The following is a 130350-nucleotide window of genomic DNA, read 5'->3' on the forward strand; positions in this document are numbered from 1 at the left end:
GTTACTGTCAAAGGCTGGAAGGACTTCCACCCTCCTTGAAAGCTAACAAGTTAGCCTGCTGTATTTCATGGAGAAAGAACACAGATTAACAACAGCAGGAATGAAAAGGAGGAAGTAATTAGAAATACTAAAATTATTAAAATGATTATAAGAGAATATTTTTAGCAACTTTATGCCAATGAATTTGATAACTTAGATGAAATGGACAATTTCATCTTACACAAAAAGAAATAGAAAATGTGAGAGACCCATACCTATTAAGGAAATTAATATCAAATTTTTCCCACAAAGAACTGCAGACTCAGTTTCATTGTTGAATTCTACCAAGCATTTAGGAAAGAAAAAATACCTATCATACACAAACTTTCAGAAATTAGTAAAAGAGAGAACATTTTCCAATCCATTTTATAAAACCAGAATAAGCCTATGGTTAAAGTATTACAAGAAAAAAATACAGGCCAGGTGCCTGGGTGGCTCAGTTGTTAAGCGACTGCCTTCGGCTCAGGTCATGATCCCAGAGTCCTGGGATCGGGCCCCACAAGGGGCTCCCTGCTCTGCGGGAGGCCTGCTCTCCCTCTCCCACTCCGGCTGCTTGTGTTCCTGCTCTTGCTGTGTCTCTCTCTGTCAAATAAATAAATAAAATCTTAAAAAAAAAGAAAAGAAAAAAATACAGGCCAATATCTCTAATAAATGCAGATGACAAAATCCATAACAAAATATTAATGAATCCAATCTATCCCTACATTAAAAGGATAGTATGTTATGGTCAAATACAATTTATTCCAGAAATTTAGGTTAGTATATCATTCAAAAATCACTGTAACTCAATCCATTATCAGAATAAAAGAGGAAAGAGCAGGTCACATGACTTTCTCAAGAAAGGTAAAAAGAATTTGGCAAAATTCTACACCCATTCATGATTTAAAAAAAAACTACTCAAACTAAGAATAGAAGAAAACTTCCTTAATCCAAGAAGGGGTATTTAGGAAAAGCCTAATATTAACATCATATTTAATAATGAAATACTAAGCCCTTTTCCTCAAAGATAGGGAAAAGGCTGAGATATTGTCTCACCACTTCTATTCAGCACTGTATTGGATGTCTTAGCCAGTGCAATAAAGTAAAAATGTTTAAGAATAAATAAAAGACATAAAAACTAGAAATAAGAACTGTCATTATTTGAAAATTTCATGATTATGTACATATGAAACTCTATAATAGAGTCTACAAAAAAATGACTAGAACTGATAAAGGAATTGATCAAGCTCACAGGATTCAAAATAAATATATAAAAATGATTTGCATTCCTATCTACTAGCAATAAACAACCCCACTAAAGTAACATAAAAAGTATTATAACTAAATCAAGTGAAAGATAGATGTGACCTGTATACTGAAAAATAGAAAACACATTGTTTAAAGAAATTAATGACGACCTAAAAGGATAGATTTGCCATTTTATGAATGGGAAGGTTCAGTAGTTTAGAGATGTTCATTCTCTCTAAATTGCCCTATGGATTCAATAAAATCCCAACAAGTTTTCTGGTTGAAATTGGTAAGAACATTCTAAAATTCATATGGAAATGTAAAGAATCTAGAAAATCCTCCTGAAAAAAGTGAAAGAGTTGAAGGAATTATACAAACTGATTTCAAACTTTACACTAACTGGTATCAGTGTAAGATCCATGCACAAAACAAGAGTCCAAAAACAGACTCATTTGCTGAATAAATTGGCCAATTGCCAAATCAATTGGGAAATAAAAGGGGGTTTTTTTTGACAAATGTTGATTAAAATACCTATATGAAATATGATCATTTGTGATCAGGGAACTACAAATTAAAATGAAAACCACAGATATCTGTTCACATCTACAAGAATGGCAAATAAACAAGATATACTAAATACAGCACAGAATGTGGAACAGCTGAAACTCTCATACAGTGCTGTTGAGAGTGGAAAATGGAAAACGCTTTGGAGAAATATTTGCCAGTTTCTTATGAAAACTAAGCATACATCTACTCTACAGCTCAGCAATCCCATTCTTTGATATTAATATAAAACAAAAATACATATCTGCAAGAAGCTTTGTATAAGAATATCATAGTTTCTGGGCGCCTGGGTGGCTCAGTTGGTTAAGCGACTGCCTTCGGCTCAGGTCATGATCCTGGAGTCCCTGGATCGAGTCCTGCATCGGGCTCCCTGCTCGGCAAGGAGTCTGCTTCTCCCTCTGGCCCTCCCCCCCTCATGTGCTCTCTCTCATTCTCTCTCTCTCAAATAAATAAATAAAATCTTTAAAAAAAAATAAAATAAAATAAAAAGAATATCACAGTTTCACTCACACTAGCCAAAACTGGGAAACAACCCATGAGCCTGACAACAGGAGAATGGACAAATTGGGATAGTTTCATACAATGGAATACGACTCAGCAATGTAAAAGAATGAGCTACTTTCTCAAAAGTATTTTGTTATAATGAAAAGCCCAGACACAGAAGAATGCATTCAGCATGATACCATTTATACACAGTATGAGGATTCACAAAACCAATCGATGATAATAGAATTCATAAAATCATGGCCTAGAGGAGAGTTGAAATCAACTGGAAAGGGACATGAGGGAATTTTCTGACGAAACAAAAATGTTCCAGATATTATTTTGTGCTGTGATTGCACCAGTGCTTGAAATAGTCAAAACACGTCAAATTGAACATCTAATATTTGTGCATTTTATTGCATGCCAGTTATGAATCAGTATTAAAAACACTGAATTCACTTTATCCCTGAACCTGATTTTACTCTCTCATTTTGTTTTGTGTTAAATGAGAGCACAAACAGTTGCTTCAGCCAAAAACCTAGGAATTTTCTTTGAACCTACCCTCTACAGACTATTTCCTGTCATCAAATCTTCTTGAATCTATCTTATAAATACTTCTCAAATCATCTACAGCTTTCCATCAGACTGCCAGCACCTTTTCCCACAATGTATCATCACAATGTATTTGGACTAACTGGTCCCTATGCCTCCACTTTTGCATTCTGATATACTTGATACAATTTATATAAGGCAATATTTCATAAGTATGAATGTATTGAAACATTTAAGATTTCCACATTGATCTTATAAAAAAATAACAAATATTTCATACTGTGCATATTTCCTACAAAGTCCTACATAGCTAGAGACTAAATTTGTCTCTAATACTTCTATGAAGAACAAGCAATAACCTATCCTCACAGATACATAACAAAAAATAATACTAACAATTTATTGACTCTCAAAATTTTGTCAGGAGTTGTACTAGGTGGTTATACACATAATCTCTAATTTCATCAACCTCCAATGAAGAAATAGAAAATGTAGACATGTTAGTAACTTCCAGAAGATTAAGTTTATGTGTAGTGAACCTGGAATTTAAATTCAGGTTTTTCAGGCTCCAAAGTCTGTCTGCTGAATTTCAATGATATTACTGGGAATTGTATTTGTGGATCTTTGGCTGCATATAGCTGTGATTTAAATGGCTGAGTATGATAATTACAGGAGCTGTAATAGCTGGATCAATACCAACTATTTTTCTTATAATTCTTAGTGATTGGCTCCCAATAAATAACATTTGCATGGGAACTCCACAATAATGGGGTCTCCATGTGTATCAATTTATGTGTTCCCCTTTGTAAATCATCATAACAATAGAAATAATATGGGAAAGTTGCCAAAAAGCAGCCAAGTCCACATAATTTATTAGAAGACCACAAAGGAGTATTTTCTAAAGTCAAGGAAGTATGAAAATCATTCTAATGGTCAATTTCTGGGAAAACAATGGGACGGGAAGTCCTTGAAATATTTTCAAAACCCTAAATGAGAACGTAGCCTTTTGAGATCATTGGCAGACATGTTTATGTGATTCTTCAATCCCATATACTCTGCAACAGCATTTAACCCCCACTTCAACAAAAAGAAATAGAAAACAGACCACAGAAACAACAGTAATGTATTGATACCCATACTAGGAACTTGAGAGACATTTAGAAGGACATGCCTAAGGAAAAAACAATCACCACTGAGCACTAAAAGTATAAAGAACATTTCTATTTTTTCTTAAGTTTTTTATTTTAATTCCAGTATAATTAACATACAGTGTCATATTAGTTTCAGGTGTACAATATAGTTATTCAACAATTCCATACATTACTCAGTGCTCATCATGATAAGTGTACTCTTAATTCCCTTCACCTCTTTCACCTATCCCCCCCAACCACCTCCCCTCTGATAACCATCAGCTTGTTCTCTATATTTAAGTCTGTTTCTTGGTTTGTCTCTCTCTCTCTTTCTCTCTTTTTTTTCTTTTGTTCATTTGTTTTGTTTCTTAAATTCCACAAATAAGTGAAATCATATGGTATCTGTCTTTCTCTGGGTGACATATTTCACTTAGCATTATACTCTCTAGCCCATCCATGTCATTGCAAATGGCAAGACTTCATTCTTTTTTATGGCTGAGTAATACTCAATTTCATATATATATACATATGTATCGCATCTTCTTTATCCATTTATCTATCAATTGATACTTGCACTGCTTCTGTAATTTGGCTATTGAAATAATGCTGCAACATACGTAAGGATGCATACATCTTCCAAATTAGTGTTTTTGTATTCTTTGGGTAAATACCCAGTAGTGCAATTACTGGATCATAGGGTAGTTCTATTTTAAATTTTTTGAGGAACCTCCACACTGTTTTTCACAGTGGCTGCACCAGTTTGCATTCCCACCAACAGTGCGCAAGAGTTCCTTTTTCTCCACATCCTTGCCAACGTTTGTTTTTTGTGTTTTTGATTTTAGCCATTCTCACAGGTGTGAGGTGATAGCTCATTGTGGTTTTGATTTGTATTTCTCTGATGATGAGTGATGTAGGGCATCTTTTCATGTGTCTGTTACCCATCTTTATGTCTTCTTTGGAGAAATGTCTGTTCATGTCTTGTGTCCATTTTTAATTGAATTATTTGTATTTTGGAAGTTTAGTTGTATAAGTTCTTTATATATTTTGGATACTAACCCCTATCATATAGGCCATTTGCAAATATCCTTTTAATAGGTTGTCTTTTAGTTTTGTTGATTGTTTCCTTCATTGTGCAGAAGCTTTTTATTTTGATGTAGTCCCAAAAGATTAGTTTTGCTTTTATTTCCTTTGCCTCAGGAGACATATCAAGAAAAAAAATGGTAGAGTAAGTGTCAGAGAAATTACTGCCTGTACTCTCCTCTAGGGTGGATTTTTATGGTTTCAGGCCTAACATTTAGGTCTTCAATTCATTTTGAGTTTGTTTTGTATATGGTATAAGACAATGGTACAGTTTTCCCAACGTCGTTTGTTGAAGAGACTGTCTTTTTTTTCCCATTGCATATTCTTGCCTCTTCTGTTGAAGATTAATTGACCCTATAATCATGGGTTTGTTTCTGGGCTTTCTGTCCTGTTGCATTGATCTATGTGTCTATATTTGTGCCAGTACCATACTGTTTAGATTACTGCAGCTTTGTAGTATAACCTGAAATCTGTAACTGTGATACCTCCCACTTTGTTTTTCTTTTTCAAGATTGTTTTGGCTATTCGGGGTTTTTTGTGGTTCCCTAAAATTTTAGGAGTATTTGTTCTAATTCTGTGAAAAATGCTATTGGTATTTTGTTAGGGATTGCATTAAATCTGTAGATTACTTAAAATGTATGGAAATTTTAGAAATATCTGTTTTTCCAGCTCATGAGGATGGAATCTTTCCATTTGTGCCATCTCAAATTTCTTTCATCAGTGTTTTATAGTTTTCGGAGTAATGTCTTTCGCCTCCTTGGTTAAGGTTATTCCTCAGTGTTTTATTATTTTTGGTACAATTGTAAATGGGATTGCCTTCATAGTTTCTCTTTCTGTTGTTTCATTATTAGTGTATAGAAATGCAATGGATTTCTGTACATTGATTTTTTTATCACATGAACTTACTGAATTCATTTATCAGTTCTGATAGTTTCTTGGTGGAGTCTTTCTAGTTTTCTATGTATAATATCATGTCATCTACAAGTAGTGAAAGTTTTGCTTTTAAAGAACATTTCTATTTTTTTAGAATGTGCCAAGAGTAAGCAATTTTATAGTACTATTCAAATACATCTCAGTCATTCAGGGCTGGGGGGGCTCACTTCTTTTTCTCATTTATGCTTTACTATAAACCTTGTGGAAAGTGACAGTGTAAGAAGGAAGAAGGTTGATATGACTTGGCTTAATAAGAAGACACTGAGGTGTATAGGATACTGTTAACAAAGAGATGACTCAATGGGTTCATGTATAAACCTTGGAAAGAAGTTTAAAATGTAATGTACGTAAAAATATATCAGTTGATACAGTCTCACTTTGGCAGACATATAGCCTATAATAACCATGCATTTCTACAGGTCTTGCATAGTAGATATTTTGGAGAATACAATCACAATGAATCAATGGGTATCAACTGGCACTTAGTTCCTAACTAAATTCTTACTTTTATAGTACAATAAGCTGTATTATTAGAGTCTCATTTTGATTACCAGTAAAAGTACTCTTCAAAGGGTTTTGTCACAGAAATGGAGAAATATAAACTTTTTTTTTTTCAGAAAAGCTGTAATGTAAGTGAATATTATACTTTCGCTCCAATATAAGGGTCTATTTCAGACTAAAGAAACAATAGATCAGAATTCACCAGCGCATTGCACTACGGAAACATATTTCATTAACAGAATGTAAATATGTCTTATATTTGCACTAAAGATGGTTTCATGAAGCTAGAGTCAGTTTCTCTATAAGGTATAAGTGTGCCAATTTGTAACAAAATGCTCATACCCAGAGTCAAAGTTTTCATCAGAGTTGAACTATATGGTCTGTTATGGACTGAATGTTTGTATCCCCCTAAAATTCATATGTTGAAGGCCTAACCCCCAATGTGGCTATATTTAGAGACAGGGCTTCTAAGGAAATAATTTAGGTTAAATGAGGGCATAAAGGTGAGTCCCTGATTCCATAGAATTTTTGTCCTTATACTAAGAGACACCAGAGTTCGCTCACACTCTCTTTCTCTCTCTCTCTGTCTGTCTCTCTCTCTCTGTCTCTGTCTCTCCCCCCACCTTCCCTGCACACCAAGGAAAGGCGATAGGAGAACATAGCGAGAGGGAGGTATCCACAAGCCAGGACACCTTCACCAGACACCAAATTTGCAGGCACTTTGATCTTGGACTTTCCAGCCTCCAGAATGCTGAGAAAATGAATTTCTGTTCTTTAAACCAATCAGTCTGTATTTTGTTATAGCAGCCCTAACTGACTAATACATTGTCTCTTCCATTTCAAGGTGCCATAGCATTACATATGCAAAAGAAATACACATATCTTTTCTCTAAGAAAAGTCATAAGAAATTGCTTAGTGATGTTAAGTCTTTGAAAAGCATCTGTTTATTGTTTATATTTAGTCAAGGTAATTATGAATATAAGAACTTCTTCAAAAGAATTTCAAATAATTGCAATTGAGCATGAAAACGTCACCTCAAAAGAGATGCCTGCATATGTAGTCTTCCTGAATTTAATAGCCAGAATGCATCATTTCATTATATCAACATGTTTTCCATTGGTAAATATTTTCTCCTCATCACGCATAACTACTCAGTACTAATGAAGGCTAAGGGACTGGCATGAAAGCCTAAACGTATCTACATCTGAGTAAGGCTATTGGTAAAAACCAATTTATTTTTTCAAAGAAGGCACTACCTTCTGGAAATAACCAGAAGAAATGTTGATAATTGATTATTGTTCTTATACAAATCTGAGAAGTACCCTGCAATTACGAAATTGCTTTCCATAAGAACCTCAGCAAACTACACAAAATACATTTAACTTGAATAACAAGAATTTTTTTTAATTAAAGCACCTCTAGGACACTTACAGTGAGGTATATTTGAAATGAACTGAGTTGATATGAATTAAATTCAATATCTTATTTCTTCCCATAAAAATGTAAGATACAGAGATGGCAAGTTATTTACCAAGTATGGTAATTAGGTAGTACTTGTCATCTAATAAATACCCTCCTAAACCAAATATTTTTTAAGTATTGTTTTTTTATTTTAACATAATACATTTTCAAAACCAGGAAGTTGAAGTTGGTACAATACTATTAACTCAGGTACAGATCACATTTGATCAGTTTTTATAACAAGCACAAATTTTTTTATAACTTTATTAAAGTATAACTGATACACAAAAACCTGCACATATTTAATGTATACAACATGATGAGTTTGGACATACTATCACAAAAATATGGAACGTTTCACGAATTTGCATGTCATCCTTGTGCAGGGGCCATGCTAATCTCTGTATCGTTGTAATTTTAGTATATGTGCTGCTGAAGCAAGCACTATAAACCAAGTATTTAGTTTTTAATCCCCAAAACTAAGGCATACTTACCTTAAGTAGTACCAGAGGGATTATAAGGACAGTGATCAATTACAAGTAATCTTTTTTTTTAAAAAGATTTTATTTATTTATTCACGAGAGAGAGAGAGAGGGAGAGGGAGAAGCAGGCTCCCAAGGAGCAGGGAGCCCGATGCAGAACTCAATCCCAGAACCCTGGGATCATGACCTGAGCCGAAGGTAGACACTTAACCATCTGAGCCACCCAGGTGCCCTACAAGTAATCTAATTTGCCATCATTTCCTTCAATTTCTACCTGCTTTTGTAATATGACTCACCCAATATGAGATTGGTCTTTAAAAACCTGCATGTCTGGGGCACCTGGGAGGCTCAGGCAGTGGAGTGTCAGACTCTTGGTTTCGGCTCAGGTCATGATCTCAGGGTCCTGGAACGGAGCCCATGCATCAGGCTCTGCATTCAGCAGGGAGTCTGCTTGAGAGTCTCTCTCTCCCTTTCCCTCTGCCCATCCCCCCATTCACATGCTCTCTCACTCTCTTTCTCTCTCAAAAATAAAAAACCTGCATGTCTATCAAAAAAGAAATCAAAGAACTACAAATTTATGTGGAATAAAAGAATGTTGAAATAAACTTGCAAATGACTTAAAACTGTCTTTTTTCACAGTAGTATTTGAGGGGTGGGGAGTGAGAAAAATCAACTAAGTCTCCACTTGACACAATTTATTGGCATGTATATTGACAAGAATTTTTTCTCATTGCTAACAGTTATCTACAATTTGCAAAGTTTTTTTTAAGTTTTTTAAGTTTTGTTTTTTTTTTTTTTTTAAAGTGGTAAGAACACATTTCATTCAGGAACTGTCACAACAGGGAAAAAGAGACCTCAGTATAGAACTGAGTTCAATTCCAAATACAGCATGGACAGGAGAAATTTATAGCCAAGTGGTAGGGTGGAAGTCAGTGGATAGAAATGTACTAAGAGGAAACATCAAGGATAAGGGAAGAGTCTGGTAAACCAACTTGATAGGATTCTTGCTGAAGTCAGGCCAGGGTGATCAGACAGTAAGGAGTGGGGAGAAGGAATCTTTTTTAAGATTTTATTTATTTGTCAGAGAAAGAGAGAGAGCACACAAGCAGGGGGAGGAGCAGAGGCAGAGGAAGAAGCAGGCTCCCCGCCAAGCAAAGAGCACGATACAGGACTTGATCCCAGGACCCTGGGATCATGACCTGAGCCAAAGGTAGATCTTAACCGACTGAGCCACCCAGGTGCCCCTCCCCTTTTTTGGACAGGGGAGAAGGAATTTGACCAGATATCAGGGGCGATCAGTTATCAAGATGAGGAATTCTTGCTACAGTGGGGCAATGTAGACCACACAAGGACAGACACTGAAGGTAGAGGCCTCGGGAGGAATTAGAGACGCTGGCTGGAACTAGGTGGGGAAGACAGTTTGTGTCCACAAAGAAGCCTCCAATACTCCTCTTTCAATGGGATCCAGTGAAATATAATTAGGTGAAGACAAAGGGGTTTGTGTTGGTAGGATTTTCTCCAAATGGCACCCTTATATTCTTATTAAATGAATAAATTTCAAGTAAACAGTTCACAGAGTTGACAAATAGAGAAAAGAGGGATCTAAATGCATACCAGATAGCCAAGAAATTCTTTCCATAAAACTCCAGCAAACAAGTCACTCACTCTAACATATATAAGCCTGCATCTGCCACATAATCTCTCTAGAGAATAGTTTTTAAGTTACAGAACACGGTACTGGCAAATTCTACTTCTACTGACAAACCTAATGGAACTAGCTATTAGTCTAGTTCAAAGTGCAGTTATGACATGAAAAACCAGATCTCATTCCCCAATTCCACCAAAGCAAAAAAGGAAAAAGTTCAAAGAAGAATGCCCAAACCTAGAACAAGCAAATGTTTCTGAGGTTACATGTCATTTTATTGCTCTCTCTCTTTTAATGGTTTAGCAGGTATTACTGAATATATCAAACTACCTCACTGTCATTTAGTCTCTGATAAAACACTTTACCATCCGGCCAACTTCTTTCCAACACTTTCATCAGTTTTCCCAAACTGATAGCAGAAGAGAGTCATTTGTTTCATCTCTTGATCTCCTTTTTTACATCACATTGAGTGATTCCCATTTAATCCATCTCGTGAGCTGATACTACAGAATGTGAAGGAATGCCAATGATCTGGCTGGTACAATTGGAAAAAAATTTTATAATTGCCATGAAATGAACAAGGGGCCTCTAATCATAACATTAATAGGACAAAGATGCACAGTGTTCTGCTTATGATGGTTTAATGACATCAGTTTTATGGCTGGGATTTCTAGCATTCCTCCCATTATGCTGTATGTCATATTAGGCAATTAGTAAATTGGTTCAAACTGCACAGGGTGGTTTTAAAATACAACCCATACTTGTGCTGATATGTGTTTTCTGTCCTTTACATTCTCGTAGGACAGGCATTACCTGTAACGCCCTTGAATACCACTCGGTAAATAAGACAGGTATCACTTTTCCATCAGAGCACTACTAATAGCTTCATACTGAAGTATTTCCCTTCAGATGGACCTGGATTTAACATGTGGATTTAATCTTTTTGTTGCCATCTATCCTTTAAAATAAATAGAGATGCACATTTAACGAAGTCTAGAAAAGCTTATGGAAATGCATCCAATCAGATGTGACACTTACAGGGCACATAAGGGCAATAATATTCAAAAAATAGCAGGAAAGAAAAGTAAAGCAGGAAAATTCCTTTTCATACTTCAAGTGAGAGAAATGCTATTCCATTGCTATACTAAAAAGCAATATCCACAGTATGACTGAAAAGCAGCATCTACAAATAATTTCACAGTTGTATATGCAAAGTTCATCTGGACAAAAACTCTTCTTTAATGTATCTGATAAATATTTATCCCAAATGGAACAGAAAATTTAAAAAAAAATGTAGTCATTTTTTTTCTGTCTCTTTTTAGATACTTTGATTCATGGCATAAGTTCTCTTTATGATTTTTTTTTTCAAATAAAATTGTTTCATCTGCATAACTTAGCAATTTTATGACTCCTGGAAGCATTTTCTCCAGGTGCAGGTTCTAATATGATTTTAGTATTTCAGATTTTTCTTCTTCTATAATTTAAGGCATTTGGAGAACCGGAGGGAAATCTTGACAGTCAAGAAGGTCATTAGGAGTTGGCAGTACCAATTTTATAGTTCAGTGATGTAAACCATTACTCTTTTCAAGCATTCAAAAGATCATGCCAACCTCCACTGGACTGCCATCGGAGAGGATCTTCTGTTACATTTCTGTAAATTGGACACCAAGAGCAGAGTTTACATGAGTATACCTTGTAAATGCAGAATTTAAAGCACTGAATCATTGTGATTACTTTATCATGGTTGAAGCCGAGATTCCACCAATACCTTGTAAGGTACTAGGCCAAGCACTGTGATGGACACAATGAATAAAGAGAGTAAATTTAATTTGGAAGATTGCGTATGAAAAGATAGCTAACAATGCAGTGTGGAGGGAAGAGAAAGACTTGAAATGGGTTGGTGCTCTACCACTAGCAGTGTGACATTGGCCAAACATTCAACATTGATGAACCTGAATTTGCCAGGTTAAGTCACTTAACCAGGGAAATACGCAAGGCTATTGTTAAGATAAACTGGTGCCATATAAGGTGGTGTGTAATCTGAAGATGCATCTTTGATTTTGTTTGTTCTTAATACCAATTTTTAAAAAGGGTGGTTGGAAAGGAATTGGGGATTAGTCTCAGTCTGTCTAAGAGACTGAAGGAAAGAAAATGAAGCTAGAGGCAGACATAAGACATATTTGTAAGAAGATGGGGAGTTAATAAAGAAAGGTCATGTTGGTGGCTCAGACCCTTCTCTCTTTGAAATAGAAGTCAAGATTACCTCTAAGTTTGCAGAAGAACAAGATAAGGTGCATGGCGTGCGGATGGAAAGATCAGGATAGTTGTCGAAATAAATCAGAGAGCAGCTGTTAAAGTGTGATTGCCTCTGATTTTAAAATCTAACAGGAGTAGGAAAGGAGAAGGCAATTTTTCATGGTTTTTTATTTGCAAGGGGATTTTCGGGGATGATCTAGAAAGTCAGGGAGGCAAAGGACCTGAGGCTGTTAGCTAAAGGACACTTGAAGTGAATGGAGTGTTGAGAAAAGTAGGGAACACCTAAAGTCCAGAACTAGAAGACAAAGTTGGATGTCAAGAGAACTGAATGCCCAAGAAGATCAAAGAACAAGAGTGTGGGGAATGCTGGGAAGGTGTCTGAAAAGAAATGATGCTGTAATTGGCAAGAAAGATAACGGAGTTTAAGCCTTCTAATCCATTTCGGGTGAGGGCAATGTTCAGGATAGGGCTGTGGAGATAAGTCCCTAGAGAGAAATATATAGAAGAGACATGGGCATAGAGGAAATAAGAAGCCATGAGAATTGAGATATTTGGGGTGATTGATATGGTGAAATCACATAGGATAATAGAAAGTGAAGGGATGGGGATGACTCAAACATAGGAGTCGTTTTACCTCAATAAATGCCTGAATGTGAATGAAAATTTGCATTTTTATACTTATGTAAATTTATGTAACTTTACATAAATGTAAATGAAAAGTAAATGATAGAAAGGATACAGACTGCGTAACAAATGGTTCAACTCTCATATTGAAAAGTTTTTGTGTGAGTTTGAAAGTCTTGGAGAATGACAATACTACTCCCAGTCTTGGAAAAAGTGAGAAGCCCCAGGGAATGAGCCTTTCCACTGAACAGACCTACAAAGGAAATAACGTTCTTAGGAAATAACCAGATTATTCTGATTATTCCCAGAAATAATCATGCTTCTATGATAAAATACAGATAATATAGATAAACTTCTATAATGTAACATGATCAAACGTACTATTTATAATTCTGAAAATGTTGTTTCTAGTCAATGACAATAAAAAATTATAGAACCTGGTATACTACTTGTTAGCTTAGGAGTTCAAGTAAGTATTGAATCATGCTGAATCATACTGACTAAACTTAATTACATTAACTTAATGACACTAACGTTTGCCTCTTTTTATTCCCCCCTTTGTCTAATTAAGACGTTTGTCACATGAACTAAATTAATTCTTGACATAATATGTTTCTTTGCATTATGGCCTTTGTCAAACAGTTTTGCCTCTATTGTCCATCATGTTTTTACATCTGGATTTGAAATGTGCATTAGTATGATAAAATGGATTCCCTGTCATTTTCCCATGAGCTGTTTCTCATTTAGTTATATACCTCTTCAGGGGGCTGAGACTCCACTGATTTCAAAAGTGAGACCAGCATGCTGATGAGATTTTTAGACCATATTGAATAAAGAAAAATTGGACTCTTCATTGGTCTTCCCCAAGAGGAATTCAGCAGAGCCAAGGAAAGAAAACACCAATGAAAAAATATAGAAACCAAGGGATAGCAGGTAGAAGAATTAGTCATGGTTGCTCTGGAGTATAAAATTTTACTTCCAATACACTGCCAAAAATACTGAAATCATTTAATACAACATGTTAGGCTAGCTTTTACCAAAAAAAAAAAAAAATGGGTTTCTGAGATTTTCTTTCTTTCATACCCCTGTGTTTTCTTGACTTTTTTTTTTTTTTTTTTTTTTTTTTACCTGGTTCCAGTTTCCTTAGATCCTTGCTAGGGATAGCATTTTTAGAGCACTTTGCCAAGACTTACTCACATGAGTCCTATTGACCTTGATCAAGGCCACAAGGCAAAATCTCCAGTCCTTAACTTTGAAAATAACTTGATATTTCCAGTCATATTTTCATCTGGTTTTGTTATTCCACATATGAGAATTATTTCTCTGAGAGGTTTGATTTACTTCTATTAATTATTATTCAAAAATATACCCTATGAAACAATTGCAACCAAATACCAAATGAATGAAAACAGATGGTAGTATAATCTTGAAAAAGAATTTTGCCCCCCAGAGACGGTGGTGGGAGGATATACTATAGACAGAATTTTCTTAAATTGCCCTCAGAAAGTTAGCATTAAAAGTGACTGAAATAAGGTTTGCTGGGATCTCTCTCAGTTTTAAACATATTTTTATTTCTAAGGTAAAGCATTTATAAAATAATCCAGAACTTTCACAGCAAAAGTAAATTACTTTGTTTTGTAGTTTCGCAATTACAACATTTGGGTCCATGCCAGACCAAAGAAAAAAATGCACCCAATGGATTTAGAAAATATGACATCAGAATGATAAAAGCGAGTTTGAGAACTGAACAAAATTTGAAGAACTCATTAAAAATTTCCCTCAGTTACTAGGACGTTTATGACTTTTGTTGTTCTAGCTTTGTCTTTGTAGATTTTATCCACTCAAGATCAAAACAGTTGGTCAATTTCATCAGCAACTTTAAAAAGTGCATCTAGAGATCAGATTCTTGGGTTAAGGATCTGACTTTTGATCTCAGCTCAGGTCTTGATCTCAGGGTCGTGAGTTCAAGTCCCATGCTGGGTTCCACGCTGGAGGTGAAGCTACTTATAAATCAATCAATCACACTTGGCTAAATTAAAAAAAAAATGCATCTAGAAAGTGAAAATGAGTCTAAATATCTGAGGACAACCTCTCACCATGTTAGGAGGGGGTCCTTTGGTCTCATTATCATCCACTAAAAAGGTGCTGAAGTGAGAGCCTATTCTGGAAAAGCAGGTCTCCAGGGCACAAGATGAAGACATCAAGTCAGGTTCACCAGATACTAATCAGTCAAAAGTACCTCTGCCTGAAAAGCTTAGTCCAAGATCCCCATGAGGCAATGTACTTAACACCTCCTAAACTCCCTTTTCAGCACAGATTACCCACTACACTTATGGTGCCAGATGGAATCTTGAAAAAGTGTTGCAATGCAATCAGGCATCAAAGTTAAAATGAATTTTATAAACAGCATTAAGGCTAACTACATTTCCAAACCACTTTTGGCATATTTCTTGGGTCTCCTCCATTCATTTTGCCAGCAGTCATTGATTTAAAAGGTTATGTGAATGTGTGTATTTTTTCCTAATGTAACATTTACAGAGAAAGCACTTATGTAAATAAACCTTTGGAAAATGAGGCTGTTATGATTAAAGCACAAATGTGGGCATATGCCATGGAAAATACTGTTCTTTTTCTTTAATACTATGCTAAGGAAAGTTATTTAAATAAATTTCAAGTAAACATTTTATACATACAATCACTATTGAAGACACTCAATTTTCCACAATATCATAAAAAAAAAGTATGAGTGCTTTCAGACTGGAAATATCACTCACCCTTTTCTGGTACAAAGATCATAGAGAGCACATATGTTCTCATATCTTTATAATACTTTTTTTTATGTTAAAACACCAGAGCCAGTTCTGACTGCCTATTTTTATAATTCCACAGGTATTGACATATGTCACCTGTGATGCAGCCACTTTTGGCCAGCTTTCTGCACTCACCAGGGAAGAATTGATCTTCAGCTTTCATTAGATGATACAAGTAGACCACTGGCATAAAAAATTATTTTTAAAAATAAATAAGAGTATTTGCTGCCTGGGGATGACACCACTACTGTTCTCCAGTGATTTGAATTATTGAATGGGCTAAATAAAAGCTGTTCCTATTCTCTTTTTGCCCAGACTAACCACCTGAAATGCAAGTTGACTTTTTAAAAATTCTTTTATCCCCTCAGCTTGCTAGGATTTATCCTTGAATGTTCTGCTGTGCACACTCTGTGTGGAGTGCTGCCATGTATTTATCTAGCAATCTCTAAAAAAATAGAGAGCTTTAAAGAAAATAAAGACTACAAAGCCCATAATATTTGCCAAACTATTAACCATGATGCGCAGTTGTGAGATTGCTCAAAAGAGAACTTCAAAACACCTGAAACTTTTCATTTCTGATCAATGGCTTCAAAGTTGTTCTCGCTGGGTCTGCATGGAAGCAGACCATATGAATGACAAACAGGGCAATGAATGTAATGACTGTAATGTGAGTAAATTCTGCCAATGTTTGCTAAGCACCTACTATGTGCAGGAGCAGAGTTTGGTGGCCCTGAGGACTATACCATCCATTTCTTCGCCAATCATTTCAACACCGGTCTTTCAGCTCTATAACAACAATCCTAAAAGTTTTCCTTTTCTTCCACCTCCCCAGTCACCAGCTAGCTTCAGTTCCAACTTCTGGTTTTGCTATGTTTGCTCTTTATTGTCATCGCACTGGCCCCACGGCTATTGTAATTATTTGTTGAAATTACTCTAAAAGGTTTTCCTTGAGGTCAAGGACTCTTTCTTATTCCATGTTCTGCAGAGACTAGCACAGGGACAGAGTTGAATGAATACATAAATTCATTCATTCAGTTCAATAAATGAGCGAATTAAGATACAGTCAAGAAGCTTATAATCTCACAATGCAGATAAGTGCAAAAATAAATAGCTGAAAAGAGTTAAACAAAGTGCTATAGAGGAGTTTAGAACGGTAGGAAAGGTACATTTTGTACGGTCAATCAGAAAAGGTGACCTTTGAGAACAACCTTAAAAGATGAGTAGGAATTCAATAAAAAGAAAAAGTTTTAACGGTGGAAGGAGGCATCGTAAGGAGGAACAACAAGAACAGAAGGTCTGAAGCAGAAGAGCAGGCAAGAAGGAGGCATAACATCATGATTACACCTGCACGCTCTGGGTCCAGCCAGCTGGGGTTCACCTGCTGAGAGTGCCAACCTCTAGTTCTGTGACCTTGGGCAAGTTGCCTAACATCTTCATGCCTTGCTTTTCTTTTTTCCTTTTTTTTTTTTGTTTTTTGTTTTGTTTTGTTTTTTCCAGGTTATAAAGTGAGGGTTACAGTAGTAACTACCTTGTAGAGCTGTTGTCAGGATGAGATGATTCCATACTTGGAAAATACTTGACACATGATGGGCAATCAAAACATTGGCTAATAGTAGTTTGAACTAATTACAAAGGGCCCCGTCAAACTATGGTGGAATCTATATGCAGGAAAACAATGGACCAAAAACTTTGGAAGACGGTGTGGTTATACTATGGAGAGTATAAAATTCCAGATGAAGAATTTGCACTTTGCAACACAATAGAGAGACACATGGTTGTACAGTGTCTCACTTTAATGCAGTTAAATGTACATCTGATTTTCTGGTCACAAACCTGTGTCTTTTTTAAATAAATAGGAGAGCTCTGAAGACACAGACTATGCTGTGAACTACTTAGCATAGCACACAGAATTTATCAAATGTCAAATAAGTCCTTGGAAATTTATTCATGGACCAAAAAGTTATCTTTAGACCTCCAGCTTGGAGAGCTAAAGAGCTGATGAAAAGTTTCTTTCCACCCCTTATTCAGAGGTATGAACAAAAAATACTCAGACTCTCGGACATTTTTGCACTGGGAATTGACCAATGAGACTGCTAGAATCAAAATGTGTTTTCTGCTCAATAATATTCTTTACAGACAAGTTTATTCCCAGCCAAAGTGATGTATATTAGAGAGATAATAAGCTTCTATATTAATATATAAGGAATATCATTCAACTGCAAATGGTTTTGCACAATCCATGGTACCTATAAACCCTATCCTAACAGGTGACTTGCCCTAAGTATTTTAGTATATCACATATTAATCCACTGAGAGCAGAGAAAAATCATTATAAAATATGGAAGAAACCCAAAATAACACAAAAATATAAAAAAGTAATTAAACAAACAAAAATATATACATATTTGAAATAAGAAATGACAGATCCAATTCAAGATAATTTTCGAAAAACACGAGTAAGTTTAGAAACTGAAACATTTGCTGTTTATTGGCAAGAGTGCTCTTTAATTAGTATTAACATTAATACCAGAGGGCTTAAGAATATTCTGCTACTCAAAATACGGAAGCTTCATCATCAACTAACATGACTAATTATTGAAACTGGACTGATATTCAACTTCCTGAGCAGTCTTCTATTTCTAATTAAAGGCACATTAGTAAAAGATAATATTAAAGATTTGTATTCATAAATAATATTCGGCAACTTGGCACGTTATCTTAAATACTCTTTTGGAATTTAACATAAGTATACATTAAAGTGGGGAACAATATTGATTATTATTTCATACTGTGTTTGTCTGACCTTTCGTTTTGCTTTGATTTTCATAAATGAGAGTTAAACTCAAGGTGGGGAGTCATATTGGGAGGCAGATGGCTTTTACCAAATCATAGTAAAAAATCTGCTTAATCACTAAAACTTAGTAAGAGCTTCCTTCCTCTCTGCTCAAATTACATTATTACCTGCAGTAATTAACTATATGAGATAATTTGCATACTCAGCCCATGGCCATTTAAAAAACCACTTCAGTCATTACGTGACTTCTCTGTTTTAACACAAATTCCCAAAATGGTTTTCAAGTTATTTGGAGTTTTTCTTCTCAACATAATTTCAAGTTTATTTATGGAAATGGGAATTATTCCTTTATTCTGCTTGGAAAATAAAATTCTCAGAAACAAAATTTATCAATAGAAAGAGCACTTATCATACTTCCTCTTTGGAATAATCCAAGGATTTCTCATCAGATTATAGAACGGGCAGGTAAGGGCATCAGCTCTTGTCTGGTAACTATGGGGACTAGTTGCAAAAATCAATTATTTCATTCACTTTTTAACCAAACTATTCTCTGGCCTTGGACCAGAGAGATTGGTCCCTGAGTCAATTTTCCAAGTAATTGTGTTTCAGAGTTTTGTCTTCTTCCTTCACTTGCATCCATGTCTAATACATCTGGGAATGTCCAAGCGTCTTGAGCTAGTTGCTCAAAGTGAACTTACCCCCACACCACTGAAAGGAGTCTTCACCCCCAGTCATTGTCAGGAGAGGATCTAGCAACTCCTTTTTCTCTCACCTGTTCTTATCATCCCACATACTTCCATTTCACATGTAAAAGATATACCATATCTTACAAACTGAATCCATATACCAAGAATTGTCTAAAATGCTACTTAAATGTGTAGAAAGGATGTACATAAACTCCCCTAATTGACTTGCGTTGCTTTCTTATTTTTGACTAACTAGAACAGATGTTAACCACTTGGAGCGATTATATAATAGGCTTAGTCAGATGAGCTGGGTGCTACTTTAAACTTTTACACTGTGTTTATGAAAACTAGTTTTGTTTCTAATTCCCCTAGGGAGAGGGTTGCCAGGTTTAGCAAACAAAATTGCAAGCCACCCAGGTAAATTTGAATAAGCAGCAAATATTTGTTAGTATATGTCCCAAATAGTACCCATCTTGCATTTTTATCCGGTAATCCTACACAGGGAGTTCATCGAGTTGTCAAATAAATACATCTCTGAAGTTTTCAAACCAGGCCATTGCATAAAGCAAATTCTTAACTCCATAATACTGCAAAGAAAAAAAAAGTGATCCATTTAATCAACTTCTTGGTATTATAAAGTTATTAGTTTAAATTTTCTTCTAAGTTGTTTTTAAGTATTCGGGTCTAATCATTCTATTTATTTAACAACTTCTGTGGTCTGGTGAAATCTAGAAGTGATAACTTTTTTTTTTTATGTTATGTTAATCACCATACATTACATTATTAGTTTTGTTTTTTTTTTAAAGATTTTATTTATTTATTTATTTATTGGAGAGCGAGCGAGAGAGAAACAGCATGAGAGAGGAGAGGGTCAGAGGGAGAAGCAGGCTCCCCACTCAGCCGGGAGCCCGATGTGGGACTCGATCCCAGGACCCTGGGATCATGACCCGAGCTGAAGGCAGTCGCTTAACCAACTGAGCCACCCAGGCGCCCTACATTATTAGTTTTTGAGGTAGTGTTCCATGATTCATTGTTTGCGTATAACACCCAGTGCTCCATGCAGTACATGCCCTCTTTAATACCCATCACCAGGCTAACCCATCCCCCCACCCCCCTCCCCTCTAGAACCCTCAGTAGAAGTGATAACAACTTAAAGAGCCTTACAGATTGATAGTCAAATCACTATTAATAAGACTCAGTTAACTTGAAAATGTTAGATGACCTAAAAGCAGGCAGACATGATAACAGGAGCCCAGATGGCTAGGGCGGACATCTGGAATAGTTTCCAGTACATACACAAAAATCTTGAAAAAAAAAAAAATATATATATATACAATAAAATAGTATACACTTTACACAGTGATTCTGATTTAACATTCACATGTTCAAAACATCACATTCTTGTAGGAATTAGTTTGCAACACCCTAGCTCCGTAGAATAATAATTCTTGTGTTGTTTATCTATAAACATAAGTTAATCATCCCTTATGAATTACAAAAGCACAACAGACATAATACATACTGAGTGTTGATTTCATTAGCTTAGGCAAATATCTGCTACCTTAAAATATCCAAGTGCCTAACACAAATCTTTGAATTGTGTCAATATGTAGGAAATCCACATATTGTAAGTACTAGTAAGTAAGGTATTAAAGGTATGCTGTGATTAAGTAAAGATATTACCAAGTACGGTATTAGTAAGTAAGGACTAAGGTACTAAAGTATTCTTCACCACTTCAGTGTGTACAAATTCTGTAGAGTGGATTTGAAATCTGAGAAATAAAAATACTGGTATCACTTATAAACTAGACAAAAACAGTTTTAGCAAGGAAAATCATAGCTTTATCTCATTTATGACTATAGATGTAAAAACTTAAACAAATTTACAATGGAATCCAGAATAACATAAAAAATACACATGACCAAGTTTGACTTATCTTAGGAATACAAATATACTTTCACATTGCAAATCTATTGAACTACATAAACATATTTAAAAGGGAAAGCACAAGATCATCTAAGAGATGTGGAAATTTTATAAAATTCAGCATCTCTTCATGTGGAGAGCCAATAAAAACTAAGAATAGAAGAGAGCTTCTTAAACTGATAAAAGATAAGTGCCAAAAGTCTACCACAAATATCCTCTCAGTGGTAAAATATGAAATGTATTCCCTTCAAAATCAAGAATAAGCCAAGAATGCCCATATCGCTAACTTTTATTCCAATTTTTTTGAGGACTTTTTTCAGTACAGTAAGAAAGGCAAACTAAATTAAAAGCATAAATATTTAAAAAATACGTAAAGAAAACATTATTATACATGATATAATTGACCACATAAAATACCTAGAATTATCCATAGACAAATTGCTAGAATTAATAAGAATTTAGCAGGGTTTACCCATGTTACGAAGGCACTACACAAAAATAAATGATATCTCACACAAGTAAACTGAAAACAGGTTTAAAGATTTTTATTTATTTATTTATTTATTTATTTGACACAGAGAGAGAGAGCACGCACAAGCAGGGGGAGTGGCAGGCAGAGGGAGAGGGAGAGAAGCAGGCTCCCCACTGAGCAGGGAGCCCTATGCAGGGCTCCATCCCAGGTCCCTGGGATCATGACCTGAGCAGAAGGTAGACACTTAACCGGCTGAGCCACCCAGGCGCCTTGAAAAAAATGTTTAAAGCAGAGAAAGCAAGAGCGAGAAGTGGCAAGAGGGATGCTCTTTACAATAACAGCAAAAGCAAAGATGTACAGATATGAGTGTACGAAATTGAACATTATTGAGAGTCATTATAAAAGACCTAAATATCTCTGAAACAAATAATACATTATATGTTAAAAAAAAAAAAGAAGAAGATAGCAGGAAGGGAAAAATGAAGGGGGGGAAATCGGAGGGGGAGTCGAACCACGAGAGACTATGGATTCTGAGAAACAAACTGGGGGTTCTAGAGGGGAGGGGGATGGGGGGATGGGTTAGCCTGGTAATGGGTATTAAAGAGGGCACGTACTGAATGGAGCACTGGGTGTTATACGCAATGAATCATGGAACACTACATCAAAAACGAATGATGTAATGTATGGTGATTAACATAACATAATAAAAAAATAAATAAATAAAAAATAAAGAGAAAAAAAAAAGACCTAAATAAATAGAAAGATATCCCATGTTCAAGGACAAAGAGCCAATATTTTTTTTATTTTATTTTATTATGTTATGGTAATCACCATCATTACATCATTCGTTTTTGATGTAGTGTTCCATGATTCATTGTTTGCGTATAACACCCAGTGCTCCATGCAGTACATGCCCTCTTAATACCCATCACCAATATTTTAAAAGTATATCTCTCCTCAATTTTCACCAACTCCATTTTTGTCACCATAGTCCAATTCACCATCATCTTTCACATTTCTCTGATCCTCTCCTAACTGGCCTCCTTTGTTTGAACCTCCGGCTACCTCTGGCCTCAGGACATGTAAATCCTGTGCTCAGAATCCTTCAATAGACTCACACTTCACCATGTAAATGTTAAAATCTTTAGAGTAGCCTATAAGATGCTAGATGGCCTGGCCCCAAAATTACCTTTCAAACTCATCTCACACCGCTCTCTCATCACTCAATTTGTTCCTGATGTAATGGCCTTGTAACTATTCTTCAAACATACCAGGATCCTTCCTGCCTGCCCTGGCTGCTCCCTGGGCATCCCTAAGGCCTCACTACTGCAAGTCCTTGCTCAAATTCTCTCTCATAAAAATCAACCCTACTTAAAATTTCAACTAGTGCTCTACTCCCAGATTCTCCACCTCCCTTTATTTTTCTCAGTGGCACTTGTGACCCCCTTATACACTACATAATTCACTTATTTATTATGTTCATTTTCATTCTCTGCCCAATTAGAACTTAATCTTCATGGAGGGCAGGGATTTTTTTTTTTTCTGTTTTGCTTATTGCTGGATCCACAGCACATTCAACAGTACCTGCCACATAGTAGGCACTCAGTAAAAATGTGTTAAATGCTGTGATGAATGAAATGTAATTTAGACTACAATGAGATAGGGATTATTAATCAGTTAATAAAGTCATTTGTAATTCTTACGCTTACCCACTAGAGTACCAAAAAATTAAGAAATATGACAATCTGGGAGGCTGTGGATCAGCAGGAACTGTTATATACTGCTGGTGGGAATGCAAAATTGGACTTATTCTCAGAAAACCTGTTGACATTATCTTGTAAAGTTAACAAGCATTCTCATGCCCTGCAAACCAGTATTTCTACCCTTATATACAAATCTTAGAAAAATTCTTGCATATGTGTATAAGAAGAAACATGCAAAAATATGAATAACAGCAGCATTAATAATAACAAAATGCTGGAAGCCACACAAATGTCCTTTGACAAAGGAATAGACAAATAAACGGTGTTGTATTTACCGAATCAAATATCAGAAAATAGTTAAGGTAAATGAAGCACAACATTTACAAAAATATGGATGTGTCTTAAAAATATGTTGAATAGAATTGTGCTATAAGACTGTATAAAAGGGGCGCCTGGGTGGCTCAGTTGGTTAAGCGACTGCCTCTGGCTCAGGTCATGATCCTGGAGTCCCAGGATCGAGTCCCGCATCGGGCTCCCTGCTCGGCAGGGAGTCTGCTTCTCCCTCTGACCCTCCCCACTCTCATGTGCTCTCTCTCATTCTCTCTCTCTCAAATAAATAAATAAAATCTTTAAAAAAAAAAAAAAAAAAAAGACTGTATAAAATATAAAGCCATTTTAATAAATCTCAACACAAGAAAAATTTGACCAGATATTGCCTTTGGTTTATGTATATATGCCAAAATAACTATCTTTATAGTTATTTTCCTATACTAGTGTAGAAACTACTAGTATAAATCCAATTTTCTCTGGAAAGTAGGATGAGATAGTAAACTATACATAGGTAGATGCAAGTCATGGTGACCTTTTAGTTCTTAGGGTTGGATAATGGGTTCAGCAATATTTATTATATTATTCTGCTAACATATATACATGTGTTTGAATAAATCAAACATAACTTATGTATATAAATTATACACATATAAATCTATAATTGGTGTAATAATGTAAATATATGTGATATAAATTAAGTACATTATTTATATATTTTTATATTTGAATAAAAAACATAAACAGAAAAGAAACTATAAAATTCCCACAACACTCTTTTGCATGCTTTAAAAATGAATTTGGGGGACGCCTGGGTGGCTCAGTCGGTTAAGCGTCTGCCTTCGGCTCAGGTCATGATCCCAGGGTCCTGGGATCGAGTCCCGCATTGGGCTCCCTGCTCCGCGGGGAGCCTGCTTCTCCCTCTGCCTCTGTCTCTCATGAATAAATAAATAAAATCTTTAAAAAAAAATTTAAAAATGAATTTGGCTGTTAGTGATGTAAAACAATTGTATGTTCGGCTTATGCTTCAAAATTCTCAGAGACTGTTCGGCACCCAACTTTATGGTCATTGATTAACCTCAAATTGGTTTGGAATACATTCTACCCAAAGTTTCGATCTTTCAAACTTCTGAAACCAGTCCCCCCCATTCATCTTTGAAATCCCAATTTTCTGTGCCTGTGTTTCACATCGCTATTGTTATTAGCCGAAATAAGCTTCCTGAATTCGGGTGACAGAGAGAAAAAGGGGATCAAAGGAAATGTAGCCGCCCAAAGCAGTGTTTTTCCACACTAGCTCAGCCATACCACATTCTTGCAAGTCATTCAACTGTGTTCATTTTCAACCACAACCCTTGTCTTATTCCAGCAAGGGATAGGCGGTCATATTTTTTGGTCCTTGCCAATTGCCTTGATGGATCTAAGAATGACGCCACAGTGATAAGTGGCCATGGAGGTTTTGTGCGAGACATTGTCTTCAGCAGGGCAGACAAAATGCTTGTAGTGAAGGTTAAAAAAAAAAAAAAGGTAAAACATTTCCATTGCATTATGTATCTTGATGTATTCCTAATGTATTCCTTTTTAAAATATCCCTTTGCCGAAGTAGAGGCAAAGACAGAATGAGCAACAGTTGCTGTTCTATGTACAAGGACCCATTTTTAAAACTTTTAAAAATTCAGCAGAGCAATTTAAAAGAGCAAGTGGCATGGTTACTTTTTTAAAAATATGTATTCTCTATAGCTACACTTACCAGGCTCAAAACATGCAAATCGCACACTATGTGAATTTGGATATGGCTAGTTTCCTTCAAGACTGGCTAATACCAAGATATTAAATCCATCTATCTAGGTATTAAATGCAGATTTCTTAATATAGAGCCAACATTTCCTCTGAAACTATTCAACAACATTGCATTTAACATCAAGACATATTTAAGATGTTGAAAAGATTCTATTCAACAATATTCGTTGAATCAACAATAGTTTATTAATTATTAATCAGACACATTTTTCTTTGCTTTAAGTCCTCTCTTTGGCTTTCTGTAAGTACCTGAGAAATTTCCAAGTAAGTGTGAATTTGCCTTGCCTATTGAAGTCAAGTTATTTTGTGTGTTTGAATTACAAGTTGAAGGAGGCTACAGTTTTGTTAACTCGATTTTTGTACTCAAATGCAACATTATTGAAATTATTCTATGCTTGTGGTCTGTGATTGCCTCTTTTGAGTCCTACTCACCTCTTCCTTTGAAGTTATTATTTTCTTGAGAGGAAACAAATATGTATGCCCTATTAGTCAAATCAATATTTCTATTCAAGTAAAAGGTCTAAAATTTAAAAAAATATATATCACATAAAAATAAACCATCTCCAGCAATTTAGTTTCTAAAACAGTTTGGCTTTTTATACTTATGCAAGACTGACTTCTTGTTAAGCCTTCACTCCAAGGCATTTTATAATGAAGGTTCCCTGTGTTTGACCTTGTTATTTTGCAGAATTAATTTGATCCACTGTCATCCAAGTGAACTGCCCTGTGTCTCTTGCTACTGTGCGGTCCCTAACTAAGCCTGAGTATTTGTTCTTTAGACTTTATAAAATGGCTCTTCCATTCACTCTCAAGATATGTCACTCATCATACATTCAATGGCAGGGGAAATGTCTTTTTATGACATTTTTAATGCTCTGAAAAAAATCACTTGTTAAAGGAGGGGTTATTGAAGGAAGTATCGTCCTTCTGGCTTAAAGTTTATGGTTTTTCAACACTTAGCATAAAAGGAGTACCTTCACAACCAGATTTTTTAAAGGTAAATAGAATGTTTAGTCTGAAAGCTTGAAAGGAAATGAATACCATGTTTAGTCTGAAAGCTTAGAGGGAAGATGAGGGACAGCATGAAGACAAAAGCAAAACGGGAAAGCCAAAGCAGTAAGAAAAAAAGAAAACCTCAAAGATGAATAGTAATAAGGAAAAGTGTTTATCATTACTCTCAGAATATATAAGTTTCCTTTTTTTAACCAAAATATTAAGTCCTTTGAAATGTTCCAAAAAGATTAGGATCTAAAATTGATTCTCACTCTTGTATTCAAAGATTAGCATTTCATGAGCTTCTGCCCCCTCTTGGGGAATCTTTCCTTACTAACATTAGTTATCAAGACACTTGGCATTTTTTTCACAGCATGCATGAGTCACAACACAGATACCTCTATCCTCAAAATAAGTGGATGTTGAACTTTGAATAAAATATGCCTCTTTCATCTCAATCTCAAATTTGTGAGTGTGCACCTCTTCCCTCTTAGTCTGTTCTCTTAGGCAATCCAGGTTGAAAAAATATGTACCAAGGATTTACCTTGGGAAGCATCTGTCCATGAATAGAAAAGGACTGGGGGAAAGATACCATTTGATGTACTTGAGATTTTTCCAGGGCTCCAAGTCACTGCCATTAGGCTACATTTCTAAGAGACGCTAGGTTCCAAGATTTCACAAAGTATACTTGCCTGATGGTGATATAATTAAATTTCTAAAATAAAATGATTTTCATTTCCCTAAGATATGTGCCAATCGGAAATCTTATTTCTAAAAGAGAATATGGAAATATCTTAGTCAAATAAGAATCTTCTCCATTTTGACTATTTATCAGCTATTGAAACACTCACAAGTTTTACATATCTGCTGTTTTGTTCCTACCCAAGGAAATGTTTAGACTGTTAGTTGGAAGAATGGGTATTTCTATCTCATCTTATAGATTAGGAAAGTGAAATAGGGAGTCATTGGTTATGTCACACTGCCAGTCATTGGCAGAATCATAGTAAGAACTGGAGTCTCCTGATTTTTCATCCAGATTTATTTTATTTATTCATTCATCCAGTATTATTGATTGAGTATGTGATATGTACCAGATACTACATTGGAGTCTAGGAATACCACTATGCTTTCTTTCATCCTATTGCTAGCTACATATAAATATATCAATGTGTAATATAAAAATATTACATACATAAATTAAAATATATTACTTGAAGTCAAAATATTTTTTAAAGATTGATTTATTTGAGAGAGCTTGAAAGCAGGCGGGATGGGGAGGGGCAGAGGAAGAGAGAGTCTTAAGCAGACTCCATGCTGAGCACGGAGCCAGACACAAGACTTGATCTCACCACCGGGAGACCAGGGCCCTGAGACCATGACCTGAACCAAAACCAACGTCAGATGCTTAACCAACTACACCACCCCGGTGCCCTTGAAGTCAAAATATTTTAAATGAAACTGAAACTGCCAATATTATCAACACATTTTCATTATTTTAAATCTTAATTACACTATACTAAAAGCTCTTATTTCTTGCAACATATCTAGCAAATAGTAGACACTTAAAATGCACTTCAGGAGAATAAAATAGTAGCTTTTCTTTATCCACTGACATTTGTTCACTGTACTCCAAATCGACAGTCCCACTGAGAGCTGACACTTAGCACAATTAGAAAATAGAGAACAGCTGTCAGTGGCATCATCCTTCCATCTCCCACATCCTACTCAGCCCCTCCATGTTCTCTCTTTCCTCAGGCCTTCATACTGAGTCCCATGCTTACAAGAGCCTTTTCCTAGGCTAAATCTTAAATGATACTAGCATTTATAGTACAGGAATACTTATATTGCATTTTATTGTGTGGCTCTTAAAAAGTTCCAAGCTCAATGCAGTAAATTCCTGAATCCAGTAGTTCAAATAGAAGTTGAGAATAAATGTCTGAGAAAAGAACACCTCCCCCATTCAATTCAGATCACAATTTACAAGACACAAGATACAATGCCAAGTGTCTCTTGATTAAACTGACTTGGGTCCTTTGCTGAACATTTGTATGAGTAAATCATTTGGAAATCAATGCTGTACTAACTCTAAAACTAAATACTCCAAAAGAAAAAAAAAAAGAAAAGACTCCTTTTAAAGAAAAAAAATCCCTTTAAATAATACACTCTCACCCAAAAGTTCTCATCAGATTGTTCCATATTTTTAAAAAATTCTTAAGAGTAAGGACCTAACAAAATTGTTCTGAATGAAAAACTATCACTTCGGCATATGTTAAGGATGTTTGAGACAGTTAAGTCTGAAGGACAAAGACTGAGGTTTCCCCTCCATTGTGTAGAGATGTTCCCAGAAAATGGTCAGTCAATAATGGACCACACAGTTTTCAGCCCCATTTAGCATATCACTGGTGCCGTGGAGCTGGTTCTGGCTTATGTTGTCAGTGGATGTAATGTGTAACAGTTGCCAGTCAAACTGAGAAAGTAGTGAGTGAGCCAAACAAATGGAAGGAGCTTGAGTCCCTAAATGTGGAAAGCTGCCTGCCAATCAGGAACACCCAGTTTGAATTTTATGTGAGAAAGAAAATAAACTTCTATTTTATTAACCCATTGAGATTTCAAGCTAATCCACAACAGTAGGTAGCATTATCCTAAGTAATGAAATGCTCATATGTAAAACAAAGTTGAAAAAGATATTTATTCGTTAACTATGTGTCTTAGTCTGTTTGGGTTACTATAACAGAATACCACAGGCTGGGTGGCTTATAAACAGCAGAAATGCATTTCTCTTAGTTTTGGAGGCTGGGTAAGGGCCCACTTCCTGGCTCATAGCCATCTTTTTGCCGTATCCTCACATAACAGAAGAGGAGGGGGACTCTCTGGAGTCTCTTTTTTTTAAGGGCACTAATCCCATTCATGAGGGCTCTGCCCTCATAACCTAATCAGCTACCTCCTAATGCCATCACAATGGGGTTAGGATTTCCACATATGAATTTTGGGGAGACACAAACATTCCACCTATGGCACTAGGGAATCAAATAGGTTATAAGATAGTGTCTTATAAACATATAAGACAGATATGAAATATTTTTGTCTGTGTTGTCCTCTGTAACATCAGTAACTCTCATTCCGATTTTTGAACATTTATGTAACAGGAAATGTTACTGAGAAAACACATGAATGGAATTATCCTAGGAATCAAAGATGCAGCAGTCTGAAAAGTAGCTCCAGGATACCAAATCTAGTGCCATAAGTTTTGAGGGAATTCACAGGTAGTCCATATTCTCCTAGTTTCCATGGGCTCCATGGAATCAAATCCCAAGATAAATGGTGCTTTCAGGGGATCCTGAGAAAGTTTCAAACACATCAACCGTCCTTAAGAATGAAGATAAGCCATGTATAGATTTTAAACATAGCTGCTATTGGAGGCACAAAGGGAGAAGTCCAATGAAAACATTGCACAAGGTAGCATCAGCTTTAGTTACTAAGAATGTACTGGCCACAATGCACAATTAAAACTAGACTAGTATACACAACATACACCAAAAGATATTTGGACATAAACTTTTTTCAAATGAATTCAAGGTCAAAGAAATTTATATTACCTTCTCATTCATTTGAGTTTACACAATTGAGGAAATAATTTTAAATAGATTTCTGAATCTCTGACAGTTTCTTAATTATGGGAAAATTAATAAGTTTCTTAATTAATGGGAAAATGCTTTGCACCAAACAATGATGCAAATCTCTTGAGAAATTCTGTAATTTTATAAACTATGATAACAAAGCAATGGTTGTTTACCACTCACTCCCCACGCTATGTACATTCTTGTTTGATTACACCATTTCATAAAGAAAAGAATTAAAGAACAGAGAGATAGGCCAGCCTTCTCAGCCCTTGTAAAAAACTCTTGGATAAATGAAGGGCAAATTCAGAGGTAAGAAAATAACTGTCTGATGTAACCATGGAATTTCTTTTACATTTTTCAAATGCCCCCTTTCCTGTTCTTAAAGCTACCTTATCAAAGGACCCTGAAAAAGGGAGATGCCTCCCAGACAATTTGCTTGGAGCATTTATAATTTAGTGTACCCATAGAAGAAAAAACCTTGTTAAGACATTATCCTGAACAAGGAGCAAGTTGACTGCTTTTTGCCTACTGTGAACATCAGAAATAGGATTTAGAATTCAATCTATTACAGTGGCTCAAAAGAATTTTTTTACTTTGTACTAAAAAAAAAACAAAAAGATTCGTTAAAAATTACTGAATTCAAAATAAGAATTAAAAAATGCATACAGCTCTCTCAAGATTTAACTTAAATATTTTTGTGTATTCAATAAGTACCAAACAACATTCTGTGGGAATTAATTTTCAATCATGGGATATGGTGAAAATTCAGGTCTAAATCTTTAATTTGGGGAAGATGAACACTGAGGGTTGTTTTAATTATGCATTTGATCTTTGGCGTTCAATCCATCTACTTTGGAAAGTTTGCTTCCTTCTACAATTGCTTTAATTCGAAACTATAGAGAATTCTTTTCTCTGTCCATGATAGCTCAAGTTTAGACTTTCGGTAAAATAGTTTTCTGATACACTCTGTGATCTGAACACTCATCGGTATGATTAGACATGTTCATCGGCATGATCAGTCCTAACAATGTAATATCTTAATCGTTTCTTCCTTTCTTCTAGACCTCCAATGGTATCATGCCCCAGACTTCTCTCTATCTCCTCTATCTCTATGATCACATCCAGTCACTTGGAGTTACACGCTGTCAACAGGCAGATGACTCTTACATTTACATCACCAGATCCAACTTTCCCCCTAGGACTCCAGACACAAATAGTCAGTATTTGTTTGTAATCTCCATTTGCATGTCAAAAAAGCTACTCAAATTTAGCATGTTCGAAAGAACACTTGATGTCTCCAGGAAGGGAAAAAAGAGACTCATCCATACTCTTTCTTATCTCAGTTAATGGAACAACCATTTCTCTTTCTCTCCTCACACCTTATGAGACTTTCTGACTCCACTTTAAAACATTTCCTAAATTTGAACTATTTCCTATTGCATTCATGAATACCGTCATCGTCAGAGCCACATAATTTCTCCTAGAGTATTAAAATATCCTCCTCACATTCTCCTTGCTATCACTCTGCCTCAGCACATTCTAGCCATGCTTGCTTCTGCTGTTCCTCAAGCACACAAAGCTAGCTCCTCCCCCACACCTCTACACTTCTGTCCCCTATGCCTGGAATGCTCTTATCACAGATCTTCGCATGACTCACTCCTTTATCCATGGCTGTCCAAATGTCACCTCTAACAAAGGATTGTCTTTGACCATGCCTCCAAACCAGTTGTCACCCCTTATCCCCTTACTTTGCTTTTCAGGTAGGATTTGCCTCTACCTGAAGTTATATTCTTTATTATTTGTGTCTCTGACTAGAATACAGGTACTTTGTCTTTCATCACTTTATCTGCAGTATCAAAACAGTGTAGGGCATATAGAAGACAATAATATTTGTTGAATGAATGATAGTCTTCTTTGCTAAGATTTCAGGCACTTCACATGTCTACAGTGGAAATTGCCCCTGGCCCACCTGCTCTGGTGCTACCTGTTTGCCTTGAGAAACTCTGTGTGTGTGTGCATATGTGTGTGTGTGTGCGCATACACGCACACGCACGCATGCACGCGCTGAGATAGCTTTGTCTCTAAGGAGCTCTGGCACTGGGAGTTAGGACCAAGAATTGCCAAGATGTGACCATGATTGATCTAATACTAGAGAAGAGAGACTTCTCTCCTCTCTCCAACAGCCTAAGTCTCCAGAACTATTGGACCAGCAGTGGTTGTTCAGGTTTACAGTCCTGGGTATAGAAATTGGAATATACATCTAAATGCAAGACCACTAGTGATCCAGTGATGCTATGGACTTGGAAGGAGATTAGCATAGCAATTAAGTGATTAAGCTTATCTTTTATATCAAATTCGAATCCACCCCATGTTCTCAAGTCCTACACCAGCTTGCTATACTCAAGGAACTGTATTAAATAACACCATGGGAGCAATCTTAAATTACTGCTCCCAGGTAGAATGAAAGCATAAAATTGAAGATAAAATTTAATAAGATTTCTTACAATTTTTGTTTATTTTAAATAAGGGGGGGTTTCTTCTTCCCAGCCACAGCTTCAAGCCAAAACCATTACATTCAACTCAATGACACCAGCAGCTGTTTCCTGTCCGTGTGCTGGGATAATGGCAGCCACAGGCCAGGAGACTCCGCTAGACTAATTCTCCTCTTCACTTGGATACAGAACTTAGTGCCCCTGATTCAACTTTGTTCTATGGTTGAGAGGCTAAATGGGCTATTTGAAAGAAAAGAAATGTGTGTATTTGCATCTAACATAAGATTGCATTTTTTGCATAATTTACAAACCTAATCCTGTTCGCCATGGCTTTATAGGACTCAGGCAAAGAAAGTATGCGTGGCCATAATCGCAACAGCAGTCTCAGCCACATTGGCGGCGACATCCATACCTGTGGTAACTTTTTTACGCATTTACGCATTTACTTATTTACTTTTTTGTTGTTTTTTTAATAACTTCATGAAACAGGAATGACCTTGGAGAAATGCATTTTCTGGAGTAAACAATGGAAAGGAGCTATTAACCTAACACAACAGGAAATATATTGACCACAGTTAGAAATTTATTCTCTCAGAATGCAATACACAGAGTTTACTTGCTGGTGCTATTATCTCTTTGCAAAACTAAAGAGAGAGAAAAAAGGCCCCAGAAAACAAGAAAGACATATTTTCATTGTTGATGTATAATCTGCAAAGCCAGCAGACTGAAAATGCACAAAAGTATTTAACTGGGACTATAGAGTATATATTATTTTCCATAATACGGCTCCTAAATATCCTTGTCCTTTTTAGATGTTTTAGACTGTGTAAAGGGAGTAAAATATTCAATTACTTTTTAATGTCTCAAAATCACTCTCAGCAAAATGAAATCAATGCAATTGCCAAGAGCCCTCTTTATAGGATCAGCTATATTAATTCAAGATATGTCTCCCTCCCTCAGGTAACTTTAGTTTGAACATTGTTTATGAAGTTTAACCCTTGGTGGAGACTGAATCCCATGCTTTCCAAGAATGAATAAGAAATGGATTGTTTTTAACAACAGGCGGCAGAGAGGTGTCATTTCTGCCAAAAATAGTGAATAGAGTGCTAGAAGATTATAAATTCAACCTACTGAGTGGTATCCACAACTTTGTATCCTCAAATCCTACCTTAATGTACAGGTAGGGTGTTACAGACCTGTAGGAGGCCAATTAGGGCAGACCTGTTCCAGTAGGGTCTAAGACATCCACCTGGAAACAGCAGAATAGAACAGAGCTGTGCTCTACCTTTCATAAAATTCACTGTGAACGGATTTCACAACAGATAAATTATGGCCAAAATAGTGTTCAAAGCTAGGCTTGAGTCAAGCAGGCATGGGATGGGTAGCCTGTAAAAAACTTGCACTTGTAGCATTTTTCCAGATTTAATGCGTGACAGGAGCATTCTCAGTTCCAGGTTTTATAGACATTGTCTCAAGATCTTTTCAGAAGAACTCAGGCTCTTGTTCAGTAAGGGTCTCAGCAGTTCTTAAGAATTGCATATGCTTCGGGTGCCTGGGTGGCTCAGTTGGTTAAGCGACTGCCTTCGGCTCAGGTCATGATCCTGGAGTCCCTGGATCGAGTCCCGCATCGGGCTCCCTGCTCGGCGGGGAGTCTGCTTCTCCCTCTGACCCTCCCCCCTCTCATGTGCTCTCTCTCTCATTCTCTCTCTCAAATAAATAAATAAATAAAATCTTTAAAAAAAAAAAAAAGAATTGCATATGCTTCAGTTTATCCCAACTACACTACCATGTGGATCTGAATTAACTCTTGGGCTCTAAACTCATTGGCAAAATAAGGAAGTCATTTCGATGACACAGGGTAAAGGCTGGTTTTGCTTTAGTTCTTCACTTTGTATGTTTACTATCACCTTGAGGAGAAATCTGCTGTTAGGACTTGGGAAGAAATTGAAATAAGCACATTCTCTATTTATCAATTGTACGGAAGGCCTTTCCAGTGAAGTGAGATTAGCAGTTGGGATGACCTTCGTGGGATAGAGAGAACTCCTTTGTACGTATTTTTTAAGAGGGCTCTTTTGTAGAACTGCCTTAATGCCTAATAAAACATTTTCACCTGAAGGCAAACAATAAAACTTCCTGGTAATGACCTAATTTGTAAACTCACTTGGTGAAAGAGAAAAAATAATAGTAGTCTTAACTGCTGTATAATACTAAGCCAAAAAGTTTCTGGCACTATTTGTAGATTTTGGCTTGAAGGTTTCACTCAAGGTGAAAATTGCACTGGGACACATCCTGGGAGAAATAGTTATGGGCTTGTTCATTCTTTCCGCCTAAACAGGAAATTGCTTTTCTGAGTCTACACTATTTTAACAGCAGCATAAATGCAGCTCACCGCTCTGAATTCAAACGTAATACCTCATAATGAAATTGGGGGGTAGGGAAAGGAGAAAGCAGGTCAGATGCCAGATTGGGGTGAGTAAAATAAACTAACAATAATAATACCCAAATCCATCCCTAAATAATTACTTGCTATTTTTTTTTTTTAGAAACCTGTGGTTAAAAAAAAGTTGGATCTAAAGAACAAGCGGATGCTTTACTACATGCCCTTAGGAGGGCATACTAATTATTTTAACATGTTAAAGCTAACTACAAATGTTAGTTGTAAACTGGAAAACTGGAAAATTTTAATGGTTTCAAAGACATTCTATATAATATTTGCCATAAGTAGATATTTGAAATATTGCCTACACTTTCTGAATCTCAAAGGTGATAAAAATTGCCATTGTATCTAGAGATGGATACATTGATAACTTTGCATCTTTGTTATTACAACCACTTTGGCAGTACCTTAAACTATACATTTCTGATAGGGGGGTATTTTTTAAAGTGAGACTAATCTGAGGCCAAGAGAGGAATAAAGGGGATTAATGATGTTCATCTTTCCTCCCAAAATAGAAAATTGAGTGTCTACAACAAAATTAACTCAACAGCAGCTTTCCTCAAGTTGTTGGCCTGGTGAAGTTGAAAGACAATGATACTACTATTTCATTTTCAGGCTGAATATTTTTAGGTAATTTACTAAACTTCCTTGATTCTCACCTTCATCAGCTATAAAATAGATATATTAATATATCTTTTTTAGGGACATTGGGAGGATTTAGTGAGATGAATATACGTAAGAAGGTGATTAGTATACTTTGTAGCATAGAATAGGTACTAAATACATGTTAGTTCTCCTCTAAACATATATGTAGGCTCTATGGATTTAGTTTTGTTGTACAGCAAGAGAAACTGAGGCTGGTGAAATAACCTGGCTAATGCAAAATCAGTGAGCTATTCAGAGGCATAGCTGGTCCTCGAATCTGATCTCCTGACCTGTCAGTTAACACATACAGTGGATACCAGGCAGGCCGGATATCACAGGAATGAACACTTAGGAGTCAGACCTAAACTCTAACCCAATGCATGGGTTTAGCAAGTCATTTAACCTCTCTGAGTCTCAGTTTCATCATTTAGAAAAATGGAAAAAATAGCCACCTCACAGAGGTAGCATAAAAATTAATTGGAAAATGTGAATAATATAGCAGTATCTAGCAGGTACTTAAAACTCAATGAATGGTAGCCATTATTATTAAATATTTATTGGGTGTTGGGCACCATGGAAAGTACTGTGAAATACCCCAAAATTCCTTACCCTGGAAGAGCTTTATGAGAACATAACACAAGGAAAACTAATTATTGATGCAAAGCGGTGTTTAAATGACAAATAAGTGATATAGATAAGAAGCTAATGAGTTAAGGTGCCTGGGTGTCTCAGTCGTTAAGTGTCTGCCTTCGGCTCAGGTCATGATCCCAGGGCCCTGGGATTGAGCCGAGCCCCACGTCCCCCTGCTCAGTGGGAAGCCTGCTTCTCCCTCCCCCACTCTCCCCTCTTGTGTTCCCTCTCTTGCTGTGTCTCTCTCTGTCAAATAAATAAATAAAATCTTAAAAAAAAATAAAAGAAGCTAATGAGTTAAAATGATGGTGAAACAGACCATTTTATGCCGAGGCAGCCAGAAAAAGCCTCACTGAGAAAAAGGAGAATTGAAGTCAAGCTCAAGAGAAGTAGATTCATTCATCCTAACAAAATTTTGGTTCTCGTTTTTTCTTTTTCCTGGAGGAAAGTTGACAAAGAACTTCCAATTTCAGAATTGTGAAAGAGAAGCCATATTCTCTCTGGGGAGTTTTTAGGGAATACAGCTTTCTGGATGAAGGCTGATGGACAAATATTTCATCTTGAATATCAAAAAGATAGCCACAGCTTAAGTTCCCTGCATGTGCATGTGCACACGTATGTACACACATGCTTGTTCACAAGTTTTCGGTAGCTGGTTCACTTCAACTCCAAAACCATGCATTGTTTTCTAGGCCAATGGATTGTACATCTTAATAGTTCCCTTGTCTGCAGCACAGCAGAAAAAAGTCTCAACTCTTATTCTCAACTTTCTCAACAGCGACTCCACGGACAATTGAGACACACATTAAAAACACTGGCAGTGTGTCTGGTTTGGTTGCTGTTTTGATGTGCTTTCTAATGGTGCTGCTTGCCTTTGGCAATAATTGTAATTCAATTTATGCATCTATAAAATCATCCAATCCTACTGCCTATTCAGTATCACAAAATAACTTTTCTCTTTAGAGTTAATCAGCCTTGCATTGTATATCTTCTATTACCTAGATTTCACTGCATCTCCCAATCACTTTCAAGCTGAACAAGTTTGCATTCAAAAAAAGTAAACACATTAGAAATAAAGAGACCAATTTGGAGTTGATGGCCAGAGATGCCACTCATAAAAGTAGTGACTTGGCTCTATTATAAAAATTGGCGTGTGTGTATGTGTGTGTGTGTGTTTTGCTCTGGATAAAGAGGATGTTTTAAATATTTGATTATACAAGCACAGTTCTATGGTAACATTTTAAAATAATTTTATGCATGATGTTATTTCATTTTTATATAAACTCTGAAATGCAGTTGAAAATTTTTCTCCAGGCAAGTGTTGTATATACATAACCACTTTGTCAAGTCGTCTTAATATTGAGAAGCATAAATATGAAATAACTTTTTTTTTAAAGATTTTATTTATTTGAGAGAGAGAGAATGAGAGAGAGCACGAGATGGAAGAGGGTCAGAGGGAGAAGCAGACCCCCCGCCAAGCAGGGAGCCCGATGCGGGACTCTATCCCAGGACTCCAGGATCATGACCTGAGCCGAAGGCAGTCACTTAACCAACTGAGCCACCCAGGCGCCCCGAAATAACTTTTTTCTCTAATCGTTGTTTTCAGTTATGTTCTGTATATTTCGCCTGTACTTTGATGTTATCTTGGGCCAATTCTATCACTTTCAGCATTTAAAAGCTCAAACTCTATTAGGGTTTCATGTGCTGCCAGCCATTTGCCAGAGTATAGCCTTGAGCTGGGACCCTGATTCCTTCTTTGAGTAATCTCTTCTCAGTTCCTCCCTTTAATACCAGCTGCTCCAGGGTTGGGTAGAGAAAAGGAAGAAGAAAAGAACAAATGTCCTTTTCCTTACCTGGGCTGTCTTGACGTTTCTCCATTGGTTTTGCTCCTTCAGTAAATCTAACTCACTGTTTATCAATATCCATGATGTGTCTGAGTCCGAAAGTTGATCCTCTTATGACACAGAGCATTGCAACCCAAAATGTGATCTGTGGACTAGCAGGATGGGCATCACCTGGAAAATTGTTACAGCCTTAGCCCCCACACCTGCTAAATCCGAATCTGAATTTTAACAAGATCCCCAGGTGAGTTGTAGGCACATGATAGTTTAAAATGTTGTGGTTAAAAGCAGCTTTTTTTTATTTCCTTCTCTCACAGTCTGATATACTTTTAAAGTATAATAAAAAAAGGTTGGTAGAAAAATAATTTTTGAAAAAAGGCATGCAAAGCACAAGCCAAAGTTTGGTTATTTGATTCAACAGACGGACCATGATGGAGTAAGAAGTACTGGACCCGTCCTCCCACCAGAAACATACATGAAACAGTAATTTTTAAACATTAGACAACAGGCAGCACAGAACTTTGATCTCTAAGAGAAGGGAAACAAACAAGATGAGCCTTATCATCACCCAAGCTCTTTGCCCAAAGGCATGGCACAGTGGAGGGGGAACCCAAACAGAGCAGGACCGGCTCAAGAATTGAGGAGTCAGACCTGAGAGTTCACTGAGATTGGGGTAGCTTGACTATGTGGGGCAGAGTTTTGGAAAGGAAGTGGCTAGGAAGAGAAAGCACAATAAATCTCAAGTTTGTGATTGAATTCTGAGCGATGCATGAAACTTTGCACTCAGTTGGAACTTCACAACTGAGCATTATTATTTCAGAATTTTAGTCGGCAATCTAAGTTCTTACTGTGCCTACACATGTGCTCCGATATAGAATCCCCCGGGCCCCTAGGACAAGCAAGTTATGTGGGCCACAGAGTCTTGCCCCATGTAAGTGCACCATGATAAAAAAAAAAAAAAATTGAAATCCATGGAGCACCTGGGTGGCTCAGTCGGTTAAGTGTCTGACTCATTGTTTTGGCTCAGGTCACAGCCTCAGGGTGGATGAGATGGAGTTCCGTTTTGGACTCTGCACTGGGCATTGAGTCTGCTTGAGATTCTCTCTCTCCCTCTCCCCCCCCAACCCCAGCTCATGCACACATGCGCTTGTGCTCTCTCTCTCTCTAAAAAAAAAAAAAAAAAATTGAAATCTAGACATTTTAAAACTGGAATATGTAAAAAATGTTCCAAGGAATAATATGCATAAAAAATTTAAGGGACTCAATTTCTTTATCTTTAATTTCTATATATAATGTTACTTCCTAAAATTGATCTTCCTAAGAGAATGCTTCTGGCCCAAGTTTTTCATTCCTGCCTCCCCTTTCACAATTGTCATTTTAGAAAAGAACAGGATATCCTTCCCTCATCTTACAATAATCCCACTGAGATGTATTTTACTCTTTATGCTTAACAATTACTCATCAAAATTTGAACCTATATCTGTATGTTTTTGACCCATTATCCATTAATAATTATTATATAACCTCAATTCAGTAGAAATTTCAACATTTAAAGCTTACGGCCAAAGGAATTTAAAAAAATAAAACTATTTTATTTTATTTTATTTTATTTTATTTTATTTATTTGTTGCATAGAAATATGTTTGAGTGGTCATTAGAAAGTTGCAGATAAAAATTTTGCATGAGGATTAAATCCTGTGGGAGAAATAGAATAGAATTAAAAGTTCAAGGATAAATGATGTACAACTTATAACTGTCAAAAAGAACTTATATTGTTTGTATATGTGGGTGATGATGTGTTTCATATTGTGTTGGTTAGATTCCAGTGAATACATATGAAAGGATAATGTAAGAGATATTTTTTAAATATCAGCATTCACAGTGTACCATAAATTACAAACTTTGTAACAATTTAAACTTAAGATGGAAAATCCAAATTTAATCTTAAAGATGAGGAAGAGGGTAAAATGTTGTGTTTTTGTTTTTGTTTTTCCCAAAAGTCTTCTAGGTTCAAAGATCACTGATCTAGGGACCATCCTTTGCTCATTTCTGGGCCATAGAAGCTTGTCCACACAGATCATGTTATTACTGCCTCTTGTAGAAATGCCTTCACTGAATTTCACTTTAGCATTGAGTCAGCTTTTATAGAAAGTAATTACAGGAAACAGCCATACGGAATCCATCACTCCAGAAAAATACAATTAAAAGTATATACCACATCACAAAACGCCCTCTAAACAAAGCCCCAGATGAAAAACTTCTTTGGAAATTCAGTTCTAGGAAAGGCTTTGCTTTCCTTGAGTATTTGGTGCAATTTGTCCTTTCTTAGCAGAAGACTTACAATAGTGGTCATATTTTCCTTTTCACTTTGGCTCCCAGGAAGTTTGCAACGAAATCTAAGGTTAGACAGAACAACTATTTCAGTCCTAATAGATGGCGCAAACTTTGTTGCAGTCCCCTCAATCTATTCTTACTTATAACTTACTTATAACTTACTTATAACTTCTTGCTTCGAAGTTTTTCTTCTTAATTCTGTTTACCATTATGTTATGATAGCTGTTTGTTAACCTGCTTCCAAATCTTTTGTGGAGGCAAGGCATGAATAAATGGGAATTTAAATTACATGTGTACTTTTTGTGAAGGCATCCACAGGCAAACCTCCACCTGCTCCTCAGCATATTCTTAGTGTGCGTGGGGTCTGTAAAATTACTAAAGATGAGGACCATCAGTGACAAGGGGAGGCCACCATCATCCTTCCCAGGTAATACTTCATTCTAGCCAGTTTCTTAAGCAAGCATGCCCTGTTTATCTATTTCTTATTGGTATGAGCCTAGGCATAGTTTTAATCCTTGACTTCTGCATCCAGTTAACGGGACTTATGGTGTCTATGAAACAAAATTTTCATCAGATTCAATAGTGTCATCAGTGTCTTAAAAAAAAGGGTGAGTTTAATTTTATAATGGTAGGTCAAACTACAACTTCTTGCCAAGAGATAAGAATATCCACTATACTTCTTTTCAGAAACAGCACTTGTATTTCCTTTTAGTAAATTCTGATCTAATTTGATAATCTCTTCCCTTGAGGTTTTGTCTCAAATGAGTGATCCCTTCTAACCAATTATCATGGCAGGAATCATCTCAGCAGAATACTGATGAGCAAGGAAAACTCCCTCTTGCCCACCGAGGGCACCATTTGCCCTGCCTACACCCCCACTGTCTCCACATCTCACCTCCGCGGAAGGCACTTGTGACTTCACCTCTCCCCATCTCTGTTCCACTTCTAGGAGTCCGGCACTTTTAACCACGTGTCTTTCCCACCTCAACCATATTTCCTTCACTCCATAAATAAATATTAAGTGGCCCCACCTACTAGACACTAAGTTGAGGTACTAGGAATACAAAGAACATGGTGGCAAACAAGCTAGAGTAAATGCCTTCAAGAGGCTTATAATCTTGAGTATCCTAGGGGAGGGGAACATCAGTGAACATGGGAGAGGTTTCCATTGGGAATTTAATTTGCTCCTCACTTCTCTTCCCACTGGGTTCTTCTCTAAGACCTGTTTAAGACCGTACCACATCACATCCCAGGCCTCACACTTTTACTTCCATTCTGTTATTTAAATAAGCTCTATTATCACACACACAGACACACACGTCTCATACACATGTACCATGGACTTTATGTCAAGGAGTATACAGACTTCTTCTCTAAGGTGATATTCAACTTGAGATATGTTTGCCACACAGAAATATCTAAATTAAACTGGTAACTTAATTAACTAAGTAGAGAAGTAAGTGCTCATAGTAATTTTGCTCACAGTAGTAGTTCCTAACTAGGGGACCTTTTAGATCTATGTGAGTAACAGTGAGAGGGACACAAGTAGGTCCTTGAGATACAAGCAATAAATAATAAGACGGGCAAAATCTTATCCACCAAATTTTATTCAACATTAAATTTTTGAAATAAATGTATAAATATATCGTTTTGGGGTGTGCCTCCAAAAGAATGATCATGCAATAAAAAGTGGTAAACTGCTTCCTAGGAGTGGGGGTCCAGACAACTGGCCAATGTGCTTCATTAACTACTATGTAGAGGATTGAGTAGCTAAATTTAAAATCTCAGGAGCTGGATAAAGCTGAATAGCTATGCAACTTCCAAAGGAAAGCACTGAAATAAAAAATAACAAAGCCAGGAGTTTCTGTGTGTGATCAGTAAGGGAAGGGGACTGTGGATACTCTCTACTGCCATCCTTACCCCATCATTCTTCCCATTCGTTAACTTGACAAAGCAAGGAGTTTGGAAAAAAATGACTAAAAATGATTTGCTTTGTTGTGATGAATTTAAATCCACCACAATGACCCCATTTCCCCTTCAGAAGTCTGAGTTAATCTTCAGTAGAAAATTGATGTTTTTGCATGAGTTGATTTTTTAAGATCTGAAAGGTGCTAACTGCTACAAACATAGTGACCACTTGCATGTGCACAAGAGCCAATGGACAGGAAGGCAAGTGACCTTTAGTATACTGATAGGGTTTAGGACATGCTACCCAATATGGCACCTTGGCATATTGGCTATCTTAAGCTGAAGGAGTTTGGGGAAATGGCAGAAGCAGGAAAGTCACTCTGACCTCCCCACTTTACCTCTCTTCCCTGAAACAGGTCATAAAACTTCAATGTGAAAGGCATTCTCCCTGTGCCAGGAGGAAGGAAGACATTCTTACTACCTGGGTCAGGAAATTTAAGGCTAAGAAATCTATGCAAAAAAAAACTTGATGAACTAACCTTTATCGTCCTAGTTACTTCACCATTTACTATCTTTAGCCCAAACCCCTCTCTTTTGTCAATTCTTCACAAATTTATTTTTCTTTATCTAAAAGGTATAAAAGCTTTCTGCTCTGGTCACTTTTTTGGGTCTTCATTCTCTTGGGAAGGATCCCATAAACATGTAAAAATTCAATAAAACTTGTATGAATATGTATTGCCTATTACTCCTTGTTAGTTTAATTTTTAAATCCAGCCAGGGACACTAGGAGAGCTAGGGCAAACTTTTTCCTCCCTTACAACACAGATGTTGAAATTCAAGTTGAATTGACACTCTACCTTCAATCTAGCCTCATTCTAAAAGAAATTTCTAGAAGAAATTGCTTTGATTTGACTGGAAATGCAGCAATTCTTTATGATAACCTTGTTATCTCATACTGTTCAGATGATCTGATCTATAAGTGTCCACACACATGTGCCTTTGCTTATGCTGTGTCCCTGGCCATGAATGCCCCCTGCCCCTTGCTCAGATGGCCTTCATCTCAGGGCCCCTGGGACCATGCAAAGCAGTGTCCATTTTTCCTCCCAACCAATCTAGTCAATACCAACACATGCTACAGAATCCAGCTTACATATCATCTCCTTGTCAGATCTTCTTCATCCTTCCAAGGCAAGGTTGTTAAATATGTGTTGTTTCATTCTTTTGTAATTATTTTTCAAATTCTCTCATCAATAGACTAGTCCTTTAGTTCCTTGAAGGACAAGTCCACAGCTTACCCATATCTGTATCATTAGATCCTGACAATTTTAGGATATTATGCTTTGTTGAAAGATTAAAATATGAGTAAAAGAAATGGTAGGTGAACACCAACTAGGCTTAAAACAAGGCTCAATGTACTTATTTACTGATCCATCATAAACATTAAGGTAGTTTAATTATGGCTAAAAAAAAATACCTGTTCATGACCATAAATTTATCAGAGCTGCAAAATTCATAATATGAACACAATCATATATAATAGTAGAAATGCAAATCAACTATATTGCACCAGTCAAAAGCTAGAGACTCAGTTATTCATTGGTGAACTAAAACCCTTTATTCATTATTTTTTGGAGTTGATGATCATAAGCATTAATTTCAGTTCTATACCATTAAGTCTTTAAACTGGACCTTAAGTCTTTAAACTGGACCATTTCCTGACAATTGTAGAATGCTTTCATCAAGACTATTGGTTTTATTCAGAATCCTGACTATAAAATTACCCTCCCTTACCTCAGAGGCATGTATAAAATTTTTCTGGATGTTAAAAATATAATTACGACTATTTAACTTGTTGGAAATAGTACTGTCTATGAACTAAAATTAGTACTTCATCTCATTCCAGAATATAAAGATATATCTTGCATCATTAAATCACTATTTAATTTTGAATATCATGCTGATATTGATAAGTGGTTCTGAATATGAGGGTTGATGTATTTTTATTATGCCTTCTACCAAAAAGGAATTTTAAACTAGTTAATTAAACCATACATTACTACAATTTGTAAGGTGGTGAGATTCTCTTAGAATGTTATGGAGTTCTTTACTTACAAATAATTTTCTCTTGAGAATGAAAGTCTACTCTTAATATGTAATAGTTTATTTCTAAGTGTGTTTTCATATATTAACTCCATAGAATGCTATATTTAATGCTGTAAAACTCAGATTTTTTTTCCCTCAGGACATATCAGCTTCATATTAATATGCTAAAGTTGATGTGCAATAAAAGGACAGTATCTGTCCCTATCGACATGAATTATAATACCAGATAACACCCATTTAAAATTTTAATGCACTTTAAGCTTCTCAAATACATCTATTCTGACTGGCATTTTCCATTTGTGTTTGTTCATAAATATAAAAAAAAAAAGGAAAACCTAAAAATTTTCATTACATTGATTATTAACCAACTGCTAAATCTCAAAAAACAAAAGGCGATTAGCCACATGTATGAGGTGGGAAAAGGTAATGTAACCCAGTGGTTCTTAGCAAGGGAAGATCATGATAATGATCTGTGACCCTTTTTCAAAATACAGAGGTCTTCATCAACCCTCTAAATACAGATACAGTTATTTAAATGTGAATCCACAGTTGAGAATCACTATGTTAGGCAAAGATAGTGGCAAATGCTAACAGAAAGGTATGGAATGAAAAAATAAAGGAAGAAATATGAATATGCAAAAGCAATCAGAAAATCTCTAAATTTTACTTCTACAATATGAACTAGAGATCTAGAGTGATATCCTAATGAAAAATTATTTAAATTTTAATTCTTTCTGATTTTTAATGTTATCCTTGTGTATTCTTAATGTTTTTGCAAATGAATTTCATTAATTCTTTCACAAATATTACTTGACTTCCCATTGCAAACCAACAACACATAAGGTGCTGGGGACATAAAGAAAAATAAGATGAAGCTGCTTCCTCACTGGAGACATGATTTTTACTGGAAAAACATGAATAATCATTTTTATTTTAAACTCCATACTTGCATGATACATCTGACTTAATAATTTGTCCAAAGTCTGCATAGTTTTGAAATTCATATGATATTTTCCTTAACAAATATTCAGACTCTAGTAACGTCCATTTCAATGATCTCAGCTTCCTAATCTCAGAATCACTCAATCGCTAATTACTCATTCCGGTTTTGTCTTCAATCTTGACATTTTGCTAGTTTTATCTTTTGTTATGGTTCTGGCCATAATGCCATGGTATTTCACCTCACCCAACATAATATCTTAGTTTGCAAAGAAACTAACCTCTTCCTTATAGTGGTCATGTGATGGTATCTTGTTCCTCTTTTTTTTTTTTTTTTTTTGGTGTTTTGGTGTTTTGGTTTCTGGGAGTTTAACCCATCAAGGACCTTAAGAGATGACTGATCAAAGAAAACCTAAAGAAGTGAACAAACTGAGTTTTAAGAGAAGTTCCTGTTCATTAGCACAGGATCTCAGTAAAACCAAGACCCAGAAGAGGACAAAAGTGAAAGTCTCTGAGTAAACAAGGTAACATGTAATTGCTCCAGCCTACTGCCTACGCAGGCTAATAAATATTCATTAAGCAAGTGTCCAACATTTATTTGTAAATGGGTCACTATATAGAAAGCTCTTAAAAACACCACCTGGCACAAAGTAAGTGGCCGATAAATGTTAGCTGATAGAGAAAGGGAAGGAAGGGAGTGAGGGAAGGCTGAACAGCATTGGAGAAAGTAGAGAATGACATCCCCTTGGGACAGAGCCTAACTTTTCTTCTCTTAAGGCCCCCAGATTGAGTGCTTTAAACCTGGTTCACAGTCTTCACTCCACAAAACCAAAGCCCTACCACCTTAGAAGACAATTCTGTTTCCAGCCCTTGTTGGGTTTCATGCCCCACCAAAGGGGCTTGTCAAAGTGCTGTATTCCTTTTATCCACATTTCTCCTGAGAAGTATTGATAAATGTATTCCATTTTATTTCACCAAGGTTCTAGCACCCTGGCCATGTTTGAGAATCTCTCATGGATTAGAACCTATGAGCTTTCTCTCTGGCCTGTTCATTAACAATTCTTTCATTTCTTCATCTAGCCATTCATTCAGTTATTCAGCCTGAAAAGCAAGTCCATGAGGGGTTAAATGATGTGCCTGGGCTGCAGAATTTGTGGTTTGATAGAAACTTAAACCTAACTCTCTGCCATCATTCGAGGACTCTTGCCTTCCCATTATGATTTCTTAAAATTCAAATTGGAGAACTTTTTATGCTATGTATTTCAAATGTAGAAATTAAAAAATCATTTTTAAAATATCTTCTGAAATTGTAAAAACTCACAGAAAATAGATAAGTGGCTTTTAAAATTAATCCCTTTCTGATTTTACTGCAATCCGTGTCAGTGGACTCTGTTATTATAAGCTAGTGCATTAACTTATGTGAGTAGCACATGAATTCAATAAACCTTTATTTACAATATGACCTGACAGATGCTATTCTCAACTCTATAATTGTGGTGAAGAATCCTTTTTTTTTTTCCTGACCAGAGACACTATGATCTGTAGAGCACAACCTGTAAAGTTCAAGGGTATAATGATAATGCATACTATCATAGGGCAATGGCCTTTTCAAGGATTGGGCTGGAATTTGGCTAATAATATAGCAGAATATGGTTCTGAAGTTTGCCATTAAATTCTCATGTTCTCTATGACCTCACTGATATGAGGAATTCTTAATCTCAGGAAACAAACTGAGGGTTGCTGGAGAGACTGGGTGATAGACATTGGGGAGGGTATGTGCTATGGTGAGCGCTGTGAAGTGTGTAAGACTGATGAATCACAGACCTGTACCTCTGAAACAAATAATACATTATATATTAAAAAAAAAAAGATAGCAGGAGGGGAAGAATGAAGGGGGGGAAATCAGAAGGGGAGACGAACCATGAGAGACTATGGACTCTGAAAACTGAGGGTTCTAGAGGGGAGGGAGGTGGTGATGGGTATTAAAGAGGGCACATTCTGCATGGAGCACTGGGTATTATACGCAAACAATGAATCATGGAACACTACATCAAAAACTAATGATGTAATGTATGGTGATTAACATAACATAATAAAAAAAAATTCTCATGTTCTTCAGATAATATTGTACATCATGTTCTTCAGATAATAAGACAGTAGATTATGAATGTTTTTATTCCACTTTCTCCACTCCTCTAAGAACTAGAATTTACCAAAAATCAAAACTTAAAATTTTTTCAGGGTTGGTAGAATGTAAATAATCTTGCATCTCCCTAGAAACATTAAATGCGAAATTCATGTTGGCCAGAATCCTAAGTGGTCTTGTAAAAATAATAAGTTTTTTTATTCACTTAAGTTTTTGTTGCTTTTTCATTTCTAGAAAAGAGAGATTGGTGGATTTCTGATTTAAAATCCTCCTATACTCTCCAAGTAAAATAATAACACGAGGTTGAGAATTGTGACAGATAGTATTTTTCTAAAAATGGCTACACCCAGACGTAGTTCATTCCACATGTTCTTATGGAATCATATGATGTTCATGTTCCTTTATCAAGAGGTGGGATCTAGGGCACCTGGGTGGCTCAGTTGGTTAAGCAACTGCCTTCGGCTCAGGTGATGATCCTCGAGTCCCAGGATCGAGTCCCGCATCGGGCTCCCTGCTCAGCGGGGGGTCTGCTTCTCCCTCTGACCCTCTTCCCTCTCGTGCTCTCTCTCATTCTCTCTCTCAAATAAATAAATAAAATCTTTAAAAAAAAAAAGAGGTGGGATCTATGAATATTCCCCTATAACTTGGGTGAACCTTTGTAACTGTCTCCACCAATAGAGTATAGCAGAAATGATGCTATGTGACTTCCCAGACCAAGCTACAGAAGATAATTCAGCTTTTTTTTCTTGAGACACATGCTTTCGAACCTCCAAACCACTCTATAAGAGCCCAGCTATAATGAAACTTCAATTCAGCAGAGACTACAAGGAGAAAGAGAAAAATGCCCAAGGAACTCCAGCTGTTCTAGTCCTCAGCAATTGGAGTCATTCCAGTCCAGCCCTCAGACACACTGAGTCAGAAATCTTCAGATAATTCCAGCCCTCAACCACTGTACTGGCTCCGCCATGAGTGGAAAGAAAATGAGGTGCTCTCAACAAGCCCAGCCCAGACTGCTGATTCTTGTTATGTAAGCAAAATAAATGTTGTTTTATTTTTTTTAAGATTTTATTTATTTGTTTGTTTGCTAGAGAGCACACCTGAGCAGGGAAGGGCAGAAGGGCAGAGGGAAAGGGAGAGAGAGAATTCTAAGCAAACTCCACGTGGAGCCCAATGTGGGATTCGATCCCATGACCCCGAGATCATGACCTGAGCCACGATCATGACCTGTGCCAAAATCAGGAGTCAGATGCTTAACCGACTGAACCACCCAGGCGCCCCTGAATGTTGTTGTTTTAAATCACCAAGCTTTGGGTTTGTTACACAGTCACAGTAACTGAAACAGAGATGTCCACTCTATGCAATTACCCTGAGTCAGGCAAATATGGCAAAAAACAGCTATATCATTCATTCATTCATTCATTCATTCATTCATTCATTTCCATAAATATGTATTAAGTGCCTAATACGTGCCAGTCACTGTGCCAGCCAAGTGGCTTTATAGCAGTAAGCAAAACAGGCAGTGTTGGCCACCATGGTATTTAAACATTGGAAATGTGCTGACAATAGGCAGGCCTATGCACAATCTGATGTCCTATCACAGTGGGCATTACTAGAAGATGATTGTTATAGAAATGGTAATGGAAATAGCTGATATCTTTCTTTTCTCAATGGTGACAGGTCCTCCCCTGCCAATCAAATCTCCCTGTGCACAAAACAGAATACCAACCTTGGTCAAAATTTACACTAAAGAACAGTAGGGAAGAAGAGCAGGTGAATGAGATAACTCAGAATCTTGCAGTCAGACATCTAATTCTAGACATCTCTTTCTTTAGATCAAATTGTGTATAACAGACACCATTGGGATAACACTTTATGTGTTTGAAACTTTGGGGTTAGATTGATCAGAAAAGTATAATTCTAAGATGACCTTAATATTGCTTGATTTGGCAAACGAATGATGCTGAGAGTCCCAACTCAAATCTACAGTGTAATTTGGATTGTTTTAAACAGTTTTAAATTTTCTTCATATGCAATATATTGCTCATAAATAGCAAAGCCAGGAAGAAAAATTAGGGAAGCTTTGCACATTCTAGTTATGCAAACTTAATCCAAATGGAGGCTCTAATACTCATCTCTATACCATGATAAACCTCCAAACAGTTGAAAATTTTTATTGGGAGGATGAATCATATTATTCTGTTTAGATTATTTCAGCATTAAAGGATATGGCTTATTCACGCTGCAGATGATAAAGCCATGTGGTCAGGTTAATGCTAAAACTGACAAATGCTATGCCAGATTTGAGAATATATGGAAATTTTTAATTAGAAGTTTATAAAACTCTGAAAAATCTCCAAAGGTTTTATCCTTATGAATGAACTTAAGATAAATTCAGAGCTAATATATTAGCTAATATGCAGGCAGTGATTAAGGGAAAACAGGTGGCTGGTGCATAATTTCCACAACGGTCCCCTTTCTGAGGCTGGCTGTGGAGGCTAACTCCAGTTGCCTGCAAGAGGTTGTTTGTTCTCAACAAAGAGCAATCAGGAGTAGGCTTCACTTTGTCAGAGAACATGACCCATTCTCAAGCTTGCTGCTACTTCTGTCGGACTGAGACATTTGGCTCCACCTCTACAAACTATTTTTAGATCTGTTTATTTCTCCTACTATTAATTTATAATTATTCCACTTTCTTCACAGATTTGTCAGTAAACTTGACTGACTAGAAGATTACAAAAGAAAAAGAAGCATTGTTCAAGGAAAAGGGAAAATGGGGAGACGAGAGATGTTGATTATTGATTATGCATGCCTGAATGACCTTTTTTCCCCTTGAATCACATCTTACAAGTTGCTCTAAAATGCTAAACCACTATTACCCTGGAGTAACACCCTAGCTATAAAGGGGTTATAATAGATGCAGTAAAACATTTTTAAAATATGCTCTAAAAGAAAGATAAATCCAATGCAATTCACATAAAGCCTAATGCATTATGTACCGTCTGTGCTTAATAATTGCACTACTCATAAAATAAACATTCACACGTCCTCCTTTCTTATCAATAAAGCAATCAAGCTGAGCATAAGATTTTCCAGAAATTCTGCTCCCTCCTCTTCAAAGATATAATCATATTATCCCCTTTTTAAATCATACTCAGATGAAAAGAAACAAGAAATGGGTACCTTTAATATTTCATTGTATAATGTATTTCATATTTAGCCTACTAAAAATACTGCATGTGGTTTGTTTTTTGTTTTTTGTTTTTTTGTCTTTCATGTTTCCCAGCATAGAAGAGAAAAAAAATTGCAGCTTTTTTACTCCTAACCCAGGAACTAATCTTAAAGTATAATACAAATCAGTGATTGAGACTGGTTAGGGTTACCCTGAAGCTTTCAGGGACTTTCTGTGCTACAAAGACCATTTTTTGATTATTAGTAAGTGGACATAATGCTAGTTCCTGATCTCTAAAGGAATTTGACTCTGTGTTTGTTTCTTTTAATATTCTTCTCCATTTGTCAGATTGAACAACCCATATCCACTGTATGAGATGTTTGGTATCCAAATAACATTTCTCCAACAGAATTTGCCCAAAGCATTTCTTAAGCTAAGATCAAGATGGTCTTCAGAATGAGAATTAAATTGGGTCCTGACAATATGGTCCCCGCTTGTCTACTATTTTTCATCTGGATAAATGACCCCTTAACTCTTGGGTGTCCTCATATCTCTGTATTTTTAAAGCCCCTTTCTACTGATAATTAATTGTCAGGTTAAGTCACCTGTGGTTCATTCTAGCATATAGTTAGGCAGATTCTATAGAATGAGTGAAATGTTGGTAGTGTTCTCACAGTCAGTGTTATGGTTTATCATTATGGGAATAAAAGAATCTTTAGAAAGACAAAACAATGTGCAACAGGTTTTATTTCCTCCCACCATCACTTCGCCCCACCCCAAGTTCAGATTTTTTTGGATAACTTGCTGCACACCAGCAGACCCTAAGGCTCTCTCCAATACCTGCGTAAGACATCTTTGTATACTGGACTAACAAACATGTCATTTGGAAAGGCAAATACCAATTTACATGAGGCAGGACTTTGCATATCTCTCACATTCTTTTTTTCTCTGACAGGCAAGACATCATAGTTCTCATTTTCCAATCCTTATTAAAAAGTGTGATCCTGGTTGTTTAGAAGGCTCATTAGTGGCATTGCTCTGTGGTGGACTGCACAGCTTTAAAAGAAAGACAGATTGCATGGATGCATCAGCACACCAGCCATAATGAAACCCAAGTGCAACCCCACAAGCCTCGGAATTCAAATCTTCATTTGCTTTTGTGAAAAATGATGGCCATGACTGTGGGCATTTGAAAATACAGCTACATCTTTGTCTTCCCAGTAACAGGAATGCACCACTATTGCCTGCATGACCTTCAGGGAAAGTAAAAGACAAAGCAGTTAGCCATGGACTGCTTTGCAACTAGGGCACTGAGGCCAGACAAGAAGCATGCTCAGTAGATGGGCATTAGCAGTGGGTTAAGAATGTACACAGGAGTAAACTCAGAGACTTACCATCTCATCAGTAATGAAGCACTGGTCTCTTGGGTGATAGAACCAAAGGCATTTAATTTTATCTGGTCTTTGACTTCCCATTCCAAAAAGATTGTTATATGGTGACTTTGTCTTGGTCACAAGCTGCCAAAAATATAGTTAGATGAAAGCTTATTTTTTCAAAATAAAGGAAATCATGGAAACAATCTTATCAACAATAAAACAATTCTAGTAGTTCTGATCCTGGGGAAAATGAAGCAAAATGCTGCTGTAGAGTGAGTGACTATTCCAGAGCTCCTTTTGATTTTTTAAATAAATGCTTTTCTCCATCTCTAATGAGCTGCATGTGTATGTTTCCCATTCTTAGCGTATTTCACAGAGGAGGTCACCATGGAGTGAGGAGTACACTGGTCTTGCAGTCCTAAGACCTTATTTTGCCTCAGAGCCTATAACTTACACACTAGGTGTCATGGATGAATCATTAAACCTCACCGAGCCACAGGCCTTACCTGCCTCATGGAGTTGCTTTTTCTAAAAAACATATATCAATATATAAATACATTTCTCAAAAAAGAAACCAAAAAATACCTTGGGACAAACCAAAACGGAAACAAAATATGCCAGTATTTATGGGATGCAGCAAAAGTAGTTCTAAGAGGAAAGTTTGTAGGAATAAATGCCTACCTCAGAAACAAAAAAAAAGTCTCAAATAAACAACCTAACTTCATACCTCAAGGGACTTGTAAAAGAAAAAACCCAAAGTTAGAAGGAAGGAAATAACAGAGATTAGAACAGAAATAAATGAAATAGAGACTAAAAAGACAGTAAATAAAATCAATGAAATTAAGAGCCAGTTCTTTGAAAAGATAAACAAAATTGATAAGAGTTTGCCTAGACTTACCATGGAAAAAAGAAATGACCCAAATAAATAATATCAGAAATAAAAGAGAAGATATTACAATTGATACCTCAGAAATACAAAAGATTATAAGAGACTACTATAAATAATTATATGGCAACAATTTGGACAACCTAGACAAAATGATAAATTCTTAGAAACATAAGTACCAAGACTGAACCATGATGAAATAGAAAATCTGAACAGACCAATTACTAGCAAGGAGATTGAAATCAGTAATCAAAAACCTCCTAACAAAAAAAAAAGTCCAGGATCAGACAGCTTTACTGGTGAATTCTGCAAAACATTTAAGGAAGAATTAATACCAATCCTTCTCAAACTCTTCTAAAATAGAAGAGGAGAGAACTCTTACAAACTCATTTTATGAGGCCAGCATTATCCTGATACCAAAACCAGACAAGTATACCACAAAAAGGAAACTTAGAGGCCAATATCCCTGACAAACACATGCATAGTCTTCAGCAAAATATTAGCAAATTAAATTCAACAATATATTAAAAGGATCATATACCATGATCAAGTGGGACTTATTTCAGGAATGCAAGGATGGTTTAACATCCACAGATCAGTCAATATGATATACCACATTAACAAAATGAAGACTAAAAATCATATGATCATCTCAATAGATGTAGAAAAAGCATTTGAGAAAATTTAACAACCATTTACTATAATAAATCTCAACTAAGTGGGCATAGAAGGAATGTACCTCCACACAATAAAGGCCATATATGACAAGTCCAAGCTAACATCATATTCTTTGGTGAAAAGCTGAAAGCTTTTCTTCTAAGATCAGGGACACAAGAATGTCCACTCTTGCCACTTTTATTCAACTTAGTATTGGAAGTCCTATCCAGAGCAATTAGGCAAGAAAAAGATATAAAAGATATCCAAATTGGAAAGAAAGAAGTAACTGTTAATATTTGCAGATGACATGCTACTATATGTAAGCGCCCACCCTAAAGACTCCATCTTCACTATTAGAATTGATAAACACATTCAGTAAAGTTGTAGCATACAAAATCAATACACAAAAATCTATTGTGTTTCTTTACACTAACAGCAAACTATGAGAATGAGGAATTAAGAAAACAATCCCATTTATAATTGCATCAAAAAGAATAAAATACTTAGTAATAAATTTAACCAAGGAGGTAAAAGACCTGTATACTGAAAACTACAAGACATTAATGCAAGGAATTGAAGAAGACACAAGTAAAAGGAAAGATATTCTGTGGTCATGGATTGGAAGAATTCATATTATTAAAACATCTATACTACTCAAAGCAATCTACAAATTCAATTCAATCCCTATCAAAATTCCAACAGTGTTTTTCAAAGAAATAGAACAATCCTAAGATTAAGTGTATATGGAACCACAAAAGACCCCAAAGAGCCAAAGCAATCTTGAGAAAGAAGAACAAAGCTGGAGACATCACACTCCCTGATTGCAAACTGTATTACAAAGCTATAGTAATTAAAACTTCATGATACTGGCATAAAAACAGACATAAGTATCAGTGAAACAGAATAAAAAGTCCAGAAATCAACCTGAGCATATATGGTTAATTAATTTATGACAAAGGAGCAGGAATATACAATGTGAAAAGGACAGTCTCTTCAATAAATGGTGTTGGGGAAATGGACAGCCACATAGAAAGGAATGAAACTGGACCACTATTTTATACCATACACAAAAATTAATTTTGAATGGATTAAAGACTTGAATGTAAGACCTAAAACTATAAAACTCTTAGAAGATAGGTGATAAGCTACTTGACATAGGTTTTGGTGATGATTTTTTGAATCTGACACCAAAAGTAAAAGCAAAAAAAGTAAAAGTAAACAAATGGAACCACTTCAAACCAAAAGCTTCTGCACAACAAAGAGAACCGTCAACAAAATAAAAAGGCAACCTACTGACTGGAAGAAAATATTTGCAAACCAAATAACTGATAAGAGATTAATATCCAAAATATATAAAGAATTCATACAACTCAAAAGCAAAAAAAAAAAAAATCCAATTAAAAATGGGCAGAAGATGAATAAACATCTTTCCAAAGAAGACATACAGATGGCCAGCTGGTACATGAAAAGATGTGTAACATCATTAAACATCAGGGACATTCAAATCAAACCCACAGTGAGCTATCATCTCACACCTATTAAAATGGTTATTATCAAAAAGACAAGAAATAACTAGTATTAGCAAGAATGTGGAGAAAAGAAAACCCTTATGCACTGTTGGCAGGAATGTAAATTGGTGCAACTACTATGAAAAACAGTATGGAATTTTCTCAAAATATTAAAAATAGAACTATCTTATGCAGCCATCAAAAGGTATGAGATCTTGCCATTTGCAACGACGTGGATGGAACTGGAGGGTATTATGTTGAGTGAAATAAGTCAAAAAGAGAAAGACAGGTATCATATGATCTCACTGATATGAGGAATTCTTAATCGCAGGAATCAAACTGAGGGTTGTTGGAGTGGGGGGTGGGGTGGGAGGGATGGGGTGACTGGGTGATGGACACTGGGGAGGGTGTGTGCTCTGGTAAGCACTGTGAATTGTGCAGGACTGTTGAATCTCAGATCTATACCTCTGAAACAAATAATGCAATATATGTTAAGAAAAAAAAAAAAGAAGAAGAAGAAGAAGAAGGTAGTGGGAGGGGAAGAACGAAGCGGGGAAATCAGAGGGGTGGACGAACCATGAGAGACGATGGACTCTGAAAAACTGAGGGTTCTAGAGGGGAGGGGGGTGGGAGGATGGGTTGGCCTGGTGGTGGGTATTGAGGAGGGCACGTTCTGCATGGAGCACTGGGTGTTGTGCACAAACAATGAATCATGGAACACTTCATCTAAAACTAATGATGTAATGTATGGGGATTAACATAAGAATAAAAAAAAAAGTAAAAAAAAAAAAATAGAACTATCATATAATCCAACAATTCTACTTCTGGATACTTATCTGAAGAAAAGAAAAACATTAATTCAAAAAGACAAATGCACCCGCATGTCCACTGTAGCATTACTTACAATGGGCTAAGATGTGGAAGCAACCTCAGTGTCCATTGACGCATGAATGGATAAACTGTGGTATATATATACATAATGGAATATTATTCAGCCATAAAAAAGAATGAATTCTTGCCATTTGTGACAACATGCATGGGCCTCAAGGGCATTATGCTAAGTGAAATAAGTCAAAAAAGACAAATACCATATGTCTCTCTTATATGCGGAATCAGAAAATAAATAAATAAATAAATAAATAAACCTAATCTCGTAAATATAGAGAACAGCTTGGTGGTTGCAAGAGGCTAGGGGTGGGACGGTAAAGAAATGGGTAATTTTTTTTAATTTAAATAAATTGAATAAAAAATTTTTTAAGTTTAAAAAATGAAATAAAAAATTATAAGTGGGGGTGCCTGGGTGGCTCAGCTGGTTGAACGTCTGCCTTCCGCTCAGGTCCTGATCTCAGGGTCCTGGGATCAAGCCCCGTGTCCCGAGTCGGGCTCCCTGCTGATCGCAGAGTCTGCTTCTCCCTCTCCTTCTGCCCCTCCCCCCATTCGTGCTCTCTCTCTCTCACTCTCAAATAAATAAAATCTTTAAAAAAAATTATAATTGAAGCCAATTTTCTGTTTATCCCATGGTGCTCCCACTTCTTAATCTTTTAAGGGGCCCTACATTTTGTGACACACTAAAATGGAAACAGGAAAAGCCTCAGTGAGTAGAGAAATATTACAAACATGACTGACATGCAACTCAGAAACAGAGTTTAAACCAAAGGTAACAGGATTATCACTTTTTTCCTGAAACGATTAAATATTTCAAATCATGGCTAATTTCTCCCTACCTTATCAACATCACCAGCCTCCTCCCATCCAGGTTTAGAATGTGATTTAAGTTACATGACAACCCCCCTTCATTCTCTCTCTGTTTCTAACCTAATGGGATATATTCCTCTTCTAAAAAGTGGACAGTAGGGGACCTAACTGGCGCAGTCAGAGGGACATGTAAATCTTGATCTTGGGGTCATGAGTTCAAGCCCCATGTTGAGAGTAGAGATTACTAAAAAAAAAAATTTTTTTTTAAACTTAAAAGTGGACAGTAAATGTCATTTTCTATGGAACTGTGGAATATGCTACAGTCCTGCACACTGGCTGAACAGGCTATTTCTCTTACTCTGTAAGGATTTAATGAGCACTAACTATGTGCATAGTACTGTCCTTGTACTTTCGAGGATAAAAAGAGGACTCAGACATGAAACATGCTCTCAGGGAACTTACCATCTAATAGAAGAAGAGCCGTGCCCCACAGAACTAGCCCAAATACAAGTTGACCAAACAAACCAGCATGGATCTGCTGTCAAAGAAGGAAAGTTTGTTGCGAGGAGAAGAGCAAAGACTTCAGAATCAGGCCCCGTGAGAGACCATGAACAAAGCATGGTTCCTTCCAGCAAGCGTGTTCTAGGCTAGAAGAAGGAAAACACATACAAAATTAAACTTGGGAGAATAATTGTTCTGCTGCTACAGGAATACAAGATGCTTGAAAAGGAAAAATATACTTTGGACTGGGAGGATACACTGGAAAAAAGAGATGAAGAAGGAAGGAGAGAATGAACACGTGTTCAGTAACCACAACTTGTCGGGGACGGCTGGACACTGCGCACGCTTCATGGAGGTGGCAGGTCAACGGAATCCTGAACCACGGGTGAGATGTCAGAGCTGTGATGGCAGACATGGACATTCCAGAAGGAGGAAGTGATGTGAGCCAACTATGGAAGTGAGAGAATCCAGAGGAAGTTTAAGAACGCTGAGAAACCTACAGAGGACTGAGTGACAGGAGCACACACCAGGGCATTGGAAAATGCAGATTTCCGCCGGGTGCTAGAGGGTTTGCAGGCCATTCTAACACGACTAGACGCCATGTTCGGTGACAGAAAAACCATCCAATGTGTTCAGCAACAAGGATAGTAAAATGGATAATCTTTCTTATAGGATAGAATCTAACCACGCACTATGCATCAAATAAGTGTACTATAATATCAGTTAACTTACAACTACTTCCATTTCACAGACAGACTATTAAATATCCTGTTATGATAGCAATCATAGCGGTTCACCAGATATGGGACACGTTTTAGAAAAACATGCATGTTTAGACTAATCCCAGCCAGCCAGAATGAAACTAAAGTGTAATTTTCATAACTGCACTCAGTCTCAAACATCAAACTCATTTGTAAAGCCACTTTTCAAAAATAAGTGGAAGGACTTACACTCTTTATAAATGACAGATTCTAAAATGCTGCAGTACAGTTCTCCAAACCCAGAGGATCACTCTTGGAAACATCACCCCCTCAGGAAAACATTACTCAATTTATATCTTCAGAATCAGTTGAAAGCTCAAACAAAATATAAAGAGAAATTTCATGTAATAAACTCTGTGGCATAATGAATACTGAAAAGACTACAGCAAACCCTCTTTGCACTTGATAAAAGGTCAGAGGTCCACCTGGAAGACTTCTGTGTGACATACTTCCAGGTCACATACAAATCTGAGCGGGGTCTCAACTAAAACCTTCCACAAGTTCGTCAGGCTTTTATGGAAGATGATGGTTGGTGGACCAAAAATGCTACTTTGTAAGCCATATGTAGTGCTTTCAAGGGACCTGCCTAAAAACACAAGTACAATACTTATGGAAAAAGAAGAAAAAATGGGGTAAAGCGCAGACGGAAGTTGAACTTTGGCTGGCCAAAGCTGTGGTTTCTCAATGACACTCTTTGGTATTTACACTGAGACTAGAAGATGATGCCCAGAGATACCTCTGAGGTTCTTGTGAGACTCTGAGGTCAGCTGTACATGTTTTCTTTGTGTAGAGGCATCATTTCCAAACCACACTTCCTCGTCTATCCCTGAGCAGAGTGTTCCTCTTAAGCCTTAAAAAAGCAATCCTTAAATTTACCCGCACCTATTGAACCCAAATGGTCTAATCCATCGACAAATGTAATGCTCTATAGTTATCAAAGTGTGTTAAGACCTCCAAAAAAACTTATTTTTCCAAGAGAATTTAAGAAAAATATTTAGCAGACTTAAGCCATGCATGATTTACTGTGAAAATAAATATGAAATAAATAAAATGTGGAAAATATAACTCAAAACATACAATAAAATAAAACATAGGGGATTTCCAGGATTAACTGGGCCTTCAAGACCATCTAAATCCATCTCTTTATTTTTATATGATCAAATTTAAGCAAAAAAAGTTAAATAACTTCACCAAGGTCAACCAGTATTTAAGTAACAAAAATTAAGTGAATGTCAAACTATGATTTAACAAGATAATTTGTATATTATTTGTATTATTCTTACACAAATTAAAACTAAGTAGCATTTATCCCAATTAAACTAAAATCCAAACACTTAAATGACTGTACATAATTAATGGCATTTATAATGTATATCATGTCTCTCCTGAAAAGATCCTGACTGAATAAATAATCATAGTTTCTGACCTCACTCTACTTATTTTCTCGAGCAATTTTAGAAATACAAAAGTGTGTTGGGACAGTCTACAGACAGAATACAGCCATATTAATGGGACCTAAGAATCAAAACTTTCTAATTTCTTGCCACTTTTGCTTAATTTATCAAAATCAGTGTGTTATAAACAAATCAATGGTGGTTGGTTTCATTTTTTCTGAAGATTTATATTTTATGAATATATATTTTCTTTTAAAAATAGAACTAACTGGGCGCCTGGGTGGCTCAGTTGGTTAAGCAACTGCCTTCGGCTCAGGTCATGATCCTGGAGTCCCGGGATCGAGTCCCGTATCGGGCTCCCTGCTCAGTGAGGAGCCTGCTTCTCCCTCTGACCCTCCCCCCTCTCATGTACTCTCTCTCATTCTCGCTCTCTCAAATAAATAAATAAATCTTTAAAAAAAAAAATAGAACTAACTAAATGCAATGCAATATCTTGCATTGGATCCTGGCAGTGTCATAGAAAAATGACACTGAAGGAAAAACTGGTGGACTCCAAATAGAGTTTTTAGTTTAGTTAATAGTAATATACCAATGTTAATCTCTTAGTTTGGACAAAAGTCTCATGATTAGGTAAGACATTAACTTTAAGGGAAAATGGCTGATGGGTATATGGGACATTCATTTTACTATCTTTACAACCTTTCTCTAAATCTAAAATTATTCCAAAATAAAAAGTTTATTTTTAAAATATAGAAATAGGGACACCTGGGTGGCTCAGTTGGTTAAGTGACTGCCTTTCGGCTCAGGTCGTGATCCTGGAGTCCCGGGATCGAGTCCCTCATCGGGCTCCCTGCTCGGCAGGGAGCCTGCTTCTCCCACTGACCCTCCCCTCTCTCATGTGTGCTCTCTCTCATTCATTCTCTCTCTCTCAAATAAATAAATAAAATCTTTAAAAAAATAAAATAAAATATAGAAATAAAATTAAGAAATATCAGTAATATTTGGGGGTGGAGGACACACTGGACCAATCAAAACAATCTTCACTGATCAGAAAAATGATGGAAAATGGTAGTTTCAAATAAAGGAAGGAACAACGGAGGGAAGGAAGGAAAGGAAGGAAGAAAGAAAGGAAGGGGTCAGGGAAGGAAGGAAGGAAGAAAGGAAAAAAAGAAATTGTTCCACTTCCTTCATAAGGAGTTATATCATAGTAATACAGAGCCTATTTTCTCTAAACCCACAAATGGTCTAACTCCTATATTTATTCACTTAATCCTAACAAAACAATGAAGTAGTTGCTTTTATTACTCCCATTTTAGAGATGAGTGAACAGAAAGTTTGGTTACTTGCCTGAGGTCACATGGTTTAAATACATCATGGGAACAGGATTTGAATTAGGCTCTATTAGACACCAGTCTTTGTAACAAGAGAATGACTTTGCTTCCCTTTCTATGAACTTCCGAAGGTCTCGTGCCCTAGTAATGATTTACAGTGCAAAGTGAAATTTTTCTTTCAGTTTTTCCTCGCAGCCTTTTTATATACTTATGCAGGAGGCTGAGCCTAGGTTTAGGCTCACTGAGGACACCGGACTTTAGGAGCCAATAGAGTGGGCAAGCAGAAAGTGGAGAAGACAGAATCGTATGCTTGTGAGCTTAAATAGTTCTGCCTTTTAGGTTGAATCCTTGAAGTTTTTGAGAGGCTAAATCTCTATGAATAGAAGCATCTTTTAGTACATCTGGCAAAGCCTCAATAAATATCCACTGCTATTTAGCAATTTCAAATTTACGAATTAAAAAAAAAAGGAACAAAGGATTATGCTTGAAAAGCAGCATTTTCCCCAAGGTGGTTCCAGGTGCATGGGTACCTGGATTTCCTACCCCTGCAAAAGCAACAGTCCCAGGAGACACCGCTCATTAAGTGATAGAGCAGAGCCACACTTCCACAGCTGCAAATCTCAGCTCCACCCCAGAGAGGAGAGCCACCTGTGAGAATTCAATGGGATGATGTTGTGAAAATACGTGAAAACACTGAGGAGTCTTACCATTGTAAACCATGACTGTTGTTCAAGTATGATTTTCTCATTTCCTAAAACTGTTGAGAAGGGATGATATAGGGAGATATTGACTGGCATATTGTTCTCTTCCTTCCTTCTTGCCCTGTGATCATCTTTTTTTTTTTTTTTTAAGATTTTATTTATTTATTTGAGACAGAGAGAATGAGAGAGACAGAGAGCACATGAGAGGGGGGGAGGGTCAGAGGGAGAAGCAGGCTCCCTGATGCGGGACTCGATCCTGGGACTCCAGGATCATGACCTGAGCCGAAGGCAGTCGCTTAACCAACTGAGCCACCCAGGCGCCCGTGATCATCTTTTCTTAGGGCAGCTCATCACCTCTAGGATGAGTAGGATTAGTGAAGAAAGAGGTCACATTCTTGGCTTCAAAGATCACAAAAAGCCAGGTCATTTGGTAAATTTATGGGAAAGAGTAGAAATATTTAAAATAATATGGGAAAACACTTTTTCCTTGGCATCTGTGGCCCACTTAATAAAGATCATCCACAACCTTTGGATTAAAGAAGAATTGGAGAAGAAGGAACCTTAGTTAGTGGCCCACTGACCTAAGCCCTACCTATAGCCTTGCGGGGAGGAATAATCAAAGGCCAAGATAAATTGAGGGATCTATGGACTGGGAGGTATGTGACTCATTACCTTTCTGGAGTCATGGGGAATATCCTAGGAGAGAAGAGAGAGCATCTACACAGAGATACCCAAGAGAAACACTCTAAGCCATCCTCATAGGGCTTCAGCATGCACCCTGACAGGATGCTGAGAAATGCCAACATTTTTTGTTTGCTTTTGCTTTTCATATCTCCAGTGTGGCATGAGTTTGCAAAAACAAAGTACACCAAAGGATCCTCAGAATCGGGAAGGGAGAATTTACCTACAGTCCAATATTATGCACTTGACTTCCAAACTCAGAAGACATAAAGGGATGACACCATGTGAAGGCGCAATAGGTGGTCGGACTACCTCAATGGATGCCAGCAGAAGGCAGGCCCCTCTGCCCGCTGACACCACAGCAGTGGGTCATTGCCCCAGGACTGAGAATTATAATCAAAGAGAACAAGGAGGAGGGAGAAAATCCTGATTTCCTTTTAGTTGAAACTTGAAACGATCCTTCACCAAAAAAAGAATCCCTGAATTGGATTGAATGTACCTGTAAGTGTAAGGAGGAAAATAAACACCTCTCCTGCCTTCGGACAGGAAGGTGGCTTGAAAGAGAAATTAAGTCCAGTGATAGGAAAAGGAAGTTATATTTTTGCACAAATGATTATATATTCTGTACAAATTAATATCTCCTATGCTACTATTTCTAATAAGACACCATTCCATAAAATGGTGTAGTAATGTTTCCCTCAGAGATTCTACCTCAAATTTCTTGCCATGCATGTATCCTCTCTGGACCCCAACAGCACTGTGCCTCATGTTTTGCCCAGCCCATAAACATTAACAAATCAATTGATGAATTTTTTTTAAAAGACCGAAACAATAAAATTAACATAGGGAAGTTTTTCATGGTGTTTACTTGATTAGTAACTTCAAAGCTTTGTTTTATCCCTAGAGCCCCATCTCCACAATTAAAAAATTCCCCCCAAAATGCATTCTATGGAACCCCTCCTTTCTGGAAGTACCAACACATACAATGGAAACATAAATATCTAGAAAAAAATAATTCTGCTTATAATCTTATTCTTCACAATATTCCTCTTCCCTACCCACCTCAATGGAAGAAATATACTTCCCTGCTATACCATGACTTCAGAAAAAGTCCCACGACTTACTTTGACCAACAGGATGTTAGCAGACCTGACACAAAATGAGCCTTGGCAAATGCTTGGGAGTCTGGCTTTACTTTGTGCCTTTGATATCACTATACGAAGAGCTTCCCCAGATTAGCTGCTGCCCCCTCAGCCTGGGCCCAGAATAAACACAGGTAGAGCAGATCTGAGCTCGGCCCTCAAAGCAATTTCAGCTGGATCTGCCGTTTGAAGCAGAACCACCCAGTTGCACTCACCCTATATCTATTTATCCCCATGACCGACATGGGCACATAGGCAGGAATAAATTATTGTTTGACATCTGAATTTTGGATTGGTTTGTTAAGCAGCAATAACTGATGATACAGGACCTAGTGTCATTTGATTCTTAACCTTCAGCTTAACCTTCAGGAAGGAAGGAAGGAAGGAAGGAAGGAAGGAAGGAAGGGAGGGAGGGAGGGAGGGGAGGGGGAGGGAGTAAGACATGAGGAATACTGATAAGAGATCTAGTAAGTTTCTACTGCTTTATTTTTTTTTAAAGATTTTATTTATTTATTTTGACAGAGAGAGAGACAGCGAGAGAGGGAACACAAGCAGGGGGAGTGGAAGAGGGTAAAGCAGGCTTCCCGTCGAGTGGAGAGCCCGATGCGGGGCTCGATCCCAGGACCCTGGGATCATGACCTGAGCCAAAGGCAGACGCTTAACGACTGAGCCACCCAGGCGCCCCAAGTTTCTACTGCTTTAATGGCAAGCGAAATGCTGGCCTGACAATATATGTGGTTGTGCCCTATAATAGAAGGCATCTAGGTGCAAGAGACTGTGTTCATTAGTGGAGAAGGAGGTGGAGAGTGTAGGAAATAGGGTGACTGGAATGGTGAGTGGATATTTGGGAGGAAAACGGAATTCACCTCCTTAGCATATCTCATATCTCATGCAAACATATCTCAGGAAGTTCACAGACTTCAGACACTATCAACACACACATACATACACACAAATAAAAACAACAATAAAATAGGGTGAAATGTGGACGAAGTATGAGTAAAGGGATTCTGTAGATTCTATGAAGATTGTTCTCTTGAACTTGTATCAAACCTCAGACACAACTTGTGTTATAGTTCTCTTGAAAATATGATTCTACACTGAACTTGTCCAAAAGCAATAAACATTCTAAGCAGAATTGTAGTAGCTTTATGTACACTTTTTACAGAAAATAAAGTAGAATAGGATGATCCCATCACACTGTAAAGAATTAGAGTTTAAATGTTTTAGGAACATTCAAGGAAATAACAAAAGTCATAGTTTCCCTTTGCTATACATAAGGAATTCCCATTGAATTCGATGGGGTTTTACATAAAAATCAATGGCAAATTATGGCCCTTAATGAAAGAGGAAATTATAATTATAGCGCTGCTGGTAACATCACTATAGTTAAGGCTGAGCAGTCTTTTCCATTATCACTTATCAGGATTTAATAGCTCAGCTGTTTTGAGCCCTACTTGGCTGAAACATGATATAAAACTCATCAAGCTGGATGTAATTAGTTATTATTATCATTATTACATAAACAAATATTTTAATCAGTAAAGCATTTTTTAATTATGAAGCTTAAGGAGACTATTTTTTTTTCTAGTGACAGGTGCAGGGGTGGGGAAGTAGACAGGAATAAGGACACATGTTTAAAAGAAGGCAAATTGAACGTGGCAAGTCTCCCAGTTGGAATAACTCACTTTCCTTTGATTGTGGGTACCAGCGTGGCCTGCTATGAAACTGAATCTCCTGGGGGGAAGAAATACTGTTGAAGACTGAGGGAAACCACTCACCGGCTCCTTCAGCCCATTTTTCTATTATGGGCATAAGCACACGTGCAATGCAATTAAATAGGAACACACAACGGGCCTCCCAGAACCTCTCAGCACCAAATCTTTCTTTTCTGGGAAAAAGTATATCATCTTTGGCTTATAAATGTTCTATCATCACTCAGTCCCCAGGCACGTACACCTTAGATATGGATGGACCTCAGATCAGAAACATTTGACAGATCCCAAGGAGCATTTTCAGGATCTGGTGCAAACATCCTCTTGCTCTCCCATGTGGGTGGCCTCCAGGAACCGAGATGGAGGTCTTTATGCTTAGTGCACATCATGCACAGGTAAGGAAACCAGAGCGGCAGGATCTTTTTTTTTTTAGGAGTTTTTGTATTCACAACACCAGAGTTCCCTGGCGCTTGGAAAAGTCAGCTGTGACTATCTAAATTGGAGACCTTCATTTCCTGAAGAAGAGGGTAGATTGAATGACTAGAATATGAGAGGAAAAAGTCAGTGGTACTTGTAAAGTGCCTATCATGTGCATTATGCACTTTCCTGCATTATTTCATTTAATCCTCATGACAAACCTGTGTGTGCTATTTTACACTCAGTTTACAGAGAAACACAATGAGATTCAAAGAAATTAAATGATTTTTCCCAGATCAGTCAATTAGTAAAAGCGGCAGAGATTAGCTTCAGTCTCAGGTCTCATGAGGCAAGTTCAGTTCTTGTGCTATTTTCCTTCTGAACCTTCAAATCCATACCCTTATTCTCTCCTCAACGTTGTCCATTAGGGCTTCTCTCCCCTCCTGTTAGAAGAGAAACTGCTCTTGTCGGTTCCATAGACAACCACCATTGACAAACTCAATGGTCATGCTCAGTCTTCATCCTTCATAACCTCTAATCCTCGAAACAAGTAACCTCTCTTTCCTTCTTTAAATCCTCTCTGATCTTCATTTCTATAATAACTGCTATCCTGAGGTAAATGTTCTTCCTACTTTCCCAGAAACTTCTACTCGGCGCCCTTTGATGGCTCCTTCTCCTCTGCTCAGCCTCTAATGTTCCCAAAGCTCAGTCCTGAGGTCCCCCCTTTTCCTTTCCCTGCTCACTAATGCCCTAGGTGCTTCCTTTCAGTCCCATGGCTTTCCTTGCATCTCTATGCTGAAGACCACATGCCAACCCACCTTCTCCACTGAGATGTGGATTTGTACATATAATTACCTACTCGGTATTTCTATGCATTTCTAATAACATCCCATATGCAACATTCCCAAAATAAACTCTTGCCTCCCTCCATAGTCTTAGGAAAAGACTATTCTTTCGCTATTTTTTCCATCTTAGTGAATTGCACCATCCTTCTTAGAGTTGTTGAAACCAAAATATGGTGTGTCATCCTTTCTCTTGCTTTCTGTTTGTAGCCCAACCACAAATCCTGATGATTCCACATGGAAATAAGACCTGAAATCTACCCACTCTTTCCAGCACCAATGTTACAGGTTTATAAATGACTCCGAACTGGGCATCCACGTTCTATTCCATTTAATAGTCAAAGGGACTTAAAAAAAAAAATCAGATCAAATTACTTCCAGGCTTTAAAATGTCCAAAAGAACTACAAAGTTAAACACAGAACACACAGGCACACACTCAAAATCTTCCTGCAACCCTTATGAGAAAATCCAAATTTCTTTCCATCTTCTCACCATGACTTTACCCTCCTCATTCTCTTTCCTTTTTCCACATGTCTCATACTTTCACACTCTAAACCAGACACACTGGGTCCATTGTGGTCCTGAGCACACCTTACCCCCCACCAGCTGGATACCACCTCCACCACCTTGAGAACTTTGCACCTACTGTTTGCTCTGCCAAGAACACCTTGAATTTTGCATAACTGGATCCCGCTCATTATTGATTTCTCAGCCAACTGTCACCTTCTTAGAAAGGCATTCCAGAATAAGCTTTGTAATGCTGGTCCTGGTGCACAAGCCTAAAATATTGATTATCTGGGCATTTGCATTAGTCAGCTCAGGCTGCCGTAACAAAATACCGTAGAGTGGGTGGTTTAAACAACAGAAATTTCTTTTCTCACAGTTCTGGAGGCTGGAAGGCTGAGATCATGGTGGCAGCAGGTCAGGTTCTGGTGAGAGCCTTAACCTGGCTTACAGAAGGCTGCCTTCCTGCCGTGTCCTCACATGGTTGAGAGAGAGCTCTATTGTCTCCTCCTTTTCTTATAAAGGTGCCAATTCTGGTGGATCAGGGCTCTATTCTTATGGCCTCATTTAACTTTAATAACCTTCTTAAATACCCCATCTTTAATATAGTCACATGGGGAGTTAGGGCTTCAACACAAATTTTGAGAAGACACAATTCATCCATAGCAGCCTTTATAGAAAAAGTTTGACACTCCTGGTCTATACCAAAAAATCTCATCTTTCCACTCTACCATATTGCCCATCTATCTGGCATAAATATTTTACTGGTGTTTAATGTTGCAGAGCGCATATGCATTTTCCATAAAAAGTATTATGTATGTAGAGAGGAGTCAGGTGAGAAATAATTGTGATGTTAGTTATAAAACACTAACCAGCTTTTTTAATTTTATAACATTCTCGCTTTTGTCCTCTCATCAAATTCCACTGTTAGAACAAGAGAAAATAAATTTAAGAATGGAATGAACATAAATATCTCCTTGATTTTCCTCTTTATGCTTAGTAAAAAATGTAAAAATTAGGAATAATGAGAATCAGAAAGTCCTTCTAATAGTAGCCTTAAAGGAGCAGAGCAGATCTGTGCTGACCTCAGAATACTTTTCTAAAACACACAGCTTGCTTTCTCAATCTGATTCACTGTTTATCACATTTTTAGGAGCCATTTGACAAAATGTAGTTTTTTCCTAAAGTCTGACTATGTGCTAAGTAAGGAAAGATACAAACTAAAGATAACCCCTAAATAATCGAGGCCCAGCTTTGTCCATCACTAAAGGAATAGCCAATCAAAACGTAGTACGTGCATACCATGGAATAATCATAGATAGCAATTAGAAGTAACAGCAACTCGAACGTTTCTCAGAAACCTAGCATTCAGTGAAAAAATGAGGAACAAAAAATCAGCAAAATAATGCCATTTGTGAAAATTAAGAATATAAACATGTACAAAACACTACATATGCCACCCGTGTCCATACACTTTCAAGAGTAGATATCAAATACATGCACATGAATGCCTATGGGGGACACCTGTTTGGAAGTCCAGGAAGAGAGGGGAAAAGGTTTAAAAATGAGAGGGTTTTACAACAGGTGATGATGGTGAGCAGAGTATAAGGGGCTCACCTATTTGCACCCGAGGCATAAAGGAAAGGAGGGAGGGAGGGAGGGAGGGAGGGAGGGAGGGAGGGAGGGACAGAGGAAGAAGGAAAAGAAGGGGTTAGAAAGGAAAAAGAGCATGGGGGTATAGAAAAATAACGCTGGTAAATATAATTCTCTTGATCTCGTCAGTTCATTGAGTTTTTGGTCCTAAGTACCTCAGGATGTGTTTGTGGGACCGTTCTTGAATGTGAACTAAAGTCGCAACAATAGCTCAGAGTGCTAGGATCAGAGAGGCAAATAGTCCAGCTCAGACAGAAGCATTAGACATAAAAGTAAGGAGCTGCCAGAATGTTCTTTTCCTTTCCTTGAGCCTCTGAGTCTATCCTGACTTATTTATGCCATCTACTGGTCCTTTCAGTTAATGGCCTTTGCAAAACTCACTTGCTGCTGGACTAGGACAACTCTACCGTGATTTGAGAGCCAGTACCGTGAGTCTTTTCACTCAAATACTCCATTTCTTGCCAAAGACACCCTCTCAAGCAACCTCTTACTGTTGTCTTAGTATGTTCCGCCTTAACCTTTCTCTATGTCAGCGAAACTCCTCGGACTTAACGCCTTTTTTAGAAGTACTCTCTCAGGGAAAAACAGGAGGCCATTTTTTGATAGAGGTGAGAAAACCATTTCCCAAATTTGCTATAAACATCAGGTTTGATTTTCTTTTCCAAAACTGGAAACTTGCCTTGGAATGGGGTATCCTCTTGTCCACCTAAAATTCATTTCTAACACTTTCTCATTTGCATTGAAAAGATTTGCATAAACTTATTATAATCTTAGGGATAGATTTCTGGTTGGGTTTTTTTTTTCACTTCAGTATAAATCTCTGAACTACAACAATCTTACAATTGGATGCATACTATCGTATGCCCTTATTATCTTACTGCCATTTCGCCTTTCTTTTTTTTCACATTTATCAGACTGTTCCTGGCTCGACTCATAAAGAAAAGATACATGTTAGTATGTTTAATGTTGCTTCAGCCAGACAGCTAGTCACTCGCCTCCTCACTGATGGCCCCCCGGGGCACGTGTGCAGGAATCTAGTGGTCTTATACCTGTTCATTAAATAGAAGCCATTCATTAACAAATGTAAAATTTCAACAACGACAAAAACATAAATTATGTCTCACTCCACATTACCTTCTTGACAGTACAGTGCGTCACATGGAATGATTTCTCATTCATGTTTTGAGCCTGTTACTCTGAAGAAGGAGAAAAATCAAGCAAGTTATTTCTGGAGACACCACTGAGAATAACCATGAAACTAACAAGCCATCTTCTCTTCCTTGATGATGTGGCTATTTAGCAGCTGAAGTCGATTCCAGGAACAGATTATCCTCAGAGTATTTCCCTGAAATTCCATATGACCATATGCCTTCATTACAGAGAAAGAGTACCAAAACTCCTGAGGATCCTGAATATCAGGGAGGACTTGAACCCTAAGACAGGGATCAGAAAACCATAGCCATGGGTCCAATGCACCCATTACCTGTGTTCGTACAGCCTGTGACTGAAAAGTCAGGATTTTTAAAATATTTTGTTTATTTTTTTAAGTTTTTATTTAAATTCCAGTTGGCTAATGCACAGTGTAATATCAGTTTCAGGTGTACAATCTAGTGATTCAACACTTCCATTCAACACCCGGCACTCATCGCGGCAAGTGCCCTCCTTAATCCTCATCACCTTGTTTTTTAGATTTTAAATGGTGGGAAAAAAAAGATAGAAAATAGTAATTCATGATGCATGAAAATGAGATGAAATTTATTTAAATTTCAGTGTCCGTAAATAAAATTGTATTGGAACACAGCCATTCTCATTATTTACGTTTTGTCTCTGGCTGCGTTCCTTCCACAACAGCAGAGCGGACTAGCGGTGACAGAGACTAGATGACCAAAAAAACTGAAAATATTGACTACCCAGTTTCAACAGAAAAAGTTTGCTGACTCCTACCCTAAAGTCACTTTGGTGAGAGGGTGAGGTGCTATGAAACCTTTGGTGGTCTCTACAACCAGATACCCAGGAACCAGTTTCCAGAAAAAAACATGAGAACTGATGCAGCCAGCCCCTCACTCGTCAAAATTCATTGTTCTTTCGTCTTCGTACATTTAATCCTTTCTTCATCAGATGTTGGTCTCAAGACTCTTGGGTTTCTTTTATTGTTGTTTCCATGGTGGATTAGTTCACCTTGAACTACACACACAAAAAAGTGAAGGGCTTGTACTGGAAATTTCCCCCTGTGGTGGTCTCTGGAGGCTAATTCTGAACAAAGAGTGGGAAGCTCCAGGTATTTCCACAGAAAACAAGCTGAGGTCCTTCAGAGTAGGATCCTTACTCATTTTATAAAATATTATGAGGCCAAAAGCCAACTAGAAAGATGGCTTCACTTCTCCATGGTTCCCTTTTCTTCAGGACCTTGCCAGTGAAGTCAGGAGTTCCTGGGTATTTTACATCACTAGCCAGGTGAGATTACAACAAGCTTTAAGCCTGTTTTATTTAGATTTTGACCTTCAAACCTGTTCATCAGCAAGTGCCTCAAGGGGCAAAAGTTGCAGAGGAAGAGGAAGTTACCTCAGTGTTGTTTTTTTTTTTTCTTTCTTATTTCTGGTTGCCTTGGTTCCCTTCCAATGTTTTTATTTTTTTCCCCCAGTGGTTTAAATAGCCATTTTCATTTACTGATTTTTTTTTTTTTTATTGTATCCAGTGTTTATTGCTTGTTTTAAGACAGGAAGTTTGCTCTGATGCAAGTTACTCCCTTAAAACCAGAAGTGGCACTTTTTTTTTTAAATCTCTTTTTAAAAGTAAATAATAGTCTCAAGACTTTTGCTACTAGGATTGCCAAATGATAGAGCTGTCTGTTTCATTCCAAGAAAAAGTGACCTTAGGCTGGAAATCCTGAGAGATGTCTTTACAATATAAAGTATATTATATTTTCACTGAGTGTCCAAGGGATTCACTTTGTGATAGTAGAGATAATACAATTATGTGACACGGAAGAGTCCAAACTATGACCTACCTGAGAATGGAATCTGGTCCCAAGGAGATCTTTGGCAGGTGAAATGCCACGGAGAGAGTATGAAGTTATGATGACTACTCATGTCTGAAATGCCATTGGATGCCCTTTTTCGTCCCTTTTATTATATTTCCATGCAGATACTGAGCTCTATGACAAAGTACTCAGAACCCAATTACTTCTATCTCTCTTCACTATTGCTTGCTGCTTCTCAATAACCATAGAATGCTTATTTTCCCAAATTATGGAAGTAGAAGGCTTCAATGTAATGTTAATTTCTTAAAGGCAGGCCTTGCTATAAGAGAAATCATAGGCAGTGCTGTGTTTTCAGTGGCATTTCCCTGATGACTGCTGGTGTTGGTCATCCTTTGTCATGGGTTGTGATATAATTGGCCACTTTTGTGAAGTATCTCTTCAAATCCTTTGCCCATTTAAAATTTTTTTATCTTAAGGTGCCTCATTAGCACAGTAGGTAGCGCGTCAGTCTCATAAAATTTTTTTATCTTTGGGTAAGAGTTCTTTACATGCTCTGGATAAGGTCTTCTGCTTATTTTTTTGGCTATTGACTCTTTGTTGACATAGATATTTCAAAAAGAAAACATTTTTAATTGGGTCTAGTCCATTTTTCTTATAATTCTTTTTTTAAAAGATTTTATTTACTTAGTTGACAGAGAGAGAAAGAGCACAAGCAAGGTGAGTGGCAGAGGGAGAGGGAGAAGCAGGCTCCCAGCTAAGTGGGGAGCCCAAAGTGGGACTCCATCCCAGAACCCCGGGATCATGAACTGAGCCTAAGGCAGACGCTTAACTGACTGAGCCACCCAGGCGCCCCTGATCTAGTCCATTTTTCAATTTTTGTTTTATGTGGGGTTTGGGTTCTGGTTAGGAAATCTTTGTCTAATCCAGTATTATAAAGATTTTCATTTAAGCTTTCTTAAATAATTTTAGCTCTTACATTTAACTTTATGGCCCATTTGGGGTTAACCTTGGTATATGGGGTAGGATAAGGGTTGGAGTCTCTTTCTTCCCCCTGCATTTATTTATCTATTTGTTCCAGCACTATTTTTGAAAAGGCGATATTTTCCTGCTGAATGACTTTGGAACTTTGATTGAAAATCCACTGAACATTTAAGTGTGAGTGCCCTTTCTGATGCGTTTCTACAGCTCCAGCTAGGAAACACCACATTAAAACAGCAGGTTGCCCATTTGAGCCTAGGTAGAGCCGCTTGTAATGGGTCATTTTTAGGAAGAACTCTCAGAAATGTAGGCAGGTTTCACTGGTGACTTATACAGCCAAGAAGCTACCTGATTCTCCATCTCTGCATATTCAGGCACTTTTTGGCAGGCACCTGGGAAGAATGAAGTAAACAACATATTTCTTTAGATATTTTAAGTGTAGTTTGGCTGTCCTTAATCTTTGATTTTGGTGAGGGGATTTGATCACTCTGAAGCATCATATAAATTAATAAACGATGATTGAAAAGAGTGCATGGGTTACGATCAGCCCTTGTGAGTCTTTGTCTTATAATCCTGCATATTATTCTAAATTTTTGCAATGTATTTATAATAACTGGCATTAAGGGAAAACAACAATAATAAGTGTGGTGCAGGAAAAATAACAATAATAAGTGTTGTGCAGGAAAATATTATTGTTGTTTTCCCTTGTTGTTTTATGACTGATACTGGCTCTTAATGCAACTGATTCATTTTGTGACTAATGGCAAAAAAGAAAAAACATGAAATTAGCAGCTGACAGAGCCACCTAGCCATCATCCTGATCAATGATCACTGTTGAAGCTCCCAGGGCCTGCATTCCCATGATTCTTTCCCAGTGCAGACGTGTTCCCAGCCTCTCGAGTCCTCACTGCCCCTATCTGCCTGTCCCTTCCTATCTGCTCCATCTGTCACTCTCCTGCCCTCCCCACTGCCCAGGCCTCACTATGGATTATGAGCTTGTCTCTTCCTGTCTGCACAGACTTCACCTGCCTGGAGTAATGAAATGATATTCTCACTTCTCTGGACATACAGTCTCCTCATTTGGGCCCACAGATGACACACCGGGACCAATTACAGATCCTTGGCAGTAATTTTAAATGATCTATGAAAACAGAATAAACATGGATTGATTTTTATGTCCGGCTTTGATTCTACTCAGCTGCAAATTGTGATAAAACTTGTTTTGAATAGAAAATGAGGGAAAAGTGAGATAAAAGTCACAGAAAAATGGTCTGGAACCTACAGGTTGCCAGTGTCTTTCTGTATTTCTCCCACCACTTGCTCATCGAAGATACTTGCAAAATCAGGTTATATCACTTAGGACCTCATGTGTCAGAGGTGTGTACTTCATAGAGGTTTAGCTGCCTGCCCCATATATGCAAATATTTAAGTCATAATATCATAGAATTTCAGAGCTGGAAACGAGCTTAGAATTAATTGTAAAGTCCAAGCTCCTAATTTTACAAATAAACTAAATCTTACAGAAGTAAAGAAATTAACCTCAAATCATAGAACTACTTAACGATAGAGCAAAACTTGAATCCCTGCCTTCAAAGTCCCATTTTAATGCTACTTCCTCAGACTCTAGAATCTGGAACAATACTCTACATTGTAGAGAATCTCATGAATAATAATCTTGAAGGATGGAAGGAATCCATTTTCTCGGATACAAATAAGAGTCCATTCTTACAACTTACGATTTACATGATTTTCAGGATAAGCATATTTTCCATGCATAGAAATATGGAATGCATAGAAAATGTAGCCCAGATGAGTGCTAAATGTTTTAAAAGCAAAATATGCCTGGAAAAGAAGCAAAATTAGAACAGTACAGGAGAGAGTCTCACAAATCCATAGTCTGAGACTTTGAAGAATATCTCAAGTCTGTGGCATCACAAAATAGTTGCAAGTTTCTAGATGCTGAGATCTTGGAATGACTAACTAAGGCCTATCTGTTAAAATGCATGCCCTTGGCATTGCTATGATTCAGTTAGATGGTATCATTTTAATTCAAACTGGGCCCTTGATAGCCCCAATCCACACACTGAAAGGAACTGCCTCACCATCCCGGGGATCACCGTAACCAAACTTTGTGCAGAACTAACCCTCCTGAAACATTTGCACGGTCCATGGCACGTGGATGCTTAATAGAGAAGGTTGTTGAACAAGTGAATTATCTGTTCGCAGAATACTGAGAAATGTGTAGTATGAGACATTGGAAAACACGTAGTTTGAAGGTACATCTGCAGATTTTGACCAACCCTGATACTGGTGTTAATAAATCAGCCTCCGTACCACTTGTAAAGGAAAAACATACTGACTATAACTTTCTCACCCTCTGGAGACTTGTCTTGAAAAAGAGATAGAAACCTTCTCTGTATTTCGAAGAAAACAACAGTCTTTAAAAAAATTCAATGTCCTGGAGTGCCTGGGTGGCTCAGATGGTTGAGCTCTGCCTTTGGCTTGATGATCGCCGGGTCCTGGCATCAAGCCCCACATTGGGCTCCTGGCTGGCTCAGTGGGGAGTCTGCTTCTCCCTTTCCCCCTGTTTGTGTGCTCTCTGTCTCTCTCTCAAATGAATAAATAAAATCTTTTTTAAAAAAATTCAATGTACTTATTTTTCTAACTACATTAGTTTCGTGCCAAAAATGGATTCTCCTAAAGAGAGAGCAAAATCTTGACATCCATTGTAGCTTCAACCTCCCCATACCTCAGGAAGAAAGTTCTTTTCCTGTGTCTTGAACTAATAGAAGTTCGCCCTGGTGCTGTAGTCCCTGGGCCATGGATGGAGGCAAACAACCTCAGGTAATGCCCTTTGGACACAACTCACAATCCACACATTTTGGCATCAAAGAAAGTGTTGAATCGGGGCGGGGGGGGGCTTTTTGGTCAAGCATTAGCCAAAAATATTTTTAATATTAGGAGAGAAGGATACATACATAAGTCACCATACTGTAAAGCAAAAATTATTGCTACAAAAGAAATATAACCAAAGTACTATAAAGTACAATTGGGATACTCTATGTAACTGATAGCATGAGAAAAGTTATAAAATGCAGTCAAATTGGGCTTTGAACAATTTGTTAAATTCCAATAGGAAGAAACATAGAGACTGCATGCCATGCTGCAGTAGTGAAAGCATGAACATTTATCCTGTGTTTAGGAATGGAGAGAAGACCAGAGGTCACAATGTTAAGTCGTGGGGAAGAAAAGAGGTTATGGGATGATCCGCTGCACTTTGCCTCCAGATCTGTTCCTCAGGCAGGCACCTCATTCCACCCAGTGTCACAGAAAAGCCCACTTCTGGGCATCTGGGTGCTCAGTCAGTGAAGCATCTCCCTTCGGTTCAGGTCGTGATCTCAGGGTCCTGGGATGGAGCCCCACATCGGGCTCTCTGCTCAGCGGTGGGGGGTCTGCTTCTCCCTCTCACTCTCCCTTTGTGCTCTCTCATTCGAATAAATAAATAAATAATCTTTAAAAAAGGAAAAAAAGAAAAGCCCACTTCTGCAGGCTGCTTTCTCCAGGCTCCCACCTCAGTGGGTTTATATCTGGGTCTGGCCAGTGCGAGGTACCTGCTAGAGATGGGAGGGCAGACGTGGGAGATCTTGGGCTCCTCTCTTACTCTTGAGCATGACCTCTGGCAGCAAAAGCATCCTCTTCCTGGCTCTAGCTTCCTGGGATAGCCCCACCAGAGCAGTGTCACTTGTCACAAGGAAGTTCCCACTAATGTTAGCTTCCTCCAAAGAGCTTTGCCTCTTGGTCCTGGGAACTCTATCTTGTCACATTGTTCTTTCTGCCCTGAGGGTGGTAGCGGCTTCCTGTTTTAGTTGAAGGAAATTAGAATACGTCACCCCCAAAATATGCCTCTTGGACATAAAAATTATTTTGAGCTAAAAGCAATTAAGAAGCAGGGAACACAAGAAAAGCTCTCCCTATCCTCCCCCTTTCTGCCTAAAGGTAAGCTATAAATTCTCTTTTTACTGGAGACAGTCTCGTATCAGCCCAGAGCAATCTGCAAACAAACCTTACTTGATGAGTGCCCTCCCATGTATTTACCATCCCACAGCTTGCTATCCTTGGAAGCCTAAAACTGCTCTCCTTGTCCTTTCATTTCCCTACAAATTTATTGTTCTTCGTTGAAGATGCTACATAAGCTGGAGTTGTAAGCCATAACTTTGGGTGTGTGTGTGTGTGTGTGTGTGTGTGTGTGTGTGTGTTTGAAGTTGACATACAATGTTATATACATTTCAGGTGTACAACATAGTAACTCAATAATTCTGTACATTACACAATGCTCAAATGTAGTCACCATCCAATGTTATTACAGTATTATTCACTGTATTCCTTATGCTGTACTTTTCATCCCCACAATCTATTTATCTTATAAGTGGAAGTTTGTACCTCTTAATCCCCTTTATTTATTTGCCCAACCCCCCACCCCCAACCCCTCTGACCATCAGTTTGTTCTCTGTATTTGAGTCTGTTTATAGTTTTTTTGTTTGTTTGGTCATTTGTTTTGTTTCTGTTTTTCTAAAGATTTATTTATTTATTTCAGAGGTGGGGTGAGGGGCAGAGGGAGAGGGAGAGAGAGAATCCTGAAGCAGACTCCCTGCTGAGTGCGGAATTCAAAGACACCGTCTCAATCCCATGACCCTGAGATCATGACTTGAGCCAAAATCAACAGTTGGACGCTTAACCAGTTGATCCACCCAGGCACCCCCGTTTTGTTTTAGGATTCCACACATAAGTGAAATCATATGGTATTTGTCTTTCTCTGTCTGACTTATTTCAGTTAGCATAATACCCTCTAGGTCCAACCACATTGTCGCAAATAGCAAAATTTCATTCTTTTTATGGCTAAGTAATATTCTGTTGTATATATTTTTTTCTCCATTTATCCACTGATGGGCACTTAGGTTGCTGCCATATCTTGGCTATTGTAAATAATGCTGCAATGAACATAGGAGTGTATATATCTTTTTCTAAGCCACAGCTTCGAGTTACTCATTGAGGTTTCTCCCTCATGATGCGCAGTGTGCATGTGTTAATAAACTGTTTTTCTCTTGCTGATCTGACTTTTGTTAAAGAGACCCAGCTAAAAACACTTAAGATGGGTAGAAGTAAAGTTTCATCTCCCATATTTGGCTAACCTATGGTTTGCTTCTCTGTCTTTCATTTGACTTCTCGGCTTTCCATCACTTGCGTAGTCAAATTTCTACATTAAATTACATTGCTTAAACGACCTGGAGTTCCTTCTGTTTTCTGCTGGAGTCTGAAGAATGCAGATAGCCATTAAGACTGACTATTAAAAGGAGTAATGGCTTCAGCTCCGCCTTTCTTTGCCTTTTCCTACTTTAGTTTCCTACATTTAAAAATAGTTTTTTGTTATTGTTCTCAACTGGCATTAAATGAATCGGGTTCACATTCCATCAACCTTCATATGTTTTCTAATCACTTCATTTAGTCTCCCAAAACATTATTGGACATCTACTATGCACAGAAACTGTACTATTTGGACTCCTGCCCACAAGAAGCTGTGTGCCATGTACCCAGTCATGTAGCGAGGTAATTCACATAGAGTGTCATAATGCTTGAGTGGTATCTACAGAGTCAGCAGAAGGCCAATGGCAGAGAAAACAATCTGTTATTGGTAGGTGGTAGATGGGAGTGAGGGAGGAATATTATACAAGATCAGGGAAAAATGAATAATGGTTAAAGGCAGTTATTTAGTGCTTAATGTGTTTCAGAGGCTTTTCAAAAAGTATTTTACATATACTTTCTCATTTAATCCTCAAAATAATCAATGTAGGTAAAGTATCCTATTTACCAGATGAGAAGACAAGGCAAAGAGAAATTAAGTAACTGCTCCCAAAGTATGAACAAAGCCATGGAGACAGGAGGATGCACAAAACAGTGAAGAGGAGGAAGTAACTCAGTTGAGCTCTTTTTTAGGGTGTGAGATCAAATATGTCCAGATTAGGAAAACCATCCTAAGAAAGGGTTGGACTACGTAGCTGAAAGGAATCCACTGTAAATCTCAATGAAGGCAGCACTGACATGGAAACGGGGCATATTTTCATGTTTTTATAGCAATTTACTATAGTAACTAATTTGCAAACTCTTGGTTCATATGTAATAATCCTAAATCAAATAGAAATTCAAATTGAGAGAACATGGCACTTGAAGTATAATGTTTCTCCTGTTCCCCACAACTGTGATTTACCTATACAAATTAACTCCTGTATAAGTGGGTTCAAGACTTCATTATCCAAAAGTAATATAATTGGGGGTCACATTTATGAAAAGCAAAAGGCAAAAGTACCAATTTTGTGTGTTCGTTGGTCACCATAAGCCTTAAGTATTACATATTAAATTTCTATTCTGCAGGTTAGCAAAAATGCTAAAATAGGACATATTAATGTTTAGCTTAAAATGCAAGTATGCGTACATAATAAGCCTAATATAATGCCAGAAACATTAGAGAATGCAAACCACAGCATTTCCAAGTACTGCCACATCTTCAACACCAGGAGAAAATTATCTTCTATTTAAATGTTGCGTACCTTTAACAAAATTACACATTTGAAAATTTGTCTGTTGTGATAGGTTTTTTTAAGAATTAGAAACCTCAGCACTTTCTATTCAAGCTTCCAAATTCAACCTTCAGCATCCTTTCCACTTTGTAAATTAACCAGTAGGGGGCAGACGTGACCAAGCCATTTAATATGTTTCTATTTGCTATTATAAAGCAAATTGAATTTGAGTTACAGTATGCCCTTGAAGCCAAAGGTATATTTTTTTAAAAAAATCGCATAGCAAACAACCAAAAGCAAAAACTCTGATAATTTGGCTTTCGGTCTCTTTCATTTTTTTATGAGCTATCAAAGTCCAAGTCTTACCTTTGTTTTCAACTACAATAAAGTTAAATTTACAATAGAGAGATATAGTAACTTATCAGTTTGTTGTTATACAAGATTGGCAATGTCCATCAGCATCTGCGTTTCTAAGTGCCTGCACTGATAATCTAGCTGTATATATTATCTAATTTAGCTCTTACAACATATCTATGAATAAAGTGTTACCATCATCTGTAAGACAGGAAAATGAAAGACTTCTTAAAGTTCACATATTATGTAGCAGAGACCCAGTTTTGTCTAATTCTAATGTTTGTATATGATATCACTTCTCATTTTTTTCTGTCTTAATTATGAAACATATAATGCATGCAGAAAAGTACATAAAATACAAATGTAGAACTTAAAAATAATTATAAAGCAAAGATCCATTTTACCACCACCCTGTTCAAAACAAAGGACATTTTTAGCTGCTGCAGAACCACTAGGTGAGCTCCTGACTCATCACAACCCCAAACCCTTGAAAGGTAATTACCATCATTTCCTCTCTTTTATTCAGAACTTTTGTGAGATTTATACAAATCTATTTATAATGTATAGATTCATTCATGTCTTTATCCTTTTGGTCAATATTATATTTGCAATATTTACACTGATATATATAGTTATAGTTCTTTAATTTTCTTTGCTATATGAAATGAAGTACTCTATATAATATACCACAATTTATTATCTTTTCTACTATTGATGGGCATGTGGGTTGCTTCCAACTGGGATGCTACTACAAAAATTCTTATACATGTATTTTGATGCATACATAAAATGTACCCTTAAGATATGTAACTGAGAGTCAAAATGCTAGCTCATTGGGCCTGTCTGTATAGCATGTCCTTTACTGGAAACAATCCAAAAGTCTGGTAACAGGTGAATGGATAAAGAAATGTAGTATATTCACACAACGAAATACTACTCAGCAATAAAAAGAACTATTGTTACATGCAACAGCATGGTTGAATCTCAAAACATACTGAATAAATGAAGCCAGACGCAAAAGAGTATATTCTTTACAATTTCATGCATACAAATTCTAAAAATGAAAAGTAACTTAAAGTGACAGAATACAGACCAGTGGTTGTCTGAGGACCGGAACAAGAGGCAGAATAAAGAGAATGGATTACAAAGTCACTCTGTCATTTTTGGGGGGGGGGGATAGAAATATTTGTAATCTTGACTGTCAAGACTATTTTACAGTGTATTCATATGTCAAACCTCACTCAATTTTTACACCTTAAATATGTGTACTTTATATGTCAATTAAATTTCAATAAAAGTAAAAAAGAACCAAATTATTTTAGTTTGGAACTTTATATATATAGGTAGATATAGATGATACAGATACAGAACATGTTTCTTCTGTACTGGATATTTGAATTTCCTTTTTCTTTAGAGCACCTTCGCAAGTCTTTGGTTCATTTTCTTTTATATTTTAGCTTTCTTCTAGACCTGTAGGATTTCTTTGTACACCCTTTTATTAGTTCTTTGCTAATATGTTCTCCCACATTTTGCTGTGTCTTTTCACTATCTTAATGGGATTTGTTGAATATAAAAGTTACTGATTTCAATGTAGCTGAATTTTTAATCTCTTCTGAAATTAAGCTTTTGTATCTGGTTTAAGAAATATTACTTAAGAAATATTCCCTTACCCCCGAGTTATAAAAGTACCCTTCTATTTTATCTTCTAAAAGCCTCTTAGCATTTAGGTGCTTAGTCCAACTAAAGTAGACTTTTGTGTATGATGTGAGGAATTCAGTTTTATTTTTCCCCATATGGATGACCAATTGACTAGACCACTTATGAATTGTCTGTTATTTTTCCATTCATCTGTAATGCTACCCTTATCATAGAACAAATGTCCAGACATGTTTAAGTCTGTTTCTGGACTCTCCATACTGTTCCATTAATTTATTAATGCACCACAGTCAACTTACATTTTTTAATATGTCTCTTTATACCTGTTTTCCCACTTCGTTCTTCAAGAACATCTTGGCTGTGTTTGACCCTTTACACTACCCTGTAAATTTTAGGATAATGTCAACTTCTTCATAATGCTACTTCTCATTTTCAAGCTATACTTACAAATTGAAATATAGTATGTTCCCATTATGGAATCTTTAATATTATACAAAATTGGAAAGACCCAAAATCATATGGTTTATTTCTATGTAGTTATAAATCAGAAAAATGCTTAATGCAACATATATGGAATGTATTATTGACCTATAAGGAGAGTATTAGAACTACCCATTAACATCACGATAATAGGATAGATGAGAATAAACTATCTTTACCTATGTGCAATAATATGAATCTAACAAATACATTATCTCATGAAAGAAATCAGACCCAAAAGGGTAAATAGTGCATAATGTTATATAAGGGATAAAAAAGGACAAGACTAATCTATGCAATTAGAAGTCAGAATAGTGGATATCCTAGGTAGCTAGACTGGGGCTTAAAGGAGACTTCTAGAATGTTCTGTTTCTTACCTGAGTTCTAGTTTCATGGGTTAAGTTTATCAAAATGTATTGAGCCATATAATTATGAACTGTGCACTTTTTATATGTATACGTTACTTTAATAAAAAACTTTTTAAAAGTAATTATTAATCATTTTTAGACTTATTAATAAGACTTTCTTTATAATCTAAGTGAGAAACTAGATAGAAAACTTCCCTAATCCATAAGATAGATATTGAGGTGCCTCTCCAGCTCAGTTAATCCAACAGTGCCCAGGTCCATGTTTAACTCCCTTCTTCTAATAACAAATCACTCTTCCTGGGAAAGTATGACTTAAGATGGGATGATCATATTTCTCTCTCTTCTGCAGATAAAGTGATTGTTCCTGGGGTAGGCATATGATTTGAACTAAATCAATTGCAGTCCTTTTTTTGGATTATTTCACAGCAAAACTGGAAAAGAAAAGCCCTCTTCCTTTTTGGGTCACAAGACTGAATGAATGTCAACTTGAAGCTTGGATTCAAATGGCTTAAGATTTATCAAGAATGCTAGACTGAGAGAATGACAGCAATAGACACGAAGAAGGAACCAGAATGTGTGTGTGTGTGTGTGTGTGTGAGTGTGCGTGCATGTGTATGAGAGAGAGAAAGAGAGAATAGCTTTTGAATCCCTAGATTCAACCATTTCTGAGGCAGTTAAGTTCAATCCCAGCCTTTTATATGGTTTGATTATTTTTTAATCATGTAATTCAGGTTGAGGTTTGTCACTTGTAACTAAAATGGTCATAATTGACCGAAAAAATCAAACAATAGTCTTTGTCAGTTTTAATCCTCTCAAACTCTTACCAATATTGTCACTTCTCAGAAAAGGGTTTCAGATATTAAACAAAAAAAAATGGCTTTAGGTTAAAGAATATAACATTAACTGGAGACCCAAAGAGAAGATCAAATACTTTAGAAATAAAACAAGAAGACAAAATTAAGATGATGTAGGTGAAGACCAGAAGATGCTGACAAATTAAAATAAACTTTTCCAAAATCACACACACACACAAGTTAAATTCAGATTTTCTAAACAGAAACTTTCAATTTTCACAGATACAGAACATAAATCCAAAAAAATTATGATCATTTTTTCTCACCATTAATGGCTTTAAAGCCCACTGTTCCTCATTAGTTGCAGGTATTATGATTTTATATATGTATCTTCATCCCAGACATAAATAAAACATGTCCCTTCTGTTTCAGCTACTTCTCTTTTTCCTGTGTTTTCTTATTTCTCAATTTTCAATCTTCTATGATGAGATAAATATTATTAGTATGTGAAGGGTTCACATATTTTTTCCTTCTTTTACACACTTGATTATTCCTTTTCTTTGATCTCTGAGAAAAGAGAAACAAAATATTCTTACTGGATAATCTAGGGAAAAGCAACCAGAAGGAGGAGGAACATTGGGCTACTGGAGGGTCTAAGCCAACCAGCCCTGACTTTGGGAGTGAATGCTCCATGAAGAAGAGAAGACATGGAGAAACCAAGATGGTGGAGTCAGTAGTAACCTGAGAGTTTCTTAGCAGTTTGCAAGTGAGAGAGAATAAAGAGGATATGATATTCTAATTTGATTTCTCACAAACTAAGATTTGAGTATAAATTGAAACTTCTGTCTGATCTTTGATTGAAACAGTACAGCATGTATTCTTGAGAGAATTTGAGAGAGAATACATGTAATGCTAAAATCTGAGGCCATAAATATGAAAGGCACATACATCTACCTAGCACTGACCACGTGGCATTAAGAGAAACTCTGAGGCGGGAGACACGTCAAAAAAGTCAAGGCAAAAAAGGCAAAAACATAGGTCCCAAGAAAGCAGCAAGTAATCAAAGATCACATCTGATCAGGAACAACGCTGATCAAATCCATTTCTGGTCACAAGCAAAGAAGCATATTTTTTGAGAGAAGAGGGCAAGGATACAACTTGGGGTGTTCAGACAGTAGAAATGACAGAGGTGCATCATTTCAAAGATTCTATCTTAAGACATGGGGGAAACAGAAGTAGTGCAAATTCTCTAAGATGTACCCTAAGTGTGGGAAATCAGGAAATGTGAGGGGAAAAAAACACATCCAGCCAGTTAATTAAAGGGGAGGACTACTCACAAGACCGCAACCTACAGTGACACAGTGAACTGCCACATACCCAATAGATCCAAGCAGGAATAGCCATACAGGACACCTTCAAATGTCGATACCACCAAATGCATCTACCTGTTTTCTCAAGAGGCAAATCCTCTAAGAAGTCATCTGCAGCCCACAGCGTCTGTCTCAGTGCAGAGAGGATCAGAATGTCTTTATGGGGTCCAACTCCCACTCTGAAGTGTAATTACTAACCACCAAGATGTTAGAAAGAGCAAATCCAAGTTCTCTGTGGACGGTCTCTAACTGCAATATAGAAACAGTGACAAAGACTATTTTAGGTCAATATATATTGTGAAAGCAATAACAAAAAGCAGGAGCTTGGCAATAGTATTCCTATTGGGGAAAATGAAGATAGAGATCTGATCCCATAAATTACTTTCTTAAAGAGCTTCACAAGTCAATCTCCAATATCACTATGAATTTTCATCAAGAATGCACATAATAGATTCCATATGATTTAGAAATGAAAGGTAACTAATAGTTCCATATAGATTACTTTGAAACTGAAGCATTTTTAATACCCTTATGCTAGAATCTGTAATTTCCCTGTTTCCTATTAAGAGTTATTCTCATGAATTAGTCAAATTTACTAGACTAGTTTAATAATGATATTTTAATTCTTGCTTAGACTACTTTATCTGGGAATGACATTGTCTGGGTTCAAAATAGGGCTCTGTTATTTCTCGTCACTGTCAAAAACACTGGCAAATGCTTTACTTTATGCTTTTGTTTCTTCATCTATAAAATGTGGTAATGACACAAGGTTGTTGTAAGTATTGAATAAGAAAGTTTATCACATATTTAGTGCTCAACAAATACTAGCTATCATTACATCTTCCCAACTGGTATTCCCAAGTCCAGGTTCCTTTTGACTCAATTCATTCTGCATGTAGGTAGCAGATTAATTTTTGTGAAGCTTCAGTTTGGTTATATCACTACTTTTTATAGCAGCATTATCTATAATAGCCAAATTATGGAAATAGCCCAAGTGTCCATTGACTGATGAATGGATAAAGAAGATGTGGTGTGTGTGTGTGTATACATATATATAATGGAATATTACTCAGCCATCAAAAAGAATGAAATCTTGCCATTTGCAACAATATGGATGGAGCTAGAGAGTATTATGCTAAGTGAAATAAGTCAGAGAAAGACAAATACCATATGATTTCACTCATATGTGGAATTTAAGAAACCAATGAGCAAAGGGTAAAAAAAAGAGAGACAGAGAGAGAGAGAGACAAACTAAGAGATAAACTCTGAACTATAGAGAACAAACTGAAGGTTATACCAGAGAGGAAGGGGTGGGAGGGATGGGGGGAAACAGGTGATGGGGATTAAGGAGGGCACTTGTTGTGATGAGCACTGGGTGATATATGGATATGTTGAATCACTATATTATACACTTGAAACTAATATTGCACTGTATGTTAACTAACTGGAATTTAAATAAAAACTTAAGAGAAAAAAATTGCTATGATTCCCCATAATGCACCTAATTAAGTAAAGTCACCTCATGCAAATATAACTTCTCTATCTCCCCCTACAAAGATTCAGCCCTCCACTAAACTGAATGACCCCATGCTTCCCACTCACACTGCCTCTTCCTACACTGAGGTATTGACTTAGGCTATCCTCATAGCCTGAATTTTTTCCGCATTTTGTCTCTTCACCTCCTGAAATCCTCCTCCTCTTTGAAAGCTATTTCCCAGTGACACTCCAGGAATGAAATCTTCCCCATCCCCTTTAACACAATATTTTCCTCCTCTAAACTTTTTTTTTAAAGATTTTATTTATTTATTTGACATAGAGATAGAGCCAGAGAGCACAAGAAGAGAGAACAGCAGAGGGAGAGGGAAAAGCAGGCTCTTCACTGAGCAGGGAGCCTGACGCAGGGCTCAATCCTGGGACCCTGGGATCATGACCCGAGCCAAAGGAGACGCTCAACCATCTGAGCCACCCGAGCTCCCCACCTCCTCTAAACTTTTGATTTTGAGTCCCTTCGTGAGATTTATCATACTCATACTCTGTCAATTCTTTCCTATCCCACTCCCCCCATCCCCTCACCTCCACTAATAAAATTATAAGCTTTTGAGTGCAGAGAAATTGTTTTAGTTTTCTGCGTATCTGGTTAGAGACTATCACACTGACTCAATTATGACAGGCAATCAATAAATATTTGTTGAATTGAACCTATTTGGGTTAAATTATAATGAATGGAATGATCTGTGTCCTTGTAAAAATGAATATATATTTAATTTTTAAATCTTGAGACATAAGTCTGAATTACCCAAGCAATTGTTTTAATTCTTAAGTTCAGTAGGTGTCCATTTTTATTTTTATTCACAGTAATATCATGTGATTATAGTGACATATCCCAGAAAATGTGTCTACAAAGAGGAACATCATTCATTACCTTGAGCTTCACAGGCATACATCTGTATATGTCTCTAAGGTCACCTCTTGTAATCAGATCCATTCTATCCACATGAGTGAGCAAAACCACATGTGCTACACCTAGGCCGAACAGATACATTTCACTTTGATCATTAAAGACAGTATCAGTAAGAAAGAAAGAAGAAAGAAGAAAGAAAGAAAGAAAGAAAGAAAGAAAGAAAGAAAGAAAGAAAGGAAGGAAAAAAGAAAGAAAGAAAGAAAGAAAGAAAGAAAGAAAGAAAGAAAGAAAGAAAGAAGAAAGGAAGGAAGGAAGGAAGGAAGGAAGGAAGGAAGGAAGGAAGGAAGAAAGAAAGAAAGAAAGAAAGAAAGAAAGAAAGAAAGAAAGAAAGGAGAAAGAAAGAAAGAAAGAAAGAAAGAAGAAAGAAAGAAGAAAGAAAGAAAGAAAGAAAGAAAGAAAGAAAGAAAGAAAGAAAGAAAGAAAGAAAGAAAGAAAGAAAGAAAGAAAGGAAGGAAGGAAGGAAGGAAGGAAGGAAGGAAGGAAGGAAGAAAGAAAGAAAGAAAGAAAGAAAGAAAGAAAGAAAGAAAGAGAAAGAAGAAAGAAAAAGAAAGAAGAAAGAAAGAAAGAAAGAAAGAAAGAAAGAAAGAAAGAAGAAAGAAAGAAAGAAAGAAAGAAAGAAAGAAAGAAAGAAAGAAAGAAAGAAAGACAGCATCAGTATGTTTTAGTTAATCAGCTATAAATTATGCAACAGGGTATCTATGGAGCAATTTCAGAGAATTGGGGAGGCCCACCGCCCCTAAAAATAGCCCGCTCAAGTACTCATCAGTACCTGGAATTCGTCTGACATAGGAAATTCCCTTCATTGCTTTCCATGGTAAGAAATGAGTCTTCAAATGAAGCCACCTCTTGGAAGAGATAGCTAAAGAGAAAGCTATTGATGTTACAATATTGTTGATTGGTCTTCTGTCCTGCCCAAACGGTTGTTTTTATGCAGACTAGAGAAAAGAGATCTCATAAACAAGATGGGGGAGAAGAATCCTCAAGAAGGAAATAGCATGTGTCAAAGCATCACAAATACATTGCTCTTCTGTCACAAAGTTAACAGCCAGCTCCCTGCACCCCTCCCTGGCAAAATTTCAAATTTCAGTGAGCAAGTAAATCACTCCATGCTTCTAACTTAACCAGAGTTGTGATAAACTGGCTCTCTCCCAGACAGAAAGGGGAATAAAGCCAAGAAAAGCCAGTATGGGGCACCTTAATTCCCCGATCCTGTTTACCTTCTCCAAAGCCTTTATGCTACCCTGCCCTACCTAACATCTTACTTCCCTGCCGCGTTTTCTTACTGAAATACTGTTTTCCATTTCTAATCATTTAAGGCCCAAGGGGAAATCTAGAACTTTTGGCAAATTAATTCATGTTAGGATACAGTGGTAGCAGGTGGTGAAGACTGTGTTAAACTCTTCAAATATATTGATTTGTTTAATCCTTATAATAAATTTCTGAGATAGGTGCTATTGTTATACTAATTTTACAGATTCGGAAATTGAGACATAGAGAGTTTAGGTCATGGCACGAAGTCATACAGCTATCAAGTGCTTGATTTGCTTGAACCACACTGATGGGCCAGGGAAGATTCATATATGCAATTTCTCAAATTTTTCATCCTGTTCTAAAATCAATCTATAATATAGTCTAATTAATTACCCTTAATAGCAAAGTGGAATGAGACTCACCACACTTTATCAACTCCCTTTGAATTTTTTTGATCTTTGCATCATGTCACAAGAGAGGTATTCAACAGAGTTGATGTCGAACACAAATGCCACACAATGGATTCTGTCCTTCAGCAATGGGTAATCAATATAGTTACTATGACCTGGTATGATTGGTTTCGTGGAATTAAACTGTAAGGTAAACATAAAGCAACATATTAATTCCATAGATATTCATGAACACATACTATGTATCAGACAGTGTGCAAGTCTCTGATAGTATGAGGCTAACAATCCGGTAGAGAAGACAGTCTATGCAAGTAGCTAGCAGCCCATTCATGCAGTCAGGTAAAGTTTCTGCAAGAAAGGGACAAGTAATCTGGGAGCTACAAAGTAGGGGGAGTTAGTCTGCTAAAGGGAATGAGCATATGGACGAAAGTGTTCTAGATAGAAGTAATGTGGTGGAGGTGAGAGCTTTCAGAAAGAAATCTGGTATCATCACACAGAATGTAAGGGCCGAAAGTAGTTCAAAATGAGATGCATTTACTCTTGAACTAGCAGTCCCTCTGCTGGGAATCTGTCACAGGTATACTGGCAAAAATACAAAATGATGCATGTGCAAGCCTATCAACTTCAGGACTATTTGTAGTGGCAAGATTCTAATATATCAATAACATAGAGTATTTGGTGAATTCTCTAAAAAGAGGAGAACCACAAATCTGTAAGTATTTTCTTATGTAGTGAAAAAGGAAAGTAAACTATAAATTGTTATATGGTTGCTTATAAGAAAAGGGAAGAAATGTATTTGAAGGGCCAGAGAAAGAAAATGGATTCTTTGACTATGCCTTATTTTGTAAAGTTGACTTTAGACTATATTTCAGTACACCAAAACTAATTGCATGTGGTTTGGGTAAGTGTTAGTTGATTAGTAAGGGTGGGTTAGGTATTTGTCATCAGAGTTTTGGTGTACTTGCTATGATTTATGGATTATATGTTATGATGTATTAAATTCGATTCCAAGTAATACAGGAAAGGAGAAAGTGGATAGACACAGATGATGGGCCATGAGTCAAAAATTGTTGAAGCTGAGTAAATGGGAATTCATTAAATAGTTTTGTCTACTTTTGCATTAGTTTAAAATTCTCTATAATAAAGTTGTTTTTAAAAAAAGAATATTTAAAAATAAACTTTACCTCTACAAGACAATGCTATACTAAAGAATGAAAAGCCCTTGCATGAATAGAAAAATAAAACATGCTGTGTTTCTGGATAAGAACACTGGATATGTGAAGATGTAAATCAAATTTTGATATAAAATTTTAATGTAATTTTAATCAAAGCACCAACAAATCAAACACAAACAATCAAAACACAAACAGGCTCACTTGGAAAAGTATATTGTGAAAATAGTCAAGAAAAACAAATGCAAGAAATAAATAATGAGCATGACTTGTCCAGTGAGGTATCAAAACATAGTTGATTGCTATGGTAATTAAAAAAAATTAAATGATATGGTAATAAAAATAATATCATAAAGGAATTGATAAATACATCAATAGAACAAACCAATCCCTGTATTTGGTAGGGAAAAGATGCAAAGACATTCAACAAAAGATGCTGGCACAATTGACTATTCATTTGGAACAAAGTAAATTAATGATTAATTCAAAATCTAAATGTCTATAAAAAAGACTAGAAAGTTTTAAAAAGTGACAAACTAAAGTGGCTTTCTCTTTAATCCCCGCTCCTCTTGCCTAGACCACAGACAGGGCTCAGTGTGAACATCTGGAGAGCGTAAGGATGAAAGCCACACGTTTTAGTCAGGTATACTGACTAAAGCAGCTTGGGCTGCTATAACAAATTACCATATTTGGTGCCATAAAGAACAAAAATTGCTTCTTACAGTTCTGAGGCCTAGAAAGTCCAAGATCAAGGTGCTAGCCGATTTGGTGTCTGATGAGAGCCTTCTTCCTGATTTGTAGACAGCTACCTTCTTGCTGTGTCCTCATATGGCAGAGAGAAACATCATCTCTCCCCTATCTCTTCTTGTAAGGACACTAATCCCATTCATGAGGGATTTACCTTCATGACCTAATCACCTCTCAAAGACCCCACCTCCTAATACCACCACACTGGGGATTAGGGCTTTAGCATGTGAATTTTAGGGGGACACAAAGCACCCCATACTGAGGGTCTCATAAGAGAAAGTGAGAAGGACCCTTGAAATTGATAACCTCAGAGAGCTTCCACACGGACCCAAAGCTGCCTACATTCAGACTTCTGTTACATAAGAGAAATGACCTATGTGAGTAAATTGATGTATTGGATTTCTGTTTCACATAGCCAAAGGCAATTGAATATATAACAACATTCAGAGTTGTTATGACAGCTATGACAGAAGAGTCTTTTGGATGTTTTAATTCTTTGTAAAATAAAATATCAAAAAGGAACAAATGACCTTGAACAAGTATAGTTCAAGAAAATAAATGGTAATGCATTAAATTAGACTAGTATCGGCTGTTGTCAATAGTGAGCAAAAACAAACATTTTAAATATCAGTTATAATTTCTCAATGATTAGCCCAATCATACCTGGTATCTGTCAGAAATGTGGCCTTTTAAGATGTAGACTATGTCATCCACGCACCCTTTTTCCTTCTCACCCAGCCCCATTGAGTCACACAGAATAAACAGTCGGGTGTTGCCATCCTTCAAATCCTTAATGGAATATGTCCTGTACTACAAGAGGAGAAAAAAAGCAATTTTAAGAGTACATTTTTTTAATTGCAAATGGAGATAAAGTCTACGTGGAATGAAGTCCATCAGCAAAAGACTTTTCAAAACTAATTAACTTGAACAAAGAAGCAAAGGCTGAGTGACCTTGAATGGACATACCTTGTCAGATACTCCAGTTGTATCAGAGCCCACCAGAGCCTGGTGTGTTACATGGCCTCGGAAAACAGATTTTACCGAGTTGAAAAAGCTAGACTTCCCAGCCCCATTTGGACCCAGGAACAGAATCTGCTTTGGTGAACGAGGTCTTTATGTGGTTTGTAAGTTTTCATGTCAAACAATAATCTCTTGTGGAGTCTGTTTAGACAGGACAATTTTAAAAATTGACCGAGGGTAGATCACAAGAGCTTACCATAAGTTTTCCTAGAATTCGTTTTCTTTTCTTATATGTTATTATTTATTTTTGATTAGCAACTTGCTTTCCTGTTAAAAGGACTTCAAAACCTACTATAAAAGAAGAAAAAAGCAAAAATAACACTTAAAACAGAGCCAATCAGACATAAAACCTTCCAGGTTTAAGCAACCAGACACATATAAACCTTGTAATAAATATGAACTGTGTTAAGTATGAAGATAACTTATTAACAATAAACTTCAAAAAGCACAACATCACATGTGACTTTTGAAGTTTATGGAAGTGGATAATTTCCAACATGTTCTTGAAGTTCATGTAAGTATTCTCCACCTACCAGCCACCCCTTCCAAAGCAATTCCCTAAAGTAGTTGAAACGGTAACTTCAAGATGTCTAAGCAAAAATGTAGACATGCAGCCAAATAATTATTTTCCTTCAAGTATATAAAAACATAGGAATGTTTTCCCTTTACTCAGAGTTCTTTCTGTTTTAACACTGGTATTATCAAATAGTCTTATGATTATAAATATAACTATAGTTTATTCTTGATGATCCACAAGTTATGTTATAATCTGTGCTACCAATTTGACAGAACCTATAAAAGAATAAGTCTAAGATAATAAACAGAATAACAGAAGATTAAAAACATTGACTTACTGAGTAATCCCTTTCATGATTCTTTCGTCCAAGAAATACAGGGAAATAATCAAAGAAAAATGAAAAGTACAAGTTGTTGAATGACTGGCTAACTGAATGTCAACGCAGTCACTACGGAAAAAGACAGAAATAGCTCTTCCATGACAACAGCAGAGTATAAGGAAAGCAAGTGGAGAAAATTCTGGCAAATCTCCTTAACATCTCATGTGGAGAATCTAGAGCTAGAGGCAAGATGGGCACGGTAAAACTAGATTGTCCACAGATCTCTTCTAACCCAGTTACTCAGCAGTAGTATGTGGCTTGCTCCAACATGGGCAATGAGAACTGGGGTCCTTTCTGAATCAGAGAAGCAAGGCATAAAGGCGTGGACAGGCCAGGGAAAAACTTAAAACAGTTCCTCTCCATAATCCAAGAGGTCTGAAAGGGATAAGGTACAGATACATACAAACAAGAAAAAAACCACAAGCACCAAATTCTCTCCAAAACCTATATCTACAATTGGGGTTCCTGGAACTTCCAGCCCAGTTGATTTTCTTTCTGGCTCCGAAGAGAATGTAGGACTCATCCCTCACCCAGTCAGAGCACAGTGAGTGGTTCAGGGGAGGCCTGAGGACTTTATGTGAACCAATGAGACTCAGGCCCAGAATGACTTACTTCCTGAGAAGAGACACTCTTTGGTGGTGGATTTAAAACTGAAAGGATCAGCTGCAGGGTGCCTGGGTGGCTCAGTGGGTTGAGTGACCAACTCTTGGTTTCTGTTCAGGTCATGATCTCCCAGTAGTGGGATTGAGCCCAGGTCAGGCTCTGTGCCCCGCGTTGGGCTCCATGCTCAGCATTGGGTCTGCTGTGGATTCTCTCTCCCTCTCCTCCCACCACTCACTCACTCAGGCTCTCTCTCTAAAATAAATACATGATAAATAAAATCTTAAAAAAAAAAAACCTGAAAGGATCAGGTGTAGTGATGCTGGCAATTCTCTACACTACAAAAGAATACTATGTGAAACATTTAAAAATATGGCTATACATGTGGAAAGAAAACCTCTTTAAATAACCGAAAGTAAAAATACTAAAGACTACATACAATGACTATAATAAAACGAGAAAAGAATAAGTGTAAACAAAGAGAAAAGCAACCTCTTGGAATTTTTCAAAGAACTTCTTAACTTTAACATCCAAAAGGAAATTAAAAATCAAAATTGTAAATATAAAGAAAATAACAATAATATAAACACTTTATATCAACCTTGTGATAAAAGTACACTTGGCTAATAACAAGAAAGAAGGAAAGTTTTGAAAATAGAAAATAGAAACAGAAAAGAATACAGAAACAAACTTTAGAAATATAAGAGGGAATTAACAAAAATACCAGACAGATTTTATAAATTGAAAATAGGATAAATTAATATAGTAATTGGTTTAAACTATAAAATAAATAAATTACTGACTAGTCTAATCAAAGAAAACCAAATTCACAAAATGTCATGCTACAGTTCACATACCAGAATGGCTACATATTGTAACGAAAAGTGCTGGGAAAACTTTAAAAGTGACAGAAACTCTCATGCACTGCTCTGGCAGTGGAAATTGGTAGGGCTACATTGGAAAGCTTTGTCAGTATCCACTGAAGCTGAACATACACAAATCCGATGACCCAGAAATTTTATATTTATATTCGTCAAAAAATATGAATGTGTGAACCAAAACACATGTACAAGAAGGCTTATAGCACTATTATTTGTAATAGCCCCCAACTGGAAAACTCAAATGTCCACCAACAGTAATTTTATGTAAAAAAAAAAAAGCAGGTTTTTGTTTTTTTTTAAAATAGCGCCTGGGTGGCTCAGTCAGTTAAGTGTCTGACTCTTGATCTCGGCTCAGGTCTTGATCTCACAGTCTTGAGTTCAAGCCCCGAGTTGGGCTCCACACTGGGCATGGAGCCTACTTCAAAAAAAAAAAAAAAGGTATGATGGAATCATTATACTGGCATCCTATATGACAATGAAAATGAACAAATGACTCCAACACACATAATATGGATGAATCAGTAGGGAGGTAGGGAGCTAAAGCAGATCTCCTGAGATGCATTCACTCACTTTACCAAGTAACACTCAGGGAAAAAAAGAAAAATGACCCAGCCTAATTTCTTTGAAAATATGCTAATGATCTTATCTCCAGCTAAATAGACTAATGATATTTCCTACAAGGAAAGTACTTACCTCTTGAATGTCCTTAACAGGATGCTCCTGGCTAAGGATTACTTAGAATAAATAAATATAGCTTCTATGGATTTATGAGGCATGTCTTCATGGGAATTGTCATGTGAGCTGATTGTCTTAGTCGACTCAGGCTGCCATACAAAATACCATGAACTGGGACAACAGAAATTTATTTCTCACAGTTCTGGAAGCTGAGAAGTCCAAGATCACTGTGCAGCAAAGTAGATTTCATCCTGAAACCTCTTCTCTTTCCTGGCAGGTGGCTGCCATCTCATTGTGCTCTCCCATGACCCCTCCTTGTATGTTCGTGGGGAGAGTGTGAGCTCTCTGGTGTCCCTTCTTATATGAACGCTTATCCTATTGAATTAAGGCCCCACTCTTATTACCTCATTTAACCTTAATTACTTCCTTAGAGGCCCCATCTCCAAGTATAGTCACATTGGGGATTAGGGCTTCAACATATGAGTTTGGGGTGGGGGGTGCACATTCAGTCTATAGCACTGACATATAAACGTTCCATAACGTAACCACTCTTCAATACGTAAGGTGGCCCACAAACTTCATAAAACAATCCTGCCTGTTCTTTTATACAGAAAGCATATGTCTAATATGCAAAGGAAGGACCTAGGAGCCACAAAGAATAATCTTGTACCCTTTCTGCCTTCTCTGAGATTTCTGATTGCCTTTATCCTTGAAATGATTAGTCAAACCTAATACTGCGTAAGATATCTGATTTGTAGAGGTCTGATTTTATAATCCACTCCCTTGTTTAGCTCAATCCCTCAAACGTAATATTGAATGTAAGAGGTCAGACACCCAAGAGTACATATTTTGATATGATTCCATTTATATAGAATTCAAAAAGAAGAAGTTATTAATGTCGACACAAGCCAAAGTAATAGTTATCTTTGGCTGGTAATAACCAGGAAGAATCAGCAAGGAGTCTTTTGAAATGATGATAATAATCTATTTCTTCATCAAAGTAGTAGCTATATTAATATGTGTCTAATTTATAAAAGTTTGTCAATTGGTACATTTATCAATTGTGCATTTCTCTGTTTATGTGTTATACTTCAATAAAAAGTTTCCTTAACTGATCCAGGATTGTCAACATGATGACATATCCAAGTAAATTGACCAGACATCAACAAAAATTTTTTTAGATGTTTGGGGCAGCCAGGAAGAAAGATCAAATCACTCAAAGGGAAAAAATTAAAATAAATAAGTAAGTCTGGCCCTAGGTTTTCCACAGCAACATCAATCCTGTAGAAACATTACAAAATCCCCCAAAGAATTACATACTCTGATGATCATTCAAGTATAAAGACCACAGACAAGGAGTTTGGAACATAAAAATACTCAGGGGATATTATTCCTAGGGTCCCTTCCTTTAAATTGTTAGACATAAATAACTATTTCAGAGAAGAAATGTAAATGGCCAATACACATAGACTTGCTAGTAATCAGGAATAAGCAAAGAAGAAAATGAGAAACCATCTTTTGACCATCAAATTGCAAATATTCCAAAGTTTGGTAATATCAAATATTGGCAAGAAGATAAGGGAATAGGCATTTCTATAACACTCTTGGGAAAGTATAAAAGAAGTATTTTTTCTCCTGCTCTCTCTCTCTCATTCTCTCTCTCAAATAAATAAAATCTTTGGGCACCTGGGTGGCTCAGTTGGTTAAAAGAAGTATTTTTGTGCACAGTTATATTCACGAATACATTACAAAAGCATTGTTTATAACAGCAAATATTGGAAACAATGTCCTTTAGCAGAAAAATAAGTAAATTCATTTTGGTCTTTTAATATAATGGATACAATGGGAAACTTCAGGATCTAGTACCAATCAAGAGAAGTTTGGGCTTTGGTTTCATTCCAAGAGAATCTCACAATCTAAGTTTGCTGCCCCTTTCTCTCTCTCTCTCTCTCTCTCTCTCTCTCTCTCCCCCGCCCTTCTCCTTCTACCTTTTCTCCCCCTCCCCTACCCCTTCCCCCACACAAACACACTCCAGAAAACTCTATATATGCTACTTTTGACCACGGTTGGGTCTCAGCAAACATGTGTGGCCAGGTTTCAGTCTTGGTCACCCAGAGATAAGGACATTCTTCCTTAAAGAGATGGGTTGCCTCAAATCCGCCAAACATTCAGGAGAGAGCGCTATATAAGATTATCAGATTAAATCTATCTTCACAATAAAAAACCTCACATTCTTCAAAGGAAATAGATTGATTTTGAAGTAGTCCAAGTTCTTTAACTGCATCTAAGTTCATAGTCACTTTTTTTGCTTCAGATTAAGGAGGAATTTGAAAGCATCCCACCCTTTATGATATTCATGAAGAAATATAGACGGTGAATATGTTCCTATATTGCATTCTGAAATTTCATTCTCTTGAAAGGCAAGAAGGACAATGGGAACTTTGTCATCTTTCTTGTAACTCTCTTTTATATAGGCCCCCAAAACACAATGTTCACCATAAATCACCATCACAGTAGGCCCTTGGTCACAGCATTTCTGTCAAAATTATGTCCAGAGAATTCATGGACATTAGGTTTATAGAGAAGGGTAAATTATTTTCCTCCAAAATAATTTTGCAGCTTCTTTTCTTGCATCCCCGTCAAACGAGGTGTCACTGCCATGCTTCTCAATCCAGGAGAAAATCAAATATATTTTCCATTAAATATTGAAAAACAGGGAACATATACTGTCACAAAGCTTGCATTTGTGCCTCTTACTTACTCTACATTACACATAAGATGAGTAAAGAGAGGATGAGCAGATAGCATAAAAAATCATTAACTAATTTTTCATTCTAAATGATTTTTTTTTAATTAAAAAGGAAGACTACTATTTGCAAGTGCCTAGGAAAAGTGGAAAGCAGCAAGTCACTTACCTGTTTGTAGAACCTGTACAAGGACTGAGGCTGAGTGTAGCTGCTCTGTCTGGACAGCTAAGGAGACACAGAAATAGGCACATAAATTTCTTCAGCAACTTCCAGGGTTCAGGGACTCCGAGAAAAGGAGACTGAACCATAGTAAAGGCCCAGCCCACGTGGCAGAGTGCCAGCCTCCTCCTGCCAGGGAACAGGAACTGAACCAGTTAAATTTTCACAGTCGAGTCAAATAAAAATATTAGGAGAATCAAAGAATTGAAGTCAGAGAGAAGAAAACCTCACAGCTCACTAGATTTTTAAGTGACTTCTTTAAAGAAATATTCAGTTTCTGTATGTTGAAATACAAAAAAACAGCTGTCAATTCCAACTCCAGGACACATGCCTCAAATTCATCCACTTCTCTGCTATCAACTTACTCTCATCAGGGTCCTCTGTTTTCTGTGCTGCTGGGGGTCAGGCCGATTTCAGCAAAAACCCACAGATTTCTGACTAGCTATGACAGAGGAGCCGCAATCCCAAACAGAGAATCAACTGAGGTAAAACAGAAGGCTTTTGGAGATCAGCAAGTGTTGAGGACCATGTCACCACCATCTGCACACCCTGCCATGGTCAGGTCCTCCCACTGTTCCCTGACTTAAAAGAGCAGGAGATTCTTTCTCATTTTGCAGACCATCTCAAGAACTCAGACTGAAGCAGGAGGGCCTAACCTCGCTCGGCAAACAGCCGTCACTTCACTAAGGAAACCAGGAATCTTCATGTTTGACGAATTGCTTGTATCATCAATGGAATGAAAATAAAAAAGGCTTAACTCCTTAATAATAAAGAAACAAGACATAGAGATGGTAGAAGAGATCATTTGGTAGTCTGTACTTAGCTCATCTTCTTCTAAGAGAGCCTGTAGAATTGGCATTGAAGACACAGTTTCAAACCTGCCTCTCATTCCTCTACACACACAAATAATCCAATAATTCAGGTAGCCCTTGCTCATAAATGGTAGCATTTGAATAAACAAGCACCTTCCAGAAATTAATATTCCCAGCTCTCCCTTCCTTGAGCTTTTGGAAGACACCAGCCCCTCACATGAGCTCAGAGGTGTGATAGGTCCCATCTAAAAACCTGTGTTGGAGGGCGCCTGGGTAGTTCAGTTGGTTAGTTGTCTGAGGCTTGATTTCGGCTCAGGTCATGATCTCAGGGTGGTGAGATGAAGCCCCACATGGGGCTCCACGCAGGGCATGGAGCCTACTTATGATTCTCTCTCTCTCTCTCTCTCCCCCTCTCCTTTGGCCCCTCCCCCTCCTCCCTGCTTGTGCATGCGCATTCTCTCTCTCTCTCAAAAGAAATCAATTGTTTTAATAACTTTGACAATTATATTTACACACCATTATTTAACATAGCTTGTTCTTCTTCTTTGCCATCTCTACCCCCATTCCTACAATCTCTACCTGCAGTTTTGCTTCCACTGTCATTCCTATCCTGGAGTCTAGAACAGCTCAAATCCATTGTGTGAGCTGTGTTGGGAAAGCAGTGGGGGGGCATGCAACTGGATATTGGCCATAATCCTAATTCCATTGTCTGGTTGACCCCAGTGGTCTGCATTTTCTCCAACTCAGAACAAGATTTTGCAAAGATTTGCAGCTAGTATACAAGTTTCCATCTTGCTCAGATTGATGGCAAAAATCAGATCTACTTAAATCTGCTCTCTATAAATTGGCCCAGAGACTCACCACATTTGGGATGGGATTTGGGAACCAAATTCTCCCAGCTTTTACAACACCAATGAAGACTTCAATCAGCTATGCTATCAAGTAACTACTTTAGCATCAGATTGAGTTTGGTCACTTCAAGATGATTACTCGTCAGCTGGTCTCTGAAGCATCTGGGGGCTTTCTTGAGTCTCTCAATCAATTTTGTTTTATTCAATATGAACTTGCATTTTTTATGAAAAAGCAACATATAATCTTTAAATTTAGCTTTCTAAAAAAGACACAGACTTACACATCACCCACCATAATACTCCTCTCAGTATTTTATTAAATAGATGGATGCTGGCTGAATTTGTACAATACTACAAACTTTTGTCAGAAACAGCCACTTTGACTTTATTTTTTTTCCAGCTTTATTAAGATATAATTGATACAAACAGACTCTTACCTACAGAGAACTGATGGTTGCTGGAGAGGAGGTGGGCAGGGGGACAGGTTAAATGGGTGATGGGGAGTAGAAGGGCACTTGTTGTGATGATCACTGGGTGTTATATGTAAGTGATGAATCACTAAATCCTACTCCTGAAACTCATCGTACACTATATGTTAACTAACTGGAATTTAAATGAAAACTTGAAGCTACCAAAAAAAAATTACTTAAAATAAAAATAAAAATAAATAAATAAGGCTCAAGAAAGTTGATTGTTTTCAGACTTCATGTGTTACTCAAGAACCAGTGGATTTTAATACCAAATAAATAAATAAAAATCCCCAGAAAAAAAAAGATATAATTGATATATAAAATTGTGTAAGTTTAAGGTATTCCATGCAATGATTTGACACATGTATATATTGCAAAATGGTTAGCACCATAATGTTAGCTAACACATCCCTTACCTCAAATAATTACCTTTTTTGTACATGCAGTGAGAACATTTAGGATCTACTCTCCTAGCAATTTTCGAATATATAATACTGCATTGTTAACTACTCTGTTTCTATGAGTTTGGCTTTCTAAGATTTCACATATAAGTGAGATCATGCAGTATTTGTCTTTCTCTGACTTATTTCCCTTAGCATATGCCCCCAAGGTCCATCCATGTTGTCTCAAATAGCAGAATTTCCTTTTTATGGTGGAATAATATTCCTGTGTGTGTGTGTGTGTGTAAATGTATATACCAAATTTTCTTTATCCATTCCTCTGTCAATAGATACACTTAAATTCAAAACATCACTTTTTAGTGCCACAACCCACCCACCCACCCACCCACCACACAAAGTCTCTAGTATTGATGCTTAAATTGTCTACAACATCCCTCTCACTTTAGGTGATATTCTACCTCCCACTACATTTATGCTTTATCCACTATGTCCCTTAGCACTGTTTCGCTAAAAAACAGTGACTTTGGCTGGACTGTACTTCTAGCTCAAATTTAAATTATGTAAACTTTCAAAAATCCTGGATGGCCTCTGAAATGTGGCAAAGTGGTAAGTCCTACTGTTAGGATGGTAAAGAAAGATCAGCAGAATCCTCAAAGTCAGGAAAGGCCCTTTCCCAGATAAAAGAGAAGTCTCTCCCTTTTTGAGGCACCCCTCACCAATCCTTTCCAGCCTAAACCCCAAATATACATTTAACTCCATTAAATGTTTAATTATTCCCAAAGTAGTACAGCATTAGAGGATTAGGAATTGTGACATCCTTTACCTAACACTGTCCTTTGTAATACAAAAAGGGAAACTTAGCCTCAATATTTATACTCTCAAATGGTATTGATTCACCTGGACAGTCCCTCATTGTTTCTCTCTCTTGATCTCTCCATTACTCCTCTTCCTTTCGAGGTCTCCATCTCCTGCATGAGGGTATTCTACACTACCCCTTCAAACAGAGTAAAGTAGTTCCACCTTGAATCTAATTTGGCATCTAGCAAAACCTTACTCTGCCCAGATTTTTGCTGACTCCACCTGGAGATTGATGAGTTATGGCCCTTATAGGAGGTGAAGCACAGTGGTGGGTCTTCAATCACCTTCAGTCTTCTAATCAACAATGGTTGTGGCTTGTTTTTATCATGGATTACATGGAGACAAATACATCTTACTTTTTGGACTTGTTGCTCCCCACATCCATTTCATAATCATCCTGGCAGGAACTCTACTTTTGTTTCCAATATCTACTTCTGGCTCTACTCTTCAGTATCTGTGACCATTCTACTCCTTTCTTTTAAAGACCCCACCCATCTCTTCCACTGAATCATGGCTCCTGAACATTCATTGGAGCACAGCTTTACCTGTAGCTTTGCTTTAGGAAATAGTTCTTTTTCCATAACTATATCTAAGGAATTCTTGCCCTCATCATACCCAGGCCTTCCCAAAGAAGACAATAATTCTGACTAAAAGTACATTAGATGGCTTTAATATAGATAACTATTGAACCAAAGCATATTCACTTGAAAAATACTAAGAAATTGGGAGAAGAGAGTTACGGTTTTAGGGGGAAAACCTAAAACTTATCTTCTGAAATTCTTTTTTTTTATTATTAATGGTCCTAACTTCTACAGCTACCCAGAGGAATTTAAAATCATTTGGGGGCACTTGTATAAGATAACCTTCTTATTGACTTGCACTTGTAACCTCATTTGATCACTCTACTTGAGAAACATGGCTAGGATGGTTTGGAATTCAATTAATGAAAATCAGGTATGGGTTCATTAAGGAAAGAAACTTTGCTTTTTCACAGAAATAACATGTAAGTCCTTAAGAAATATTTGTTCTTTTTAATTAGTTTAAATTCATATCCATGTAACCATTTTTAAATTGTTATTCAAAGTATTAGTACTCACATAGAGTTCTAAATAAAGTGCTAAAGACAAATAAGTAAGGGGATAGTCAATTTTGCTGGGAAGGTTGAGAAAAGTGTCACAGAAATTAAAATCTCAAATGGCGGTTTGCGGTAGGGCATATCTTGGCCCACCACTGCTCAGGGTTGACCTTTGAGCTTGAGATATGACTGATCCTAGAAGAAACCATCAGTTAGATGCTGTCAGGGACCAAAGGCAAAACATGAATGAAAGCAGAAGTCATAAGGAGGCTGTCAGCAGAGACTGACTCTCATCGGGGCCTGCCAATCCAGGATTGGGCCAAGTATCAGAACCAAGGCAACTGATGTAACATGGAGAGCTGGAACATTCCTACAATTTTGTCTGAAAACAAAATAAAAAAATAGAAACAAAGCACATATCCTAACATGGCTGTCAGGTCTAGAGCAAGCTGATGGGCATCAGCCATCCAGTGAGGTAGAACTCTGGGATTTTCACAAAGCACTATGCTTTATGAAAGGGGCATAAAGGGGCCAGATCACCTGTTTCCTCAAGACAAGTCCTCAAAGAAGTCCTCTGCTACCTGTAACATCTGCCTCAGCACAAAGAGGATCTGAGTGTCCTTTAAAGGGTCCAGCTCCCACTCTGATGTATAATTTTCAACCACAAAGGTATTATAAATAGGAACATTTAGCATTTTGCTGACATGCATTATCTGTGGAAAAGTTAATAAGCATAACTCATATCTGAAAATTGACTGAATTCAAATATAATTCAAGAAAGAAACTGAAAAAGCAATAGCTTGATAAGTAGTTCTCTTCTGAATATAATTATAATGTAAATAATTATTGTTTTAAAGTGGGACATAAACTTGAATTAACCAAGCAATTGATCCATGTCTTCATTTACCTGTGAATATGTAGTATGAGTCTGCATGCATGCACACACACATACACACACTATAACACTATTACAATAATGCCTAGTTAGAAATCTATTCTTTACCTGGCTTTGGGAAGTCATAGGTTTATCCATGTTTAAAAAGTTGTCCTGAAGAAATTCACTGCAATTGGTCGCTTTAGTAAGCAGGAGGACACATGCTGTAACTATATCAAAGAGATAAATCAGGTCTTTTGTATCATAAACAGCAAGGTTTCAACACGGTAATTAAGTATGAGTGAAAGCAGCTCTCCTAAAGAATGAAATAACCCTAGTAAATGTCAGTATGGAACCCGAGGTTCTGCTAATAGGGGAAATGATCTTTTTTTTCCAGCATGAGAGATCATTTCTAAATGCAACTAAATTCGCACTGCATTACAATCATCTACTATTCCAAATAGTGTGTTTTAAAGTGATCAGGGGGAGCAGGGGGAAAGTGGTTGCTGGACACTAAGGACTGAAAAAGAACCGCAGAAATTGAGGAAGGTTATGTGTTTTTGTAAAAGCAAAGCACACTGATTTCACAGTTCTACTAAAGACCTCTTGTCCTCTCCCAGTTGGCTTCTAATCGAATCAAAGTTCTGCTTTACTAACAAATGCTTCCCCAGAAAAAAATATAAAACTGAGATTTCCAAATGCCATTCAAGGATACCCCTGAGAGACTTCTTTACCAGAGCTTTTAGTATTTTCCCTTTCCATAAATCTTGTGTTTGTGATCCCTATTACTAAATGGTTGCTTTTATCATCTTCCTTTCATCTAAGTCCCAGAGGAATAACTAGCAAGGTTGGCCAATTAAATAAAACCTGGTTTGTATAGAAGGCAGTTCTCAATCAACACATATAATTTCTTTTCAACTTCTGCTAAAATGGAATTCTTCTCTTTCAGAATTAATGCAATGTCTTCTTAAAGGCTCTAAATCAGCCCAGTTAGATGAACAAAGCCTTGCCACCCAGCATGGGGTGTGGCCAGATGTCCTTGAAAAACATCATTTCAAACCTTAGCACTTTGTAACTCAGTCTTATCCTAAACCCACCATAATTTCAGAGCTGTTACATGCTATACAGACAGTCCCTGACTTTGCATGGTTCAATGTAAAATTTTTTGACCTCACAATGGTGCAAAAGCATTATGAATTCGGTATAAACCACACTTCCAAATTTTGAATTTTGATCTTTTCTGGGGCTAGCAATATGCAGTATGGTATTTCTCAGTCAGCTGCTTGACCACAGGGTAAACAACATAAACTTACAACCATTCCATACCATACAACCATTCTCTTTCTCATTTTTACTATAGCATTCAATAAATTACATGAGATCCTCAACACTTTATTATAAAATAGGCTTTGCGTTACATGATTTTCCAGCTACAGGCTAATGTATGTGTTCCCAGCATGTTTAAGATAGGCTACGCTAAGCTACAATTTTGGTAGGTTAGGTGTATTAAACACATTTTCAAGTTACAATAAGCCCATTGTAAATTGAAGTAGATCTGTATATGCTTATATACTTACATTGAGTACATCTAATGTTTATTACAATATTTAGATTCAGAACTTATTCCCAATATATAGGAGACTAAAGTTCAGTGCACTTAAGTTAACTTTCTCAAGATTAAATTACGACTATTAAAAAATCTAGATTTACTTAGTCACTAAGACAATCCCCTGTACATTAAGCTGCACAGCTTCCTGTATCAAATGGTATTCCTATTGATATACTAAACAAAAGGCTCTAGAGTATAAATGACCGAACAATTATCTTTTTTAAATGTCTTTTTACCTTTTGACCACCTTCATCCATCACCTATTTCTCCCACCCCCAAACCTCCACCTCTGGCAACCACCGATCTGTTCTCTGTATCTATGAGCTTGTTTTTTTCTTTTAAACGTTTCACATATAGGAGAGATCATACAGTGTTCATCTTTCTCTGTCTGACTTATTACACATAGCATAATGCCCTCGAGGTCCACCAATGTTGTTGCAAATGGCAAGGTTTCATTCTTTTTTATGACTGAATAATATTCCTGTGTGTGTGTGTGTGTGTGTGTGTGTGTGTGTGTGTGTACACTCCATCTTCTTTATCCATTCATCCATTGATGGACAGTTAGGTTGTTTTTATATCTTGGCCATTGTAAATAGTACTGCAATGAACATGGTGGGGGAGTGCATATATTTTTTTGAGTTAGAGTTTTCATTTCATGGGGAGTGGCCATGAATAAATGCCCAGAAGTAGAATTGCTGGATTGTATGGTAATTCTATTTTTAATTTTTTAAGGAATCTCTGTGCTATTTTCCATAATGACTACACCAATTTATATACCCACTAAAGGTGTACAAGCGTTCCCTTTGTACCACATCCTCACCAATACTTGTTATTTCTTGTCTTTTTGATAACAGCCGTTCTAGCAGGCGTGATATGATACCTCATTGTGGTTTTATTTAGCATTTCCTTGATGATTAATGATGTTGAGCATCTTTTCAGGTAACTGATGGTCTTCTGGTATGTGTTCTTTGGAAAGCTGTTTACTCATTTTCTGCCCATTTTTAATTAGATTGTTTTTATGTTTTGTTTTGTTTTTGATTGGTATGAATTCTTATATGTTTTATTTTTTAAAGATTAATTTATTTATTATAAGGAGGGAGAGCAAAGTGTGGGAGAGGGGCAGAGAAAGAGGGGGAGAGAGAATCCTCAAGCAGACTCCCTGCTGAGCACAGAGACCAACTTGAAGCTCTATCCCAGGACCCTGAGCCAAAATCAAGAGTTGGACGCTTAACTGAGCCACCCAGGCGCCCCTTTATATATTTTAGATATCAACCTCTTATCAGTTATATGATTTGCAAATATTTTCTTCCAGTCAGTAGGCTGCCTTTCTATATTGTTGATGGTTGCCTTTGCTGTGCAGAAGCTTTTTAGGTTGCTGCAGTTCCATTTGTTTATTTTTGCTTTTTTTTGTTGCTTTTACTTTTGATGTCAGATTCAATAAATCATCTCCAAGACCTACAGCAAGGAGCTTACCATCTATGTTTTCTTTTAGGAGTTTTATGATTCCAGGTCTAACATTCAAGACTTTAATCCATTTTGAGTTAATTTTTGTGTATGGTGTAAGATAGCAATTGAGTTTTATTCTTTTGCATGTGGCTGTCCAGTTTTCCCAACATCATTTATTGAAGAGATTGTCTTTCCCCACTGTATATATTATTGGACCCTTTGCCATAAATTAATTGACCAAAATGTGTGGATTTATTTCAGGGCTCTCTATTCTGTTCTCTTGATCTATGTATCCATTTTTATGTTAATACCATACTTTAAAAATCACTATGACTGGGCGCCTGGGTGGCTCAGATGGTTAAGCGTCTGCCTTCGGCTCAGGTCATGATCCCAGGGTCCTGGGATCGAGTCCCGCATCGGGCTCTCTGCTCCTTGGGAGCCTGCTTCTCCCTCTGCCTCTCTCTCTCTCTCTCTCTCTGTCTTTCATGAATAAATAAATAAAATCTTTAAAAAAAAAAAAAAAAAAAAAAAAAAAAAAAAAAGAAAAATCACTATGACTTTGTAATAGACTTTGAAATCAGGGAGCATGATACTTCCAGCTTTGTTCTTCTTTCTCGAGATTGCTTTGGCTATTTGGGGTCTTTTGTGGTTCCATACAAATTTTAGGATTGTTCATTCTATTTCTGTAAAAAAATGCCATTGGAATTTTGATAAAGATAGCATTGAATCTGTACATTGCTTTGGAGAGTATATGCACCTTAATATGAATTATTCCAGTCCCTAAGTACAGAATATCTTTCTATTTATTTGTGTCTTCTTCAATTTCTTGCATTAATGTCTTATAGTTTTCAGTATGCATGTCTTTCACCTCCTTGGTTCAATTTATTCCTAGATATTTTATTCTTTTTGATATAATTGTAAAAGACTATTTTCTTAATTTCTTGTTTTGCTAGTTCATTATTACAATCACAATATGGTGGTGAGGTCTCCGGGTTTTCTTTTAACTCCGTAAATCCTATATTGGCTGCTGGAGAAGTGCACCACTAGGGAAAGCCAGTTGGAGCTGGTGAAAGGAAAAGGAAAGAAAGGAACAAAAGGGGAAGGGAGAGGAAAGGGAAGGGGGGAGGGAAGGGAAGGAAGGAGAAGGCAGGAAGTCTGTTGTCTCTTGCCAAGCATGAGAAAAAGAGCAACCTAGCAAGATAGAAAACTTTCACACAAGAGCCACACTATCCCAGCCAAACACCATGAAAGAGCTCAGTCCCATCCACAGAAGTCTCTTCCCTTCTCTATCCTCCACACTCTGCCAGGACAGTATCATAGAAGAAGAATGGGTAGGGAGCCAGGACTTTTATACCTGCACTGTGCTAGGTCCCTGTTGATGGTATTAATGGCAGCTCCTTGGGGATCCTGGACATCCATCCCCGCCATCAGCAATAGGGTGTCCCTCCCTCCTTACCAGAGTCCAAGGAGGCCAACTGAGAACGTGAAACTCTAATCACCATTCCCCCAGCTTTCAGGAGACTCCTAGCCTCCTTTGGTATCAGTGAAGAGGATATGGGGAGCAATAACAAAGTTTGCTTTCCCCCAGAGGTGTCAACCAAGGCCTAATGGGGAACCTGTATGGTACTTCCACAAGCACAGTGTAATAAGAGGTCTGCTAAAACACAAGATTTAAATAAGATCCAGGGGCACCTGGGTGGCTCAGTCGGCTGAGCACCCAACTTTTGATTTTGGCTTGGGTCATGGTCTCAGGGTCTTCAGATGGAGCCCCGAGTTGGTCTCTGCACTTGATGTGGAGTCTGCTTGTCCCTCTCCCTCCCCCCCTTGTGCTCTCTCTCTCAAATAAATAAAATCTTTTTTAAAAAAGAAAAATAAATAAATAAGATCCAAGGTCTCATAGTATAATACCCAAAATTTTAAAGGTATAACCAAGAATCAGTTGCCATATCAAAAACCAAGAAAACCTACCTAATCAACATTTGTAGAACATACACATAATTTTCAAGTACCCATGGGACATTTACCAAAATATACTATAGACTAAGCCATAATTTAGCTTCAAAAACAATTTAAAGAATTTAAATCAGAGTGTGTCCTTTGACCATAATGGATCAAACTGTAAGTCAATAACAGAATGGTAACAAGAAAAACTCCAAGCACTTAAAAACTAAACAGTACATTCTAAATAATTCATGAGTCATAAAGGAAGTTTCAAGGGAAATAAAAAATACATTAAACAGGAAGATAATAAAGATACAACATATCAAAATTTGTGTACCTAACTGAAGAAGTGTTTACAGAAAAATCTGTAGCACTCAATGCTTATAATAGAAAAGAGGAAAAGTCCAAAATCAACAATCTAAGTCCCTCCCCTCAAAAACCTAGAAAAAAGAAGGCAAATTATATCCAAATCAAGAAGATGAAAAAAATCCTAAAGAGCAGAAATCAATGAACAAACTGAAAACAGGAGAACAATTTAAAGTATCAATGAAACAAAAACATGGTTCCTTGAAAAGACTAATAAAATTGACAAACCTTTAGAAATAGTGACAAAGAGAAACAAAAGAAAAGACATAAATCACCAGTATGATGAAGGACACAGGGGATATCCCTACAGAACCCACAGACAAAAAAAAAATAATAAGGAAATGCTATGAACAATTCTACACACATAATTTGACAACTTAGATGGAATAGACTGAACTAAAAATTACAAACTATCCCAACTCACCTAATATGAAACAGATTATTTTAATAGCTTGCTAACTATTTGAAAATTAAATTTTTGGTATCAAAAACCCTGAAAAATAAATCTCCACTCTAGATGATTTCATTGAAAAACTCTACCAGATTTTAAGAGAAATTAACACCAATTCTTCACAATCCCTTCAAGAAAATGGAAGAGGAACTCTTCCCAACTCATTTTATGAAGCCAGTGTTACCCTAACACCAAAACCTGACAACAACAAGAAAAAAAAAAAAAAACTACACTACAGCTCAATATCCCTCATAAATACAGATAAAAATATTTCTAATAAACTATTATCAATAAGATTCAGTAATATGTGAAAAGAATTATATATCATGATTACACGGGTTTTATTCTAAAGAGACAAGGCTGGCTCGAGATTCAAAAATCAAGGTAATCCAAACAAAAAACAAAAAAAAAATCAATGTAATCCACCATATTAAGAGGCAAAGAACAATTTCATGATTATATCAAACTGTGGGGAAAAACTATTTGATAAAATCCAATACCCATTCATGATAAGGAAACAACTCTCAGAGAACTAAGAATAAAGAACTTCCTCAAACTGACAAAGAACAACTGTAAAAAAAAAAACCTATAGCTATCTTTGTAATGGTGAAACACTGAATACTTCCCCCCTAAGATCAGAAACACCACAAGGGTATGTGCTCTCACCACTATTATTCAACATAGTACTGGAACTTCTAGCCAGAACAATATGACAGGAAAAGGAAATAAAAGGCATGCAGATTAAAAAGAAGGAGTAAATTATCCCTATTTAAAATGCCATGAAAATCCCAAGGAATAAAAAAAAAAAAAACTTTCCTAGAACTAATAAGTGAGTTCAGCAAGATCACATGAAACAAGATCTACATACAAAATTCTATTGTAAATTGATGTACCAGCAATAAGCATTTGGAAACCAAAATTACAAATATGATACCATTTTTAAAAATTAAACACTTAGGTATAAATCTAGTAAAATATGCATAGGACTTGAATGTTAAAAACTGTGGAGCACTGTTGAAAGAAATTGAAGATCTAAAAGAATGGATGGACATATTATGTTCATGGATTAGAAGAACTCAACAGAATAAAGATGTCAATTCTCCCAAAATGTATATATGTGTTTAATGTAATTACTATTAATATCCAATCAAAATTTTTTTGTAGAAATAAGCAAAGTAATTCTAAAATTCCCATGCAGGGGGAATTGAAGATGGCAGCATAGGAAAACTGTGAACCCACCTCCACCTACAGACACAACAAATTTACAACTACATATGGAATAATCTTCCTCTGAAAAGGACCTGACAACTAGATGAATAGCACCTCCACAGGAAAAAACAAAAGCAGTGCATCCAGAAGGGTATGAGAGGCAAAGACACTGTCTTACCCAGGACCCCACTCCAGATGCAGTGACCCCACAATCAGGTGGGATTCAAAAAAATATGAACTCTTTCTCAAGGAATGAAGAGATTGTGCCCAACATCAGGCACCCCAACCCTGGGGGCTGGCACCAAAAAGACAAGCCCCAAAATGTCTGGTTTTGAAAATCAATGGGGATTAAGAGCAAGAGAATCATAGAACTATAAAGAACAGGGATCCCGATCCTAAAGGGCTCCTACACAAACCCAGTCGCTGAGATCCAGTGAGAAAGCAACAGACTGAAAAGCACCTAGACTGTAAGTGAGGCAGACCCACTCACTACTTTGAAATCTACACGTGATAAAACAATACAGAGCTACAGACACACATTATAACAGTGTCAATTTTCTGGTTTTGATCTTCCTCGTCAGGTCACATAATATGGAGAGATGACTATCATACCAAGCCACTTGAAAATCACATGTGACAACAAAATATGTGAATGATCTCTGTCTCCTATTGCCACCAACTAATGTGGGACTCAGGAAATTGGGTGAAGGGTCCATAGGACCTCTCTGAACTCTCTTTGCAACTTCCTGTGAATCTGTAATTATTTCAAAATAAAAGTTTTTTGATAAGGACAATGAGACTCACCACAGCTCAAGACTTCTTTTTGAACTTGTTTGAACTTTGCCACCATCTTAGAGGAGAGATCATTGATAGAGTTGATATCTAAGACATAAGCCACACAGTGAATCCTGTCCTTCAGTGATGGAGAGCTGATGAAGGTAGGATGATTGGGCGTAATTGGTTTATTGGGGCTCAACTGTTACAGAAACATAAGATAATATTTCAAATGTGACTACCACTAACCTCCAACCTGAAACTGTCCTCCCTCTAGCCACTCTTCCCCCAGGGTAATTAGTAGTACCCTTCCATACCTCCTCTCCACTCTGAGTGTAATATTATATCTTTCTCTTTTTTTTTTAAGATTTTTTATTTATTTATTTGACAGAGAGAGACACAGCAAGAGAGGGAACACAAGCAGGGGGAGTGGGAGAGGGAGAAGCAGGCTTCCCGCGGAGCAGGGAGCCCAATGCGGGGCTCAGTCCCAGGACCCTGGGATCATGACCTGAGCCGAAGGCAGACGCTTAACCGACTGAGCCACCCAGGTGCCCCAATATTATATCTTTCTTATAGAAAAACCACTTCATTGCACCGGTGAAAATGAGAATTACACATACTTTACATTATCCATAATGGAAATATTTCAGGAAAGTACAATGTTTAAAAAGCTAATTTCAAATCCCAGTCTCCAGAAAAGAAAGAAAGAAAGAAAGAAAGAAAGAAAGAAAGAAAGAAAGAAAGAAAGAAAGAGAGAAAGAAACTACCAATGACATTGATTACACATCATTTAAGACTTCTCTCTAAACATTTTGTGTACTCAAATGGACTAATGGATAGAGGAAAAAGGAGAGGGGAAAATATATTGAAAATGCATTTTTAAATAAAATACTATAATTTCTTTAATTTCACAGAAGAAAAAGAAATGAAAATGAAACAGAAGAAATACCAAATTTTAAGTTAGTATCTCCTTACCACAAAACAATAATCTTTCTAGGATTGAGAAAATAGATTTAAAATACAGTAAAGGGGCAGGGGTGGGGGGAGGCACCTGGGTGGCTCAGTTGGTTAAGCGCCCGCCTTCGGCTGAGGTCATGATCTCAGGGTCCTGGGATCAAGTCCTGCATCGGGCTCCCTGCTCAGTGGGAAGCCTGCTTCTCCCTCTCCCTCTGCCTGCCTGTCACCCTGCTTGTGCACTCTCTTTCTGTCAAATAAATAAATAAAATCTCAAAAAATTAAAAATATAGTAAAGGGCTACATTCATTATGTTTTACCCATATGTTTCAATGTTGGACTGAATTGACTGCCTCTCTGTTGTGAAAAATGAAGGTTTTTCATAGGCTCACGATTTCTCCCATCTCTCTGCTCTGTTCCACCTCCCTGTATCTTATGTCTCCTTAGACTGTGAGGATAAGAATTGTGTTCTTAGTCAACTCTGTGTTTCCAGTAACTAGCAAAGTATCTGGCACAAATTAGGTTTTCAATCATGGCTTTTTAGTATTTGAGTACATAGTTAAGGTTTCCGATCAAGCACAACTGAGAGGCAATGGAAGCCACTGTTCAGAAATTGAGGCTGATTGTATTATACCCAATGCCTAAAAGAAAGGGAATAATAATGGTTGACCTTCTGAGAATGTAAAGTACATCATCTCGTTTATCTTCTCAGGTGCCCTATGAAATGGGCATTATTATTACCTACATTTCACACATAAAAAAGGAAGACTTACGGAGACAAGTATGTTACTTGCTTACAGGTGCACATCTAGCTAGTGGCAGAGCCAACCTTTGGATGTAGGTATTTAGGTAGCATTTAAGTAGTGAAACCTAAGTACTTACAGTATAATAATATCACACTTCAACAAAAAGTGGTTAATTGTTCCAAGATTTTGTCTAGTTGATCAAAAAAGTACATGAGATTGAACTATTACTTTCCTATCTATTTTACAATAAAGAGTGAAATAAACACAATCCCCTCCTGTCCTTTTTCTGGGATCTGTATGAGTAAAATACTGCCTTTTGGCTGTATTTCTTTTCTTTTCTTTCTTTGTTTCTTTTTTTTTTTTTTTCTTTTGAGATCACCTTATTTTTTTTAAGTTATCTCCACACCCAGTGTGGCGCTCAAACTCATGACCCTGAGTTCAAGAACCACACGTTCTACCGACTGAGCCAGCCAGGCACCCCAGGCTTGCTTTCTTAATGCTGTAGAAAATAAGTTACTCTACTTTACTTATATGAATACTTATTCATTTAAAGCAGAGTAGTGTTGGTTGATGTTGAAAACACCTTATGACAGTTGAAACTGCCTTATGGGGTAAAAACTTAACAAAAATAATTGATGAAACTGATTTTAAATGTTGTAGAGATTGGAGAATTCTTACCTGATTATCTGTCTGGCACACAGCCTTTTAAGATGTAGGGTATGTCATCCACACACAAACCTACTCCTTCTTTCTCATGTAGCCCCATGGAGTAACACAACCTAAATGGCAGATATTTGCCATCTTTCCCATCTTTAATAGGATATATCCTATACTATAAAACAAAGTATATCAAAGGTAAAAATTCATTCTTCAACTAGCATTCAAGACATGACAAAAGGAAGAACAGAAAGTGGCTAATATTTTAACACTGTGGTCCTCAAACATTTTGGTCTCAGTATCACCTGATATTCTTAAAAATTATTGAGAATCTCAAAGATATTTTATGTATGTAGGTTATATCTATTGATATTTAACATACTAAAAAATTTTTTAAAAATTTAAATATTTCTTAAATCATTTTAAAATACAATTATGAATCTATTGCAATGTTAACCTAAAGGACATTTTTATGAAAAAATTATTTCCAAAAAAAATATTAAAAAGAATAGGATCAATTTACTTTTTGCAATTCTCTTTACTATCTGGATTAATAGAAGATGGCAGGATTCTCATATCTGCCTCTGAATTCAATCTGTTGTGATATATCATTTTGGTTGAAGTGTATGAAGAAAATCTAGCCTCACATATATATAGTAGTAGGAAAAGGAGAGAGTATTTAATTTAACAGCTTTCAGAGAATTGTGGATATTCCTCATTAATAATGTATCAAAGCTCAATAAGTGATAATTTCTCCAAAGATTAGCTAGGATCTGTGACATTTTCATACTCAGCTACATTAAATTTATTGATCTATCTTATGCTTTGAATATATTTTTTATTCATGCATGACTTACAAACCCAATGCATTTGGTCATTTGAAAATATTGGATCTAGATAAGATCTTCCAAATATTGGTACATTTCACCACACAATATTAAAACATCATATTTGTTACTAGCACCATTAATCTCATCAGGTAAGTTTTTAAGTATTGAGAAGTTATGAAGCTCAAAGTGGTGGATCCAAGTTTCCCAAAGTTCTAATTTTTGTTTTCTTAAAAGCTCAGATGTTATCATTGGCAACAAACATTGCTGGTTCGTTGTTTTTCTTGTAGTGATATGCTCATTTTGTGCATTGTCCATAAATGTCTACCAAATACCTAAGTATGAATAATCAAGTCTGTCAATTGTCTTCTCATTTATAAAGGATGTTACATGAAAAAAGTTCAGCTCACAACTCAATCGCACCAGTGTCTTTTCTTGACAACCACCAAATCTTGATATACCTTAGAAATCCTTTGTATTTCCCATTTCATCACACAAAAATATATATAAAATAATAAAAAGTTGAGTTTAAATAAAATCAATGGTGTTACTTAGTCATCAATTACATTCTTAAATGAAACTAGCATTTTTTTTACTGCAAGTGCTAGGAACGTATATAGCGATTACTAATAGAGCTTGGTGCCATTGCTTGATTCATGCTAAGGTACCACCCAACAAATAAAACTACATGTGTATGATCAGTTCAAATGCCAATACTCTAGAAAAAGCAAAGCCATCTAAGCATTATTACACAAATAATTTTAAACTCATAGATCCCCTAAAATGCCCTCAGGGACTCTTGGGGGTCTACAAACCTCACTTTGAGAAGCTCCACTTTTTTTTCAGAACTCTGAAAATTTTTTATTGGTCAAATATACTTCCACAGAGGCATAACTATGGAACACTTAGGAAGATTCACAAAGAGAAGTACTTCTCAGTGATACCAGACAACACTTGAATCACAAATCTCCCATTCCACACTACGCAGTTGAGAACCCTCTACGACCTATTGTAATCTGTACTGGAGTCAAAAGTTCCCACTGGTCCATAAGTCCAATGCCCAGGAGCAATCCCATTAGATATTTTGATCTAAATGAACAGGACTTACTGGTGCTTGAAAGGAGTTACACTGAAGCAGTAGAGTTACACACTTAAAGTGCACTGTAAAATTTCAAGATCAATAGGCACATTCATAGTTTTTATTAATCTGTTTACTTCATAAATTTAATTCTTCAGGGGTGCCTTGGTGGCTCAGTCAGTTAAGCATCTGCCTTTGGCTCAGGTCCTGATCCCACGGTCCTGGGATCGAGCCCCAAGCCCCACGTCAGGCTCCCTGCTCAGCGGGGCAGCCTGCTTCTCCCTCTCCCTCTGCCACTCCCCCTGTTTGTGCTCTCTTTCTCTGTCAAATAAATAAATAAAATCTTTTTTAAAAAAATTTAATTCTTCAAAGAGAAGGGTCTCTGAGAAATGAAATAAAATACTGTTTCTCTGACAAATATTCTGTCTTGTATTCCTTCAGTTTATATAGTAGTATTTGCATTTCATTTGGACCTAAGGATCTACATCTTCTCTTAGAGCAATGTCTTTGGAGCTTTCAACATGAAAAGGAGGGAGACAGAGCCTCTCCTGATGAGTACCTCCATTACAGCACTTATCACATTGAATAGTACTTATTTGTTTATTACCTACACTGAAATCCTTGAGTAAAAAGACCAGCTCTCATTTGTATTTAGGTCTTTATTGCCAACACAATCTTTCACAAATAGAAACATTTCAATCAATGCTTAGTGTTTTGAAGTGCCATTGTGGTACCTTGCTTTGGCTTCTGAGACTAGGCTAATATACCAAAATAAAGTCAGTCAAATAGATAGAATCTAGCCAACATCAAGAAATAAGATGTGATTCTTGAAAGTCTTAGAAAATGTTTTCAGTTATTAAATGTGACACAAAACTAAAATGAACCATTACTGTCTTATGCTAAATTTTGCATTGACAGTGCACGCATATTTCCAATCAGAAGATAACAATATTTGCTTGTAGCAATCACAGAAAAATACAGCTTGATGATGAAATGTTCTATTCATTCCCCTTAATTTTTTTATTTGATTGTGTAACATTGACAAGCATAGAAGGGATGAAAGTTTTTACACAGTAATTTGTAGATCTAGAGTAACAGTTTTAAAAATGGTATTAGTACTTATATTTGTTTACAAATAAGATAGTGTTTGTAGGACCACTGATAAATTTACCCTTTGAAGGTTGACCCACCAAAGTGAATTGCTGTCTTGCTTTTCACAATCATTTCTTATAAAATGGTCTTGTAAAATGGAAAAGTGTTATAATATATAATTTTCATTATTTTATTACAAAAAAAAAAGAAAAGAATTTCAATCCAGGTAAAAGCATGTGGGACATAAGTAAAAACAGACTTCTAATATAATGGACAAAGATTTCCACAAAATTTTTAAAATTGTAGTGCTGTTTTGTTTTTTTTTTTTTACATGTACCAAAAAGCATTCTTCATATAACTGCTTCTTGCACGCATAAAAATGGAAAGTGAAACACAACTCAACGGAGGGAATTCTGAATCAAATTTTACTCCTTTTTTACATTTGATTTAGCATTTAATTGCTTGTAGATCAGGAGGAGGTTAATGTTCTAAGAGAAAATGGCAAAGAAATGAACAAACCTGATCATTGTAATTGATAAAACAAAATCCTCAGGAAATCTTTAAATAACTTACCTGTCCAGTAATGCTGGTGACATCAGACGTCACTGTGGCTTGGTGAGTCACCCGGCCTCGGAAAACAGACTTCACTGAATTGATAAAACTAGACTTTCCAGACCCAGATGGACCCAGCAAGAGAATACGAACTTCTGAAATAAAGTCTACACAGGGCTTGTAGGCTCTGAGTTCGGCTAGAAGTGGATTTCTGTGCCTGTCAAATAACATGCGGTAGGTACTTAAAGACAAGAGCCAAACTTCCATAGGAACAGTATGATTCTGCTGCTTCTTTCCTTCTCTTTAAAAGTATGTTTTAATTACTTATTATCTTGGCATTAACATCTATCATATGATTTGAAATGGTCTAAAGTTATGCATTTTGTGCTTGAAGAAAATGCATTTATCTATATCCGAATAAAGAAACATTAACCAGCAACCAAATCATTGTTAAACTACGAGTCTTAGACCACACAAATCTAACAAATAGCAGTAACAATGAAGATGAGTATTATTTCAGTAATAATATTATATTAAGGAGAAATAAAATATATGCAAAACAGCTATTTATCTATAAATTGGGGAAAGGGGGCTTTGTTTTTAAAACTTACTGAAATTCCCCCAAAAACTTTATTCCCAGGGAAAGGCTTCGGACAAATTATCTGAAATAGTCGTCTAGACTTTTCTGTCTGGAAAACTTTGAATCTAGCAAGTCCAAAGAGAAACATAAAGCCAAACTATTGCCTGGTAGATTTTTAAAGGTTCACAGTTGGTAGTGATTTTGCCTCTGTTGTTGCCATAATTGCCTCGAAGGTATTACATAAGTAAGATTATAACTCATTTTTATCACTCCAAGTTATATGATTTTTATTTTACTATTTCATTTCCAATGCCATTTATAGAAGTGTTCTAAATAAAATGAGTAATAGATAGTCCAAGAACCTAACTTACTTCGTGGCTCTTGTTATCTGGTTTATGTAGTTCATATCATCCTCAATTCCTGTAGGAAATAAACATAGCATAATAAGTTTTTTAACTTGCCTGGCTAAATATGCCCAAGTCTACCTTCTAAATGAGGCAAAGAGTCTGCTTATATAAACCAGGGCTGAGCTGTCCAGTTGGGAGTTAGGGTTGGCAACATCATGCGAAGAGAAGGGAAAATTAACCTCCCTACACAGTAACTTGCTCTGGAAACTCTCATATAACTAGGCCTACAGATCCTAGAGCTGACCCAAAAGGGGTCATCGTGCCAACATAAACCCCGCCCTCACTGGCTCTCCCTCTCCATGTCTCCACTTCTCCTCAACCTATTTTGTTCAAAGCTGCCTATACTTTCTGAGTAATACCTCATAACTTTTATGCTTCCTAGGTTTCATTTTGAAGTTTATGAAAGAGAAATTTGATGGCATGAAATCTGATGTTCCTCTCATTTTTCCTTGTTCTTGCAGCTAAATTGTGACCACAAACACAAAGAAAGACTATAATCAGAATGTAGGATTATCTAATTTAACATACTTTCAACTCAAAAAACTTCACATTCCAAATACTTGATGTCAGACGGGATATATACTCCTAAAGCTTTGCTTAATGAAGCATCCTAGAAAGTCTGGTTTTGCCTGGATCTACAGACAACATCTCTTGGCTAAAGGAATAAAATACCAGTTATCCAGAAGCAATTTTTGTTTCTGTTTCTAAAACTGCAGTTGTCATTTCAGTTGCATTATTCTTTTGAAATGAAAAACAGAAGGAGGGATCGGGCCTTTTTAAATAGTCAGATATTTCAGGATAATGCCCAAGCATAAAGACCACAAAAGTAGTCTTTATATTAAAGTAAATTATTGTTGCAGTAGGTCCCTGACAAGTGCACCTATCAAGCATACCAGAAATGTTACTGTCATGGACACTAGATTTATAAAGAAGTCTCAAGGACACATTCCCAGGCATCTTCTGCAGACTTTTCTCCTCACTCCATGTCAATCTGGTTGTCACTGCCATTGTTCTGTATCTGATAGAAAAACAATAATAGATTGAGAGGCTAGTTAGTATATAATAGTGGTTTAAAGCACAGATTTCTGCTTCTAGCTTTAGCATGTTATTTTTTTTTCCTCTGGCCCAATTAAAACATGTTATTTGTTTATTCACAAGGCAAAATATATATATATATTTATATATATATATATATAAATTGAACAATAGTAGGTACCTATAAAAAATAGATCATTTAGAAATAGAAAATACCATTACATTTTTTAAAGTCAGTAGACAAAGTAAATGGAAGCCTAGGTAAAGAATAAAGTAAAATTAATAAATCAGAACAGCGATCAGCAAACTTTTTTCTTAATGACAGAGAGTAAATATTTTAGGCTTTGTGGGCCATATGGTCCCTGCCGTAATTACGCAACTTTGCCAATGTGACACAAAAACGGAGACAATATATGAACAAATGGGCATGACTGTGTTCCAATAAAGCCTTTTTTATCAAAACAGGTTGATGTCACATAGACCATAGTTGGCCAACCCATGAATTAGAAGGTAGGAGAAAGGAATTTATACAGAAAACGGTTCCCAAAGAAAGAAACTGATATATGAAAGGAGTTAACAGACATTGAGGTCCTACAGCAGCAGAATAATCCATGAGCCATCATGCCAATTCTTTCAATGAGAAAAATGAGAACACAGGGTGCACTGTAAATACATGTATTTGAAAGCATTGGAGGGCTAAGATTTGGAAAAGAAATGAACACTGAGAGGTAAGCTTGGCATTTGGGAGCACATTTCTCTGAGGAACATCTGTTAGCTTTAGAAGAGGTGCCAGAGATGCTGAGATATTGAGCAAAACTTTTGCTGGACTCCCAGAGCTAGGGGAATAGAGTGCAGCAAAGAGGATGCCTTGGCAACCCTCCTCTGGCCGTGGGCAAGGAAAGAGAGAGAGTTAGCAAGCCAGAAAGAGAACACAAGCTGGGGGGAGAAGCAGAGGGGGAGAGAGAAGCAGACCCCCCCGCTCACTGAGCAGGGAGCCTGACAACTTGGGGGGTGGGGGTGGGAGGGCTCAATCCCAGGACTCCAGGATCTTGAGCTGAGCTGAAGGCAGTTACTTAACTGACTGAGCCACCAAGGCGCCCCCGTGGGCAAGGATTCTGAAGAGCTACAGGGAAGAAGGAAGGGTGGCCTGGAAATGGACAGACTTAACTCCATCTCCTAAGTAATTTCAGTCTATGATTGGGTTAGTATAAATGAAGTTTGCTTTTGCCCCCAGCTGCATGGCAGATGCAAAACAGATCTTGTTTAGACGAAGAGAACATCCTTCTAGGTTCAATTTTTTTTATATTCAGTGACTCATATTCATCATAAACACAAGAGAGGAAATGAAACAAAAGGATAGAAAACCAAGAGAAAAAGCAGAACACAGAAATAAACCATACTGTTTATTCATTTGTTTTGTTTTTTAGATTCCACATGTAAGAGAAATCAGATGGCATTTTTCTTTCTGACTTATTTCACTTATCATAATCCCCTCGAGATCCATCCATGTTGTCCCAAATGGCAAGATCTCAGCCTTTTTTATGGCTGAGTAATATTACTCTGTGTGTGTGTGTGTGTGTATCTCACATCTAATGGAAAAACTGTCTCTAATGGAAAAGCAGTCAAAGTATATGAAGAAGACATTCACAGATGAGGTAACTCAAATGAATTATAAACATACAAAAAAATGTTCAATTCTAGAAACAGAGAACTGTAAATTAAAGAATGAGATATCATTTCACATCAAACAAAAGTCCAGCAATACCAAGTTGACCCGGATATGGAGATTCAATAATATTCACATTATTTTGAGACACACATCATTTTGGGGAACAAGTACATTCATAGCAGCATTGTTTAGGATGACATTAGAAGATTGCATGTACAAATTTTGGCATATTCACACAATGAAATACTAAAGAGCATTGAAGTGACTGAACTAGACCTATTTGTATCAACATTGATAAAGCTCAAAAAATTAATCTTGAGTGGAAAAAAACAAGTTGAGAATGATACATCTAGTATGATATTATTTAAATAAACTGTTGGGGCACCTGGGTGGCTCAGTCATTAAGCGTCTGCCTTCAGCTCAGGTCATGGTCCCAGGGTCCTGGGATCGAGCCCCACATCGGGCTCCCTGCTCAGCAGGGAGCCTGCTTCTCCGTCTCCCACTTCCCCTGCTTGTGTTCCCTCTCTCACTGCCTCTCTCTATCTCTCTCTGTGTCAAATAAATAAATAAATAATCTCTTAAAAATAAAAAAAAATGAAAATAAACTGTTAACTCAAAGCTATACTCGAGATCACGTTTAGATACATACGTTATATAGAGCAAAAGCATAAAAACCAGCAAAACAATACTTTGTCCCAAAGTCTGTTTAATATTTCCCTAGGGGGAAGGAAGGGAAGAGAAAGGAATGTAGGAGAGATTCACAGAAAACTTCAACATTATCTGTAATGCTTTCATTTTTCAGGGGTAAAAAACGATTCCAATTCGATAAAGCAAGCCATTTTAAAAAATCTGATAGAGCTGAGTAAGATTACACTGGAGTTTACTTACTCTCTGGAGTTCCCTGTGTTTGAAATATTCATTAAAAACAAAACAAACTCAAGGGGAAATTATGATCATTAGCAGCAAGTTTCCTCTGAAATTCTTTTTCAAAGAAAGGCAAACAAGCAATTTTCTTTACACACAGCTAGGAAACATTGGATGGCAAAAAGTCACTTACCTGTTTTTTAAGAGTTGGATTGAGCTTACATGTGGTGTTAGCTGTTCTGTTTCATGTATCGAGCAGCCCCAGTTTGGAGACTGGAAGGTTCTCCTGAGATTTGTGGCTTCCTGTTTGAAAGAAAGGGAAGTGAAACTCAAAGCAGTAATCAGCACGCAGCATGCGGCCTGTCATTTTCTTTTACCTTGCTAGAAACAAAGAGAGAAAACGAAAAGGAAAAAAAAGATTTCTGCCAAATTTCTGCCATGAGAAAGATCTTTGGTCCCCTCTGTAGCCCATATGTAGGCATGCATGAAATGGCAATTAATAAAAAACTGCACTAAAACTAATAGCTAACATTTCTTTACATTTAACTATGGACTTGGCACTGTGCAACTGTATGCATTTTCCTCATTTCTTCTGGAAACAATCTCATACAGTAATCACTCTTAGTATGTTTATTTCTCAAAGTATGCAAATGAAACTTAAGGACATTAGGTGACTTTGGCCAAACTAATTCTACGAGCAGAGGGGTGGCACTGGCTGGTATTTAAAACCAAGTCTTTCTGCATGGGAACAAACAGATGAGGATTTGACTTTTCCTGAATTCATTTATAAGACAGTGCACAGCTTCGTTTCCCATTTACACATTCAGTCATTCAACACGGGCTTAGACCCTGGGGAAGGATAATGCTGAGTAAGATAAAACACTGCCCTCACATCGCATGCTGTGTGCTCACGGAGACCGTCAGGTACACAGATAGTTATATTCATGTCCTATGGCTACAAAAGGGGTAAAAACCAGATCCCCTGGGTACCAGGATGACAGTGGACTCACCCAGTCTTAGGGCACTAGTAAAAGCTAGCAAATCAAAGTTTAGACTGAGACACGAAGTTATAGGGCAGGAAGAAATTTTCTTCTTCCCTCCAAGGTTTTTCCAGCTGGTTTAGGAATTAAACTGACATGAGACAGATTAACAAAAGGAAAAAACAAAGTTTTAGGATATGTACATGGAGGCCCAATAATAAAATTGAGACCCGAAGAAATGACAAAGGCGGGCAGTTTTTATACAATTTAGACAAAGAGACAATAAATTCGTGAGAACTCGGCAGAATAAAGAAAAGAGATGTTTGGGAACTTTCATTAGTAAGGAACTCTAAGTGGAATTTGGGCTGAGGTAGCTATAGATCTATAGATTGGTACATACACACATATACACACATACAAACACACACACTGGGGTTTATTTCTACTGCTTTCTTGGCTTTAAAGTCCCTCTCTTTGGTGATAGGATGTCTTTTTACTTCTTAGTACAGGGAGGATATTATTCATGTAAGAGATTTATGTCCTGCTTTCTGGGGTCAGAGAAGGTCTAAGTGTCCTTGCACCAACTGTTTCCCAAGTAGCTTCAATTCAAAATAATCAATATGTCATTGTGGCACATTTGCGGGCAGCCCACCTTGGGCCCCTGCAAAGCACAAGGAAGAAGTGAAGCAAGAGAGAGCACAGTGTCATCAGGCACCTCCAAGGATTTTAGCCTGCCTGGAATGGACTGACTGCATCAAACTGGCAAGCAATGAGGCTAGGGAAGTGATTAGGCTTTAAAAGTCTTTATTTAAGTTGGATTTTAGCATGAAGACAATATGAAGATTCTAAAGGCAGAAGAATGGCAGGATCAAAATTCAAAGTCTTAGGAAGAAGAGTTAGTTTTTTCTTGCTTTGTAACAAATATCATAAACCTAGAGGCTTTAAAACAACTCACATTCATTATGGCACAGTTTCCATGGATCAAGAAACCCAGCATGGTTCAAATGAATTTTTTGCTCAGGGTGCCTCACTCAAGGCATTGGCCAACTGCGGTCCCATCTTTCTCTGGGAAAGAATCTGATGCAAAGCTCACTTAGGTTACTGGCAGAATTTAGTTCTTTGTAAGTGTAAGACTGAGGTCCCCTTTTCTTTGCTGATTGCCAGCCTGAGGCTACTCTCAGCTCCTAGTCGTTGCTCTCAGTTTCTTGACAACAGCCTTTGCACTCATCTTATACAACATGGCAGCAACAGAATCCTCCAAGGTCAGCAGCAGAATCTTCCCTGTATCAAATCTCCTTCATGCCTTGAGTCTCTGCCTTCAGAAAGAGTCCCTTTCTTTTAATGGCTCACCTAATTTTTTCAAGGCCACTGAAGATAATCTCTTTCTTAAAGACAATAAATGAATCATGGAAGTGATATCCCATCATCTTCAGATCTCTGCCGCACTCAAGGGGAGGGAGTTGTACAAGGAGGTAGGCCATTGGGGGGCCATTATAGATTTCTGACTATAACAAAGGACAAGACCAGAATCAAAGAGACTAGTTTTTAGCCTTTTGCATTTACTTATTCATTCATTCATCCATTCACCCATCCATTCTTTCTTCTTTTAATAAAAAATATATTGAGCACCAATATAACACACTCTGTGTTAAACCCTGGCGACATAAGCAGACATAGATTCTATGCTCATAAAACCAACACAGGGGCACCTGGGTGGCTCAGTCATGAAGCATCTGCCTTCGGCTCAGGTCATGATCCCAGGGTCCTGGGATCGAGTCCCACATTGGGCTCCCTGCTTGGCAGGAAGCCTGCTTCTCCCTCTCCCACTCCCCCTGCTTGTGTTCCTGCTCTCACTATTCTGTCAAATAAATAAATAAAATCTTAAAAAAAACACACACACACACAGAACGAGATCAGGTGAGGCAATGCATCAACCTAAGAATAAGATTAGGTGCAATAAAGAATTTAAGCAAACACCAATGGCATTTTTCAAAGTGCTGGAGCAAACAATCCTAAAATTTGTATGGAATCAGAAAAGACCTTGAATCACCAAGGAAATGTTGAAAAAAAAGCTGGGGGCATCCCGTTGCCTGATTTCAAGCTATATTACAAAGCTGTAATCACCAAGACAGCATGGTACTGGCACAAAAACAGACATATAGACCAATGGAACAGAATAGAGAACCCAGATATGGACCCTCAACTCTTTGGTCAAATAATCTTCAACAAAGCAGGAAAAAATATGCAATGGAAAAAAGACAGTCTCTTCAATAAATGGTGCTAGGAAAATTGGTACAGCTATATACAGAAGAATGAAATTCGACCATTCTCTTACACAGATAAACTCAAAATGGATGAAAGAGCTCAGTGTGAGACAGGAATCCATCAAAATCCTAGGCATAGCCAGTAACCTCTTCGACATCGGCCACAGCAACTTCTTTCAAGATTCATCTCCAAAGGCAAGGGAAACAAAAGCAAAAATGAACTTTGGGGACTTCATCAAGATAAAAAGCTTCTGCACAGCAAAGGAGACAGTCAACAAAACAAGGAGGCAGCCCACAGAATGGGAGAAGATATTTGCAAATGGAACTACAGATAAAGGGCTGGTATCCAAGATCTATAAAGAATCTCTCAAACTCAACACCCAAAAAACAAATAATCAAGTCAAAAAATGGTCAGAAGACGAATAGACACTTCTCAAAAGAAGACATACAAATGGCTAACAGACACATGAAAAAATGTTCATCATCATTAGCCATCAGGGAAATTCAAATCAAAACCACATTGAGATAACACCTTACACCAGTTAGAATGGCAAAAATTGAAAAGGCAAGAAACAACAAATGTTGGAGAGGTTGTGGAGAAAGGGGAACCCTCAGTTTGTTTCCTGAGATTAAGAATTCCTCAAACAAACTGAGGGTTGCTGGAGTGGTGGGGGGTGGGAGGGATGGGGTGGCTGGGTGATAGACATTGGGGAGGGTATGTGCTATGGTGAGCACTGTGAAGTGTGCAAGACTGTTGAATCACAGATCTGTACCTCTGAAGCAAATAATACATTATATGTTAAAAAAAAAAAAAAAGAAGAAGATAGCAGGAGAGGAAGAATGAAGGGGGGGAAATTGGAAGGGGAGACAAACCATGAGAGACTATGGACTCTGAAAAACAAACTGAGGGTTCTAGAGGGGAGGGGGGTGGGAGGATGGGTTAGCCTGGTGATGTGTATTAAAGAGGGCACATTCTGCATGGAGCACTGGGTGTTATATGCAAACAATGAATCATGGAACACTACATCTAAAACTAATGATGTAATGTATGGTGATTAACATAACATAATAAAATAAATAAATAAATAAATAAATAGAAAGGGAACCTTTTTACACTGTTGGTGGGAATGCAAGTTGGTACAGTCACTTTGGAAAACAGTGTGGAGGTTCCTCAAAAAATTAAAAATAGAGCTACCCTATGACCCAGCAATTGCACTACTGGGTATTTACCCCAAAGACACAGATGTAGTGAAAAGAAGGGCCATATGCACCCCAATGTTCATAGCAGCAATGTCCGCAATAGCCAAACTGTGGAAAGAGCCGAGATGCCCTTCAACAGATGAATGGATAAAGAAGATGTGGTCCATATATACAATGGAATATTATTCGGCCATCAGAAAGGATGAATACCCAACTTTTGCATCAACATGGATGGGACTGGAGGAGATTATGCTAAGTGAAATAAGTCAAGAAGAGAAAGTCAATCATCATATGGTTTCACTTATTTGTGGAAAGAATTTAAAGCAAACACATAATAATCTTCTGGTTCTTTTTAAAATATTTTTTTAGTTATTAGACCATGGGCAATAGAATATGAGAAAGCTACCTGCACAGAAAAACCACAGAATGAATTAATGTCACCTTTGCTGGATTAGGAGGTAACACAGCCATCTTTTTTGAGTTACTAGCATACTTACAAGATCTGCTGTATATACCTTCCATCAGTTAAAAATATATTTTTAAAAAACCACATATATAAAAATATATTGATATTTTCATAAAGTTTTGAGAATGCCATTTATTGATAAGGGAATAAATCTTCTTAAAAGGTATACAGAGGCTGTTTAAAGAGAAAGAAATGGAAGATGGAGAAATATGAAGAGAGGATATTTCCATCTCCCAAGTCCTAGGTTGGTGGCAATAATGAGTGGTTGAAATCATTCCTGGGCCTCCCTGGAGTAAAGCTCTAAATCCTACACTCCAGGCCTCAAAGACTGAAATGGCCAAAGTTTTGTTGGTTTGTTTGTTTTTGTCACTTGAGATATTCCTGGAGCTGGATAAGGGAACCCCCTCTCAAAGCAGGGAGCATCACCCACTTCGTGTGGCCAGTCGGGAATACCGGGGAGCCAGGGCTATCTCACCTGAGGGAAATCAAAGTATGGTTCTGCCTTCCCTCTCCTTCCTGGCTCTCCCCGTTCTTCTTCTGCAGCCTCTTCCTGCTACAGACTTGGGGTCATTTATTTCCCAGTACTGTCTTGCCTCGAAGATTTCATTTTCCTGCCATCCCCTTGGCTTCCCATCTCATAGTTCCTTCTTATTTTATTCTGCCTTCTCAACATGTTTCCTTCCTTGGCCTTCTCCTTCTTCCTCTGTAGTTTTCCTCCATCTCTGCTTGCCATACCCTAGCTGCTTGATATACATTAAAAATGAATTAAATGAAATAGATGAATGACAACTTAGAAGCCCCAAAGATTAAAGAAGAACCTAGTAATAGCCATTTAGACACAATCTACTTTTCTAAAGGGAGGGAGAACAGATTTAAAGAAAAGTGTCTCTTTGAGAAAAAAAAATAATAAAAATGAATGGTTTCCTTATGATTAAATGATTCCCTTTCCTTATGATTAAACATTTACTTTATCATTTATTGATTTCATATTATTCTGTATTAGAGATGAAAAGTGAACTGATTTAAACTCAGACTTAGTCTCAGGAAGAATAACACATTCATTGCCATAATACAGGGTGTTTTTACATTGAAAAAGCAATGTAATTTGGCATATTAATAAAAAAAGATAAAAATAATATAATAACATCGATTCAAAGGTAAAGGACTTAAACTCTGACACCCACTCACATAATAAAATAAAATTAAAAAAAAAAAAAGAATTAACCAAACCTAAAAAAAACCTTAGGGGCACCCAAGTGGCTTGGATGGTTGAGCGTCCAACTCTTGATTTCAGCTCGGGTCATGATCTCAGGGTCGTCAGATTGAGCCTCCAGGGCCCCTGCCCGGCAGGCTCTGCGCGAAGCGTGTAACCTGCTTAAGAGTCTCTCTCTCCCTCTCCCTCTGCCCCTCCACCCCGCACTCACGCTCTTTTTAAAAAAAAGTTTTTTAATTTTTAAAAACCTTAACTTGGAATAGAATGAACTTTCCTTAATCCAATAGAGTGGCTGGTAATAAACAAACAAATACAGCATGCATCATATTTAATGGTGTAAAACTGAAACATTTTTCCAAAAGCAAGACTATTTGTTATTACCAGTTCTAGTCAATATTGTACCGAAGGTCTCAAATCTAGATATGCAGTAAGTCAAGATATAGAAATAGAAAGTATAAGGATTAGAAAGGAAAAAATAAACCCAGTTATTTACATAAGCATGATTGTGTATGTGAAAAATAAGAAAGAATATACAGACACACTATTAGCTTTCATATGTAAATTTAGCAAGCTCAGTGGATAAAAGGTAAATTGCCAGAAATCTACTAGATTCCTATATAAGGACAACAGCAAAATTAATAATAAAATACAAAAGATACATGAAAAAATTAGGAATAAATGTATCATATGATTTACAAGAATAGAACTAACAGAAAAACATACCATGTTCACATATTGGAAGACATTATTATAAAGACGTTATATCCAGCCTGGATACAATCAGGAGAAAGAAACCACACAGTAAGATCTGGGAAAGTGTAATTGAAAGAACTATTTACAGTAACAGTGTATGGTAGTGATGAGGGATTAGCTAGAAGTAAAAAACTAAAAGCTATAGTAGAGAGATGTCAGGAATAATCTTACGCCTAGGGTGAAATAGGACACACAGGAAGATGTCCCAGCAGGTGTACGAGCAAGACCTGGTTATGGCCTTGGCTCACTAAATGGCAAAGAAGTACCTCTGGTGCAGCTGTAAAAATGGCTGGAAATTCACCCCCTCGGGTGCTAGGGAAGCTGCTCAGAGTTGTCTCACTGGAGTCCCTCGGCTGCAAAACCGCTCAAGGGGTAATACGGGGGAACGCGGCGGGCTGCTGGGTGCTGCAGGCCACCATGCACCAAAGGGGCCCGGCATTGAAACGGCTGTGCGTGCGGCAGAGCGGGACCCTGAAGAAGCCCCACTTCTCAGAACTTGCAGAACCAGGAAGCAGAACGCCTCTCTTGCAATGTCTCTCCAGTGCCCTCTACTGGCAAAACTGAATTTTGAGCCAGCAGGCAAGGAAAAAACATTTAAAGGGACCGTTTCCATTTCAGAAACTCCGCAATAAAGGATAAATTTGGAACTAAGAGGCAATAAACTGATAACTGGAACAGAAGAAGAACAACAAAACTTGGGGACTCACTACTACAAAACTATTGTAAAACCATCATAAACATGACAGTGGGTTATTGATGAAAGAGAGACAAACTGACCAATTGAACGGAATAGAGTCCAGAGACAGACCCACACATACATAGTCACCTGATGAGTGACAAACACACACTGAGGTACAGATAAGAAATGGTGCTTTATTCAATAAATGGTTCTGAGTTAACCAGATAGCCTCACAGAAAAGACATTAATTTCGATCCATACTCAAAAATTTCCAGATGAATTGTAAATCTGAATGTGAAAGATAGAACAACCATGCTTTTAGAAGAAAATTATATGAGAACATTTCCAGACTTCGGAGTAGATGAAGCATTCTTAAATAAGATGCAAAAAGTGCTAACCATAAAATCTGATAAAGTGAAAAATATTAAAGTGGAGGATTTCTTATCAAATGACACATCATTGGGAATGAAAATACATCCCACAAATTTGGAGAGGAGGTTTTCAATTCTTATATTTAACAGAGAACTCATCTACAGAATATTTCAACACCCACAAATCATATACAGTGATTTTCTATTGAAAGATGGGCATTTCCTGAATGACCAGTAGGCATATGCAAAAGTACTCAACTTCATCAGTCATCAAGAAAATGAAAATGTAAAACCACAATGAGATACCACTATTCACCTAAAACGAAAAAGACCCACCACATGTTAGCTAGAATGTGGCACAATGGCAACTTGGGTTGTGGAGCTAGAAATGGGTATGACGACTTTAAAAATCCCCTGGGACAGTATCAGTGAAAGCTGAGCATATGCATAACTCATGACCCAGCAATTCTAGCATCTCTGCATTCTCATCAGCATATTCATCAGAGAACATGCACAAGAATGTTCCTAGCAGCACTGTTTACGATTTCCCAGACTGAAAACTACTTAAATGCCCATTAACAATAGAACAAGTAGATTAGGGTATATGCACAAAATGGAAGACTGTACAGCACTGAGAACAAAAGAACCATATCGACAACACAGTATACATATATGAATCCCACAGACGTAACGGTAAGTGAAAGAAGCCAGATGGAAAAAGAATACATATGGTGTGATTTACCAAAGTTCAAGCATAATCAAAACCTACTTGTGGTGTTAAGTATCAGAATAATGGCTGCCCTTGCAGGGATAATGGTTAGAAGCAGGGACAAGGGGAGTATTCTGGGTGCTAGTAATATTCTTATTCTGGATCTGGGTGCGGTTACATATGCGTGTTCAATTTCTGATAATTCATTGAGTTATACACTGGTGATTTATATACTTTTCCGTATGTGTTATGCATCAAATTGATTTTAAAAGAGAAAAGAAAAGCAAACAAAACCAGAAAAACATGATGACATCAAATTAGTGAATGGGATACAATGAACTCACGATTTAAGTGTGCTGGGTCTATGATAAGAAAAATCTAACTAGCTCTAGTTAGTCTTCATTTGGAATAAATATTCTCTGGCCACAAGGGGGTTCTCTTGCTACACTCCTTTATTTATTATAGCTCATGTTTTCTGGATTCTGTTGGTGTTCTAATGCATTTTACCTATTCATCTTTAAAGGGCTCAACATGGCACATGCTTTTCTGAAAATCTGTAAATGTACAGAATACAATATACAGCATGAAGTTTCTCCACAATTACTCTGAAAATAGTCATCCAACAAGTACTAGAACATGTTTCTCCAAAAACTATTATCTGATCACTAGAAAAATGTATCCAAATTTAATATTTAAACCTACTCCTTGTTATTTCTAACCTCTGTTCTTGCTCTGCTTCTTACAACCAAAAATCTCTGGTTTTGGACACAGTATAAACTTCTACGAAGGTAACTGAGGTATTTTTATCAGCTTCATCCTGTCTCTAATTGCTCTTAAACTGACAGCTAAGTAACACCCACAGATGGCTTTTTTTCTGAGTGTTGTCATGTTTAAACCATTTGTACAATCCACATTGTAAGACTCTGCTAATTCCTACCTTAATCCTATTTGCTTTGTTAAGTGTAGACAA

At 37.0% G+C, this 130350-nt stretch overlaps 1 protein-coding gene and 1 non-coding gene across 2 annotated transcripts; both read right to left on the reverse strand.

Annotated features, from left to right (window-relative positions):
• Positions 1-8312: 8312 nt before the first annotated feature.
• Positions 8313-8416, reverse strand: LOC123860607 (U6 spliceosomal RNA). Its single transcript, XR_006794735.1, has one exon. It is a non-coding gene; the product is annotated as a U6 spliceosomal RNA (small nuclear RNA).
• Positions 8417-58640: 50224 nt separating this feature from the next.
• On the reverse strand, positions 58641-121108 carry IFI44L (interferon induced protein 44 like). Its single transcript, XM_064587539.1, is given in 12 exon segments — positions 58641-58721; positions 84076-84230; positions 84233-84317; positions 86491-86591; positions 88203-88241; positions 88244-88373; positions 90773-90919; positions 97097-97153; positions 116212-116407; positions 117142-117190; positions 118071-118195; positions 120939-121108. Coding segments are annotated over 11 exon segments (1155 nt in total). The 5' UTR covers positions 118186-118195; positions 120939-121108.
• Between the last annotated feature and the right edge of the window lie 9242 nt (positions 121109-130350).

Source organism: Mirounga angustirostris, unplaced genomic scaffold (genome assembly GCF_029215605.1).
Source record: "Mirounga angustirostris isolate CCGP_5_RB_7025 unplaced genomic scaffold, mMirAng1.0.hap1 SCAF_4, whole genome shotgun sequence".
Taxonomy (NCBI): Eukaryota; Metazoa; Chordata; class Mammalia; order Carnivora; family Phocidae; genus Mirounga; species Mirounga angustirostris.